Source organism: Hemiscyllium ocellatum, chromosome 20, assembly GCF_020745735.1.
Source record: "Hemiscyllium ocellatum isolate sHemOce1 chromosome 20, sHemOce1.pat.X.cur, whole genome shotgun sequence".
Classification (NCBI taxonomy): domain Eukaryota; kingdom Metazoa; phylum Chordata; class Chondrichthyes; order Orectolobiformes; family Hemiscylliidae; genus Hemiscyllium; species Hemiscyllium ocellatum.
Genome location: NC_083420.1, coordinates 29140512 through 29284690, shown reverse-complemented (window position 1 = coordinate 29284690; position 144179 = coordinate 29140512). Strand labels below are relative to the sequence as shown.

General features: G+C 39.2%; 2 protein-coding genes across 2 annotated transcripts; both read left to right on the top strand.

Annotated features, from left to right (window-relative positions):
- The first annotated feature begins 11762 nt into the window (after positions 1 to 11762).
- On the top strand, positions 11763 to 21406 carry LOC132825595 (pentraxin-4). The gene is made up of 3 exons (XM_060840976.1): positions 11763 to 11900; positions 12604 to 13186; positions 20706 to 21406. Exons 1-3 carry the CDS (start codon positions 11763 to 11765, stop codon positions 21341 to 21343), a joined length of 1359 nt encoding a protein of 452 aa, XP_060696959.1. The 3' UTR covers positions 21344 to 21406.
- A 13194-nt stretch (positions 21407 to 34600) lies between these two features.
- clcn7 (chloride channel 7) lies at positions 34601 to 112474 on the top strand. Its single transcript, XM_060840693.1, has 25 exons — positions 34601 to 34770; positions 55147 to 55221; positions 55779 to 55850; positions 57806 to 57871; positions 59507 to 59639; positions 59793 to 59902; positions 60236 to 60316; positions 66151 to 66213; positions 70432 to 70515; positions 73457 to 73550; positions 74255 to 74319; positions 76701 to 76817; positions 78656 to 78710; positions 80653 to 80713; positions 83497 to 83641; positions 87818 to 87911; positions 90455 to 90624; positions 91978 to 92029; positions 95035 to 95162; positions 101046 to 101131; positions 104546 to 104669; positions 106345 to 106419; positions 107344 to 107520; positions 108901 to 108981; positions 110874 to 112474. The coding sequence occupies exons 1-25, from the start codon at positions 34648 to 34650 to the stop codon at positions 110958 to 110960; spliced, it is 2418 nt and encodes an 805-aa protein (XP_060696676.1). The 5' UTR covers positions 34601 to 34647; the 3' UTR covers positions 110961 to 112474.
- The last annotated feature ends 31705 nt before the right edge of the window (positions 112475 to 144179 follow it).

The following is a 144179-nucleotide window of genomic DNA, read 5'->3' as shown; positions in this document are numbered from 1 at the left end:
GCCCACCTGTTTTGCATACTTTTCCATTGTATGAAATAACTGAACCTTATTAAACAACAAATAAAGTAATCTGTGTGAACTTGCACAAATGGGATCAGTCACTGCCTTGACGTGTTTGTGGGGGAACGACTGAGAAATCCCGCACAAGTCACTCAGGAAGACGCTACTTGAACTATGTCCATCATGGCTGTAGCCACAGTCATTGGAAGAGAATGGTCTCCCACTCCTGCAGTCCCCAGGGTTTACTCTAACAGCTGTTAAAGTTCCAGCATGTTATCCTGGGACATACAGAATCTATTTCTGGATTATTGGTGCTGGAAGAGCACAGCAGTTCAGGCAGCATCCGAGGAGCAGGAAAATCGACGTTTCGGGCAAAAGCCCTTCATCAGAAATAAAGGCAGAGAGCCTGAAGGATGGAGAGATAAATGAGAGGAGGGTGGGGGTGGGGAGAAAGTAGCATAGAGTACAATAGGTGAGTGGAGGAGGGGATGAAGGTGACAGGTCAGGGAGGAGGGTAGAGTGGATGGGTGGAAAAGAAGATAGGCAGGCAGGACAAGTCATGGGGTCAGTGCTGAGCTGGAAGTTTGGAACTAGGGTGAGGTGGGCGAAGGGGAAATGAGGAAACTGTTGAAGTCCACATTGAGACCCTGGGGTTGAAGTGTTCTGAGGTGGAAGATGAGGCGTTCTTCCTCCAGGCGTCTGGTGGTGAGGGAGCGGCGGTGAAGGAGGCCCAGGACCTCCATGTCCTCGGCAGAGTGGGAGGGGGAGTTGAAATTTTGGGCCACAGGGCGGTGTGTTGATTAGTGCCGGTGCCCCGGAGATGTTCCCTAACGCGCTCTGGTAGGAGGTGTCCAGTCTCCCCAATGTAGAGGAGACCACATCGGGAGCAACGGATACAATAAATGATACTGGTGGATGTGCAAGTAAAACTTTGATGGATATGGAAGGCTCCTTTAGGGCCTTGGATGGAGGTGAGGGAGGAGGTGTGGGCACAGGTTTTACAATTCCTGCTGTGGCAGGGGAAGGTGCCAGGATGAGACGGTGGGTTGTAGGGGGTCGTGGAACTGACCAGGTAGTCACAGAGGGAACTGTCTTTGCGGAAGGCAGAAAGGGATGGGGAGGGAAATATATATCTGGTAGTGGGGTCTTTTTGGAGGTGGTGGAAATGTCGGCGGATGATTTGGTTTATGTTACTGTTGGAGGGGTGGGGTCTGAGGGCGGAGGTGTGGGATGTGGACGAGATGCGTTGAAGGGCATCTTTAACCACATGAGAAGGGAAATTGTGGTCTCTAAAGAAGGAGGCCATCTGGTGTGTTCTGTGGTGGATCTGGTCCTCCTGGGAGCAGATACGGCGGAGGCGGAGGAATTCAGAATACGGGATGGCATTTTTGCAAGAGGTAGGGTGGGAAGAGGTGTAAATCAGGTAGCTGTGGGAGTCGGTGGGTTTGTAAAAAATGTCAGTGTCAAGTCAGTCATCATTAATGGGGATGGAGAGGTCCAGGAAGGGAGGGAGGTGTCAGAGATGATCCAGGTAAATTTAAGGTCAGGGTGGAATGTGTAGGTGAAGTTGATGAATTGCTCAACCTCCTCGCGGGAGCACGAGGTGGCGCCAATGCAGTCATCAATGTAGTGGAGGAAGAGGTGGGGAGTGGTCTTGGTATAATCATAGAAGGTTGACTGGTCTACGTAGCCAACAAAGAGACAGGCATAGCTGGGGCCCATACGTGTTCCCATGGCTACCCCTTTGGTCTGGAGGAAGTGGGAGGATTCGAAAGAGAAATTGTTAAGGATGAGGACCAGTTCGGCCAAACAAATGAGAGTGTCATTGGAAGGGTACTGTTGGGGACGCCAGGAGAGGAAAAACTGAGGGCTTGGAGGCCCTGGTTATGGTGGATGGAGGTGTAGAGGGATTGGATATCCATGGTAAAGATGAGGCTTTGGGGGCTGGGGAAACGGAATTCTTGGAGGAGGTGGAGGGCATGGGTGGTGTCTTGAACGTATGTGGGGAGTTCCTGGACTAGGGGGGATAGGATAGTGTCGAGGTAGGTTGAAATGAGTTCAGTTGGGCAGGAGCATGCTGAGACAATGCGTCGGCCAGGGTGGTCAGGCTTGTGGATCTTGGGAAGGAGGTAGAACCGGACTATGAGATTGGAAGCTGTGGGTGGGAGATCTCCTGAGGTGATGAGATTCTGTATGGTTTGGGAGTTGGGGGGTGGGGTCCTGGTAGGAAGAGGTGTCCTCGAGTTGGCATTTGGCTTCAGCAGTGTAGAGGTCAGTGCGCCAGACTACCACTACGCCCCCTTTATCTGCTGGCTTGATGGTGAGGTTGGGATTGGAGCAGAGGAATTGGAGGGCTGCGCGTTGTGAGGGTGAGAAGTTGGAGTGGGGGAGGGGTGTAGACAGGTTGAGGCGGTTAATGTCCCGGCGGCAGTTGGAAATGAAGAGGTCGAGGGCAGGAAGTAGGCCAGCGCAGGGTGTCCAGGTGGATGCAGTGTGTAGGAGGCAGGCGAAGGGGTCCCTGGAAGGTGGGTGCAGTCCTGATTGTGAAAGTAAGCTCGGAGGTGGAGGAGGCAGAAGAAGTGTTCGACGTCACAGTGTGTATTAAATTCATTGATGCGTGGATGGAGGGGGATGAAGGTGAGTCCTTTGCCGAGGACTGATTGTTCGTCCTCAGTGAGGGGGAGATCTGGAGGGATGGTGAAAACTCGGCAGGGCTGGGAGCTGGGATCTAGTGTGGGTGTGGAGCTGGGAGTGAGGGTGGAGCCGGTAACTGGAGTGGGTGTGATGGTGAATGAGGGTGGAGTCATGAGCAGGGGTGGTGTTCCCCTCAGGGCTCTGGGGGCCGGGAAGGGTGACAGTGGGATCTGTGGGGGACATGTCAGCAGAATGCAGGTGAGTGGCATTGGTGGGGGCGAAGTGGTGTCAGAATTGGCAGTAGGGGAGACGGAAGTCACTGAGCGTGTGACATCAGCGATGATGTGAGGGGTGGAAATGATATCACATGTGATGCATGAGGAATTGTGAGGAGCGGAAGTGGCTGTGGGAGTGGCCATGATGGGGCGGAAGTGACATCATCAATCAGTGTGGGTGTGGCAGCTGCACCAGTCGCATGGCTAATGGCATCCGTGCAGTTCCAGAGGCCGGGGGAATCTTCTGGAATGTTTGAGGAGTGCTGGTTATGGAGGTGGGTTGTTAAAAGTTTGTTGTACTTATAGTTTTTGATGTTTGAGATGGAGTTGAAATACTGTTTGTTGACAGTATGAATTCTCCTGAGGATGTGGGTCCTTTGCAATTCTGAGAGAGTGTGGCCCTCAGCTGAGGCAGGGCTGACTATAGAGAGGTTAGGTGCCAGCGCACTGCTGCAAACGTGGAGTGGAGGATCTTGAAGGAGAACCGTTGTTGGTGTTTTTGAATCTGTAGTCTCTACTGTTTGTCCTGTTCGGGTCCGAACTCTGCTGGTTTCAAGGTGGTCCGGAGTCCGAGTGGGATGAGTTGGTTATGGAGGCACGCACTGAGGAAGCAAATGTGGCTGTGGTAGCGAGTTTGTTTCAGGACATGGTTGAAGAGCTTCAGGGCAGAGGAAATGACCTGGGAGTTGCAATGGGAGGGGGACTCCCTGAGATTCTTGTAGAGAGAGGAGGAAAACTTCTTCAAGGCAGGCATCCTTGCAAGAGGATTCACAGTAGGATTAAAATCAACTAGGTAAAAACAATGACTGCAGATGCTGGAAACTAAATTCTGGATTAGTGGTGCTGGAAGAGCACAGCAGTTCAGGCAGCATCCGAGGAGCAGGTAAAATCAACGTTTCGGGCAAAAGCCCTTCATCAGGAATAAAGGCAGAGAGCCTGAAGGGTGGAGAGATAAGCTAGAGGAGGGTGGGGGTGGGGAGAAAGTAGCATAGAGTACAATAGGTGAGTGGGGAGGGGATGAAGGTGATAGATCAGGGAGGAGGGTGGAGTAGATAGGTGGAAAAGAAGATAGGCAGGTAGGACATGTCATGGGGACAGTGCTGAGCTGGAAGTTTGGAACTAGGGTGAGGTGGGAGAAGAGGAAATGAGGAAACTCTTGAAGTCCGCATTGATGCCCTGGGGTTGAAGTGTTCCGAGGTGGAAGATGAGGCGTTCTTCCTCCAGGCGTCTGGTGGTGAGGGAGCGGCGGTGAAGGAGGCCCAGGACCTCCATGTCCTCGGCAGAGTGGGAGGGGGAGTTGAAATGTTGGGCCACAGGGCGGTGTGTTGATTGGTGTGGGTGTCCCGGAGATATTCCCTAAAGCGCTCTGGTAGGAGGCATCCAGTCTCCCCAATGTAGAGGAAACCGCATTGGGAGCAACAGATACAATAAATGATATTGGTGGATGTGCAGGTAAAACTTTGGATGTGGAAGGTTCATTTTGGGCCTTGGATGGAGTTGAGGGAGGAGGTGTGGGCGCAGGTTCCATACAGAACCTGTGTCACTACCTTATCCTGCTTGTCATCAACAGTTCATCAACTTCACAAACACCTTCCACCCTGACCTCAAGCTCAACTGGATCACCTCAGACACCTCCTTCTCTTCCTGGACCTATCTGTCTCAATTTCTGATGACTGACTCAACACGGACATCTACTTCAAACCGACTGACTCCCACAGCTGACTGGACTGCACATCTGCCACACCCCATCCAGTAAAAATGCTATTCCTTATTCCCAATTCCTCCGTCTCAGTCATCCGTGCTCTCAGGAGGAACAATTCCACTCCAGAACATCCCAGACGGCGTCTTATTTCAAGGACTGCAATTTCCCCTCTCACGTGGTCAACAATGTCTTCCTGCGTATCTCCTCCATTTCCTGCACCTCCACCCTTGAACCACACTGTTCGAAGTCCAACACGGATAGAATCTCCCTGCTCCTTACCTTTAGCCCACCAATCTCAGGATTCAGCGCCTCATCCTCTGCCATTTCCGCCACCTACAGTCAGACCCCACCACCAGAGATGTATGTCCCGCCCCACCACTTTCAACTCCTTGTTAGGCCCACATCGCACACTAACCGACCCTCCATTCCCAGCACCTTCCTTTGCTGCCGCAAGATGTGTAAAACCTGCACCCACACTTTCCCCTCACCTCTGTCCAAGGTCGCAAAGGGTCCTTCCACATTCGGCAGAGATTTTCCTGCACAGTTAACACCTCATCTATTGCTCTCAATGTGATCTCCTCTACATTGGGGAAGCAGGACACCAACTCACTGAACGTTCCAGAGAACATCTCTGGGACACACGCACCAAACCATCCCACCATCCTTTGGCCGAACACTTCAACATCCCACCCACCCAGCCAAGGGCGTGCAAGTCTTGGGCCTCCACCACTGCCAAATCCCAGCCAAATCCCAGCTTTCCCCTTGGGACCGTCCAACCACACGGCATCAACATCTATTTTGCCAGTTTTCTCATCGTTCCCCCCCCCCCAGATCTAACCCTCCAACTCAGCACTGCCCTCTTGAACTGTCCAACTTGTTCATCTTCCTTCCCACCTATCCACTCCACCCTCCCCTCCGACCTATCACCATCACCCCCCACTTGCATGTACTTACCACCTTCCCTGCCAACTTGCCCCCATCCCTACCCACCCCTCCTATTTATCTCAAAGTCTCCTTCCCCTCCAATCCCCCTACAGTTCTGCTTTTCGGATGCTGCCTGACCTGCTGTGCTTTACCAGTGCCACACTTATCAACTCTGATCTCCAGCATCTACAGTCCTCACTTTCACCTGTGTCTTGCTCGTTGGAAGGAAATGGAGATGGAGGCAAAATCTCTAGTCCTCCTACTGACCTGATGTGTCCTAGAGGACCCTTCAACGGCAGACACTCCTTGGCCTTAGTAATGGGTTGCTGCTGCTCTTGGGCTTACCATTGACTCTGGTCCTCCTGTGTCCACCTTTGCCTTCTTAGGAAGGCAGCCAAAGAGACCAATATCCCAACAGTGGCTGGACACAGGACTCTTGCTGGCAATGACTTATGTTGGGAACATAAGAAACAAATCAGGATCTGAACACAGTGGTGGCACACATTGCAGATGAGGGTTGTGCACACACTCCATCAGAGAGTGAGACATGCAGCTTTCTGATAATCAGGGCCATGTCTCCATCATTCATTCAGTTTCAGCCTCAGCATGTGCACCAACTTTGTGAAGCTGCCACACCGGCTGAGTGACCAACATAACAGCAAAAGGGAGAGTGCCTGCTGAACCCCAAATACCTTTCCAACCTAGCCCCACATCAACTCTATAATTGTATTCACTAGAATCCATCATAATACTTACATGACAAATGATGAAGTGATTATATTCACTTTCTACAGCAGCCTTGTGGGTGTCACAAATTATGGGTTACTTTTGGCCATCATTCCCCTCTTTTTCTATCGCCACTAACTTATGCTACATTGAGACATCAATGTTCAATTTGCAAGGACAAATGGCAAATTGCCTTCAATCAGCATTTCAACCCTAAATGTGTTGGCTCTGTATGCATTGCAAATGGACAATGGAATGGCTGTAAATTAAATGTAGCTGTGGTTTGCAAGCACATGATTCATGTATCTGCCCTTCAATGTCTTAGCAGATGTGTTTTCATCCGTCATATTGACTCTGACTCTGCCCACCCTGGATGTTGTCACAATCATTTTCCATAAGACATAAAGACATAGGTGTAGAAGCAAGGCCATTCGAGTCCACTCCGCCATTTAATCATGGCTGATGGGCGTTTCAATTCCACTTACCCGCACTTTTCCTGTAGTCTTTAATTCCTTGTGAGATCTGGAATTTATCCATCTCTGCCTTAAAGACACCCCATGTCCTGGCCTCCACTGCATCCTGTGGCAATGAATTCCACAGGCCCATCACTCTCTGGCTGAAGAAATGTCCCCTCATTTCCATTTTAAATTGACTACCTCTAATTTTAAGGCTGTCCCCATGGGTCCTAGTCTCCCAGCCTAACTGAAACAACTTCCCAGCATCCACCCTTTCTAAGCCATGCATTACCTTGTAAGTTTCTATTAGATCTCACCTCACCCTTCTAAACTCAAATGAATACAATCCCAGGATCCTCAGCTGATCATCATTTGTTATGCCTACCATTCCAGGGATCATCCATGTGAATCTCCACTGGACACGCTCCAGTGCCTGCATGTCCTTCCTGAGGTGTGGGGCCCAAAATTGAATACAGTATTCTAAATGAGGCCTGACCAGAGCTTTGTAAAGTCTCAGAAGCATGTCACTGCTTTTGAATTCTAACCCCCTTGAGATAAATGACATAATTACATTCGCTTTCTTCATTATGGACTTAACCTGCAAGTCAACCTTTAGAGAATCCTGGAATAGTGCTCCCAGATCCCTTTGTACTTTAGTTTTATGAATTTTCTCACCGTTTAAAAAATAGTCCATGCCTGTATTCTTTTTTCCAAAGTGCAAGACCTCGCACTTACTCATGTTAAATTTCATCAGCCATTTCCTGGACCACTCTCCTAAACTGTCTAAATCTTTCTGCAGGCTCCCCACCTCCTCACAACTACCTGCCTGTCTGCCTAACTTATATCATCGGCGAACTTCACCTCAATGTCCCGAGTCTTTTCATCTAGATCATTAATATATAAAATGAACAGCTGCGGCCCCAACACTGAACCCTGCAGGACCGCACTTGTCACCAGCTGCCATTTTGAAAAAGAACCTTTTATGCCAACTCTCGGCCTTCTGTCAGACAGCCAATCCCCAATCCATGCCAGGAGCTCACCTCGAACACCATGGGCCCTCACCTTACTTAGCAGCCTTCCATGAGACACCTTTTCAAAGGCCTTTTGGGTAGATAACATCCACTGGGTTTCCCTAGTCTAATTTACTTGTGACCTCTTCAAAGAATTCTAACAGGTTTGTCAGGCACGACCTCCCCTTACTAAATCCATGCTGACTTGTTCTAATCCGACCTTCATTTCCAAGATTCTTGGCAATCTCATCCTTAATGATGGATTCTAGAAGCAAATCGGCCCATAATTTTCCATCTTTTGTCTTGATCCTTTCTTGAACAAGGGGGTTACAACGCAATTTTCCAATCATCTGGGACTTTCCCTGACTTCACTGATTTTTGAAAGATCACACTCAGCGCCTCTGTTACTTCCTCAGCCACCTCTCTCAGAACTCTAGGATGTAGCCCATCGGGCCAGGAGACTTATTGATTTTTAGACCTTTAACATTGCGGGCAGAAGGGCCTGTGCTGCGCTATAATATTCTATGTTCAATGATATCGAGCTAACATATCTGTAGTTCCCTAGTTTCTCTCTCTCACCTTTCTTAAACAGGTTATATTTGCAACATTCCAATCTGCAGCTACTCATAAAATTTTGAACAATAATCACGGTGCAACCATGATTGTCATTCTGATGTAGATCATCTGGTCTCTGGGATTTGTGAACTTTCAGAGCGTTCAATTTAACCAGATGCTGTAGTTGATTTAATTTGATTTTATTGTTCCCCTCAATTTATTTCTAACACTCATCTTATGTTGATACTTTAAAAAATTATCTGTTCCTGACCAATTATACTTGCTTATTCTTCAACCTGGTCTGGCTGTTACTTCAATCTATTTCTTTTAAGTTTAATTACTTTCACAAATCTCTCTCCAGCCCTATCCTGCCCCCTTACAGACTTTTAGTTCTAACTACAGTCCCTTATTCTTTTCACTAGGATACTGGTAAAGCCATTTCAGTAGCCCCTCGACTTACAAATGTAATCCGTTCTGGGACCCAGTTCGTGAACCGAAAAGTTTGCGAACTGAATCAATTTTCACATTGTTCGGATATTTCCGGAGTCTTTTCTCTTTTTTGTCTCTTGGAGATTGGTGATGCCACAAGAAAACGATCCAGACAAACTTGTTTTTTCTTTGTTGCAGAATTTTCCAAAAATGGGACATCACATTGTCATTTAAAATGTTCACTGCTCTGTTGCTCACAGTTTTGTTAGGGTGATGCCTCTCAACAAAAGCCTGCACTTCACTCCATTTGCTACAAATGTCTTTGATTTGAACACTTGATACATCTTCCCTCTCTTCTTCCTCCTCTCCAGAATGCTCCTGCTGCATAACCTTCACCTGCTCCCGTTGCAATTCAACAAGGTCTTCTGTGCTGACTTCTTGTCTGTGGTCCTCCACCAGCTCCGCCACATCATCCTCATCGACCTCCAAGCCCATATTTTGGCCCAGGGTCACAATCTCGTTCATTACATTTACTGATGTCTCCTCCTCAAAACCCTCAAAGTCTCTCTCAGGTACACAATCTGGCCAAAGTTTCCTCCAGGCCGACTGCAACGTACGGAAAGAGACCTCGTTCCATGCCTTACCAATAAGGCTTATGCAGTGGAGGATATTGAAGTGGTCCTTCCAGTACTGACCAAAGGTCAAATCTGTGTCGTTGGTGACCTGGAAACACCTGGCAAACAGAGCCTTCATATATAATTTTTTGAAATTTGCAATGACATTCTGGTCCACGGGTTGGATGAGAGGAGTGGTGTTGGGAGGAAGGAACTTTACTTTTATGAAGTCGTAGTCAATGTCCAAGTCGTCTTCCAAATTTGGAGGATGGGCAAGAGCATTGTCCATTACTAGAAGACACTTAAGTGGCAAATTATTTGTTTCAAGATATTCCTTGACAGCTGGTGCAAAAACTTCCGTCAACCATTCCATAAAAATCATTCGCATGACCCAAGCCTTGCTATTCACCCTCCACATTAGCCTTCAACACATTATTGCATTTAAAAACGAGGATTTTCAGAGTAGTAGACTAATAGAGGCTTAATCTTACAATCCCACTTGCATTTGCGCACAATAAAAGCTTTAAGTTGTCCTTCATTGGTTTGTGGCCCGGTAGTGCCTTCTCCTCTTGGGTTATGTAGGTCCTTTTTGGGCGTTTTTTTTCCAGAAAAGTCCAGTTTCATCACAGTTAAAAGCTTGATGTGAGACATAACCTTCATCTTCGATAAACTTATTGAATTCCTTCACAAAGTCCTCCGCTGCCTTTTTGCCCGAACTAGCAGCTTCTCCATGCCTTATTACACTATGGACTCCAGTTCGTCGACGAAATTTATCCAACCAGCCTCTGCTGGCTTTAAATTCTTCAGTGCTAGCAGTACTTGTACTCGGCGGTGTCGCCAACAAATCACGGTGTATGGGTAAAGCCTTCTCGCGGATTATAGTCTCGTTAACACTATCTCCAGCAAGCTCTTTTTGATTTATCCAAACTAATAATAATTTTTCAAACTCATCTAACAATTTAGGCCTTTGCTTCATTAAAATAGTCACTCCTTTAGCCACATCAGCTGCCTTTAGTGTCTCTTTGTTCTTTAGGATAGTACAGATAGTTGATTTCGCCATGTCGTACTGCATAGCGAGATCAGATACACGAGCACCATTCTCGTGTTTAGCTCTTATTTCCTTCTTCGTTTCTACAGTAATATGTTTAGACTTCTTAACACCACTATCACTGCCACTTTTCACTTTCTTGGGAGCCATAATGAGGGCTAATTTATGCAAAAAACAAAATAAAGCGAACGAATGCTTGGACGTTGGATGTTCACAGCGGCGCGCCAAAGACGAACTGAATGAGACCACGGGGGGCCCAAGAGCTTTTGCGTTCAAAGCGCGCATAGATAAGCAGAACAATGACAATGAAACCATGGGCTTTTTGCATTCGTACCTTTGTTCGTACCTTGAATTTCGTACGTGCGTTGAAGCAAAATTTTACCTACAATCCTGTTCGTAAACCGATTTGTTTGTGAACGAGGTCGTTCGTATGACGAGACGCTACTGTAGTTGTTATTCTTGGCTGAATGATAGATCAGTGGAAGTATAATAGCAAAGCCCTGCAGAGCAATGCTGGGTATTTTAATAGGTACAGATGACAATTGCTCTCTTATTTTCATAGGCCTGCCTTATACAAATGTCTAGTACAGCAGTTCTTTGATTTTTTTTCCAGACTTGGCTACATCTGCAATGAAACTGAATTCCACAGGAGGTCAAATGCAGGAACCAACTGAAAAATAAATTTTGAACCGTATCATGGTTTTCCACCCGTTGATTGGCGGATGTTAAGGGGTTCTAATAAGTCTACATTCTGGAGATGATCTGAAAATATTGCTTCAACAGTATCTCCTTTCTTCTGTTAATAGTTGATGGTTAACAGAATGTATCCAGTTAGCCTAAACAATTCAATGCACTGTGCTTCAAGGAACTCCACAGAGGATAGAAAGCAAAAAAAAACCCTCCAAATATTGGCAATGGTGGCTCAGAATGCTGAAGAATACACACGCCGAAAAACCTTTACAGATGTTCATATATGTGTACTTCCAATATTCTTTTTTTACCATACAATCTCCAGACATTGCGTGGCCCACCTGGAAAACTATTCAGTCGCTACAGATCAAGTTGGAGTGCATTACTTCAGGGAAACCGGATCTCACTGCTCATTGCTGAATTACAATGTAAACGGTTGGTAACTATTTCAACGCATTTGGAAATTATACTCTGCAAATCTCATATGTTTAATGGATGAATTTATTTCTCTTTCCCCTGTAACAGAAGCCGGAGGGAGATGAAACATCAATCATGTAAAACATGCAGCTACCAAATATAAAGCAACTCCTCCTCATATACACGTACACACACACACAGAGCACCACGGTTCATATTCAGGTTCTACCACCAACCCCTACTGAAAGGAACACAGAGAGGATCCAGAATCATTCTGTTCGGGATGGGGTTCAGCAAAATGTTTACTTGGTTTTTCATCACTTGGGTTTGTTGCAACTTGCATGTCAGTTGCTCACAACAGGCTGAAAGTGTGAAGCAGAGGAAACCGTTTTTTGAACGGCTGAGACGGCTGGAGGAGCAGGTGAGTCGGACAAACACATCTGGCTGCGGACCTCTGTTCGCTTCCTGAGCAAGTCCTGCTGGACACGGCTGCTCTGGGGGTCGGAGCACTCAGACCACGCTCATCACTCACACCTTTTAATTCCCTCTGGTAGGTAGCATATTGGTCAATCAAAGCCATTCTCCCTCTGTCAATGACTGGGGAGAAATAAAAAATGGAATCTAGGAAAGCAAGAGGCTACTTAATTGAAACATGTAAGAGACCGAAGGCTCTCAAAAGGATACATGTGAGAATGTTTCCTCTTGTGGGAGAATTCAGAATTAGGGGGGGTCTCTGTTTAAAAATCAAGGGTCATCCATTCAAAATTGAGATGAAGCACGAATATTTTTCTTAGAGGGTGATACATTTTTGGAATTCTTTTCCTGAAAGGGTGATGGAAGCAGAACTTCTCATGATTTTAAGGCAGATATTCTTGTTAACAATGGGAGTGAAAGGTTATGAGGTAGGCGGGAATGCGGACTTGAGGTTATCATTGCATCAAACATTGAATGGCGGTGCTAAAGGGGCCGAATGGCCTACTTCTCTCCTTGTTTGTATCTACTTTCTTATGATTGTACCATCTCGGGAGTTTCAACATAATTTTGTTTAAAGACTTTTTTTTCTCTAATCTAATGTGGTGAAATATTATTTTAAGCGTGCCGTCTCTTCAATTTTATTAACACAGTTTCGACGATTTCAAGAACTCAGCTTGACACGATTACAAATCATTTCTGCCAACTTCAATATTTCTTCGAGCGTCGACCTTCGACTCCAGTCGTTAACAGAACAGTCCAATAACATCAGCGCTACAATGAGCAGATTCCACACTGCCGCCGAAAATGACATCGCCACCTTAAAATCGTGGATGAAGAAACTGCAGAAGAAAACCAAGAAAATTGACCTGAAGATGTCGACCTTGGAGCAGGTCCTCAACGAGCGAAGCAAGCAATTGTCAAAAGCGAAGAAGGAGCAGAGCGAGATGATGTCCAACCTGACCACAGCCGTCCAGGGTCACAGGGAGCGAATCAGCTCCCTGGCTGCAGGCAGGAGTAAGCTGCAGGAGGAAACCGAGAGCCTCCGGGATGAGGTGAAACGCCACGCTATGATCATAGCCAGGTTTGAGGAGCGGGTGAAAAGCGCCTTGCAGAACGACGCTCTCTCGGCAAAGCCCAGGCCAGTGCAGGCGGCAGCAGCGACAGAGCCGCGAGTGCACAGGGCGAAACCTGTGAAAGCGCACAAGCAGCAACATACCCAAAGGGAAGGCTCAAGTATGTCTCAGTTCCAATAGCAATCTGTCAGGACCAGCACGGTGGGCAGGCTGGTCGAAATGTATAAAAGCAAAAGCTCGTTTCGGCGAAAATACAATTAAAACCTTAGCTTCCCTGTCATTCCTAGGCATTAGAAAGAAAGATATGTGGAGATGCCAGAGGATTAATTTAGTGTCTATACCAGCTCATAAAACCAGAGCCTTCAAAGATAACAGGGCTAATTCTGCCCCAGCTACAAATGCAACGCAATGGGACAAATTTAAGTTAGAATTTAAAATGCTGCAAAGGGGAAATGTGATATACAGATGAGGGATGCAATCTTTTTAAAGAAACATACAAAAGCAAGTTCATTTTGCAAGTAAACATAGCAGCACCATGGTGTGAGTATTACCAGATACCTTGCTTGTGCAGCATTGGAATGTGTACAAGTTTCATTAAAACAGATACTTAAAGTGCTGACACTTCAGTACCGTCCTCCAATCCAACAACATAGCTCAACTCTAACCCCAGGAATAGCTCAACTCCAACCCTAGGAATAGCTCAACTCCAACCCCAAGAATAGCTCAACTCTGACCTCAGAATAACAGCCCTTTTAAGAAATCGGACCCTTCAGAATGACTGAAGGTCTGAGGTCCAGAACATGTAGCTGCTAAATTAGTTCTATGGCATGTCTAAATTCACTTTCTATAAAAATATGACTATGACTCTATGACTCTAAAAGCAGAGGTATATGAAAGCCATTAAAACAATTTATGATCAATGGTCAGTAGAAGGAAAACAACAAAATTCAGTATGAAATCAAGATAATTGGTTTGTTTATTAAATGAATAGGAGATTCACTAGAAATTGTGATGAATATGTGATTAAAACTGTAGATTGAACTTGCGTAGGTAGAGGAAAAAGTGAATTAAATTTTGAAACCCAAACCTGTGACTTGTGGGATGCCAGTCTTGATGATGCCACACATGGAAGCGTCATGTTCGAGTTTGGTTTCTGTTTTACAGGGGAAATCCAAATAAAATACTGCATTGCGGGTAGTCCAGACAAGGGCTCCAAAGCACATTCAGAAATTTTAAAGGCCTGTACTATGAGGAAGCCCAAACCGAGATATTAGTTTCCAGAGAAGAGAAAGATGTTAACTCATAACAAGCTTTGTCCAGTCTGAATTCACGGAAATTCTTCTTACACAGGATTTGAGGATTAGGGACAATGGAAAATAAAATGTGACAGTGGAAAATGGATGCATTTTTGTTTCTCAAAAGAATGCCAAAATTTTAGATTGCATATCAGAGGGATCATCCAACAAAAACTGCTGGTAGCTTGAAAATAAAATGAATTATATAGAAATGATAACACAGAAGCAGGTCAGTTGACTAGACCAATGCACATTGATGTTAATCCTCCACAAGACTGGCACTCATCTATATCTCTTTAGTTCCCTTTCTTTCAACCCCTATCAAAATAATCCTTCGTTTAACTATTCTTAACTGTTGTTAACATGGCTACTGCTTTTAGTTTATATATTATATAGCCATACAAGCCTCTGCTTGCTAGATTTGTTGGTCATAGAATTGTTGAAAGTCATCACTAAAAGATAGATTTGGAATGGTATATGAACAGGATGTCTCAGAAAGCACAAATCACAACAAGGCATAGTGAGAACTTCTGTCCCTAAAGTCATAGAATGGTTACTGTGATGAATGGGGCCATTCAGCCTGTACTGTATGCACCAGTTCTGTGAAAGAGTAACTCCCCCATCCATTCCCACCTATTCTCTATAACCCTGCAAACGTTTTCTCTTTCCTGTACACTTTCCTGTTGCACAACTTGATTAACGTAATCTTCATGCTTCACATATCTAGAGGTGATCCTTGAGTACTGTGGACACATCAAGTTGTATATGTAGCTCCTCTGAAGTTGCAAAATACTCAGAAACATTTTATTAAATAATAATAATATATCTTCTGTTTTTAAATTTCCCAGAATGCAGTTTACTTGATATTTTAACAAAAGTGCAAAGAAGTGTCCTCTGCACAGTGGTACCTTAAGAGAAGTATATCTTAGTGTTAAAGCCTGTCAGGAGGAAACCTCAAACGTATACTCAATTTGTTTAGCTTCAGCTTTATGAAAAGCTGCATAGATAATCTTTATTATCACCTGGGAACTGTTAAGAATCTGTTAAAAGTCTTTCAGTTTCAGGAGGTTGAATACTCCCACTCATAAGTTGTTATTGTTGGACATTACCAACTGATAAGCAGAGCTGTAGCCACCTGGAAAACCTATATACATGCATAATTACTTTGCTTCATGAAGTCTAGAAAATATGTGAAAATTGTGCTAGAAGTTGAATTTACTGACCATATATTGTACTGCATAATATACTGTTAGCTACCATATGATTGTAACTTAAGTTGGTTTAAGATTTCTGTTGGTGAAGTGTTGTCCAAACGTAAAATCAACTTTTTATAATAGGGCAAATAGATGGGCACTGAAATAGACAATTAAACCAAAATATCATACTTAGTAAGTGCATTTTACAAAGAAAAAATGCAGTATTATCAAAAAGAAATGAAAAGAGCACCTTTTTGCATTCAGCATTCCCTACCAGCCTTGTCCTTCACCCTAACAGACTTCATTATTAAAACTTAATTTTATATAGAATGATAAAAGCTTATAGACGACTTAGATTCACATGGATCTTTATTTCTAAGCATCAATACAATAGAGAAAATGATCAGTTGTATCTGTATTGGCATGATGATATGTACTAATACAGATCTTCCTGACAATTAAAAATCTCTGTATTTTAATGGAAATAAGATCATATATGCTTGATATTTTGTGCATGTATTGAATTGATTTATGAGACAATCATTAAAGGAGAAACTGTTAGAGACATGGCTCAGAGATGGACAGGACTGGCAGCTTAATGTTCCAGGGTATAGATACACTTTCCAATAGTATTCCAATAGTAGAAAGGGGGGCAAGAGAGTATGGGGAGTGTTGTTTTTGATTAGAGATAGCATTATGTCTGTACTTATAGAAGATATTCCTGGGAATACATCCAGGAACGTTATTTGAGTGGAACTGAGAAATAAGAAAAGAATGACCTCCTTATTGGGATTGTGATATAGAGCTCCCCCACAAAAAGTCAGTCCCAAATTGAGAAACAAATTTGTAAGGAGATTTCAGTTATCTGTAAGAATAATAGGGTGGTGATGGTATGGGGGAATAGATAGAGAAATCTTGAAAAATTTCCATATTACAGAGGAGGACGTGCTGAATTTGAACTTTACAAACGTAGATTGGGACTGCCATAGTGTTATCGTCTTGGATGAAGAGGAATTTGTTAAGTGTGTACAAGATTTTTTTCTGATTCAATATATGGATGTACCTACTAGAGAAGGTGCAATACTTGGCCTACTCTTGAGAAATAAGGCAGGACAGGTGACTGTGGTGTCAGTGGGAGAGCATTTTGGGGCCAGTGACCATAATTCTATTAGTTTCAAAAAAGTGATGGAAAAGAATAGTTTGGATTGAAAAATTAAAGTTCTAAATTGGAGGAAGGCCAATTTTGTCAGTATTAGGCAAGACTTTTCAAAAGTTGATTGGGGTGGATGCATGTTCCTGTTAAGGTGAAGAGCAAGGCTGATAGGGAATGCTGAATGACTCGAAAAATTGGGGTTCTGGTAAAGAATAAGAAGGAAGCATATCGTCAGGTATAGACAGCAGAGGTTAAGTGAATCCCTAGAGGAGTGTACAGGCAGTACGAATATACTTAAGAGGGAAATCAGGAGGGCAAAAAGGGGACATGAGATAGCTTTGGCAAATAGGGTTAAGGAGAATCCAAAGCAATTTGGCAAATACATTAACAACAAAGGGGTAACTTGGGAGAAATAGGACTCCCCAAAGATCAGCAAGACTACCTATGTGTGGAACCACAGGAGATGGGGAAGATACTAAACAAGTATTTTACATCTGTATGTACAGTGGAGGAGGATATGGAATATAGAGAATAGGGGAAAATAAATAAAGATATCTTGAAAAATGTCCATATTACAGAAGAGGAGATTCTGGACATCTTAAACTGCGTAAAAATGGATAAATTCCCAGGACCTAATCAGGTGTAACCTTCTATGGGAAGCTAGGGAAGTGATTGCTTGGGCCCCTTGCTGAGATATTTGTATCGTTGATAGCCACAGGTGAGATGCTAGTTGGCTAATGTGGTTCCACTACTTAAGAAAGATGGTAAGGAAAAGTCAGAGATCTATATATCAGTGAGCCTGACATTGGTATTGGTAAGTTGTTGGAGGGAATCCTGAGGGACAGAACTTACATGTACTTGGAAAGGCAAGGACTGATTAGGGATAGTCAACACAGCGTTGTGCATGGGAAATTTTTCTCACTAAGTTGATTGAGTTTCTTGAAGCAGTCAAAGAGGAAGGATGTGGGCAGAGCAGTGGACATGATCTGTATAGACTTCAGTAAGGTATCCAACAAGGTTACTGGTAGAATTCCTGGTTAGCAAGTTTTAATCACTTTGATTAGAGGGAGACCTAGCCATTTGTGACAGAACTGGCTTAAATGTAGAAGACAGAGGGTAGTGGTGGAGGATTGCTTTTTGGACTGGAGGCCTGTGACCAGTAGGATTGGTGCTGGGTCAATTATTTTTTGTCATTTATATAAATGATTTGGATGTGAAGATAGGAGGTATGATGAGTAAGTTTGCAGATGACACCAAAATTGGAGGTGTAGTACACAGCTAAGAACGTTGCTTCAGAGTACTATGGGTTCTTGATCAGATGGACCAATAGGCTGAGGAGTGGCAGATGGAGTTTAATTTAGATAAATGTGAGATGTTGCATGTTGCAAATCAGGGCAGGACTTATACATTTACTGGTAAGGTCCTGGGGAGTGTTACTGAACAAAGAGACCTTGGAGCACAAGTTCATAGTTCCTTGGAAGTGGAGTCACAGGTTAGATATGATAGTGAACAAAGTGTTTTGTATGCTTGCTTTTATAGGGCAGTGCATTGAGTATAGGAGTTGGGAGGTCATGTTGAAGATGTACAGGACATTAGTTAAGGCCATTTTTGGAACATTGTGTGCAATTCTGATCTTCCTCTTATTGGAAGGATGTTGTGAAACTTGGAAGGGAAGAGAAAACATTTACAAGGGTGTTGCAAGGACTGGAGGGTTTGAGCAATAGGGAGAGACTGAATAGGCTGGGGCTAATTTTCGTTGGAGCGTCAGAGACTCAGGGGGACCTTATAGAAGCTTATAAAATCATAAGGGGTATGGATAGGGTAAATAGATAAGGTCTTTTCCCCAAGGTGGGAGAGTCTAGAACTAGAGGACATAGGTTTAAAGTGCGAGGGGAAAGATTTAAAAGGGACCTAAGGGGCAATATTTTCATGCAGAGGGAGGTGTGTATGTGGAATGACCTGCCAGAGGAAGTGGTGGAGGCTGGTACAATTACAACATTTAAAGGGCATCTGGATGGTTATTTGAATAGCAAGAGTTTAGAGGGATATGGGCCAAATGCTGGCAAATGGGATTAGATTAATTTAGGATATCTGGTTGGCATGGACGCTTTGGACCAAAGGGTCTGTTTCCATGTTGTACATCTCTATGACTCTATGTCACAGATGACGATAAAAGGTTAATGTACCGAAACTATTTTGTCTTGATGCTGTGAGAGCTCTTCAGCTGGAGCTATTTGTTTTAAATCCATTTTCCTGTCCATTCCTAACATATTTTTATATTCTTCCTTTTTAAATACTTCTCCAATTCTTATAACATTTATATTAATTACACTATCTCATGCATTTGTTATAATAATGTGTGAAATATTTTTCAAAACCTTCTAGATTGTTCTTCAATTAGTAATCTCCAGTTTGAGCCCAAGTAACTGATTTACCAGCAACAGAACCAAGCTTTATCAATCCTTTTGATATCTTTCATAATGTTGCATAACCCTTAAAGTTAAAAATCACACAACACCAGGTTATAGTCCAACAGGTTTAATTGGAAGCACACTAGCTTTCGGAGCGATGCTCCTTCACCAGGTGATAGTGGAGAGCTCAATCCTAACACAGAATTTAAAGCAAAAATTTGCAGAGTGATGTAACTGAAATTATACATTGAAAAATTGATTCTGTTAAGCCTTTCATCTGTTAGAATACAGTGATAGTTTCACTTCTTTCATGTGTAAATCACAAAACATTTTTTTTAAAGTTGCATTCTCAAGTTACCTGTTAACAATGGTGATAGCTAGACAATATGTTGAAGGTGTTAGCCCCCTGTGTTCTCTGTCTATGACCTGATGTTTAGATTGATTCTAATCTAAAAAATTAGATAACAGAGTTTTACGTAAATACATGCAGTTTTTGAGTTCAGAGTTCTACATGAGTGTATGACCCTTAAATGTCTTTATCAGGAATGGGTGTATATAAGCAGAGAGTTCTTGATGAGCTTTAGAGGACCCTTCCTACAAAATATCAAATTAGAAAGAGTCTACTAAACCATGCTCAGTCAGAGCATTATGTACACTCTGATCACCATCTTCCACAGGAGCCTACTTTAGAGTTTCCCATTCTTACAACACTCACACTACTGCAAATCCCAAAACTGTCAATAAATCTTATTCTCAATTTCTTTTCCTCCATTTGCTGCTTCATAGTGTATTTCCAGTATGGTAACAGATCCCATATTATTTATTAACACAGAGAAGATAGTCTCCTCCTGAGCATCTGTGACATCAATAAAACTTCCACTTCTGACGTGATTGTGTCCATAATTCATAAAGCTCCTTTTTAAAAAAATTCTGTATCTGGTTCAAAGTCTAAGTTTATATTGAAATTATTGTAAGTTTAATGTCACACTTGAGCCATTTTGGTAGAATGAGCATATTATTGACTCAGTTAAAGGCTTTAAAATCCTCAAAAAGTATTATGTCTTCATTTTTCCTCACAGATGGCAAGATATAGTTTAACTTTCTGCAGAGGCTGGAAAAGCCCACAATCTGATTTAGACTCAAAACTTGTATACAAGTGACATGGAATATTATAGCACAGTACAAGCCCTTTGGCCCTCGATGTTGCGATGATCTGTGAAACCAATCTGAGCCCCATCTTATCTCCACTATTCCATTTTTATCCAAATGTCTATCCAATGACCATTTAAATGTCCTTAAAGTTGGCAAATCTATTATTGTTGCAGTTGGGTCATTTCATGCCCCTACTACTTTCTAAGTAAAGGAACTACCCCTGACATCTGTCCTATATCTATCACAAATATATATTATAAATTATGTATTATAAATTATGTAAATATTCACATTGCATCATGAAAGGTGATAATATTTGATATATTAAGCAAAAGCTGATTTCAAAGCTAACAATAAGTGTCAATCAACCCATAAGTGAGGTGTAAAAAGTATGAATCAGTTAAAACTTATTGCTTAGATATGTAAGCACATTGCCAATATGTCTGATTGTTCGTTTGTTTCTCTATTGCAGTCTGCAATGTGAATTCGATGATGTACTTTCCCAATTCTTCCATTGAAAACTATGCAAGCTTTGATAAAGAATTTTCAACTGGGCTATTTGAAATTACCATCTGTTCTTGGCTCAAAACCAAGGCAAACTATTTGGGAACAATGTTGTCATATGCAACAGAGGATAATGACAACAAGTTGGTACTCCATGGCAGAAATACAAGCAAACAAACTACCATACATTTTGTAATTGGAGATCCAGCATTCAGGGAACTTCCTGTGAGGTCACTCTTAGATGGCAGGTGGCATCATGTATGCATCATCTGGTCTTCCTTTGAGGGTAAGTACTGGTACTACGTAGACAGGCGTCTGGCAGCAACTGGTTCCAAATTCCAGAAAGGCTATGAGATCCCAGCTGGTGGAACACTTATAATAGGGCAGGAACAGGATAATATGGGAGGAGGCTTTGATGAGACTGAGTCATTTGTAGGGAATTTGGCTGGATTCACAATTTGGAATCGTGCTTTGTCTCCTGGAGAAATCTCAGGTATCACCACAGGAAAGTTGTTACCTGGAGGCCAAATGTTAACTTTCAATGATATTTCTATTCTTAATGGTGGAGTTCAACATTATAATTGTACATGCCTGGAACACTGTTAGGAACAAAGATCATTAGTTAAGGACTAATTTAACTCTACTTTGTACTGGTCATATTCCTTGGTAGTTGCTGCATTGGTTTTCTATAGCAGTTCAGAAGTCTCATATTCATCCTTCAGCAATGCTTTAGAACTCATTGCTTTAGAACAATGCTTTAGAACACTTTCATACTTATCAGCCAGTGACATTTGGCTAAACATTCTGATTATTGCAGAACTGTAGCATTATTGCTGTAAGATTATATCAAGTAATACAAAGACAATCTTTGGTGAGAATTAATGGATACATCCAAATGAGGTCAATGCATTTCAAATAATCTTTATAGAATATAAGACAGAAATATTTGTAAGAACAAGGACAGCAATTATAAAGAATCAAATAGTCCTTTAGAATCTATTTTTGTATGGCACACCAAATTTAATTCCTCCATTAATAGAGCGCTATGGATTTAGTTTGTATCACCCACAAGATACACTACAGTAACTCACCAAGGCTTCTGCTAAAGCACATTCTGAATTTTATCACCTCGAGGTACATGGACAATAACTGTACTGGAACATCAGGAACTAAAAACAACACACCATCCTGATCTGGAAATAATTAATCATTCCTTCGATATCACTGAGTCAAAATCCTGGAACTCTTTAGATAACAGCTCCGTGAATGCACCTATATTGTATATGATGTGGAGGTGCCAGTGTTGGACTGGGGGGGACAAAGTTTAAAAAAAATCACACAACACCAGGTTTATTTGGAAGTTTGGAAGTACAAGCTTTCCAAGTGCTGCTCCTTCATCAGGTAGCTTGTACTTTCAAATAAACCTGTTGGATTATAACCTGGTGTTAGTGATTTTAACTATATTATATAGTCTGCAATGGTTCAAATATGAATTTGCCTGCCACCTTCTCAAGCACAATAAAGGTTGCGGATAACAAATGCTGGCCTGTCAGCAATGCTACATCTGTGAATGATTTTTAAAAATTGTACGCTTAAGTTCTAGTCTACTAGTTTGAATACTGATAAATAAGTTTAATAGTGTACTTAAAGTTTTCTTTGTTATGACCTACATTTTCCTATGAAGCAAATTCTTACTGAAGTAATGTATTAATCTTGTTTGTTCCTTCTATTTTTGTAAAATATTTTACTCATAAAGTGGTTTGTTGTTAACAACTGATAACTGTGCGAACGTTTCTTATTATTGACAAGTGCTAGTTAAAATGCTTTTATTGAATTGCACCCTGAAATCAGCAAAATCAAAAATCTCCTGATCATTATAGGTGACAATTTATTGAAGGACAATGACCATCATCCTGAGACCATTGTAAAATTACATAATGATTAGGATCCTTGTATAATGTCAAGGTCCAACCACATCAATGTTACCAATTTTGTCTAGTCATAAAATGAAGAATATTAAGGCCCTTGAAAAGGCTGACAGAACAAGTTTTTAAGTCTTTATTTATGGGCTATACATAATGAATATAGATGTGAGAGTTGAGTATCAACTGAAAACATAAATTCTCAAAGTCAAGGGGATTTTATTCAGTTCTCTAAAATTAGGGAAGAAATTAAATGTTGTCCACATGGATAGTTTATATGATCTCAGGGTGCAGAGGAGAACAAGCTGCAATAACAACAAATAGTTGCAGCAAATTGTAAGCAGATCTGATAACATCTATGGAGAGAGAGGTAGCGAAAGCATTTCAGATTGATGACCTTTCATCAGTTCTGGTAAATAGTGGAATGCTCTTGAAGGATTGAGTGGTGTACTCCTGCTCCTATACTCTTAATTCTGGACCCATATTGGTAAGAAAATAGGAAATTGGGGAAGAAGTAGACCACCTGACTTTTGCAGTCCATTTTCCAATGCAATATGATCACAGGTGATCTTCTACCTCATCCCAATTTTATCCCTATAATCCTTAATTCCCATGATATCCAAAAATTTATTTATCTGTCATGAATATAATGTGCTTTTTAAAATTTATGTTGTCTTAGTTTCAGTGAATCTCTTTTGTGTAGAACCTTATTAAACATCTTTAGAAAGGCATTGTCCATTGACTCCTTATCTAGCACATCCGTTGCTTCTTCAAAGCATTCCGTTAATGCTATAATTAATCTGCTTAGTACATCTTTCTTTTCAGAGTAAGGTTCATTAATATTTTGTATGTCAAATATTCAGTAACACAAAAACTCATAGCTGAACCTTTGAAATATATGTATTTGTGCTATTTACATTGTATCTGAACAACCTACCAATAATCAGCTTAATAAAAATGTTAAATTTGATTCAGTTTGAGTGGAAAAGGAACTATTTCAAAATTCATAAATAAATTACAGTGTTGATTATAGGAAAATTGTAATGATATTAATCAAAATTGATGAATATATTTCATTTCATCATTGTTTCTGTTCACATGAAATGCAGTGGTGAAGCAACTATCTTGACAGAGAGAGAAGCTGCAGGTAGTGTTGGATTTGCAGGAAATAGTTTATATTGCTGGTGTATCATACAAAAATGACACTTGTAATCATTGCAATTGTGCCAGATATCTTTCACAGTGGTGGAAGCATATAAAGAACTGATCAGAAACCTGAAATTTTATTTCCACAGACTGTTACCAACAATACCATTTTCAAATATGAAAATAAGTAAACTTGTCAGTAGTAATATGGAAATGCTCTGTATTAAAAGAGGCATAAAGCAATCAAAACTGAGGGCTTTAGCAATGCAAACAAGCAGATATTGTGCGATTTTGTAAAATATGTTTTATTTGAACATGGAATTGATTTTTTCAAACTTGGACAATTCAGAAACAGTATATAGTTTATATATTTTCAAGACTTCCTAAAATTGCATCAAGGGACAGCAGAACTTTGATACACTTGAAGAACGAATGGTAGACAGCCGGTTAATGGTATTGTTCCAAGGTAATGTTCTGAGGATATGGCTTCAAACCCCTCTATGTGGAATTTAAGTTTGAATGATAAAATCAGAAATTTAAACCTAGTATCTGGATTGCTATGAAACAATCGTTGATTATCATGGAAGTCCACTTTGATCACTAATGTCCTTTATGGAAGCCAATCTGCCATCTTTATTTGGCCAATGTGTGAATTAAAACTGACAGTGATGTGATTAACTCGAACTTTTTTTCTGAAATGGCCTAACAGATCACTTATTTTCAGGGCAATTAAGGATGGCATTATAAGTGACACTCATATCCCATAAAAGAATGGTTCAATTCTCCACCACTTTTTCGGGTTGTACTGCTTTGCCTGTCTATTTAACTTTGTTAACTGCCTTATTTATACAACAAATAAACTTGTGTTTACATAGTACATTTATCACATGAAATATCCAAAGTGACTTGAAACAAAATCAGAAATTGCTAGTGATACCCAGCAGGTCTGGTAGCATCTGCAGGGAGAAAATAGAGTTAATGTTTGAGTCTGGTGACTCTTCTTCAGAGGTTTTATCACAGTGGCTTCACTGAGGGATAATCATAGACAAAAGAATGGCAAAAAAATGGTAAGACCAAAAGATGTGTCCAAAATCTTGCTCAAGGAGGTAAATTTTGAGGAGGATCTTAAAAGCATAAAGAATTGAAGTAATTTTGAAGGAAGGACGGCATGGTTTTCAATGATGGACTGTTGTGGGAAATGGTACATGATTAAAGGCAGGGTCAGAGTTATGCAGATTCAATGGGGGAGGAAAGTGCACATCATAGGGCTGCAATGAATATGGAGGGGTGTTATCATGAAATAAGAGGGTTCTGCATGCATGTCAGAAAAGAGAAGCATAACAGATGAGCAGAACTCAAGAAATATTAGACTTGGAGCAGAGGTTTAGATGAAATTTAATTGTAGTGGAGATCATGAGGCTGGCCGGAAAGCCTTGGAATAATTCAAGTCTGTGAGTAACAGAAGCATGGGTGAATGTTTCAGTGAAATAGGGCTGAAGACAGGAAATTTATGTGGAAAAGAAGATGAGGAATCAGAAGCTGATCTCATAATTATGTATGATTTGTATGTATGAACAGAATGACAATGCAGTAGCTAAGTAAGTCAGGCAATCTCAGGGGTTCTGTCCTTTCGATAGAATAAACTTCATTCTGTCCGATCAGAAGGGCATAAGAGATTCTGTGGAAAAATTCAAAGAAGCACTGCTATAAACCAATTTCACTAAAATGGATTATCTGTTATTCATTTCATTTTTGTTCATAGAATCTTGCTGTGTGCAAAATGACTTCCATATTTTCATATATTACAATAGTAACTTACTAATTAACTATGAAGTACTTTGGGACATCTTGAGATCGTAAATAATGTGGTTTAAATGTCCATTTTTAATTCTTCTAATTTTGAAATAATAACTTTATAATTACAGTTCAATGTAATTTCTCCAGGGCCCTCTGAAAACACAATTATGTCCAGCAAGCAACTTCAATTCTCAAAGCATTGACCTCTGATAACAATAGTAGTGTCCTGGTAATCTTAAAGAATTTGTAATAAAGATTGATATTGTGTGATTATTTGTGCGCATCATCGTATGACGTATGTTTCACAAGGCTGGATAAATAGACTCCTACAAATGGACATTTTTAGGAAAATCTTTCATGTTTCACTCATTTTCAGAATTGGATTTAATCTACATGATTACACTATGGACCTGAAAGGTTAAACAGCATTAATTAATTGGAGATAAACTTCATACCTTTCATAATGTGTAATAAAATGAATATATGTTTTCAGAATTTATGCTTTGGTAAAGAATCTCTCACATATTCTAATATTATGTATTATTGTATCACAGTGTAATCTGTTGTTTAAGTTTTACAAAAATGTTTTGTTTATGTCTTCATACCTGCATTTGCACAGAACATTGTCATAGGAGGAAAGACAAGCAATTTGTTTCTAACCTTCATTTGGTCACTAGGAGGAGTCATCCTCTGCTCCTCTTTCATTCTCTCTTCCTTCTTCTGGGGAAGCAAATAATCTTTGTTTTACCAGATTTGCATGTTTTATTGAAGCCCAGATTTCACCATGAAGTACATTCCTCAACTTTTAAAGCAACTGATTGAAATTGATACATCTCTAAATGCCTCAAGAATAATTTGAATATATTTGGATTCAACAAGGAACTGTGGTTGGAAACTTTATTGATATAATTAATGGTATAGATCTGCTGAATAAATGTTAAAGTTATGTATTAGACTGAAAAGAAATGTATCACTGATTACATTTTACAAACTTCAACTATTTATTATGATTCCTGTCAACTAAAATAAGCACCTTTACCAAACGATTCAAAAATGACGAAATTCCCAACAAGGTTTCACTTTTTATGACTGTAGTAATTGTAATGAATCATAATAAGGTCAGCCAGCTGGACCTCATAGAATATGAGTTTGCTGATTGGGTCTGGTAATCTGATGCAATTACAGAGACCTGGCTGACATAAAGGGATGAATGTCAAGGATATTGAGGTCCTGAATTCTTGACTCAGTGAGAGTGAGTGCTATTGTCAAAGGCTATGCATTTGTAGATAAAGGATGATTAGCGATGGGATGCTGGCCTCTGAGGAGTTACTTTGATAATTTTTCTTTTATCATGAATCCAAACTAATAGAAATATAACATGATTTCTTCTTGATCTTAGACAGACCTTCAGGACCAATGATGTCTTATTTCCGTTTCAGTGTTGTCTGTACAGATTAATGCTGAATCCACACCGTTCTGAAGAAGGGGTCACTTGACTTGAAATGTTAACTTTGTTTTCTCTTTCTGGATGCTGCCAGACCTGCTGAGTGTCTACAGTAATTGCTATGTTTATTTTGCTGGATTTGTACACTGTGATACAGGTGGAGCAGGTTGTGTTTAATGAGGCAGTGGGTGAGATGCTCAGGGCTTTACACTCTCTTTTCACTGTTACTGATTGGCCACCTCCTGGGTCTGTCAGTCACAATCAATCTGGATGTAAAATGTTGTTGTCGTGTCACCATATCCTTAGTGTATGATAGTGGTGCTGTCTCATTAGAGAGAGAGAACTGGTGGTGATTTAACCTGAAGGCCACCATGTCAGGCGATGGTAATTGAACCCATGCTGTTGGCATCTCACTGCTTTGCTAACCAACAATCCAGCCAACTGAGCTAAACTGACCCCAGGATGTGAAATAATTAACAGGCAAAAGATACTCAAATAGGAGATAGGGAGGACTGCAGAATCAAAGTCGATGAAGTGTGGTGCTGGAAAAGGCACAGTAGTTAGGGCAGCATCTGAGGAACAAGCAAGTCGGCGTTTTGGGCATAACCGTTCATCAGGACTCATAAAGAGTTGTGCCTGAAATGTTGACTCTCTTACTCCTCAGATGCTGCCCGACCTGCTACACCTTTTCCAGTGCCACACTTTATTGACAAAATAGATGAAAAGGTAAGTTTCACAGGTATGATTGCAATCAGCAAACCTCATGAATTCTATATTGGGTTACAACTGATGATATAGATTTACAGGCCTGCTTTTCAACTGATGAATCAGAAACCCATGATTTATCCACTTACAGGGGACAAAACTCCTCAGCTCCTTAGCATCTTCGAGTACCCAAAATGTTTTCCAGCCTTTAACCATTGTAGATTCTAGGCAGCAAAGTGCCACAAGAAGCTCCTGACTTTTTTATGTTGAACACAAAAACTGACCTTTCATTGAGGAGGATTGATATTCTTCCCTCACAGAAAACACTATATGTCTCTTCCTTTATCTGCTTTCGTTTTGTGTTTGCCTGTGTCCGATGACCTCCTTCCCTCTTCAGCCATCATACCATTGCTCACCTTTGTGTAATCGAACCAAATGGTGTCCATATTTAAATTTTCTTCTTATTAATACTGATTCCAAGTTAAGAGTCACCAGTTCACACGACCAGTATTTATTATTATCTATGAAAATTATAGTTGATCCCATTATAACTGATATATGTTTCTTTCTAGCATTCTTATAAAAAATGCAGATTTTAAGCACTTTAGCGAAATTTCATTTTTGAAGGGTTAATATACCATTTTGAAGTCAAAGATTGTCACAAACTACAAACATCTAAATTGTGCTCAGTGAACACTAAAACAAAGTGGAAAAGTAATATCGTGTTACATATAACTATTGGGCAAAAGATTTAAATGATTATTTATTGAATGAAAAATTAAAATGCAATTCACATTTAAAACCACAGATTCTGAAAAAAATGCTCTATTAATTTATGCTGTCTTGTACATCAATAATCCCAAATGGTAATGTAAATCAGTTCAGTTTATATCAATAATGTAGTACAATTTTTTCATGAGGTGTGGCCAACATTTATTGCCCATTCCTAATTGCTCAGGGACCTGTAAAGGGTCAACTACATTGCTGTGGTTCTGGAGATATACATAGGCCAAACCTCTTGAATAGGGTAGTAGATGGGATCTTACAACTATTGACAGTGGTTACGTTGTTATTATTAGGCTAGCTTTAGTTTTATTTGAGATTTTTAAAAATAGAATTTAAATTTCACCACCTGCCATGATAGAATTTGAATCCTCGTTTCCATAACAGCGAGACCCTGACTTGTCATTCTAAGTGACATTTGTCATGAAATCACCATCACCTCTTAAGTGCTGTTATACCTGAAGTTAAAAGACTACACTATTAGTCTAGTACCACAACACCATGGGTTACATAGTAAAATGAGAATATATTTCTCAGTTTCTGAGATGGCAAATTAAATACCATATCTTTATCAGCTTGAAATTAAAAAAAACTAACAACTAGGTTTTTTTCATAAATGCAATTGTTGCTTTATTATCAACACAAAATCAATTCAATGAAAGTGCAATAACTGATTAACATTCATTTTTGTAAACAATTCCAAAATATAAACTCAAACATATAGGATATTGGAGTGTACTTAAACTGTAATTGTAACACCTAGGTCAATTACAATTATCGGCTGAGACACAAACAAAAATAAAAGTTTACAAGTCCTGATTAGTTACAAGTCCCATTCCAGATACGCGTATGTTTCCATAAGTTTTAACACATTTACTAACTTTATTATAACATGCACAGAAAAGCACAATTGTATCTTTATCACAACAATTAATATAATCATAACATAATCAGTGATGCACAAAACCAAACATGACAGTCCAACAAAATACATTAACAAAAACTTTTCACTCACACATAAGATTTTTATTTCAGTTTAAACACAGCAAAAACTCACTTCACTTCATTTCAATCTTAACTTTCTCTAACAAAATAACCTTATTTAAAGTTTGTCTTATTTTTGTCACCTTCACTGTATACACAAATAAAACCCAAAACAAACCAATTCAATTTAAACAAATAGGCAGCTTTGAACTCTTTTTGACACACCCTGTTTTGAGTACAGACCAACATTTCCTCAAAGAAAATGCTCACCTTGGAATTCAAACTGTTCAGATTTTCCTAGAAAGTTAAAAACACTAAGCTTTGCCCCACCCATCCTTTCCTGTGGGAGGTAAAGGCCTAGTAATGTTATTGATAGACTGTTAATTCAGAGATCCAGGCTAATGGTCAGAGGACCTAGGTTTGAATTCCACCACAGCAGATGGTAGCATATTAATTCAATAAAAATCTCAAATTCTGAGACTAATGATGACCATGAAATGACTGTCAATTATCATAAAAAAATGGAACCATCTGGTTCACTAATTTCTTTTGGGGAAGGAGACTGCTGTCCTTAGTGTTGGGCTTATGTGTGACTCAAGACTCACCATAACATGGTTGATGCTTAACTTCCTTCTGGGAAATTATGGATGAAGAATAAATGCTGGCCTGGCTAGTAATGCCCAGACTCTGTGAATGAACTTAAAAAAAACACTTTTGCAAAAGAAACAATGTCATGCTTTGCTAGACAGACTTCTATGGTGTTTCAACTTTAAAGTTCATTCTAGGGGTGTGGATGCTGCTGGATTGACTGGCATTTATTTTACATTCCTAATTGCCCAGAAGAAGGCTCTGGTAATCTGCTTTCTTGAAGTACTGCAGTTATTATAGTGTGTTGCTAAGAAGGGAGTTCCAGGATTTTAGCCAGTGACAGTGAAGAAACATCAATACAATTCCAAGCCAGAGTGGTGGGTAACTTGGAGGGGAGCATGCAGGCAGTGGAATTCCCATGTAACTACTACCATTGTTCTCCTCAATTGTGGGTGTCTCTGATTTGGGAGGTTCTGTTGGAGCATACCATGGTTGGTTGTGTAGATGGTGGACACTGCATCTGCTCAGAGACAGTGGTGAAGTGAGTGACAGTTGAAAGTGGGCTGGTTGGTCCCAGATTGTGTCAAATTTCTTTGGTGTTGTAACAATGGCACTCATCCAGCAAACTTCAGAATATTGCATCACACTCTTGATTTGTGCCTTGGAGATGATGGACAGGTTTTGGGGAGTCACGAGTTGTCACATAATATTTACCCTCTGATGAGCTGGTGTAAGAACAGAGATTATGTGGCCTATCCAGATCAGGTTCTGGTCAATGGTAAACACTCATGATTGTGATAATGGGGTATAGTTGTGATGGAAATTCCATTGAATGTCAACAGGAAATGGTTAGATTCCCTGTTCTCAGAGATGGTCATTGCTCAGCACTTGTGAGCTGCCACAAAGACCATAAGATGAAGGAGCAGAAATAAGCCACTTAAAACAAGTTACCTAAAAATTCCTGATGAAGGCCTTATGCCTGAAATGTCAACCCTCCAACTTCTCAGATGCTGCTGGATATGCTGTGCTTTTCCAGTGCCATACGTTTTGACTTAGATCTCCAGCATCTGAGGTCCTCACTTTCTCTCTGCCTAAGAATTTTGTATGTTTCAATAAGGTTGCCTGTCATTCTTCTTAACGCCAATGAGTACAGGCCCAACTTACTCAACTGCTCCACATAAGGCAATCCCTCTTACTGAGAATCAACTGAGTGAACCTTCACTGGACAGCTTCCAATATCTTTCCTTAGATAAAAGGACTAAAACTAATTAACTTCCTTACTCTGTCCCAGATATTTTTATCAGGTGCCTCAGTCTTTTTCCATCCAGTGAGCCAATACCCATCTCAATGGGCTCCACTTGAGAGATCCCTTGCTGGTGATTTTGGGGGTAGTGACATTGGAAGAAAAATGGCAGCTAGTGGCACCGACCCCTCCCCATTATCATGGTAGGCGAGGGATTAGGGGCTGGGGATGATAGCCTGGAGAAGGGTGATGGCTTGGTGGTGGGCGCTGGGGATGATGTGGAGTCAACCTCCAGCAGGATTATAGATTCCCTACTGCCCCTCCACTGAACTCCCCCTTATTTCCACCGTGGTTCCGAAATTCATTATTTTGGTTCTGTCCCAGCTGGTGAAGGGTGTAATGGGGTCTTTCCCTACCTGAGGCTGTGTTGGGACATTGGGAAAGACTGACGCCTGGGTCTTCTATTAGGAATAGATAAGAGAGTTGACAACGTGGCTGAAATCCAGAATCCAGGAGTTGGAGAAGGAGGTACTTGACCTGGAGTTACATCTCAGTCAGCCTGCGGGGGGTGTACTGGTCCTGAGGTAAGTATGTGAGATTGCAGATCTGGTTCATCGAGGACCTGGACTGCGGCTATCCCTTCTTCTACTCACTGGAAAAAAGGTTGGTGGGGCGGGGAGGGATGTACGCGGACCAGCCAGTTATACAGTGCTGTTCTCTCCAGATCAATCCAGCGAGGATAAGCGCAGAGTTCTAAGGGAGGATCTGCCATAGGTGAGCCAGCATGTTCGGTGCTCCCAGCACTTTAAAGGAGCTGACTGGTGCCCTCACCCTGGTCTTGAGGGGTAAGTCCCCAGGATTGGATGGGCTGACTGTGGAGTTCTTCAGGCATTCTGACATGTCCTGGGGAGTGACTGCACACTGAGGATTTATTGCCCCTGGAGAGCTCTCCCTTTCATGGTGCAGGGCAGTCATCATTCTGCTGCTAAAGAAGGGAAACCTTCATTTATGAAAAAAAACCTGATGTCTACTCTCCCTCCACAGCATAGATTACAAAACCTTTACGAGGATGTTGTCTTCCTACCGTGGACCCGTGCTGGACCACATGATTCACCCTGACTAGTTGTACATGGTTCCAAACCAGAGGATCCACAACAATATCCATCTGTTTCGAGACCTGATCCACGTTTCTCAGAGGATTGGTCTGTTGAGCATCTTCCTGTCCCTTGATCAGGAGAAGGCATTCGACAGGGTGAATCACAATTATCTACTCAGGAATCTGTAAGCATTCATGTTTGGGATGCAGTTCAGAACTGGCAGAGGAGTTGAATAAATACTTTGCATTAGTCTATTACAAGTCACTAATAGCATTTCCGTGAGTAAGGGAACTGCTCGGTCCACTTATATGAAACTCCTTAGAGGGAAGAACGTTATACAAGAAGCCAAGTTTCCATGCTGTACATCTCTATTACTCTATGACTTGTGAGGTTCCTACTTGCTGGCATTGGCTTCCTCTGTGCAGTATAACCCTCTGCCCCATACATTGCTGACCACTTCATTCTACATGAACACTTCTCATACAGAGGCCAGGGAAAGAATATAGATGTTTGACCAAATGGGCAATGGTGGCAGCGGGACCCATTGCCCTATAAGTGCCTGGTTCATCTTACTTCCATATGCTGCAGCAGGCTCTCTGCATAGAAACTGATTCATGGATGGATATGAAGTTAGGCACCATGGGGATGGAATTACAAATAAGAACCACACAGGGACGCAAACAAACCGATGTAGTGCACAATTAATTTTTTGTAGGTCTCTCTCTCTCTCTTCCCATGTCTAAATGTGATACATTTTATACAGTGTGATGTCGCCCATGTATCCTCAAAAGGTTTCCTTTTCTCTTCCTCCCACCACATCTTGGTGTAGTCCCAGGTTCTGCTGTTGAGGTGGAGAGAGGGGGAGACGAATGGACAAAAGTAAGAGAGAGCTAGATCATAAGCCCTTGATGGGAGGTGGGTACAGTACCAGAAATAGTATGAAGTAGCAAAGAGAAGAGTGAAATATTCGCCCTGATGGAGCACAGAAGACTATTGACCTTCTAATGGCATTGCCAGCAGACCAATCACATTGATGAGGGAAAGGATACATTGCCTCTGGCCACCCCATCCACCAAAATTTCCAGATCTCTTTCAGGGAAGCATGGTGCCATTTACCCCTTCTCAGATAACTTAAGAAAGACTGCCATTCAACAAGCATTGCGACTCCAGTGTTTTAGCATAAAGGAGGCACTTAAGGATGGCATGGTTACCAGAAATGCCTGTTTTTTTGGTGGATATCCAGTGTATTGTGAGTTCAGGGAATAGTTGGTACTAGAATAAGACCAGGATCACATGAGAGGGACGCCATACAGGCAGGTAGGTAGTTAATGATGCAAGGAGAAAGTGAGGACTGCAGATACTGGAGATCAGAGTCGAAAAGTCTGGCGTTGGAACAGCACAGCAGGTCAGGTAACATCGGAGGTGCAGGAGAATCGCCGTTTGGGGAAAAAGCTCTCCATCAAGAATTAGAGTGGGAAGGTGGTGGTGTGGAGTAGGTTTTGGTCAGATGCAGTGAGAGGTCCCACTAGTCCTCACAGGAGAAGAGACCCTCTGTGAAACCTGATGAAACTAACATTAAACCTGTTGGACGATAATCTGGTGTTGTGTGATTTTTTAACTCAGCTAAAAAAAAGTATGATTCAGCCCATAGTTTAGTGAGGAAGATGCTCCAGGTTGAAATTTGGTGAGAAATAAATTGAAAGGGCTATGCACAACAGAAAATAGGCCAATAACACCAGTTGTTGATGCACCAGCAGTCCCTTCTACTCATCAGCATTTTTCTTATCTGTTTCCAGTTAATGCTGAATTGTATTCCTTTAATTTTTCCTTCCCTGAGAAACAGTTTCAAAGTCTTTCTGAGTTCTGGATTATGTATCAACACCCGGAATATGAAGGGATTTAATTAGATATGTTGAAATTATTTAAAAAATACAAAAAAAATCTATCTTCCAGTAGTTTATGTTTTTAATCTGATGCAGTGGAGTTGCTCTCGAATGCATGAAGGGGAGGAATTCTGGATCAGTGGTGCTGGAAGAGCACAGCAGTTCAGGCAACATCCAAAGTGCAGCGAAATCAGGAATGTCAATGGAAGCGTTTCGAGTTGAAGAGTGAAATGCAACGGGCGGCGTGCACTGGTCCCGTGGTCTCGCCGTAGTGAGGTCACGGGACTGGTCTCTTGGCAACAACACGGGACTGGAAAGATGGCGAACGTGGCCAACAAAGTTTCCTGGTCCAGCAAAGATGATGAGGCTCGACCCGGAGAGAATACTCCGCTCTTGAACGGCTCCCCCAGCGCTTCCCAGAGCCCGGGACTGAGCCGCCAGGTAAGTCACCGCCAGGTGGCTGGCTCCTGGCCGCTGTCAGTGTTTGTACCCAACACACGGCGCCTGTTATCGCCAAGCGGCTGATGTTTATGGAAACCTCAGCGCTCGGTTGTTTTGACATTAGCAGTAAAAACGTGCAAGCAAAGATTTGGAGATTTCTTACCATTGTTGTCGATCAGTTTGTGTTTAATAAACAAGAAGTCAATTTCGATGATAGATTTGAAACGATGTTAGATTGAAATTGTTGCTACTGGATTAGTCGAACTTTTTTTTTAAACCAGAGATTTGGATGATGTTTCAAGCCAAGAAGATCATTTTAAAAAAAAGACAAGCTATTTAGCTCTTCTGATATTAAGTTATAAGTGATCACCTGTCATTTGAAAGGTGGAGTAGGTGCTGTCATCACTCCATTTTATGCAAAATTGTAATCTAATCTCTGGATTCTGCTATTCTTTGTTAATCTTGGCAACCTTTGAATTTAGCTGCTAATACATGATATGTTAACTATGAGTGTGACTTAGAGTCATAGAGATGTACAGCATGGAAACAGACCCTTTGGTCCAACCCGTCCATGCTGACCAGATATCCCAACCCAATCAAGTCCCACCTGCCAGCACCTGGCCCTATCCCTCCAAACCCTTCCTATTCATATACCCATCCAAATGTCTCTTAACTGTTGCAATTGTACCAGCTCTGGCAGCTCATACCACACTGTGTGTGGAAAAAGTTGCCTCTTAGGTCTCTCTTATATCTTTCCCCTCTCACCCTAAACCTAGGTCTTCTAGTTCTGGACTCCCCATAAGACATAGGAGTGGAAGTAAGGCCATTCGGCCCATCGAATCCACTCACATTCAATCATGGCTGATGGGTATTTCAGCTCCACTTACCCACATTCTCCCCGTAGCCCTTAATTCCTCGAGACATCAAGAATCTATCAATCTCTGCCTTGAAGACATTTAGCATCCCGGCCTCCACTGTATTCTGCGGCAATGAATTCCACAGGCCCACCACTCTCTGGCTGAAGAAATGTCTCCGCATTTCTGTTCTGAATTGACCCCCTCTTATTCTAAGGCTGTGTCCATGGGTCCTAGTCTCCTTGCCTAACGGAAACGATTTCTTAGCGTCCACCCTTTCCAAGCCATGTATTATCTTGTAAGATTCTGTTAAGTCTCTCCTTAATCTTTTAAACTCCAATGAATACAATCCCAGGATCCTCAGCCATTCCTCATATGTTAGACCAACCATTCCAGGGATCATCCATGTGAATCTCCACTGGACATGTTCCAGTGCCAGTATGTCCTGCCTGAGGTGTGGGGACCAAAACTGGACACAGTACTCCAAATGGGGCCTAACCAGAGCTTTATAAAGTCTCAGTAGCACAATGATGCTTTTATATTCCAACCCTCTTGAGATAAATGACAACATTGCATTCGCTTTCTTAATCACGGACTCAACCTACATGTTTACCTTTAGAGAATCCTCGACTAGCACTCCCAGATCTCTTTGTACTTTGGCTTTACAAATTTTCTCACCGTTTAGAAAGTAGTCTATGATTTTATTCTTTTTTCCAAAGTGCAAAACCTCGCATTTGCTCACGTTGAATTCCATCAGCCATTTCCTGGACCACTCTCCCAAACTGTCTAGATCCTTCTGCAGCCTCCCCACTTCCTCAGTACTACCTGCCTGTTCACCTAACTTCGTATCATCTGCAAACTTTGCTAGAATGCCCCCAGTCCCTTCATCCAGATCATTAATATATAATGCGAACAACTGTGGCCCCAACACTAAACCCTGCGGGACACCGCTTGTCACCGGCTGCCATTCTGAAAAAGAACCTTTTATCCCAACTCTCTGCCTTCTGTCAGACAGCCAATCCTCAATCCATCCCAGTACCTTACCTCGAACACCATGGGCCCTCACCTTGCTCAGCAGCCTCCCGTGTGGCACCTTATCAAAGGCCTTTTGGAAGTCTAGATAGGCCACATCCACTGGATTTCCCTAGTCTAACCTACTTGTCACCTCTTCAAAGAATTCCAACAGGTTTGTCAGGCATGACCTCCCCTTAATAAATCCATGTTGACTTGTTCTAATCAGACTCTGTCTTCTAAGAATTTAGAAACCTCATCCTTAATGATGGATTCTAGAATTTTACCAACAACCGAGGTTAGGCTAATTGGCCTATAATTTTCCATCTTTTGTCTTGATCCTTTCTTGAACAAGGGGGTTACAACAGTGATCTTCCAATCATCCGGGACTTTCCCTGACTCCAGTGACTCTTGAAAGATCTCAACCAATGCCTCCATTATTTCCTCAGCCACCTCTCTCAGAACTCTAGGATGTATCCCATCGGGGCCAGGAGATTTATCAATTTTAAGACCTTTTAGCTTTTCTATCACTATCTCTTTTGTAATGACAACCATACTCAACTCAGCCCCTGACTCCCTTTAATTGTTGGGATATTACTCATGTCTTCCACTGTGAAAACTGACGCAAAGTACTTGTTAAGTTCTCCTGCAATTTCCTTATCTCCCATCACTAGGGTTCCAACATCAGTTTGAAGTGGCCCAATGTCTACTTTTGCCTGTCGTTTGTTTCTTATGTATTGAAAGAAACTTTTACTATCATTTCTAATATTACTGGCTAGCCTACCTTCATATTTGATCCTCTCCTTTCTTATTACTCTCTTTGTTATCCTCTGTTTGTTTTTGTAGCCTTCCCAATCTTCTGATTTCCCAGTGCTCTTGGCCACTTTATAGGATCTCTCTTTTTCTTTAATACATTTCCTGACTTCCTTTGTCAGCCATGGCTGTCTAATTCCGCCCCGGATAATTCTTTTCTTGGGGATGAATGTCTGTACAGTGTCCTCAATTATACCCACAAATTCCTGCCATTTTGCTCTACTGTCTTCCCCGCTAGGCTCTGCTTCCAGTCTATTTTTGTCAGTTCCTCTCTCATGCCCTCATAGATACCTTTATTTAACTGTAACGCCATTACATCCGATTTTGCCTTCTCTATTTCAAACTGCAGACTGTACTCTACCATATTATGATCGCTGCTTCCTAAGGGTTCCCTTACTTTAAGATCTTTTATAAAGTCTGGTTCATTGCAAAGCACTAGGTCCAGAATAGCCTGCTCCCTTGTGGGCTCCATGACAAGCTGTTCCAAAAAGCCATCCTGTAAGCCTTCCATGAATTCTCTTTCTTTGGATCCACTGGCAACATTACTTACCCAGTCCACCTGCATATTGATGTCTCCCATGATCACTGTGACCTTGCCTTTCTGACATACCTTCTCTATTTCCCGGTACATGTTGCGTCCCTGGTCCTGACCACCGTTAGGAGGTCTGTACACAACTCCAATTATGGTTTTTTTGCCCTTGTGGTTCCTCAATTCCACCCACACAGACTCCACATCATCTGACACTGTCATTCAGTGCCATAGATTTAATTTTGTTCTTAACTAACAAGACGACCCCACCCCCTCTGCCGACCTCCCTGTCTTTTCGATAAGTTGAAAATCCTTGGAGGTTTAACTGCCAGTCCTGACCCCCCTGTAACCAAGTCTCTATGATGCCTACCACATCATAATCATTCACTATGATCTGTGCCATTAGTTCATCTGCTTTGTTACGAATGCTACGAGCATTCGGTAAAGTGCCTTAATGCTAACTTTATCCCTGACCCCAGGGAAAAGACTTTGTCTATTTATCCTTCCCCATGCCCCTCATAATTTTGTAAATCTCTATAAGGTCACCCCTCAGCCTCTGATGCTCCAGGGAAAACTATCCTATCTAACTGCAACTCCACTTTGAAGGAGCTATGAACCTGCACTCCAAGGTCTCTTTGTTCAGCAACACTCACCTAGGTGGTTCTTAAGATGTTATTTCCCTTCAGATTTCAACTTTGAAATGATCTGGAAAATTTTGGTTGTCTCGCTCTTTCATGTGAGTGTAGGTTCATAGCTCCTTGAAAGTGGATCATAGGTAGACGAGATAGTGAAGAAGGTGTTTGGTATGCTTTCCTTTATTGGTCAGAGTATTGAGTACTGGAGTTGGAGGTTATATTGTGGCTGTACAGGACATTGGTTAGGCCACTGTTGGAATATTGTGTGCAATTCTGGTCTCCTTCCAATCGGAAAGATGTTGTGAAACTTGACAGGGTTTAGAAAAGATTTACAAGGATGTTGCCAGGGTTGGAGAATTTGAGCTATTGGGAGAGGTTGAATAGGCTGGGGCTGTTTGCGGCTGAGGGGTGACCTTTTTATAGAGGTTTATAAAATTATGAGGGACATGGATAGGATAAATGGGGTGGGGGAGTTCAGAACTAGAGGGCATAGGTTTGGGGTGAGGGGGGGGAAGATATAAAAGAGACCTAAGGGGCAATGTTTTCACACAGAGAATGGTATGTCTATGGAATAAGCTGCCAGAGGAAGTGGTGGAGGCTAGTACAATTGCAGCATTTAAAGGCATCTGGATGGGTATGGGTCAGGTGCTGGCAGGTGGGACTAGATTGGATTGAGATATCTGATCAGCATGGACAAGTTGGACCGAAGGGTCTGTATCCGTGCTGTACATCTGTGACACTGTCATACATCATTGTGTGGTATGTTGTGGAAATTATGATGTTGGAAGCCTCAATCCACAAGACTTGATCAGAGCAGTAACCTGCCCTTTTTTAATTCATTCATAAACGGGATAAGGATGTCACTGGCCAGGCCTGTATTTATTGTCCATCCCTAATTTGAGTCAACCCCATTGATGTGGTTGAATCACATGTAGGCTAGCACAGATAAGGAACACTGATTTCCTTCCCTAAAGGACATAAGTGAAGCAGATGGGTTTTCCTGACAATTGGCAATGATTTCATAGTCATTATTAGAGGCTTAATTCCAGGTTATTAGATCCAACTTCCACCCCAGGACATGACCTACCTTTCCGGATTAATAGTTTATTGATAGTACTACTAGGTTTGTAGCTCAGGTTGAGGTTTAGGGTGTAGGTTTGCTCGCTGAGCTGTAGGTTTGATATCCAGACGTTTCATTACCTGGCTAGGTAACATCATCAGTGGCGACCTTCAAGTGAAGCGCAGCTGTTGTCTCCTGCTTTTTATTTATATCTTTCTCCTGGATGGGGCTCCTGGGGTTTGTCATTTCCTGTTCGTTTTCTGAGGGGTTGATAGATGGCATCTAGATCTATGTGTTTGTTTATGGCATTGTGGTTGGAGTGCCATGTCTCTAGGAATTCTCTGGCATGTTTTTGCTTAGCCTGTCCCAGGATAGATGTGTTGTCCCAGTCGAAATGGTGTTTTTTTTCATCCGTGTGTAGGGCTACAAGGGAGAAAGGGTTGTCTTTTTGTGGCTAACTGGTGTTCGTGTATCCTGGTGGCTAACTTTCTTCCTGTTTGTCCTATGTAGTGTTTGTGGCAGTCCTTGCATGGAATTTTGTAGATGACGTTGGTTTTGTCCATGGGTTGTACTGGGTCTTTTAAGTTTGTTAGTTTTTGTTTGAGAGTGTTGGTGGGTTTGTGTACTACGAGGGTTCCGAGGGGTCTCAGTAGTCTGGCTGTCATTTCTGAAACTTCTTTGATGTATGGTAAGGCGGTGAGGGTTTCTGGCTGTGTTTGATCTGCTTGTCGTGGTTTGTTCTTGAGGAATCTGCGCACCGTATGTTTTTGAGTATCCGTTCTTCTTGAATACGTTGGATAGGTGGTTCTCCTCTGTTTTCCGAAGTTCGTCTGTGCTGCAGTGTGTGGTGGCTCATTGGAATAGTGTTCTGATACAGCTTTGTTTGTGTGTGTTGGGGTGTTTGATGGTATAGTTAAGTATTTGGTCAGTGTTTGTTGGTTTTCTGTATACACAGGTTTGTAGTTCTCCGTTGTCCTTTCTTTCGACTGTGACATCCAGGAATGGGAGTTTGTTGTCGGTTTCTTCCTCCTTAGCGAACTTTATGCCTGTGAGGGTGTTGTTGATGATGTTAAATGCCTCTTCTATCTTGTTCCGATGGGACCAACACCCCACGATTCTACAGACTATCAAAAATCCATAAACCAGGAGCCCCCCTCAGACCTATAGTCTCACTACCCAGAACACCAACTTACAGACTGGCCAAAGAACTACACGCAAGACTGAAATACCTAGTAGAAGAGTCACAGCACTCCATCCACTCCACCCAGGAATTCCTAAAAATCAAAAACACCAAAATAGAGGAAGACGAAACAATGATCTCATTCGACGTGACAGCACTGTTCACCTCCATCAACATTGACCTGGCACTTACCACACTTTTAGAAGACACCATCATACAACCACTATCAAACATATTACCAATGAAAACATCATGAAGCTTGTGGACCTGTGCCTCACCACCCACTTCACTTTCAACAACATAGTCTACAAACAAACCAACGGCGCACCCATGGGATCTCCGCTATCAGGATTCATAGCAGAAGCAGTAATGCAAAGACTAGAATAAACAGCCATACCAACCATCAATACCAAAAATCTGGGTCCGTTACGTAGGTGACACCTTTGTCATCACAAAACGAAACAAGATAGAAGAAACATTTTACATCATCAACAACACCCTCACAGGCATAAAGTTCACCAAGGAGGAAGAAATCGACAAGAAACTCGCATTCCTGGACGTTACAGTCGAAAGAAAGGACAACAGAGAACTACAAACCTGTGTATACAGAAAACTGACAAACACTGACCAAATACTTAACTATACCATCAAACACCCCAACACACACAAACAAAGCTGTATCAGAACACTATTCCAATGAGCCACCACACACTGCAGCACAGACGAACTTCGGAAAACAGAGGAGAACCACCTATACAACATATTCAAGAAGAACGGATACACAAAACATACAGTGCGCAGATTCCTCAAGAACAAACCACGACAAGCAGATCAAACACAGCCAGAAACCCTAACCACCTTACCATACATCAAAGAAGTTTCAGAAATGACAGCCAGACTACTAAGACCCATCGGAATCCTAGTAGCACACAAACCCACCAACACTCTCAAACAAAAACTAACAAACTGAAAAGACCCAGTACAACCCATGGACAAAACCAACGTCACCTACAAGATTCCATGCAAGGACTGCCACAAACACTATGTAGGACAAACAGGAAGAAAGTTAACCACCAGGATACACGAAAGCCAGCTTGCCACAAAAAGTCACGACCCTTTCTCCCTTGTAGCCCTACACACGGATGAAAAAAAACACCATTTTGACTGGGACAACACATCTATCCTGGGACAGGCTAAGCAAAGACATGCCAGAGAATTCCTAGAGGCCTGGCACTCCAACCACAACGCCATAAACAAACACATAGATCTAGGTGCCATCTATCAACCCCTCAGGAAATGACATCACCACAAACCCCAGGAACCCCATCCAGGAGAAAGATATAAATAGAAAGCAGGAGACAACAGCTTCGCTTCACTTGGAGGTCACCACTGATGATGTTACCTGGCCAGATAATGAAACATCTGGATTTCAAACCTACAGCTCAGCGAGCAAACCTACACCCTAAGTACTACTAGGCCATTGCCTTCTCTCTCTCTCTCTCTCTCTCTCTCTCTCGAGCAAAGCATTTTTATATCCTTGTATTTAACTTGTTTTAAAAGACATTATCCATACATACTAAATGCAAAATCCTTCAAATTGTCAGAGTACTTGGAAGAATTGAATTAATTGCAAGATAAAAGAATAAAGAGCTGTACATTGCGTTATCTTTGGGCAGGCAGCTTTGGGTGGTGTGTGGTTATGAGACTGCTTCAGAACTGTACAGCTGAAATCGTTTCTCTTCATTGAAGAAAGTATTTGGGCTAATTAGTGGTTTCGTGGACAGTGAAGAAGGTTATCAAGAGTACAATGGGATCTTCATCAACTGGGCCAGTGGGCCGATGATGGCAGATGGAGTTTAATGTGGATAAATGTGAGATGTTTCATTTTGCTAAGACAAACCAGGGCAGGACCAGCACAGTTAATGATAGTCTTCTGGGGCTGTTGTTGATCAGGTAGGTCTAGGGGTGCAGGTACATGGTTCCTTGAAAGTGGCATCACAGGTAGACAGGGTGGTGAAAAGACATTTGACATGCTTGCCTTCATTGGTCAGAATGTTGAGTACAGGAGTTGGCACATCATCTTAAAGCTATACAAGTCATTAGTAAAGCCACATTTGGGGTCCTGTGTACAATTCTGGTCACTCTGCTATAGGAAGGATGTTATTAAACTGGGGGAAAGGTCGCAAAAAATGCTTACAGGGATGTTACTGAGTTTGGAAGGTTTGAGTTATGAGGAGAGGCTGGATAGGGTGGGATTATTTTCCTTCAATCATAGGTGGGTGAAAGGTGACCTAATAGGGGTTTATAAAATAGTGAGGGGCATAAAATAGGTGAATACCAAAGGTATTTTACCCAGGGTAGGGGTACATGTATGGACCAAGCTGCCAGAGGACGTGATAGAGGAAACTATAATTAAAACATTTAAAAGACATTTGGACAAGTACATGGAAGGAAAGGTTTAGAGGGATATGGGCCAATAGCAGGCAAGTTCCAGTTAGGAAACCTGGTCGACGTGGAAGAATTGGGCTATGGGCCTGTTTCTGTGTTCCATGACACTTCTTTTTTTTTAAAAAAAGGCATTGTGTATACTTCATGGCAGCCCTTTCAAATTGCTAAATAACTCTGCGTAACATTAATAGCAATATCAAATGAATCATTCTTTTGAATATAGTGCATTGTGATCAATCACAACTTTGAATTCATGCCTCGATGTCAACATGGTCAGTTTAATGACAGTGTGGAATGTAGCTGACCTTGGCATAATAGGAGTAGGAGCATGTTTTAAAATCCACTCTCTGTTCCTCGTTCAGTGACTTCGATGGCTACTTAGACACATCTTTTGCTTGCGTGAAGATCAGATTGCACTAAACGTAAGGCTGATGTTGGAAAGATAACACTAAGTTGCCAGTATATGAGAGTAATACTTAGATTAACTGCTGTTTCTCATACTAGTAAAGAACCAGGATAATGGGTCGCTAATGATGAATTTAGAGGTAATGTTAGCAATGAGTGCTCAATGCCGTGTTGCATTGTACCACATTTTGTAAGTTGGATATTTCATTCAGTTATGAAATAAATGCTGCCATGAAATCTATGAATAAAGGATCATTATTCTCTTGAAAACATAGTTGAGCCTCTGAACAGCCTTTGCTCAATTGTGCATGAAACCTATTGATCATAGAACAAGACTTGGATGTTCTTTCCAGGCTGTTGTGGGATTACATAGGGTGTCACTTAATGTGAACATTGACCAGTACAAAATAGCATTCCTGTAGAGATCTTGCTGGCTACCTGCTCTGTTTGTTCTGCTTAAACTGGAGAGAGAAAGTGCAACAGCAACAAAAAGATGCAATGTATTGTAAATATGTGAAGGACAAAAGTCTGAAATAAGGGTTAGATATCTCTCACATTTATTTTTGTCAAGGTTTTGAGTCCGAGTTTTCTTGGTAACCTACTGCATATTATAGTTGACGACAGGCTTCTGGAATGAAAACCGTTTCAATGTGATATTTGGTGAAGTAATTAATATTGAATGATTGTCAAATGAATAGAGGATGGCAGTGGAAGTTGATGCAAAGACATCAGATCCACATGTTTAATAAAAACATGATAAACAGAGAACAGATAAAATCTTGAATAAAAACAATAACTGCACTTTACACAAAAATGCAAGACATCAATGGGGCCAATGAAAGAAGAAAATGTGAGTTATTGCTAGGCACCCACAAGTCTGCCTGTGTTCTGAAAGATTGTTAATCTGAATATGAACTGACCTTCCCTCTTGCAAATGCTAATTCTTGCAAGTGCCTTATACTAAGGAAAATAAAAGGTTAGTTAAGACTTGGGGCTATTATACTCTGTACTAAAAGCAAAGGGTGGTGTTATGTTAGTGAACAGATGAGGTATTACTTTTGAGATTTGTGTTGAGCTGTACTGGAAAGCATAGGAAACCCAACATTGTGATGTAAAAAGCTCCACTGGCAGGTCAACTGAAATCTATTTCTTCTTAACTTTGTTCTGCTAATCTTGTTTGTTGAGCTTGCAATTTTTTAACCTGGGTTGTCGGTACCATCAAGGTCAAGTGGGTATGGTTCTGCTATTTTATAATGAGAGAGCCTGAGTGAGAAAGAATGAGTGATATCTTTGCAGTATTTGTTTCAGAATTTAAATTCGGATTATAACTAATTTGGTTTGAATAGATCAGTTTTTAGATGTTAAATTGCATACTACATCATTAAAGTAAACAGGAATACAAATACTTCAAGCACAATGTTGTTGACACTTAGTATTGAACCAGTAAAAATGATTTAAAAAAAGTGAAGATATTAAATTCACCATGAGAAGAGGTTTTCCTGTTCTACTGAAGTAATACTGAAATATTTCTTAAATAAAAATAACAGAACTTTACACAAAAATGCAAGTCAACCATGGGCTAATGAAGGATGTAAAAAAAGAGCTTCAATTGCTTTAATTAACATGAAAAGCTGTTTATAAACTTGGAGAATTAACTCTGGTAGAGTGGAAAGGAAGAATATAAATATTGGAACACCATACCATGGATATTGCCAAATGGCTCCGGTGTTCGTAGGAAGAAAATAGTTTCATTTAACAACATAATTTAGACTTGTTGACTAGCCTGTAAATGTTCATTCCTATTAACACTCTAACTCAGATTATGACCTCAGTATTTCACACAAGCATCAGTATTTACTATGGAAAAGGACATGGAAGATATAGAATGTAGGGAAATAGATGGTAACATCTTGAAAAATGTCCATATTACAGTGGAAGAAGTGCTGGATGTCTTGAAATGCATAAAAGTGGATAAATCCCCAGGACCTGATCAGGTGTACCCTAGAACTCTGTGGGAAGCTAGGGCCTCTTACTGAGATATTTGTATCATCAATAGTCACAGGTGAAGTGCCGGAAGACTGGAGGTTGGCAAACGTGGTGCCACTGTTTAAGAAGGGCGGTAAAGACAAGCCAGGGAACTATAGAGCAGTGAGCCTGATGGTGGTGGGCAAGTTGTTGGAAGGAGTCCTGACGGACAGAATGCACACGTATTTGTGAAGTCAAGGACTTATTGGGGATAGTCAACATGGCTTTATGCGTGGGAAATTATGTCTCACAAACTTGATTGAGTTTTGTTTTGAAAAAGCAACAAAGAAGATTGAGGGCAGAGCAGTAGATGTGATCTATATGGACTTCATTCAGGCGTTCAACAAGGCTCACCATGGGAGACTGGTTAGCAAGCTTAGATCTCACTGAATACAGGGAGAACTTGCCATTTGAGTACAGAAGTGGCTCAAAGGTAGAAGATAGTGGTGGTGGTGGAGGATTGTTTTTCAGACTGAAGGCCCGTGACCAGTGGAGTGCCAGAAGGTTCGGTACTCTGTCCACTACTTTTCATAATTTATAGAAATAATTTGGATGTGAGCGTAAGCGGTATAGTTAGTAAGTTTGCAGGTGACACCAAAATTGGAGGTGTAATGGACAGCGAAAAAGGTTACCTCAGATTACAATGGGATCTGGACCAGATGGGCCAATGGGCTGAGGGTGTAGATGGAGTTTAATTTAGATAAATGTGAGGTGCTGCATTTTGGAAAAGCAAATCTTAGCAGGACTTATACAGTTAGTGGTAAGGTCCTAGGGAGTGTTGCTGAATAGAAAGACCTTGGAGTGCAGGTTCCTAGCTCCTTGAAAGTAGAGTTGCAGGTAGATAGGATAGTGAAGAAGGCATTTGTTATGCTTTCCTTTATTGGTCAGAGTATTGAGTACAGGAGTTGGGATGTCATGTTGCGGCTATACAGGACATTGGTTAGGCCACTGTTGGAGAATTGCGTGCAATTCTGGCCTTCCTATTGGAAGGATGTTGTGAAACTTGAAAGGGTTCAGAAAAGATTTACAAGGATGTTGCCAGGGTTGGAGGATTTGAACTAAAGGGAGAGGTTGAACAGGCTGGGGCTGTTTTCCTTGGAGCGTTGGAGGCTGAGGGGTGACCTTAGAGAGGTTTACAAAATTATGAGCAGCATGGGTAGGATGAATAGACAAAGTCTTTTCCCCGGGGTCGGGGAGTCCAGAACTAGAGGACATAGGTTTAGGGTGAGAGGGGAAAGATATAAAAGAGACCTAAGGGGCAACTTTTTCACGCAGAGGGTGGTACGTGTACGGAATGTGCTGCCTGAGGAAGTGGTGGAGGCTGGTACAATTATGACATTTCAAAGGCATCTGGATGGGTATATGAATAGGAAGGGTTTGGAGGGATATGGGCCGGGTGTTGGCTGGTGGGACTAGATTGGGTTGGGATATCTGGTCGGCATGGACGAGTTGGACCGAAGGGTCTGTTTCCGTTTAATATACCTCTGACTTTGACTCTAAGTGAAGTCCAACATGGAAAGTTCCAAGTTAAAATTGGCCATTCATTGCTCTGATAAAGGCTGCCCTCGTTAGAAGCAACAATTAACAAAATCACTTTGTCAAGTGTTAGTTTCTCTTTTTTTTCGCTCATCACTGTTACAAACTCCAGAAATAGTTAATAAAGATAGAAAAAGCATGAAATATTCAGCACAGCAGGCACTGTCTGTGAAGTTGATGTTTCGGGGTTCTGATGAAAGGACCTTGACATGAAATGTTAACTCTGTTTCTATCCATAGTGTTATGCTATTGAAGTAAATCATCAACAAGTGAACAGATTGACCAAATAGAAGTCCAAGTGAAGAAGTTGCCAAAAAAAATTACTTTTAATTTTTACTCCAATCTGGATCAATACAAAATAAACATGAATTTGCAGGCAATAAACGGATGAAAAAGTTTCACTTTAAATAGTCATCACAACAAAAATTCATCTTAACTAACTACATGTATTACATTACTCCTTGCAGTCATATGGCATTACATAGCTCCATAATTCCACAAAATGCTGTTCATTGTTCGTGCAGAATAGTTTGGGAGCCCTATCTGACAGCTACAAGTTTCACAGTTATTTTTGTGAATTGTGATGGTTATTGTGAATAGATCACACTTAGGGATATTCTCACTCTCTTGGATCATGATAATCCTAATGGTGTAGCTTTCCTGAGTTCCTTTTTTAACAGTCCAACCAACAATATCATGGTTATTGTTTGGCCACTCTGGAAAAACCCTCAGCTATTTTGTGCCTCCAATTATTCCTGCAATCTTCCTGGTTTTAGACCTTTTAAACCCCTCTATCTCCAAAATGTTACTTGCATGTGTGGCCTGATCATCATCTGCCTCAGCTTTCATTTCAGTCTGCTAGCTACACAGCTTTTGTGTGTTAACTCTCTGGTACTGCCTCTCGGTCAAGGGTAGCCAGGTCACATGGACTGGTGTTTCTTATTGTTCAAGAACGTTTACAACTGATTATTTTAGAACGGATGCACATTATGTCCTATTTGAATATTTTGAGATTCCAGACATGTTTTGAAGACTTTTTAAAATTTTCCTTGCTGTCCTGTTTCTGCATTAAAGCATATAAAATTAAGACTTGTTGAAGACTAACCGATTCTTCAGTGGTCTGGGTCATAACTACTGCTAAAGAACTGATCTGGTCCTGAAGGAAATAGTGGAATATTGTTAAACTACTTATTTCACACAATTTTTTTAATGATATTAAATGAATAATCTTTAAATGGATTGGCTCCTTGCTCAGCTTGGTGCTGGAAACCTCCGCTTAGGAACACTGCAATCAGTTGTACATAGAGATAAGGTTCTTACCACAGATATCTAGATTCTGTCAGTGACACCTTTTATTTAAGGTCAGTGTCATCCGACTTCACCATTGACTGCAAACTCTGGGCCAAAATATCAATGAAGTGTGATGAGGAGGATGAATACCACTTTTGGGTCAGATGTTTGTCACATTAATTCTATCCAGTGAGTTATCTTGATTTGGATCAATTAGTGTACTCTGGGTAATTAATTCCCATAATCTGATGTTTATGACCTTGGACAAGTGGTAATCACCTCATATATAACAATTGTACTCTAAGCCTGCTAAACATGTTCTGACAATACTGGAGTTCTTATATCTGTTATTTGTTTACCACTGTCCAGAGAACATCTTTGAATTGTAATTATGATGTTTTAGTGGTCTGAGTATTGTATGTTTGTAAATTTAGAGTATTGTCTCCTCTGATCAATAAGCCTATTCTCTTTCCATACTGGTGGCTTTCTTGGTTCCTGAGGACCAGATTATAAAAACAGGTGAATTCCTGTTTGGTAAAAATAGTACAATCACAGTTAAAAAATTATGCCAGATGTTCCCAAGATGTCTTGCCCTATTATTCTTAAAAAATCATATGGTGCCATTTACTTTAACACCTACTGATAGATACTTTTACAGCTAATTTGACTCTACAGTCTTTTACTTTTAATCTTTTATATCCCGTGGTGACCAATTGTTATTGACAAGCAGAATTAAATATCACTAGCGGATCAGAAGTGAGTATGCAATTTTTAGAGGGTGTGGGTAGAAACCTAGACCATTCCTCTAGTTGTTCAAATTGACACCAGTTGCCCTAACTAGGCAATTTTGTGAATATTTTTACTTCGTAGAATATCACTTCAGCTTCACAAAGGGTTGTGTGCATTATGAAGAATGTGTAATTTTGATTACTTATTGAGATCTGATTTTCACAGACTGAAATCAAAAGTTAGAAAAATATGAAGACATTTGTAAGAACTAGAAACAGTACTTGTGCCCTTTTTGAGATGTTTATTAACATGGGGAAATGAAACCAGTTGCAAGGCGCCAAGTCAATGTTAGGTCTGTTTATATGTTCACTACTTGGCATTTTCGTTGTAAACTTTTCCTGTTCAATTTCAGCATTATAGCATTTTTGTCGTCTTTTGACGTCTTATTGACTTTTTGTTTCTTCACCAAGAATTTTCTGCCTTCTAAGATGGTTGTAGGTTTATTAACCAAAATATTAGCATTCCAGTAGAGTTGTAGGGGCATTAATTCTTGCTTTTCCTCCAATCCTACTGGAATGCTAATGTTTTGGTTCTGATGAAGAATTACTCAAACATCATGTTCTAGCTTTAAATGCCTGGGAAGGGAATATTCTTAAGATATAAACGTCATTTTGATACAATCGAGCATAGATTTGAAGAGCAAATGACAGTCAATTCTAGTCCTCAGTTGAGTGCCTGAAGGGATGCATATGAGTTTTGTTTAACCTGTGTTTGTCTTTTAAAAAGGTGTTGAGCAATTTGACTATTTCTCATATCAAACAGTTTTTAAAATCTTAAGAGTGATTAGTCTGTTAAAGTTATAATTGGCTACAGTTGGTGGATATTTCAAAATTTAACTGTTTTTGAGGAAGCAGATATTTCTGTCCATTTACAGTTAAGCCACTGCTATTGAGGTCGCATGTCTTGAGGAATTTAGAGGAAGTGTGCAAACCTATGGCCAGAATATTGTTGAAGAACAAAATGGGACAAACTAAATGTGTATAACTCTCTCTCTGCTGTAGTCGAGGTCAAACTATTGGCAATTAATTTTCATTTGCAGTTGAGAAGCTTCTCTTATTTCACAAGTACATTTCTGAAGTTGTAGATTAACTTACTGATAACTTTTCTCCATTTCAATTTGGAGTTAAAACTTTAAAGTTTTCTTTGAGAATAGAGATCGTCGGCAAACACTTATCAATGAATACGATTGACCGCCCAGAGATATTTTTTGTCATAAAGGGTTTCTCTCTTAGTAAACGTTCTGTTTAAGGGATATACTTAAAGTAAAAAGGAAAAGGACTTTACTGTAACATCCTCTTTTGCTTTAAATGCCTGGGCAGGGAATATTCTTAAGATATAAACGTCATTTTGATACAATTGAGCATAGATTTGAAGAGCAAATGACAGTCAATTCTAGTCCTCAGTTGAGTGCCTGAAGGGATGCATATGAGTTTTGTTTCAAGCATGAATTGTAAAGAAAGTTCCTGATTGTGGTAAAAGTTAACTTCAACTGGCTGTGCAGTCGGTGAACTACATTTGATGTTTAAAGCTGTGGACAAGGAATGGTTAGTTTTAAAAAAAAAGGGCTGGTTCCAAATCTTTATCTAAAGGGTTGAGTTGAACATATAGGTTTATAGATATTTGTTCAGAAAAGGTATTACAGGATGTAAAACAGGTGGGCCTTGAACCCCAGCCTCTTTGCTTAAAGGTAAGACCACAGTGTTTGGACCCACAGAGTAGTTGTATAAACAAACTTCCCCATGTTAAGCATATAACCAAGATAAATGAGCAGTTGTATTGGATTTCTAGGATTCGTCCTGCACATTGGAATAAATTGAGTCCTCGTAGTAATTGGAAGAACTTTTTTTAGTTTTCTCAAATTCTTTTCAATTTTTGCTTTTGATTATTTTTGTTATTTTTGATGGACAATTCTAAGCAAATAAACTGTGGGAGGCTGTGACATGTTGATCATTTTACTAGCCTAGTAATCCAGAGCTCCAGATTAATGTTTTGTGGACATGGGTTCAAATATCACCACGGTAGATGGTTAAATTTGAATTCAATAAAAATCTACAACTTAAAAAAAAAGTTGTTCTTATGATGACCATGTAGTGACTAACCCCTTTTTTTAAGGAAAGGTAACTGCCATCTTACATGCCCTACATGTGACTGTGAGTCCACAGCCATGTGATTGACTCATAAAGTCATACTGCTGACCCAGCTAGTGACACCATGTCCCTTGAATGAGCCAGGAAAAAGTTTTATCTAAGCATTTTGAAAATGGTAGCCTGAATTTCTTGGTGCCACAAATAGTTGCAATAGTATCTTGTATTCAAAGTTTATGAGAAGATTTGTAGCTCGGGTGCTCGTTGTGTGGTTCTGTTCGCCGAGCTGGGAATTTGTGTTGCAGACGTTTCGTCCCCTGTCTAGGTGACATCCTCAGTGCTTGGGAGCCTCCTGTGAAGCGCTTCTGTGATCTTTCCTCCGGCATTTGTAGTGGTTTGAATCTGCCGCTTCCGGTTGTCAGTTCCACCTGTCCGTTGCAGTGGTCGGTATATTGGGTCCAGGTCGATGTGCTTATTGATTGAATCTGTGGATTTAATGCCATGCCTCTAGGAATTCCCTGGCTGTTCTCTGTTTGACTTGTCCTATAATAGCAGTGTTGTCCCAGTCGAATTCACATGCAGATGACAAGCAACATGAATTCGACTGGGACAACACTGCTATTATAGGACAAGTCAAACAGAGAACAGCCAGGGAATTCTTAGAGGCATGGCATTAAATCCACAGATTCAATCAATAAGCACATCGACCTGGACCCAATATACCGACCCCTGCAACGGACAGCTGGAACTGACAACCGGAAGCGGCAGATTCAAACCACTACAAATGCCGGAGGAAAGATCACAGAAGCGCTTCACAGGAGGCTCCCAAGCACCGAGGATGTCACCTAGACAGGGGACGAAACGTCTGCAACACAAATTCCCAGCTCGGTGAACAGAACCACAACAGTATCTTGTATGTTTAACTCTATCATACTTGCAAAGCTGTACTGTTAGGTAAGTAGTTAGACTCTTATTCTCTTCCCACTTGCATCCTTTGTAACTCATTCTTATTCATTCCTGTTTTCTAATCAACTTGTTCAGAGATACAGTGTCACACCTCTGGAACAGGACAGGGCTTGAATCTGGGTCTCCTGGTCCAGTGGTAGCAATAGTAACACTGTGCCATAAGAGCCCTCCTGCGTCACTCATGATTTTGATGATAGTAAATTCATACGGAGCATATTGATGACTTTCAGTATAAATAGAGTTGAGTTTAACAGTGATGTTTTCTGCATCTGAGTATTTTGCTGACATTTTGAGTTTTGCAAATAATGCATTGTTGTGTGCCATAGAGCACCTGTAAGTGGAGAAGAAGGAATACCCCACTGAATATGGTGAAAGGTTTAAGTAAGTGTGTGTGTGTGTGTGTATGTATATATATGTGCTATGGACAAAATCTTAATTCTTTCAGGAAGGAAAGCAAACTTAATGTTGTTACCAAAGATGAATTGGTCTAATATAGTATAAGCTTTTGATTAGAATTCATAATTTGAAATCTGATTGGCGAATCTTTAGAGATCAATGAGATGGAAATGAGCATGTGCCATTCAACTCCTTGATCCTATTCCTCCATTCAGTTAAATCATGGCTAATTTGTGTCTCAATTCTTGCTTCATGTCAGTTAGTCCTCTATTGTCTTTGTATGTATCCCGTCAAATTTAATGAACGGTATCTTTAAAGTTTTCTGCATGGCTATTTCTGCATGGTACCTTTTTAAAGGGGATAACTTGTGAATGGTCTCAATGGTATTTTGATGACTGCAGGATTGACTCCACACACATTTAGGTTATGGGAGCATTGGTCAATCTTTTAATATCTTCAACTAATTATAAATGTATCAGTCTCAATCTTGAAAATTTCCAAAGTCCCAGCATTGGCAACCCAAGGGAATATATTCCAGATTTTCATCACCACCAGTTTTGCAACTGACCCTTTTTATTCAGGATGTGTGGCTCTCTTTCACACCCCTCCCCCTCCAAAACCACCACCATCACCACCACCACCTCTAATCAGAGCCTCTTTGGATCAACCCTGTCAAATTCCATAACATTTTAAAGACCACATATAGATCACTTATAAACATTCTAAATGCAAGGGAGTGCAGATTAAGTTTATGCAATCTGTTCTTACCTAGATTTAAAATTATTAAATTGAATCATTCATGGCAGTCTGCATTGTATCCCCGTAGAGCTAGTGTCATCTTTCCTGAGGTTCAATGCCCTAAACTGATTCTATCGCGTTACATAAAGCAAAATGTTGCAGATGCTGGAAATCTGAAATAAAAACAAAGTCCTGGAGTGAAACACGTTGATGACCAGATGTAGTTGAACCAATTTTTAAGTAGAAATATTACTTAATTTCTACAGTTTTTGAATTCCAATTCCCTTGAAATAAAGGCGAGCATTTCATTAACTTTTTTGATGCCTCCTTCATATGCGCATTAGGTTAGTGAGTTGTTCACATGAACTCTAAACAATCCCATTGGTTTTCCACAGTTCTAGTCTATCATCCATTAAAAAAATTCAGATTTCGTGGATACAAGTAACCCTGCACTTCCAGATATTAATTGTTGGCTGCTGTACTTCACACCCATTTGCTCAATCCCCTGGATTGTGCAGTTGGAGTAATGATGAGGCTTTCAGCACTACCATTATTACGGATTACATCTGACAGTAACGTTTGACCCTGTGTGCAATTTTAAGCATGGATTTTAAGCATTTCATGTTGGGATTTCCCTTGCTCCTCTACCAGCTTTACTATAGAATACCTTGTCAAGAGATTTGACATTCAAACATATGAAAGGGTGTGATGCATAGCCACTAGTTAAGATGCAGGCATACTAGCCAATGTTTGGACTTTCCCATTCGGGTGTAAAGGCATTCTTAATGGGGTAATGTGCTTTAAGTGTTATTAAATAGCACTGGTACCAAATACTTGATTTTACGGTGTAGAATTTCATTCACAGGGACATTACTTGAAAGTTACAAAATTTCAAGTGCACGATAAAGGGAGAAGAGGAGCAAGGTAGAGAGTAGGGTACATAGCTAATCATCCAGAGTAAGAGAAACAAAGCATATGGCACTGATTTATAATCCAGTGAATTCTAGAAGTAGTCATGAAATCCTTGCAGTGCTAATAGAGGCCATTCAGCCCATCGAGGCCACACTGATGCTTCAAAGAGCATCCCACCCAGACCCATTCCCCCACCATATCCCTGTAATCTCATGTTAACCTTAGCTAATCTATCTAGCCTGCACATCCCTGGACATTGGGGCAATTTAGCATGGCCAATGCGCCTAACCTGCATATCTTTTGACTATGGGAGGAAACTGGAGTACTCGACGGAAACCCATGCAGACATGGGTTTCAGGCTGAAATCAAACCTGGGTCTGTGATGCTGTGAGGCAGCAGTGCTAACCACTGTTCCATTGTACCTCCCAGGTCAGAGAATATTATTCTTAGCCTGCTCTTGAACTTTAGTTTAATAATGGTGATTGGAACCAGTGTCTATTCAGGAAAGACTTATGTATAGATACTGAATGTTGCATATCATTAGAGCTAGAAAAGTGAATTGTACATTTCTAGAAATGAAAATTTGTGTTTACATCAAAATCTCTGCTTTTCTTGGCATTTTATTACAAGCGTATTGTCTGTTGTGTTATTTCCTTTTTGTGTGAAAATAATATGTGTAAACATGTGGATTTTTTGATGTTACAGCTTTCCCAAAACAATTTTTTCCGTATCGACAGGCTGACTACTGTGAATCTAGATGATGATACTGCACAGGACCAGGTAATTACTTTATAAACATTTTATGTCTATCTAAGTACCATTGTAACTTTACATGTGTGTAGTGCTACAAGATTTGTAGTACCTTTCTTATTTCTGCATTCTCTCTAATGGAATGAAGGGATTTTCATGTTTATTAGCTTTTTAAATGAACTTTTTAATTAAAAGAATCTTTCAGCCTGGCTTCTGTTTAGCTGGTAAATAATTTGCATGATATTGCTCTGTTAGACCCTTTTATTTCCAAGGCTGATCACGCGATGTTGGAGCCTGTTATGGCTCTGTCTGGTATTTAAAGAGTGAAAATTATGGGAAAGGAGTTTTGCTACGTTCTCTTTAGTTGCATGAAGTTAGTACGGTCAGCTTGTCAAACTGAGTTGGTCATTGACCTTGATGGTGGAGACAAACACGTTCCTGCAATCTCCTGCCCAATATCAGCTGAAAAATTGGTTAAGGGCTGTCGAGACTAAAACATTTGTTGTCGTCTTTTGTAATGTAGTTGGTAAATTTTAAAATGCAAAGATTGTGTACTATGTACTCAAACATTTGCTATTCTCCCTTAGGATGGCGATCCATCTACTTACGTTTCTAAGGAAATTACACATAATGAAAATCTTCTTTCACTTAAGTACGAGGTAAATGGCACTATTTAGTGCATGCTTTAAGTTGGTGTTCCAGTTAGTTCCATGACAATAACAGAAAAGTTTATTCCTATTTGGTGTATCTCCACATGCTGCAGAAATAAAATCAAGTCGATAGGAAAAATTGCATGCACTCAACCTTCTATGATGTTTCAATGTTGATGAAATGTGATTCACAGGACATCTCTGCTTGAACTGCAAACGGATAAACCATGAACGTAAGAAGTAGGAAGAGAAGCTCCACGAGTCTACTCCTCCATTTGATACATTCATGCTTGATTTCATCTCTGCCTCAACCCTCCATTGATTTTACCTCCTCTTCAGATGAGTCAGAAAATGGATGAAACAATTAATAGCTTGGTATTGGTGTTCAAGATGGCTTGTTTAATTGTCACCTGGGGAATCAAAAGTTGAGAATTAACATGAGATTGCCCTATGTGGTATTAGAAAGGAATGAAATATTTAAAAGAAATGTACTGTGTTATTTAAAAATAGAACAGTGGATGCATCCCCTGTGGTACAGGGTGGAAGTGTCTGCGAGTGAAGAAAATTTTTCTTTTAGTAGACACTTAGATTGGGGTTTAGAGATCACGTTATTCAAGCTTTGCCCCTAAGATGTGTGTCTGCTAAGCTCTTTGAATTTCTAGTTACAGATATCTGTTTTTCAATCTACATTTTTACATCTTGCAACACTATTGTCAAACTTATCTTCTGAAGGAAGCATTCACTTTCGACATTTTGCACATTTTTCAACACAAGTTTTATCAAACAGTGAGTTGCACCTGTGCACCTGGGCTCTTAATGGTGACTGTGGAGAGAGAGCTCTCGAATTGACTGAGCCCAGAATATCGCGCCAAATCTTTTTTCTCCTTCTTCCTTTATTATGACCAGGTCTGAAAGTGAGTGAGCTTTGAAGTTCCAGCAACTGACTGAGCCCTTGGTCTTATACCAAGCCCAACCCCTGGTCTCACTTTCTTAACTTCCTCTCTCTCTTAGTCACTCCATTTTGAGCATTAAATCATGGGCTCACTGTGGAAAAGGGTTTCCTTCACATGAAAAAAAAACCTTTAAACTGATAGAATTTAACTAATAATTAGGAAGGAGAGAACCTTGTATATTAATTCTAACTTTGACAGATCATTCCTTTCTAGTTAAATTCTAGAATTTTTAATTAATTGCATGATTGCTTCACATGACAATTTTGCCAATACCAATTTGATTTTGAGATACCTAGGAAGAACCAATGGGATCACTTTTTTGTTCTTTACTGAGTGATAACATTGCAGGGTGTACTCCAGCATCCATTTGTATGCTCAAATTGTCATTGGATGACCAGAGATTTTCATGTGTGCTCAGCAATCCAAATTCATTAAATTCAAATATGTTCACGTGGGCAATGTGTATAATGGATGAACAGTGAAATTACTGGTGAATGATCTTTGTTTTGAAACAGAATTCATATAGATTTGAGAGTGTGAAAGTGGAATAAAATATTTGTATTAAAATTGTTTAATTCTTTGAGATTGTACTTTGTACTAATAAAGTAATGAGAAAAAGGCAATAATAGATGATACAAATCTCAAAAACAAAAATTAAAAAGGAACGTTCAGAAATGCAAACTAAATAGACTCTTGGTCTGAGAACTTTTTCAAGGCTGTCCTTCCTATGGGTTTTAAATTGCATTTGTAAATGCAGATAATTTTTAAACTTGCAGTGGTATCTGAATTTGGCCTGTATAATATCACCAGAACATAATTTTTGTTTTCTACATCATATTCCTGTTGTCAGTCATTGAGGATCTTATTTTGGAACGTATGTGCTGAATTTAACGTTTATAAAATTTTGCATGTAAATATATAAAATTTGAAAAAAAAGGAGATTGTCCACTGTTTTGTCTTGTCAATTCTTGTTACTGTGTCACAGAATGAATTTTAATTTGTTCTTTTTAGAGCCTTGATTATGACAATAGTGAAAACCAGCTATTTATGGAGGAAGAACGGCGCATTAGCAAAATAGTACGTACTTTTTTTGCAATCTGGTTTTATAATACATATTCACTTACAGTTGTGTTGTCAGACCAAAAAAAGCCATTCAACTAATATATTGCCTGTTTTATTCATGATTTTCTTGTCTGTCAGTCCCTCTTTCATGAGCTTTCTTACATTTGAAATTTGTCTTTCCTCTCATTTACTCTTTTCTGTGACTCCCTAATTCTTAGTGATGTATTCATTTCAGTTCTTACCCAGTGAGATGCCAACTAATGTGTACCAAGTTGGGAGTAGAATTGAACTATATAAGAAGCTGGTGCATTTATGGACACGTGAGAATGAAAGTAGAGAATTGAGTCTCTGGCTAGGAAAGAGTTTTGTTTTGCTTTTATTGTCTGGTATTTGTCAATAGGTACATAAACAGGTTTTTCAATTATCTTTCAAGTCAATTATGTAATGGTTTATATACCTCATATAATTTTTGCGGAATCAACTGCTGTCTGTAATAGTGAATAACTAACACTGGCAGTCTACCAGCATTCAATAGAACAGTGGCAAGGAGGTTTTGGTTTGAGTGCATTTATTCAACTAGTCATAGGTTAAAGCATTAAAACTTTGCTTGAGTGATTTGAACATAAGCAAAATGAACATGACTAGGACTTGCCTGTGAATAGACTACAACAGTCTGTTTGCTTCGAAATGTAAGCTATGCATCCAAATGTAGTGCCCCAAAAAGCAGGAAGATCATAGTAGGAGAGGGAAAGCCACAGCATGAGAAGAGGTTTATCTTTTTAAAAGCCAATGAGCAAAGACACAACAGTTTGACAAACTGATGTTGAGCCCTGAGCTATATGTTTGATATTAGAGATGTGGTGCAAGATCTTCATTTTCATAATTTTATTAGCTCATTTACCATTCTATTGTCAGCACACCAGTACAGCATGTATATCTGTGGAAATAAAGTTGCAGTATGTTGAGATAAACACTCGCTCTGACTTGTTACAATAACTGGTTATTGTACTGAGTGAGCTGACTGATCTTAATACAGAAGGTGCTACTCAGTGTACATTCATGAAGTGCCTTAGAAATATTTTAATTGATTTTTGTTCTTTCGTGGAATGAGTGTGTGACAGGTAAGACTACCATTTGTTACCCAGCCGTTAATGCCTTGAATTGAGAGACTTGTTAATCTGCTTCAGAGAGCTAATATGATGGACTTCCCTCTTTAAGGAACATTAATGAATGAGATTGGCCATTATGACAATTAATGATAGTCTCATAGTCACCATTCCTAGGACTAGCTTTTAATTCTAGATTTACCAATTGAATATTGAAATTTGAATATTGACTTTAAGTTCCATCAGCTGCCCTAATGGGATTTGAACTCAAGTCCCAGAGCATTCGTCTGGATTTCTGCATTACTGTTCAGTGATATCACTGTCATGCCACTGTCCCCTCTTAATTGATAATTTGGCTACCTGATTAGCTAAATATGTGCAGTCACTCATTTCTGTGAACAAGACGTATTATGTTCTGCAGCTATTGGATTTATATGTTTTTTAATTTCAACCCTGATTTATAGAGGCTTTTCTGGAATTGTGTAATAGCCTAATGATATTTAATACAGATACTGATTTACAGTTTTCTCTTCCCTTCATTTAGGGTGTTCATGTACTTGAAATCAAAAGATGGGTTGTCTGTGGCTTCATAGGAATCTTTACTGGCCTGATCGCCTGTTTTATTGACATTGTTGTGGAAAAACTTGCTGATGAAAAGTACAAAGTAGTTAAAGAAAGTATCCTTTTCCATTCTTTTTTCAACTGCATAACATATCACAATTGCTGGTTTGTTTTTGTTTATGATTGTATAATATTTTTCATGATTGCAAAATATTTTTGCTCAAAATGTTGAATCAGATTGCTGTTATCTTTCCTTAAATAATACTTAGATATCGATAAAGCTATTGAAGGAGGTGGATTATCCATTTCACTTGTCCTTTGGGCATCAATGAATGCTGGTTTTGTGATGATTGGCTCTATTTTGGTGGCATTTGTCGAGGTAGTGAGATTTATTATGACTGTGTACAGTATTTTCAGCCTAAATTTATAAAGGAAGTTAGTGAACTACTATATCAGCATCCTGAAATTAGTATTCAAAATGTCTGCGTTTTATAAATTTGCAACAATATGATACAGTACCCTATTAAATATATGATCTCCATTTTGGTAATTAAGACTGTGTCAGACTTGAAATATCAGCTGTTTGTGTCTCCACAGATGCTGCCTGGTCTACTGAGTTTGTTCAACGTTTTCTTTTTATAAAAATTCTGACCATTTTGGAGGGCAATGCTGAATTATTTTTGTGACTTCTTTTATTTAATGTTTGCTTTAGCCTGTAGCAGCTGGCAGTGGAATTCCCCAGATCAAATGTTATCTTAATGGAGTAAAGGTCCCACATGTTGTTCGACTTAAGGTAGGTTCAATGTTTGATTTAAGTGAATTGTGTGGAATTTGCTCTTAACCTCTAATTTGGCAACTGAAAAGTTGTATGCTGGAAAAAGACTTAAATGAAAAACTGCAGTTTGTGATTGACAGCACTTTTTTTTATTAAAACAGCTGAATTATAACTTGATATTTGAAGGTTTAATATTTAAATTATGAAATATGCAAAGAATACAATACATTCAGGATGACTGGATAATTCAAAGTACTTCATAGTTGTCAAAATACTTTTAGACATATAATCACTTTTGTAGTATAGGAAGAACAGCAAGTCTTAACAAATAGCAATGGACAAATTACAATATGATTCACTGTGGCTCAGTCAGCAGCACTCTTGCCTCTGAATCTCAAGGACTAGGTTCATGCCATGGACTTGAGCAAAATAATTAAGGCTGGCATGCCTGTCCAGTACTGAATGTGCTGCATTATTGGAGATGTCATCAATCGACCTATCCTTGGTGTCTTGTGCAATATCGATCCTTTAATGGAAAATACAAACAATACTGTCATTCACATATTGATGTATGTGGCAATTTGCTGCATGCAAATTGTCTACAAGTTTCCATTGCAACACTTGCTTAATATCAGAAGTATTCCATAAACTCGAAATACTTTGAAGTCTTGTGTTGTAAAAAGTGCAATATAAATACAATTTTTTGTCATTTTCTTTTTGTTGAATCAGGGTGGTGCTTATTGAGGGATAAACTCTCACTTGTTCTTCAAAATTCAAAATGGGATCTGTTATGCCTGCCAGAGTGAGCAGACAAAACTTTAGTTTAATGTCCTATCTGAAAGATTCCGTCTCTGACAATCTAGCATTTCCTCAGCATTCTGAGTCACAGAAATGTTGAGTACAGAAGGAGATCCAAGTCTGCACTGGGTCAATAAAAGAGTATTATGACTCAGTGCTGTTCTCCTCCTGCTTTCCCATATCCTTACACTTGGTTTATATTTGAATAATTATCTAATGCCCTCTTGAATGCCTGAATCGAACTTGCCGCCATTATACTTCCACAGTGTGTTCTCGACCCAAACTACTCATTGTGTGAAAACAGTTATTCTTGCATTTCTTTCTCCTTTTGTAAATCACTTTAAATGTTTGCCCTCTCAATTTTGACCCTTTTACCCCTAATACACACTATCCAGATTCCCTCGTGATTTTGAAATCTCCCCTCCGCTTTTTGCTTTCTACGGAGAACCGTTCTAATCCCTCCACTCTATCCTCATAACTGAAATTTCTTAACCTGGGAAGCGTTTCTGTAAATTATACTAGTAAGATGCTAATTGTCAATTAGATATTTTTGCTCAAAGAATCTAAAGTGTGACCCACAGCCTTCTAAAATGGTTGTTTTCTTGTTGCTGATTTTTTCATAATTTTTATTTTTATTCTTTAATCAATTTTGAATTATGAGCTGGAAATGATGGGTGGCTGTTGTATAGAACACTGGTTAGGCTACTTTTGGAATATTGCATGCAGTTTGGTCTCCTTCCTATCGGAAGGATGTTGCGAAACTTGAAAGGGTTCACAAAAGATTTGCAAGGCTGTTGCCAGGATTGGAGGATTTGAGCTATAGCGAGAGGCTGAACAGGCTGGGGCTGTTTCCTCTGAAGTGTCAGAAGTTGAGAGATGACCTTTTATAGATGTTTATAAAGTGATGAGGGGCATGGATAGGATAAATAGACAAAGTCTTTTCCGTGGGGTGGGGGAGTCCAGAACTAGAGGGCATAGGTTTAGGGTGAGAGGGGAAAGATATAAAAGTGACCAATGGGGCAACTTTTTCATGCGGCTGCTGGTGTGTGTGTGGAATGAGCTGCCAGAGGAAGTAGTACAATTGCAGCTTTTAAAGGGCATCTGAATGGGTATATGAATAGGAAGGGTGTGGAAGGTTATGGGCTTGGTACTGGCAAGTGGGACTAGATTAGGTTGGGATATCTGGTTGACATGGACGAGTTGGACCAAAGGGTCTGTTTCCATGCTGTACATCTGTATGATTCTATGTTAGGACAGCTTGTGATTAAAGGAAAAGAACAGGTCAAACAAGCTTTGTTTGTGAGGCCAGGGGGCCAATTACAAGGCAAATTACAGGCGAAGCCTTAGACTCAGACACAGCAGCCCCATAAAGAGCATTGCTTAAATGGAAAGTCAAAGTTGACTTTTAATGATGTCAGTACCTGTGGATTAGTTCCAGAAATTCTATAAGAGATCCTACGTTCAAGTAATGGGCGGCACGGTGGCACAGTGGTTAGCACTGCTGCCTCACAGCGCTTGAGACCCGGGTTCAATTCCCGACTCAGGCGACTGACTGTGTGGAGTTTGCACATTCTCCCCGTGTCTGCGTGGGTTTCCTCCGGGTGCTCCGGTTTCCTCCCACAATCCAAAGATGGGCGGGTCAGGTGAATTGGCCATGCTAAATTGCCCGTAGTGTTAGGTAAGGGGTAAATGTAGGGGTATGGGTGGGTTGCGCTTCGGCAGGTCAGTGTGGACTTGTTGGGCCGAAGGGCCTGTTTCCACACTGTAAGTAATCTAATCTAATCTACATGGTAGTTGAGGCCTCAGAGTTGATCAGTCTATCAGGATGGAGCAAGAGTTAGTGGGTTTTTTGGGCTGTTTTGAGAGATGATTCTGGGCTACTGTTAAGACAGTATGAAGATTTGAAAGCTCCCTGGCTATTCTGATATACCAGCGTCCAGAAGCCCAGAGAGAGCCAAGTTAGAACTATTGCTGCCTTTGAGTGTGTGAACTGGTATCCCTAATCAATGTTTCTGAAAAGCAACCAAGGAGTCCAAATGTGTGCCTGCGAAACAAAGCATCATGAAAGTCATTTAAATAATATAACCAGTTTTGTTATTTTCTTAAATTTGTCTGTCTTTTGTGTGAATGTTGGCCAAAAATGCATACTTTTGATTTAAAGCACCAACATTAATCAGAATATCCTGTTGTTTAATTTTTTTCTTTGCTAACAAAATACAAAATAACATTTTAAGTCTTTTGTTTAATGTGCAAACTGATTTCTGGAAACTAATTATTTTCAAAGTCTGGGATTGATTATTCAGAATTCTAGTTAGGCACCATTGGAGTGAGTATTTGGGGATCCTCAATATAATTTTATTGTGTAGTGAATACAGAGGTAGAAAGGCTGATTTGAATTGGCTGGCTGTCTCCGTGTCTTAACTCTGTTCATATCTATAATGCATTAAGTTAATGTTTTAATTTATTCTTGAAACTGGGGCTTTAGACTGACACTTTGGTTTGAAGAGTTACATTGAGGTCAGATTGCCTAAACTTGTATCCTTCATGATAGTTCACTACTAGCTTCTTTACATCGAGGGGATACAATTATAGGAGGATTCAACAGAATTGGATAGATACCTTTGCAATCCAGTGGGGAAACTTGAAAATGAATTGTGTTATCAATTTCTGTTAGGTAAGGGTATTGAAGGATGTAAATCAAAGGCAGATACATTTGAGTTGAGGGATAGATCAAGTTTGATCTCATTACACGCTGGAAGAAACTGAAGGGCGAAACAATCTAGTCCTCTGGATACCTCACTGATACAAACAATGTGTCACTCTAATTAGCTTGTCATATTTTCAAATAAGCACTGTCTATTCATAAATTGAATATGGCTAATGGTGATCTGGATGCAGAAAATGTGTTCTATTTGATTTACTTAAAAGAGAAGGGAAAAGGAGAAAAATAATGCTGATTTTAAATGTGTATTTGTTCACAATATATTGCATGTTTCCTTTCAGGGGAAGCGAAATAAGTACTGTGCAGTCTTTGGTTCCCATTCACCATGTTAGTTCTGCAATGACTTTTGTTCCTTATTCTGAATAGAACACTTACCATCTCCCACTCTGTACACATCTTCATTCTTGTAAATCCACAGGATACACAATTGAATTTTTATAGTGCATGGTCAGTTTCGCCACTCACCTTGAGATTTGGCTGTATTATGAACATCTGACATGCAAAGAAAGCTTACAATAGTTTTTGTATGACTAACCAGCTAGTTGAAACCCTGGTCCCTCAATTCCTAATCATGAGAAACTCATGGCTTTCTTTGTCACTAAGATTACGATTTCATGCTCAAAGCATTAAGTGTGGTGTCAGGAATGGTCAATGCTGACTGACTCTTCACTCTTGCCAGTGAAAGAGCTTGCTGGATCAAGCTCCAGTCAAGTAGGTACAAGACGACCGGTAAGCTGCTTGGTGAATCATGGGCCACTATTCAAATCCTACATTGCTAATTAGATGTCAGCTGTTTTTGGGCCCTAGATATTATTGCTGGATGTCTGGTCTTCAGGGAATCCAATGGTAAGAAGGGAGAATTTATTTTCTGATCTGATAGGAAGGAGGAGTCAGAGAGGAGGTGTGTGTCAGAGAAACGAATAGGGTGGCAGCTTCTGTATCCACCCTGTTTTGCTTATCTATATCCTTAATTTGGGCAAATAGAGAGACCTCCACCCTAGCAGACAGATCTCCCTAGTTTCCTAGTCAAGAAACAAGCCTTACTCTTCCTTGGGAAGACAAGCTGCTGGCAAGTCAAAGCCATTAAATACCCACTTGACCTACTTAGTTTACTTTCTTCATTCTTCCCACCTCAAGTCATTATCTCTCCAGGACCATCTCACCCAGTTACTTTGTCATCTTGCCAACGTTCTCATTCACCCGATGGAAGGGAAAGTGATACTGTCTGACTTGGAACATTTTTTGATCTATCTGTGCATTTTTCTTCTTTCCTTGCCTTGAACATGCATCTTTTTCTAGTTTCTCTCCAACTTGGGACTTATTTTTGTCCTGGAGCAGTACCACCAACTCTCATCATCAAGATACTAACCTCTTCACAAATCTGTCGCCATCTCTCTCTGCAAACAAAATCTGTCCTTGCAAACATCTATCCCATCTGCAGTCTCCTTTTCCTCTCTCATCTTCAGATGTGTGGACCCTCCGAACACCATCTTTCCGATAACTCCCAAGAATCTGTCAAGTACATTTTCCCTTCGGTCACAGCTGTGAAACAGCTGTATTTGAAATCATAAACACATCTTGCCTAATTGTGTCCATGTTGATCCACCTTGACCCATTTCTACAGTTTGACATGATCAAGCATACATCATGCTTTTAAAACTGCATTCAATAAAGTACATGCTGTTTAAAAATGTCATGAAAACCTCAGTTTTGTAAATAATAGCAGGGGGTACAACAGCCTGGAAGTGATGGTAAACTATTATAAATCGGTAGTTAGGCCTCAAAAGAGAGAAGGGAATAAGACATATAGCTACAGGTCTAGCAGCCAAGCCTGGATGGTGGAAACTTATTGGAAAGAATTTTGATGAAAGAATAAATCTTGATTAATAGCACAGATTTATTGAGGCTAGATCTGATAAACGTGATGCCATATTTTGAGGCGTTAACAAGAGTCGGGTTAGTGAATTTGATACATGCAGTATCAATTCTAACAGGGCTTTTGGTAGAATGCTGACAAAAACAAAGGCCATGGGGTCCAAGGGAAAGAAGTGAATTGGGTTCAAACTTGGCTTGGAGATTGGCTAAGCATATTGCTTCATGAATATTTCTGTGGGTTATATCAAACATTTTAATGTCAAGGAAGGAGGTATGATTAAGATATTTACTGGCACTTTTGATGGCAAAAGAAGCTGTAGACTGGAGAGAGATTTCAAGAGGCTGTTCAGGCAGGTGGAGTAGTAGTTTTCTGTGCACTCTCCTCATTGCGGACTGACCTACCTCCCTTTGTAAAGAACTGTTGCTCTTCAGAGTTTTGGTTCTGTTTGTCTTGCAGACTCTGATGGTCAAAGTACTTGGCGTGATCTCCTCTGTTGTTGGTGGACTGGCAGTTGGGAAGGTAATGTACGACAGAGACAGCCACATGCTGTTTCTGTACAGGTTCTGTTTCCCAAATCCTGCATGAACTACTTTGCATAATCTTTTCTGATGGTTTTGAAATCTGGAAATGTTTTATGGTATAATATATATTAAGCATTTAGTATTTAATCGCAAAATACATTAATTAGTATTAAGCCAAATGTGCATTCTTGATTAAATCTGAAAACAAGTCATTGTTTTGGTATACTTTTAATAGAGATTCAGTCATGAGTATTTTTTGGCTTCTGTTAGGGATACTAATGAGTCAGTGATCTGTCCTAAAACCTAAATTGCTGCTGTGCTAGATTTGCATAGCCATTTTAAACAGAAAGCCTTGGTTCTGTCATGTGCTGTGTAGACTATTGAGTGTTTCCTGTTTTGCTCATTTTAAGCTGGACATAAATAAGTCGTTTGAAATAGGGAGTTACAGTTAGGAAGCAAACGTTTTATAAGTTGTGTTTAACAAAATTGTTGGGCAATTTGATGGCGTATAAGAAATTGCGAAAGTTCTGGTTGGGTCTGATTTGCCATTCATTCCTTGCAACACGTATATGTGCTTAGAGCTACAAAGACTGCTCACCAGCCTTCCAGTTTACGTTCTGCCAAGGCCACTCACCTCTGGACCTCGTTTCAGATTTGAATCAATCAAGGACAAAAGAGCAGTATTTCAGAGGTCAAGTGATTCTAACAATCTAACAGTCCTTGACATCAAGGCCACATTTGACTGACTGATACATTAAGGAGCCCTAGCAAAACTGGTATCAATGGGAATTGGGATAAACTCTTCACTGGTTGAAGTCGTACCTGGCAGAGAGCAAGATAGGTTGTTGATTTTGGATATCTGTCCTCTACGTTCTCAGGGAAGTGTCTTAGACCCAACCATCTTCAGCTGCTTCAATAATGACTTTCCCTCTATCATAAGGCCAGAGTGTGGGTGTTTGCTGATGAAAGCACAATGTTCAGTACTTTATATGACTCCTCATACTGAAGTAGCCAATGTTCAAATGTAACAAGACCTGGACAGCATCCAGTGAAAAGTGGCAAGTAATATTCATGCCACACAAATGCCAGGCATTGACTATCTCTGATAAGAGACGATCCATCTATCATCCCTAGATATTCAATTAATCCCCCAAAATCAACATCCTGGTGATTACCATTGGTCAGAAGCTCAACTAGACTCACCGTAGAAATACAGTGGTCACAGGAGCAGGTCAGAAGCTAGGAATGCAGCAATGAGTAGCTTCACACCTGACTCCCCAAAGCCTGTCCATGATCTCCAAGGCAAGTTAGGAGTGTGATGGAATACTAGGTAAAAACAATGACTGCAGATGCTGGAAACCAGATTCTGGATCAGTGGTGCTGGAAGAGCACAGCAGTTCAGGCAGCATCCAACGAGCAGTGAAATCAACGTTTTGGGCAAAAGCCCTTCATCAGGAATAAAGGCAGTGAGCTGGAAGCATGGAGAGATAAGCTAGAGGGGAGTGGGGTGGGGAGAGAGTAGCATAGAGTACAATGGGTGAGTAGGGGAGGAGAGGAAGGTGATAGGTCAGGGAGGAGATGGTGGAGTGGATAGGTGGAAAAGGAGATAGGCAGGTTGGACCAGTCCGGACAAGTCATGGTGACAGTGCTGAGCTGGAAGTTTGAAACTAGGATGAGGTGGGGGAAGGGGAAATGAGGAGCAAATGTGGCTGTGGTACTGAATTTGTTTCACAACATGGTTGAAGAGCTTCAGGGCAGAGGAAATGACCTGGGAGTTGCAGTGGGAGAGGGACTCCCTGAGATTCTTGTAGAGGGAGGAGGAAAACTTCTTCAAGGCAGGCATCCTTGTAAGAGGATTCGCAGTAGGGTTAAAATCAACTAGGTAAAAACAATGACTGCAGATGCTGGAAACCAGATTCTGATCAGTGGTGCTGGAAGAGCACAGCAGTTCAGGCAGCATCCAACAAGCAGCGAAATCGACGTTTCGGGCAAAAGCAGCAGTTAAATACTGTCCATTGCCTGGATGGGTGCAGCTCCAGCAACACTCAAGAAGCTTGACACCACGCAGGGCAAGCAGCCTACTTGATTGGCACCACATCTACTCCCACCACTACCAATGCTCAGTAGTAGCAGTGTACACCATCTACCAGATGCACTGCAAAAATTCACCTTAGTCAGCACCTTCCAAACCCATGACCACTTCCACCTAGTAAGACCAGAACAGCAGATATTTGGAAATACTACCATCTACAAGTTTCCCTCCAAGCCGCTCACCAGCCTGATTTGGAAATTTATCACCTTTCGTTCATTGTCACTATGTCAGCAACCTAGAATTCCCTCCCTAATAACATTGTGGGTTTAATTTCAGCATGTGGACTACAGCAGTTCAAGCAACAGCTCATCTCCACCTTCTCAAGGACAGCTAAGGTTGGGCAACAAATTCTGGACAGCCAGTAATGCCCATGTCCCATTTTTAAAAAAAGTGAAGTTCTGATCATTTGAAAAATATAATTATAAAGTGAAAACAGGAATTGCAAGTTGCCTAACTCATTCATACATAGATTTCTGAAATATTCTAATTGGTGAAAGTTTTGACTGTGGCCATGTTTGCAGATTTATATCAGCCTCAATTTATTGAGGGTAATTTAATGCACCTGTTTTTATTTTAGTAAAGTCAATTAAAATTATTCAACTGAATTTTAAATTCAAACTTTATTTAATACTAAAGTTATTTCCTGGCTACAGAAATGCTGCTGGACCCTCCCTTCTGGGAGAAAATTTGTGGCTTTTAATGTTGGCTTCATAAATACCTTAGATTGCTTAAGTGTCTGCTTAAATCTGTGCTTTCTGATAACATAAGATTGTAGGAACAGAGCAATAATACAATCAAGGCTGATTGAATATTTCAACCCATTTTTATCTGCATTGTCCTTATGCCATTAATAATCAAAAATTTATCAACTTTTGCTTTAAATTTACTCAATGACTGAGCTTCCACAGCCCTCTGGGATAGAGAGTTCCAAAGATTCACCAACCTCTAAATAAAAAACCTTTCTCTTCATCTCAGTCCTAACTGGCATCCTCCTTATTTTTAAATTATGACCTCTGTTTCTAATCTCCTCAACCAGACGGAGTACATCTATATTTATAAGTAACATTTGTGCTGCACAGCTATCAGACAATTACAATCTCTAGCTCAAGAGTCAACTTGTATCTCTCCTTGACTATGAATGGCATTCCCATTGTCAAATCTTGCACCATAAATATCCTGGGCCCAGTGCTGGCCAAAGCTGCCGTGTAATTACTGTGCAACAATGAAGGTCAGAAGCTGTGTCTTCTGTGATAAATAACTTCTCTATTGATTCTCCAAAGTCTTCCATAAGGCATAACTCTGTGTAAAAAAAAATACTATATTCTCTACTTACCTCACTAAAATGCTCCAAAAACACTCAAGATGCTCGATGCCATCCAGGATCAAGGCCCTCTTGATTAGTCAAAACCTTGCAGCTCTTCACCCACAAGCACTGTGGAAGTAGCTTTACCACCTGAGCAATTACAGTTGAAGAAAGTAGTTTAGCACTAATTTTGAGAATCCAGTTATACATAGGCATTGTTAACAGTGCACAAATTCTGTGACTGAAGAAAATAAAGCTAAATTACTGGGGGAAATTATAATGGTGATCTAGCCATTCTGATTCCATGAAAGTTTCTTTTAAAAAATCAGCACAATTACATATCAACAACAAAAATATTTTGAGGGTGGTATGGTGGCTCAGTGGTTAGCAGTGCTACCTCACAACTCCAGGGACCCATGTTTGATTCCAGCCTTGAGCAACTTGTATGGAGTTTACACATTCTCTGTGTTAGCATGGGTTTCCGCTGGGTGCTGTGGTTTCCTCCCATTGTTCACCATTGTGTACGTTAGGTGGTTTGGCCATGCTAAATTGTTCATAGTGTCCAGGGGTGTGCATGCTAGATGGATTAACCATGGGGAATGCAAGATTACAGTGGTAAGGCATGCATCAGGGTGGGATACTCTTTGGAGGGTTGGTTTGGACTCGATAGGCTGAAAAGCCTACTTTCATACTGGAGATTCTATGGATAACTTGAAATGGATTCAATTTAAGGTTCATAATTAATTCTAAATTGAATACATTAAATTACTTTTCAAATTTTAACACCGCTGTGTTTTCATGTTACTAACTCTTCCTTCTAGGAAGGTCCTATGATTCATTCTGGTGCTGTAATTGCAGCTGGCATTTCACAGGGCAGGTCCTCAACCTTGAAGAGAGATTTTAAGGTTGGTTTTCACACTATTCTCCTCTTATTTATTTTCTCTTTCTGTTAACAAAACTCAATGTAAAATCTGCATATTGGTACTACACAGAATGTGTTTTTTTTTAATAGGCCATGTTCTGGTCAATAATCAGAGACTTTTGGGTAACTGAGTATACACTTGAAATTTGTTCAAATACTTTTTTTCACTTGACCAGATAAGTTATTTGGTTATTTCTGTTGTTTATCTGCCAAAGGTTTGGTGTATCAAGGCTGGATTAATTGACTGAATTTGAACTTGGATAAAGTAATTTAAAATAATTATATTGTCAACATGAGAAACAGATTTGAATGAGGCTTCAGATGATTGCTGGTTACTGCAGTTACTCATTATTGTTGGTTGGATGATGGAAGCTATGTGGAGAATTCTGGGCATGTGTGATGTGCACATCTGATGGATGAGTACTCACCATTTTGCCCTGGGGAGGCGTGATCAGGGTGGTGAACTGAGATTATGTCAGGTGATTGGTCTTATGAACCTTAAGATGTCACAAATTCCAGCATAATTTAGTTTATTGTGTAACCAATGTACATTTAAGATGTAAAATTATTTTATGCTGTTTCCTTTCATTCCATCCAGATTGTGTTGTGATCTGAGTGGAAGTCTAGGCCTATACAATTTATTGAACTGTTAATATCAATATACCTGTGTTCATTGTTCTTGTGTTGGAGCAAATTTAATATGAAATATGAGATTGATCTTTTTATTTGGGAACCTTCTATATTGAAACTTATTGATATCCTGGAGAATTAGAGCTGCAAATGTGTTGCTGGAAAAGTGCAGCAGGTCAGGCAGCATCCAAGGAACAGGAAATTCGACGTTTCGGACATAAGCCCTTCATCAGGAATGAAGGGCTTATGCCTGAATCGTCGAATTTCCTGTTCCTTGGATGCTGCCTGACCTACTGCGCTTTTCCAGCAACACATTTTCAGTTCTGATCTGCAGACCTCACTTTATCCTGGAGAATTACTAAATTTAATTCTTGCTGATGACACACTTTTAGTTGAAACTCTGTCTTGGCTCATCTGGACAATTCACATGAATATTGATGAAGGGGAAAATCGACATTATACGAGAGGAGAATGCTAATTAATTGGCAGGTGGACTCTGGTAGACATATTGCCATGAAGAATGCAGCAGATAATGATAATTGACCATCTCTGCACTCATTAAAGCTAGTGTATTCATCATTGTACCGCTCAAGAAATCCATAGATATATGTACTGCAGAACCACATCATTAGTGATCTAGACTTTCCATAGTTATATGACTTATAAACTCAGCAACTTGAGCAGTCGAGTTCCATTTTTAACACCATTGTCTGCCAAAGTAGAAAAAAGCTCTAAGGTGATCTTGAAAAGTGCATTATCTATCTTAGGCTACCTCGGATGAGTAAGGTATCTCAAACATTTGAGCAACAGGCAAAGCCAGCTGTTTCGCATAATAAGGGATGGGATATATGAATTTCAGTGCTGGTATGATGCCAGCTACATAGGCCATGTGTTCTGAAGATTTATGGATCATATCAAGCAGTATATCTCTTTACCTGTTTTCATAACAAGCGAAGGACTGATCGTACTCAACCTGCCCAGGCTGACAAAATTCACAACATTTTGATGTGATTCTACACTTGAACAACATTGTTAGATAGTACTGAGTATGCAAAGAATTATCCTGGCAACCAATTTGATTGTTGCTTGAGCTCATAGTGTACGGCATAACACGAATTAGAAACTATATGTATTTCCAAATAGAAGGGCCTCTGTTCTTGAAACATACACCTGTTTCAACTCGACAAAACATGTGTCAGCTATGCATTTTTTCTCAGGGCAGAGTTATGACCAATTAGTCAACCTACCTGTCTGTGAAGTGTCAATTATCATTAACTACTGATTTCTCACAGCATAAAAAGTAAAGTCACCATTGGGCTTCGTAGTCAGAGTGCAAGATAATTGGTGAGTTTAATTTGAGAGCCACCATGTCTTGGGTAAGGGGTGGTGTTGCGAAGGCAGAACTTTTGTGGTGAGCTCACGGAGCTTTTCTGGAGTAGGAATTGAACCTATGCTGTTTGCATCCCTGTATATTGCAAATCACCTGTACAGCCAAATAAGCTAACTAGCCTTCATTCTCATACCAATGCCGATACCATTGAGTCCACTTGCCTACCAATCAACACTCTTGCCTAGAATATAAATTTGATTCCCTCCTTGAATTTGTTCAAGATGAAGAGCTTCAAAAAGAATTCTTAAGTGATATTCAAATTCTGTCCTAACAAATGACTTTTTATTACTAGATTGTGGGCGGCACGGTGGCACAGTGGTTAGCACTGCTGCCTCACAGCGCCAGGGACCTGGGTTCAATTCCCGCCTCAGGCGACTGACTGTGTGGAGTTTGCACGTTCTCCCCGTGTCTGCGTGGGTTTCCTCCGGGTGCTCCGGTTTCCTCCCACAGTCCAAAGATGTGCGGGTTAGGTGAATTGGCCATGCTAAATTGCCCGTAGTGTTAGGTAAGGGGTATATGTAGGAGAATGGGTGGGTTGCGCTTCGGCGGGTCGGTGTGGACTTGTTGGGCCGAAGGGCCTGTTTCCACACTAAGTAATCTAATCTAATCTAATTGTGGTTAGGAAAAGGAGAAATTAATTGAGATGTTTACTGGGCTCTGTACATTGTTTATAGGTATAAATTTTACCTATTCATTTGTCTTTAATTTATGTAGACCCAACAATTCTGATACACTTCTAGAAAGGAAGGTCTTTGCCAGTTATTGAAGAAGCCTTTTAGTCTGAAAGTGTATCGCGGCAGTTGTGGCTAGAGCACCGTTTGAATATTCAGTTTGAGAAGCCAAACTTTATAGCTTTAAAGTAAGTGATAGAAAATGAATGCAGTCTTTTCGCTTTATGTTTCAGATATTTGAGTATTTTCGCAGAGATACTGAGAAAAGAGATTTTGTGTCAGCTGGTGCTGCAGCAGGGGTCTCTGCTGCGTTTGGCGCCCCAGTAGGTAAGGGACATTGAGGAATTTGCTGTTTGTATACTGAATATTAAAAGATCAAAAAGTATCTAGAGAGACAGAGTTTGCATTTTAGATCAATCACCTTTCATCAAAACTATTTGCTCACTTGAAGTTTTCCATGTCAAAAAAGAATGTTTCATGCATGTAAACCTTCTATCTTTAAAAATGCTCTTCAAAAGAGTAAATGATACTTGTTTTAAAAAGGTGGAAAATTGGACCTGAATTTGCACTAAGTAGTCAACTATTTCCATGAAATATGTCTAGAGGGAGCTGTCATGGGAATTGACCAGCATGCTATCTTTTTGTGACTGGAGTTAGGGCTTGAAATCAGTTCCCTTTTTGTTTTGGCAGCATTCTCGTTTTGGCCATGAAGTGTAAAATATGTTTGGGTAGTTACAGTTGCTCACAAGTAAAGCACCAAAACACAACTGTCCTTGTAAGGTACTAATGGATGTAATATTTACAGTTTGATAACCACAATAGAATTAAACTTTACTCTTTTTGTTTTTGGAGAGCCACCTATCATTCTGACATCTAAAATATTATTCAAAAAATAGTTTGCCCTGATAATTTGCAGTGAAAGCATTTTCATATGCATTCCAATCTGGTGATGCATTTGTTTGAATAATCTTCTGATTTACCTTTTGATATGATTTGTGATTTTTCAAATATTATGTAAATTTACTTCGTAGGTGGTGTTCTCTTCAGTTTGGAGGAGGGGGCTTCCTTCTGGAATCAAATGCTGACATGGCGTATTGTAAGTGAATGAACTTCATAAAATAGATTACCTCACAGCCACTACTACTATGGGGCACTACATTCTTCAAAACTACTGTACTCATTCCTATCCAAGTGATTTGCTCTGTCATTCTACTGTCCTATCTAAACCATAAATGTGCCTCCAAAATCCCCTGCAGTACTTTGATCAGACCTTTATCCTCACACTACAGACCAGAATCATTCTGGCAAAGTTGATATCAGAGATTCTATCCACATGTTTGTTTTCTTTTGCTTATGTTCTTGTCCTCCTCGTCCTCGTCCTCCGTCTTCTTCTCCTTCCACTGTTTATTGGCAACAATCTATCCCAAAAGCAAAGCTATACTATGTCTGCTTGTAATGTTTCCAACTTGGTTTAGGCACAATGTTGTTGCTAGTACGATTCCCTCAGCTCATGTGATCCCACTTGGTCTCTGCCTAGAGGTCTATCATTGGCTCCCCATGATGACATTAATGCATCCACCCGCACTTTCACCTTGCCTTGTAACTGTGCATCCTCTGTTCCTGCAACACCAGATTTGTTTTCACTTGCTCTTCATTAATTTAGCTGCTATATTCTTAAACTTTGGATTTATCACTATCTCTGTGGTCACATTGAAAACAAAAGCCATCTGGGCAAAATATTCCTTAATACTCTTTTTGACCATATTTTCAGTTACCTGTATTTATCTCCATTTCCCACCGCTTTCTCTTTCTTTTCTTCATTTTGAAGTATGTTGGGACACTGTTTTCTTTTTCTTGAGGTACCTATATTTTTCTTTCCTACTAGCATGAAAAACCTACGGATAGTGATGATTGTGTCTTGGACAATGGCTGTAAAGTAGACTTGCCCAATTTTGGTGCAACGTCCCAGATGATATTAAGGAGGACTTTGCAGGATTGTTAGGGGAGCTAGTTTGGTCATTTCTGGTGGCTCTGTGAATCAGGATGTTATAACTTTTCTGTAATAGCTTTAGTACATCCTGAGTGGCTTGTTAGGCCAGTTCAGAGGGCAGTTAAGAGCCAACCATATTACTGTGGGTTTGCAGTCATTTGTAGACCAGATCCGGTAAATATGACAAATTTCCTTCCCTGAAGGACATGGTGTGGCATTATTATTTAGACAAGTTTTCAATTCCAAACTTTTATAGATAATTTAATTCTACCAGCTGCCATGGTGAGATGTGATCTCATATCCTCAGGGTGAGGAATTAATGGTCCATTAAAAATTACCATATCTCACCCTCCCCCAGCTCCAGTGGTATTGGAGCTGTAAGTTAAATGGGAGCATTTGATTCAATTGAGTTTTGCCCCTTCAGATTGGTGTCCTTGCCCAAAGGACTTTTTTTTTCTAGATCTGTCCAAGTACAGCCTTAGATTCTTCTGTGGACCTATGTTTTTGAAGGGCATTCCCAATTTTCAGGACAGTTTGGAGGAACATGCAATGAATATGGCATGTTATTTCATATTTAATTCTTTCAAATTATTATTATAGTCAACAGTCCCAGTGATGAAAGAACAAAAAGCATTGATATTTTCAAATCCCTCTTTGACTTCACCCTTTTCTATTCTGTGACCTCTTCCAGCTCCCAGAGCAGCCAAAATTCGGCCAGTTCAAGTCTCTTCGTTGTTTCAGGTTTGCCTTCAGCTGCTAGGCATTAAGTTATGAAATTTCCTCCCTAAATATCTTTAGCTTTCTTCCTCATTTAAAGCCTATCACTTTGACCAACCTTGTCGTCTGGCCTGGTGCTGTGTCCTTGCATGCCCTTGAGTTGAATTCTGTTTGGTTACACTTCTAATATGTTTTAGTGCATTATTACATTTCAGTTATTATTTAAATGCGAGCCCGTGTTAGCGTAATATATAACTATAAACTGTTTTATATTTACACTTTAAAAGTTTTAAAATGAAATTCTCACCGATAACCTATGACATTGGCAATAGTTTCAGAAGGCTGGTTGCTGGCCATCTACTTTGAGATGTGAGAGCAGTGTTGAAGCAATATACAGAGGAACCTCAATTATCTGAACAGCATGGGTGTCATGATCTTGTTTGGATAATCGAATGCCGGTTCGTCTGTATGCAAAAAAAGTTGAGAGGAATAATTGTCAATTCTTTTGGAGACTGAGTCTTGGACATCTGGATGCAGCCACTCCATTTCCAGTCAGGATATGATACTCAACCATTGGATCAATGTAACTGTCATGGCTAATTTCTAATTTTATATTCTTTAGATACTGGGACAAACTGATAACAATCCAGCATTTAATATAGGTACAAATCAACTTCATTGGGAGGTATTTGATGATTGTGAAGTCTCTTTAATCGATTTCTTGTCACTTTTTCATTAAATTTTGTTCTTGGAAATTTTCTTTGTTCCAGTTCTTTGCCTCAATGATTTCAACATTTACTTTGAACTTTGTTCTGAGTATTTACCATCGCAAACCCGGTGACCTGTCAAACCCAGGTCTGATCAATTTTGGACGGTTTCAAAGTGAGGTAAGAAACAGTAGAATAATGGATGATATTTTGTAGTTTCTTTGTCCCATTAGCAGTTTGTTACATCAGAAGTGCAATGTCAAAATTCCATTGTAGGCATCAAAAGTGTAGTTGAAGCATAGAAATCAAGCTACTTCTACATTTCTGTAATAATGGTGATTACTATAAATATTGCTCACTGATGAAAGAAACAAATTGCTTCATTCCTGTGCTGCAGCTGTTCTAATGGTATCTTGACAGCATCATGTCAAGTTGGAAGTTTTCAAAAGACAAATCAAATTAAATTATAGTGATTGCAGTCCTGCAGTCTCTCAAATTAGAATTAAATGTACAATGTTTTTTTTAGAACTCTGCAATTAAAATTAATACTTTAGGGGATTTGCTTTTTCCATGAGAGTTAATTGTGAAAGGTGCTCTTTTCTCTCCATGCATTACTCTCTTCCCAACAATGAAACTTACATGCAGTGTATTCTAGTTGAACAGAGCCTCAATTCACTGTCCACCTTATAAACATGGTGCAAATGTGTGTTTCAAGAAATTCAGGCATAACTGAGGCTGTGAGTGGATTCTCACTGATAATCAGTTTTGTAAAATGACCAGCAGTAACCAGCACTGCCCTTATCACACCGCACATGCCATTACTGATGCCAAATCTTTGCTTCTCTATAGTTCCTCAGTCCTCACCATTTAAGGACATGAATTATCTTTCTTAGGACAGTAAAAGATGATCCCCCAACTTACCCACATTAATTTCCATCTGCCTTGATAAGATTGTCTTTGTTGCTTAGAATGTCCTGCTCCTATTTAAATTACCTTTGGTATTTACAGATTGTACTAAAAACGTGTAGAGGAAATGTCCAGGTATTTTACTGTGTGCAAATTTGAATTTATTTGTTTAATTTCCATACTTTTTACTTTTTCTTGATGACACAACTTAAGACACGTCATTTGGAAGTTATGTTTTAATCACACCCAATATTACTTCTGTTTCTCATTTCATGAGGGACAATCGAATATTTCCCTCCACTCTGGAAGAAGAGTTAATATAATATGAGATTTAATAATTTAATCTCATTTTGTGGGTTGGGGGTCAAATACTTTTGTGGGAAAATGTTGGTTATGTCTTGCAATTTAAAAGAAAATACCTGAATTTTTAATGCCCAAATTAGACAAATTATGTTCAATAACAGTTTGAAAGCAAAAGTGTAGTAATTTTGGAATATTTGGTTTTATTCTTGGTCTTTTTGTTAAAATGCACTAAAAATGCTAAGTATGCAGAAGATGGGCTAGCTTGAGTTGAAAAAAAGAACTAGATTTCTTCTCTTTTGTATATGGCTAAGACTGAAACTTTTATAATTCTTTATGTGGGATGATCATTTTCCCAGTTGTGACATTAAAGATAATGTGCTAAGATACTATCTGACTGGATTTTATTAGGATGGGAACAGAATTTTAGTGGAGTTTTAAATAGAGATGGACTTGTAAGAGGATAGGTAGATTGAAAGCATCCCCCAGGCATATTTTTTAACCTATCACTGTTAGTTGTATTATTTTGTTTCTGTTTTATCAATACCATGTGGTTAGTACAGTCATATTTATGTAATTTTAAAAAATTACGTTAACTCCCTTATCAATCATTATGGGGTCCCTCAATAATCTTTGGCTGTTCACCTACTTTTCTTGGTTGACTATCTTTAATATTGCTAGATATTGTTGACAAAGTCCTGTGTATTGCATCCATTAACCCAGAAATCATTAAATGAGTACAAATCTGTGAATACAAGTATAATTAATTTCTTTTTTGCTTTCAATTTCTTCACTTTTTGTTTTCTTTACAGGCTGTACAGTATAATTGGTATGAAATTCCTATATTTATCATTGTAGGTGCAATTGGTACGTATTATTTACCACTGCAATGGTGTAGGCAGTTTAATACGAACAAATGTGCTACTTTTCATAAAATTTTTACAGCAAGTCAGTAACCATGCACAAAATCTGATATGAATTGCTATTGTTGTATGTTAAAATAAGATGACAAATATGATTTTGATATTTCAAGCATAAAAGTTTGATTTAGCATTTGTATTTTTCTGGAAATGCATTAATTCACGACAGTGGAATTAAGTTTCTGTACGTTTGAATACTATTGTTTACTATTGTGACAAGCCAACTGTTAGAACTATAAAATCATTCTGCTTTGAGCCATGCATCAATGTTATTGTGAAGATCTGTGTGACATGTTTGATTTTACCCTGCATGATTGTGGATAACTGACTTTTTTTAGGATTTTACTTAGGTTTTCTGAACTGCTTGCTCTTTGTTTTCTATGGTTGATAATGTTAGCTGAATGGCTTTAATGAGACTCTTGTGATGCTATCGCTTTCAGCTGTGTGTTAGTTTTCTCCAAGTGTGTTTTATGCAATAGCTGCTTTAAGGTTTTTGTTTGTAGTTTAGAATTTTATTTGTATCTAAAACTCCTCTTTCCATCTGCCTTCCAAAATTAGTAACACAACCTTCAGAGCAATGATTTCTGCATCTGCAATCTTTTGCTTTCACTGATATCTGGATATAGTTTTCTCTATGACTAGGACAGGCAGGTATTCTTATAGTACTCCGCCTCACACAGGAAATTATCATTTAACTGTACCCAAGAAACAGTTAAAGGAGCTATCTCGTTTGTGCAGTAGACAATTTTGCTAATTAGATCCCCTCACCTTCTGCAGTGTTGAAGTGTTTTCTGTTGTTCCAATCCTAACTGATACATCAGAGTCATATTTAGTCATAGACCAGATGTTCTAGAGCATATGTGGTTGACCTGCTCTCACCTAAAGTCTTTTTCAAGCTTAAAAGTTATTCAGATGCAGAGCATGGTAAAACTCACTAAGGATTCTGACAGGGAATGGTCTTTAATAGTTTTCAAATAATCATCTCTTGTGGTGAATGATCTTAATTCTGGAACCTTGCTAGAATGTTAAGTGCTTGTTCTAGCAATAGGATGTCATGACATGATGGCTTCTATACTTTTTGAGTTATCAAAATACTATTAGGCCAAGCTGTAGTAACTTGAGACAAAGTGAGGTGTCTGTTTGAGAGTTAGAAATTCTTTGAAAGATAGCTAAAGAGCTCTTTTGGTATAGTGCAGCAATAGACCGATCAAGTTTAGAATGAAAACCGAAGCAAACACTTTGATTTCTGTTGGGATAACAGATTTTATTAGCTAATTGAAATTCAGTTCTTTGCATGTGGTAAATATCAGTGGTATTTCATATCAACTTATTAGGAATGATCCTCTAAACTGGTTTTATAATTCCACCTATGTGTTTGTTCACTTCTTTTGAGGACCTGAATGTAGTTCTACATAAGCTTTCTCGTGTTCTTGTTAGTTTGTCAAGCTGTATGTTTTAAACATGCAGGAAAAAGTAATTTCCAAACAATTTGGTGAAGGAGTCCTTATGATGGTTTCCCTGATGGGACCTTTTGATTCTGTTATCTGCCTAATTTGTCCCCTGCTCCTCTTTACGGGCGTTTCTGGAATAGGGACTTTAACAGGTAAGTTAGCAACCTGTGCTTCATCTTCGGACATTATTGTTTGGACATCAACTGCAGATAATTTATACATATTCAGTGCAGCAACATGAAATGTCATGCAGTAATGGTTATTGATGTCTAGTTACCTAAGTTCCATTTGAACATTTCAGTCATGTATATGGTATCTTTTTCTACAAATAATGAATGTGATTAATCTGTCTTTGACTTTAGTTGCAATGGTGACATATATTTGGCAGATTTTTTAAAAAAGCCTGTTAACACACAGTATTCTCTTTGTAACCCTTAGGTGGCATATTAGGAGCTTTGTTTAATCGGTTGAATTACTGTCTTACAATGTTTAGAATCAGGTAAATTGTGCAAAAACATTGCATGTTTTAACATCACTAAATCTCCATTTCTTTCTCGGTAGTGTTTTGGCAAGATACTTTAGATGCAAAATTCTATAAATTAATTTTGTTTTCTGATACAATATAGAAACCAAAGGGGTTCACTTGGCTGGTTTGCAATGGCAAGTGATGCCAACAGTGAGAGTTCAATTCCACACTGCTTGAGGTTATCATGAAGGACTCCTTCTCAACCTCTTTCCTTTCCTGAGGTGTGGTGACATCAGGTTGACCTGGCACCAGTTGTTTTTCTCTACTGAGAGATCATTAGGATCTTGTGCTCCAATAAGACTATGATGACTCTACTTTTCACATTTAGAGAGAAAACCATTTCAGTTTACCATAGATGATCAGAAAAAAAACAAGTTGATTTCATTTTTAAGCTTGCATTTATGGTTTGGTTTTAATGTTAAATTTTGAACTTTAATCTTATTTTCCTCTTTTTGCCTCTGGCCCACGCGCATTCTGCCACTGTGGAGAATGTATACTTGTTTTCTCTTTGCATTCACAGTAATCTGATTGAAATAATAAATTCTGTTTGTGATTTTTGAACTACCTTTCTCTAGTACACTGAACTGAAGACTAATGTAAGATTTAGTTCAAGAGCCACAAAAGTATGTTAGGATCCCATGTAGTTTTAGAGGATTTTATTAAGAAACAAGAATATTGTAATAATGTATTCAGTTTATATAGGCAGCAAAGACACACATGACTGTGACAAGTAAGGAAGTTGTCAGCGGGACAATGGTTGGCTTGTGAGAACAACTCTTTCTTCCTTTTCTTTTTTCACTGCTTATCATCCTGGTGCTCAATCTTCACAGCTTTAAATTACTTGAGCATTAGACTCTAATCATCCTCAACTGCTTACCTACTGTGAAGTTCCATAAAGCTTTCTGCCTTGTGCTGTTCTTTTTTTTTCAATAATGTCTTTTCACAGGACAGTGCCCTGGCATGTACTCTTTTTAGTATCTATATAACTGAGTAGTCTAGTCACCATCACAATGTATTTGCACCAATGATATTGTCCATACTGGGTGACGTTCTGACTGGTTTTAAAAAATGCTGTCTACTTGTATAAGTGGAGAAGTCAAGCAAACATGACCAAGTCTATCGACTTTGCATTCCACATGAAAGGGTCACCACTTTCTAAATGTTATTGTCTGTGGACGAACATTGCTGCATGACCTTGACCATTCCTTCACTTAGCATCAAACCTCCAAAAACTGCTAAAAAGGTCAAGTCATGAGATATCACATCAGGCTTGATGAAACGCGGCTAATCTCTGAAACTCTGAGATCAGCTCCAGTTCGGTGATTACCAGTCCCCTCAAATGTTGCCTCTCCCTCCAACTATGTGCAGAACACAAATAACTTCTAGTGCACCATGGATGCCCCTCACCTACTCACCCATTTGCTGTATGGGTCAGAAAACGTCCACTTTGTCTGTAAATCAGACATCTTAAATTTCATAACACTGATGAAACCTGGAGGAGAACTTGGGCAAAAACTATTTTTCACATAAAAGTACTGTCTCTGACCAAACGTCCCAACCTCCACCAGAGTATTTGGATGTGCTTAGTACAGTTGACCATTTGATGTACAAGTGGCTTCTCAAAATCTCCCCACTCTGGTCAGGGATTCCACAGCTCAAATCTGTGGATTTGAATAATGTCCCAGCTGACATTTGAGGGCAACATCCTGGAGTTACAGTTGCAACCTAGCAAGTGTTGGACTGGTTAAGGAACCTATCTGAACACTGTGGTGATAGCCTCTGCTTGTAAAGCCATATGAAGGAAGTTGTCAAGAGTATGGTGCTGGAAACGTGCAGCAGATCAGGCAGCATTTGAGGAGCAAGAGTGTCAACATTTTGGGTATCAGCCCTTCATTGGGGCTAATGTTGAAGGGCTAATGCCGAAACGTTGATTCTCCTGCTCCTTGGATGCTGCCTGACATGTGCTTTTCCAGCATCATACTCTCGACTTTGATCTCCAGCATCTGCAGTCCTCACTTACTCCATGGGAAGGAAGATGCCCTATAAAGGTCTAATTTATTATAAGATGCCCAGTAAAATGTCAACATTTTTGTTTGAAACTATAAACCCACCCACAATGTTATCTTCCTGAGTTTTCACGTGTACCATTTTTATCCTTGATTATCATACCCTACATATTTCTTTATCTCATCTCATTCTGATCCCCCGGTCAGTTCCATCTTCTCTTCTCAAACATTACTCATTTCACAATCTGAAGTCTTATTTTCATGCCTGGTTCTTTCTAATCTCTGCCCAAAGCTGTTCATAAGGCCTGTTAGTGCGCTATTGAACATTTTTTTTTATTGAATGATTGAACCATGGTGATTCAAGTTATTCTTTGTCTATTGTGAGTAAACTTTTACATTCCAGTGTACATCTTCCTTAAGATTAATTGAAAGTCCAAACACAGATTTGAAATATGGTTGTTTCTTTTAAAACATCCATCCAGTTGTAACATACAATTGTAATGACATCATCAGACCGTGGTTGCTTTTTGGACTCACTACAGCCTACACCATCTAAAATAATTCACTGATTTATTTCTAGAGAAACAAGCTCTTAAGCATTTCTCTGGGAGACTGACATATTTACTGCACTAACTTATTTCTTTATCTATTTCAAGTTGATAGAAATACATGTTTAATATATACTAATTTCTAACAACAGTATGCAATTAGATAGTAAAATGCTAATTTGCTTTTATTTTGTCTAAAAAGGTATGTTCATCGTCCCTGCTTGCAAGTAATTGAAGCTGTGCTAGTTGGGGCAGTGACTGCTACAGTTTCCTTTATCATGATTTATGCTATATACACATACGATTGCCAGCCTGTTGGAGAAGATCCTATTAAATATCCACTCCAAGTAAGTTATTGTTTCATTTCTGCAAGCTTTTGATTCTGAATTTTGGATTTCAGAGAACACTTTTTAATAACGCAGCTCCTTTGGTTGGAGAGAAAGTTGGCATGAAACTATAGATGCAATAAGAAAATAAGATGGAAATGTAACGATTGAATTTTCCAGTTAATGTTGGAACACAAGTACAGCTGCAACAGTTTGTCATAGCTCCCCCCTTAGTTCAGGGATAGAATGTTGGCTAGATTTACATTGCTGATGACTGCTGAGTGATCTGTTTCTGGTAATGAATGAACACTGGGGGGAGCAGCATTGTGATATTCTCTATAATCCGGTTTGAAGGCTTTTCTACAAAAGATAGCTCCTTAAGGTGTTGAAAGATGACCAGTATATGTGTACCCATACCCAGTGCTTTAAACAGCAGTGGAAGGGAGAATATTGACCAGGAGCAAGAAAATAAACTTGCAGTCATAATTCAGCTTTAGACATTTGTTAATATCTTGAATTCAGCAGTCTATTCTAAATGACTTGATTATCTCAATTACCAATGTTAATTTTAATTTTACCAATAGTAACTTGGATATGTTCCTGTGAAACCGTTAGTAAGCCAGCATACAATTTTGCAATTTGTATTTTTTTCTATAACCTGTCTGCTGTTGCAAAAATGTTGCACTGTTTAGACAGAAAACAATGAATGTAAGTGATAATACAAAAGGAATCTAAAACTGTCACTTCTGCAAATCTTTTCACATTTTGCTGCACAAACTAAAGCAGCAAAATATCTGTCCCAATTGTTCTGTTTATGTTGCATGCATTTTGTGCTGAGTTAACTGGTTTTGGTTAATGGCATTTGGAGCACTTAATTCGCTTCTGTATCTGAGATATTTTAATCGTGTAGGATCATATCACCCAAGTCATTAATAGAAGTTGTCAGTAATTGAATCCCAGTACTGCTCCTTGTGGCACACTAGTCATTATACTTAACCAAACTAAGAATGATCCTTTATTCCAACTGGTTTCTGCTAGTTAGATAATACTTTGTCCATGCTAGCATGTCACATTCACTATGAACTCTTGACTCATACAGTAATATTTTATTTGCAGTCTTATTGAATCATACTTTTGGAAATCCAAATATGTTAGATTTGTTGTTTTTCCGTTTATCCACCCTCGTTGTTGCATTCTCAAATTTGTCAAGTGTGATTTCCTTTCATAAAACCCATGTTGATTCTACTTTTGTGATTTTTTTTTCCCTCAATTTTTAAAATCTTTATTCAGTCATGGGATGAGGGCATCACTGGATAGGCAGCATTTATTACCAATGCCTAATTGCCCAGAGGGCAGTTAAGAGTCAGTCACATGTAGGCCAGACGAGGTCAGGATGGTAGTTTCCTTCCCTAAAGGAGTTTAGTGAAGGAAACCAGATGGGTTTTTCCTGACAATTGGTATTGGATTCATGGTCATCATATGACTCTTAATTGCTATTGAATTCCTTTATTGAGTTCAAATTCCACCATCTGCAGTGTAGGGGTTCGAACCCAGATACCCAGAACATTATCGGGGTCTCTGAATTTAACAGTCCAGTGATAATGCCACTTGGCTATACCTTCCCAAACTAATTCCTGCACTTAATTCTTTAATATTGTAAATTCTAACATTTCCCAGTATTAGGCTGGATGGCATGTCTCTCTCCTTTCTTGCGTGGTGCTACGCTGTGGTTTTCCAATCCGCTGTGATCTTTCCAGAATCTAGAGAATTTTGGAAGATCACAATGAATACATCTATCTCTGCAGCCACTTCTTTTAAGACTCTAGGATGCAGACTTGTCAGTCTTTATTTCCATTGATTTAATGATTTAGAAAAAAAAATTCCCTTTAGAAAATAATCAGAAGCTAATACCTCTAGTGGCTTCACGTGTGAAGATGCATTCAAAATACTTGTTCAAAGTTTCTGCCGTTTCCTTGTTTCCCACTATTAATTCCCTAGCCACTGTATCTAAGTGTCGAAAATATGCTTTAGCGACTCTTCCTTTTTTATAGACTTGTAGAAGATTTTACTTCTGTTTCTAATATTACTTCCTAGTTTTCCTAGCAATTTCTCCCTCTTTCAATCGTTCTTTGCTGGTTCCTAACATTTTTCCAATCCTTTAACATGCCATAAATTTTTCCGGCATTGGACATCTCTTCTTTCAAACATTCTTAGAAATCTAATTTTATTGATAGACAGTGCACCCTTCTCGTAAGCTCTTTCATTCTCAATGGGTCATATCCTTTGTTGCGAGTTGTGAAATATCTCTCAAGTCTATCAATAGTTTTCTACTATCTAAACCTTTTTCTCTTCCTGTTTCACTTGGGCCAACACTATCCTTTGCACTGTGCAAATTGCTATTATTTAATATTAGATCTCAAGCTGCAGATCCACATTTTGCCCTCAAACTGAATATGAAATTCTATCAAATTATGAACGCTCTTACTAAAAGGATTCTTTACTTGTGAGGCCTTGAAAGAATCCTGCCTCATTATACTTTTGAGGTCTAAATGCTGGCTCTGCATTGGTTCCAGCACATCCTGTTCCTTTAAACTATCCAAATTCTCTCTGAACACAAACTCTAGGCTACCATTATCAATTAGATTCATTCGATCTAGATGAAGGTTAAAATTGCCCACTAATGTTGCAATCCTGTCCTTGCAAGCTCACATTGTTTCCTGATTTCTACTCTTTCCTGTTGTATAGCTATTGTCAAAGAGCCTTTAAGCTACTCCCACCATAGACTTTTCTCTTCACTATTTATTTCCCACAAATTGTACATCTTGAAGTTCCAAAGCAAGAATTTATCACTATTATTCTGATCACCTCCTTTATTGACAGATTTATGTTACCACCCTCTCATTTCTTCCTATCCATCCAATTGTACACTATTTGAATGTACAGGTCCAGTCATGGCTGCTTTGCAACTATCTCTGTAATCGCTATTAAATCAAGCAAATTTACTTCTATTGCATTATGAAATCATCTACCTTTATTACGAATGCTGAGTACATTCAGATAAAGAACATTTAATTCTGTCTTATCAACAATTTTCCTGACTTTAACAAGATTTGATAGTGCAACCTTACGCTTGTAACTTCTGGTCCTTTTTTTATGTTGTAGTTTTCAATATATCTACTATTGTCTTGTACTTTCTCTCCAAGTCTCCCCTAATGTAAAATACTCATCCCCATTCTGTTTAAAACCCTCTGAAATTCTTTGAATTAGAAGTAAGTTGTAACAAATCAAGCCAAAGATGTTTAATTCAAATTTTTAAACAATTTTTTGCTTAACTATGTTAATTGACAAATTATTCAATAAACATTATTATTGAATAATATTGGCTATCAGGATCACTTAGTTTCTGACCTCAATATGGCTTTGTGCCAAACACATTAGATTCTTTGAGTAGGTATTGAGATGTTCTTGTCAGTACATATTTAGATGTTGTTTCTCCTTGTGGGAGTCTGAGACCAGAGGGCATCATCTCACAGTAAGGGCTAGTTATTTAAATCTGAGATCAACGAGGAATCAAGGACTATGGGAGAAAATTCAGGCAAGGAGACTGGAGGTTGATCAGATCAGCCACAGTCTCATTGAATGGCAGAGCAGACTCAGTGGACTGAATAGTCTGTTCTGATCCTGCAGTTTATTGTCATGGTCTTAGTAATGCATGGTTTGAAAAGGCAGGTCAGTCCCACCTTCTCAGGGCAATTCAGCATAAGCAAAAAATGCTGATGTAGCCAGTGACATTTACTTCCCGTGAAAAGCTTCAAGCTGTTATACAATATACTATTTTATCCTTGGGAACAAGGATGCTGGGTATCTGTCTACCAGAAAAATATTTTCATGTCAAAGTACATTCCAAAAAGTTTCCAATAAATATTTAGCTATTCTGAGTGATCATTAACTGTTTATTCAATGTTTTGTTCATGTTGCTACTCGCAAATGGAAACTGTGTTTAAGAAACTGAATATTGGAATCTTCTGCTGAAAGAAGGTCTTTGCTTTGAAGGTATTTAGGTGGTTGAACTATACCTCAGACTTATTTATCTGACTATGTAAACAGCTATGCACATATTACAATCATCCAATATTTCAGTTGCTCTCTTGTTTTCATTTGAAACATTTATCTTAATGATAACTTTTGTAATTTCAGTTATTTTGTCCAGATGGAGAATACAATGCGATGGCCACCGCTTTCTTTAACACTCCTGAAAAGAGTGTTCAAAGTCTGTTTCACGATTCCCCAGGTCAGTGTTAGAGAAATTTGGCAATACAGCCCACCTTTTGAAATAGCGTTTTGTTGCATTTGTGTTGTTCAAGAATGTTCATGAATTAATGACATAGCTATGTTGCTTCTTCATTAAACTGACACTTCTGAAATGTTTTCCTGCTTCATAGATTTTGTTATTTAAACAATCATTTTGTCACTTCAGGTTGCAAATTCTACACATTTTCTTAAAGCTTTTAATCCATTGAATTATATAGATTGTAAAATAACTATTACTGTTGAGAAGGTTTTGTTTTTCATAATTTTTGAGAATTTGATTTGAATGACTAGGGATACCTGAATGTTTAAGAGGTGATTGAAAGGATATTGGAGTATTATTTAAAACAAGATATTTCTTGGTAGTCTCACATCATGTGATAATTGCTTGGTTACTGGAAACCACCTGCTTGAACATACCACTGTCAGGTTCCAGCTTTCACTTTGGATATTGTTGCGAGTAGCTAAGGAGAAGCCTGTTGATAAAAAGAAACTTTCCCAGCTCAGTTCTCCTGTTCTGGAAAACAAAACGTGTCGGTCTAGTGTTGTACCTGGATCCTTGGCTCAGCTGCTTTCAAGTGAGAAGCCTCTCAGTGTTTGTCATTTTCTGAGTGACTGCATCTGCAAAGATACAATTGGCTGTTTTGAGAACCAAGTTTTCAATTTTATGTTGTGATCCATGGAGCAGTCGGAGTGGGGAAAGTGCACTCCTCCCATCTTGGTCACAACAGTATGCCGTATTCATGTGCTAAAACATATAAAAATGGGCATTAACTGTCTTCATAATGCTGTCCTGAGTTTGTCCTCGCATGATATTTTCCATATGCTTCACCTGTTCTAGTTTGTTTCCCTACCTCTGGGCCAGGAGGCCTGCTTGACACATGTAATAAAGTCTCTGAATAGTTTGAGGAAAAAAATGAATCTAATTGGAGTTTTTCTGTATCGTAAAGATTCATTTCTGAGCAACGAATACTTGTATCTACGAATCGCATTTGAACAGTACTGTGTATCTGAAGCTACTACAGCAAACAAGTTTGTTATTTTCATGATTATAAAATACACCAATGTTAAAATGTCCAACTTGGACCTTGAGTCTAATCTACAATGCAGCTAATATTCATATTGAGGGTAGACCTGCAGGAGGCTGGAAGAACACAGCAAGCCAGGCAGCATCATGAGGTGGAGAAGTTGACATTCAGGTGTAACCCTTCTTCAGAACTGGGGGTGGGTGTCAGGGGAGCTGCAGATAAAGGGTGTGGTGGGAGCAGGTGGTAAGGTGGGGAACAGGTAAGACAGGCAGAGCATATGACCTGGTTGGTCAATGGGAGGAATGGATCTGGTAGGTGGAAGGGAGGGGGAGGGGTTGGGAAAGCAGTCAGGGGAGGGAAAGGAGGTTATTTGAAATTGGAGAACTCAGTGTTGAGTCCTCCAGGCTGTGGACTGCCCAGGTGGAAGATGAGGTAGTGTTCCTTCAATTCGCGGTTTTGGTTTGTTGTGGCAATGGTAGAGGCCAAGGATGGTCATGTTGGAAAGGGAGTGGGAAGGGGAATTAAAATGGGCGATGACTGGGAGGTCCAGTCAGCCCTGCAGGCCTGGCTGAGATGCTCAGCAAACTGTTTCCTAAGTTTGTGTTTGGTCTCCTTGATGTAGAGAAGACCACATTGGGAGCACCTGATGCAATAAACTAGGTTGGAAGAGAGGCAGGTGAACCTCTGTCTCACCTCAAAGGACTGTTTGGAGCCCTGGATGGAGGTGAGGGGATGGTGGTGTAATTATCTCAATATTATTTTGAGCCTTTAATATAGAAAATATCCAAAGGTCTAATAATAGAGTATTGAGCAATATAAACAGACATCAGAAAGTGACCAAAAAACTTTGAAGTAAAAGATGGGCCATGAGGAAGATCTTGGAGGAGAGGCAGATATGTTTTTGAATATAGCGACTAAATGGCTGAAAGATTCAAGGACAGAATTTGATCTTCAGCTTTCAAAAACAAACTCTCAGCATGGTTACCATTGGGTAACCAATCACCATTGGGTAACCAGGTCAGTTATGGAATAACACACAGACTTTCAACTACTAATTTTTGCCCCTAGTTATTGTTTTCATTGGCTTGCTTACCCTCTCTCTTTACCCCTCCCGCATATTAGATCAGATTAGATTCCCTACAGTATGGAAACAGGTCCTTCAGCCCAACAAGTGCACACCGACCCTCTGAAGTGTAACCCATTCAGACCTATTCCCTTACCCCATGTTTGCCCCTGACTAATGCACCAGCACTATGGGCAATTTAGCATGCCCAATCTACCTGACCTGCACATCTTTGGATTGCTATGATTTTTGATCGCTATATTTTCAATAAGCGTTGATAAAATTATCAACTCTATTTCTGTGCGTGAGGGGCAATTCCGTTGATATTCAAAGAGGCAAATTAAAAGTTAAAGTAAAACTGAATAGGAAAGTAAACATGATTTAATAATGATCAAGAATGGTATTTACTGATCACTTGGATCTATTTTTTTACAGGTTCATACAATCCTCTGACTCTGGGCTTGTTCACTTTAAGTTACTTTTTCCTTGCGTGTTGGACATATGGTTTAGCAGTATCCAGTGGAATTTTCATTCCATCTTTACTGATTGGTGCTGCATGGGGAAGATTGTTTGGAATATTTCTTTCCAATGTTTCAGCAGTTTCTGTGAGTTTCAATTTTTCATACACTTGAGCAACAGTTAGTGTACTACAAAGAGGTTTTGGATGTTTTCGAAGCATTGTGTAAATTTTAAAAAGTTATAATTTGAATGTATTAGTATGCATTTAACTTCGTAAAATGTTTTAATACTCCATTCCATTCTCTTTTTAATAGTAAGTACTTCTTGCTGAATACATGTAACTGTTCATAATATACTTATTTCATGAATTTGTAATCTAGGTATCTGGTGAAAGATAGTTCTTTCTGTCCATTTGGTTATGAGTCGAATATGACCTTGTTAGGGTTAAACATTGGGCTAGATTTAATTTAACCCAACGTGGCAGAATCTAGAGGGACTAGACTTACTTAATCACTAGAGAGGCTTCATCTATCAGTATATTGACAGCAGAAGAAACTCTTTAGATTAAGTTAGAGGATGGAAGGAGATGACATGGAACTCCTAACTAGTGGTGGCAGAATTTTTTCAAATTAATGAATTTAAAATTAAAATGTTGGGGAAAAATAATGAGAAATTCCTTAATCGTTACTTCATTGCAGGACTTCATCTAACCAAACACATCTGACACAGCTCCAGTATGTATCATCAGCATTCATTGTTGGTAATAGTTTGTGCAGAGATCTAGTGCGCCCTTATCTTTGAGGAAAATACATTAATGTTAGTTGATGTAAAGCTGGTCTTTGAATTCAAGGGAAAATTGAATCAGAGGGAGGGATTGCAAAGATCACTGGCAAGTTAATTTATTTAATGTAACTGGTGTGTTTTTAAAAATTATATTTTGTACAGGCTGCTTTTTATTGTCTTAGTTAATGCTATGTATCGTTGTTGCTATTTCCTAAACGGACAAACATAAATGAGTCATATGAGCCTTTGAAGTTCCCAGATTCATTCACTCATGGATATTGTTGAGTTAACCAATTTTAGTGGTAGGGTGCTTTAAATTAACAGCAGATTTGGACAGATGAAGTTGGGAATACTTCACAATAGATGCACCTGTGTGGGAATTCAGGTGAGCAAGGCGTTACTCCTTTCCTACTCTGTTAAATAAACACATGCACCATTGTTAAAATAGTTTGCCTTCAGTTTTGAAAATGTCCATTTCAGGCAAAATACAGATGGATACCTGTGGAATCCTATCCCAGCAAGCATTTTCAAAGTGGAGCAGAGAGAAAATGAGAATTTTTGAAATACAATGTTTCCTTTTTGACTTTTTGTTTGTACTTATTTTCAATTTATAACATTAAATCTTATTATTACATCTAGCTGCAGTTCAGTTAAAAAAATTTTGTAAGGCTTTTTGTCCTTTACTTAATCGGTTTACTCTCTGTTGCAATCAACAGACTTGGGCTGACCCAGGGAAATATGCTCTAATGGGAGCAGCTGCTCAGCTCGGTAAGTATGGTACATGACCAGTGACCTATGTGCTGGAAAGTTAGGATTTCCAGATTAACTGTCTCAGGATGTTGGATAACTTCCTGTTTTACTTCCACAGCAGAAATGTAATTTCTAAAACAGCCCTGCAATTTAAAAAAAAATCTCTTGCTGTGATCTGTGTAGGAATATTGGCAACAATTGAATTGTGGAGAATTTTGCTTTAAAGTGCACTACTTAGTAAAATCTGCTGCTATAAAGTACTAGATGGATGGACTGATTTTTATGCTTTGGTGCCTATGTATCCTTGAATAAAAACCTTTATGTAAAAGTTAACAAATGATTCAACGTTTTATGAATAATATTTATCTAATGTAAAACAAAAAAAAATTAGCTCAATAGGTTCATGTTGGTAATACAATAAAAGGAGAGGTGAGGAAATGGGTTTGTGTCCGTGTTTATTCACCTTGGGGTATAGAGGGTAATGGGCGATGGGAAAGTGAAGTTGAGGCTACATTAGGTCAACCATGATCTTTATTTAATGGCCTACTCTTAATACTATTTATGTTTAAACCTCTCCCACCCAGTCACATGTAATCCTAATCACATAGCCTTCTATTTTTCTCTCTCTGGTTTATTCAGCTGCTTTGCTTTTTCTTCAGTTTGTTCTTGTGGTATTGAGTTCCACATTCTAACTGCTTCCTCATAAATACATTTTTCCTCAATTCCCTACTGTTTTTATTTATGGCAATCTTGTATTTGTAGTTCTGAGTTCTGGCTTTGTTCACATTGAAAACATTTGTTCCTTGGTTACCCTATCTTCTCTCATGGCATTTTTTTTTTAATGAATAAAGATTGTATTCAGTGGTTGCTGATGTCTAGTCCTCTCCATCCGTGATTGGATTCTCTGACAGTGGGTGTAATTGAAGGTGCAGTTACATTTGGAAACATTTTGGATTTGGATTTTTTTCTAATATGCTGGCTCTTCACTCCGCCTCAAAGATCTCTGTAGCACTCCTGAAGTAACGTCTCAAAACATCACTACATGTGGTCTGCACTTCCCACTGGCAATAGCTGATGTAGTGCACAGACACGACTTCAGGCAGTTCTTGAAATGTTTGCACAAAGTCCTCTCTTTTCTTTACCAATGGTCAGCTCTCTGTATAACGCAATCTTAGACAGGGGATGTCCTGCAACATGACCCATCCAAAGCAATAGGCTTTGTAGGAGAATGCTCTCCATGCTGGAAATGTTGGCTGATACGAATAGTTACATCTTGCAATATTTCAGTGATGATGTGGAGGCAGCACTGGCGGAAGTACTGTTGAAGATGTATGTGGGAACAGGACCAATGATTCAATGCCCCAAAGGAGAGTGTTGAAGTCTATGGCCTTTTATACTTGAAGTTTCATCTGTGCTCTAACACTAGTTATTTCAAATTCATCTGTAAGCTTGCTGAAATTGCTGTTTACTTTAGAAAGCTATTGTCCATTTCTTTTGTCTTACAGTGGCATCAAATGAGATGATGCTTCCCAAATAGATACAATTGATGGCATTCAGTTTGGTTCCCTTGATGGTAATGCTTTCTTCTGTTTGGAGTGCAGGCTGATGAGGGACTTCATTTTTTCCATAAACTGATTTTTAGCCTCAAGTGCTATGTCACCTTGGGAAAGAAATGTTTTGGTATATGTTGCAGATCTGACTGACTGTAGGTCCGGAGAGCAAAGTCATCAACAATTGATCTCATTCTTAATCAAGTTGCCTCTCTGTATTTTTTCTATAGAGAAGAGCTTGTCCTGTTTGAATTTTCATGATGGTTATAAACTCTCAATTCTTGTTTATTCTGGCTTTTCTTTTTGCACACTCTTCATTCTTTCTCAGATTTTATAATATGGACATCAGAACAGCTCAGTACACTCAGTGTATTTCAATAAAGATTCTATTTCTGTTTAACATTAATTCCTAGCTTTTCAATTCCATTCTTCTCAAAAGCAGCCCTAGTGTTTGGTTTCCTTTCATGTTTTTTAAATTGACTAACCGTTATCACTGACTTCAGTGATTTGTGTATAAATGTCTGTTTGACTTTCTCCAGAATATTCTTACAAATGGATCTAAAATCTAGGAGTTTGCTGGTCTTTTATTTTGTGACATTTTCTGAAAATGAAATTTTCCTGTAGCTGAAATATATGTCACTTTTTGAGTTGATGGTAGTTAAGTTTAACAACAGCGTGTACTATTAGTTTTCCTCTAATCAGTAAGCTTCCATTCAGAAACACTTTGCAGATAATGTTGTCCAGGAATTTTATGGCTGAGCCAGTGTTCTTCATATGCACTTAATCAGGGTAGTACTCAGTTATAAAGCTTTGGTCTTCAGTAAAATGGAGTTCGTTTCCCAGCTGTCACTTTTCTATATAACAATTGTTGCCATTTTCTATAGTTGCCCTTGTTAGAGTAAACATTTAATATGGAAGGACCTAGCATTGTTGTAGGAACTGATCAGACTCCTGATTATTTAGGAAAGGGGAGAAAGGAAATAGTAATTATTTAAACCTTTCTAACTCTGCAGAGGTTTCTTTCATTATGATTAACTTGGATCTTGTGATATTTGTTTCACAAAACATATTGACAACTATGTTTTTGAAAAATCTAAATTTACAGTATGTTACTGACCTTATGAGTGAGTTAGAGCTGGAAATGTGTCGCTGGAAAAGCGCAGCAGGTCAGGCAGCATCCATGGAGCAGGAGAATCGACGTTTCGGGCATAAGCCCTTCTTCAGGAAGGTTTCCTGAAGAAGGGCTTGTGCCCGAAACGTCGATTCTCCTGCTCCTTGGATGCTGCCTGACCTGCTGCGCTTTTCCAGCAACACATTTTCAGCTCTGATCTCCAGCATCTGTAGTCCTCACTTTCTCCTTATGAGTGAGTTGGCCAAGTAAGATTACTTATGTTTGCAAATGCCTATTGACTGTCACTTTATCCTGTGTAACTGAGCTTATGGTCTATCCCTTTTATCACTTTTCAATGGCAGGAGGCATTGTACGAATGACACTGAGCCTGACAGTCATCATTGTGGAGGCAACTGGAAATGTGACATATGGTCTCCCCGTCATGGTGGTGCTGATGACTGCCAAAATAGTTGGGGACTTTTGCATTGAGGTACCTGTTTTACTTATTTCAAATATTTAACATTGATAATGCAACCATTTTATGAAAATTCTTAAATTGATCTTTTGGTTTGTGTAGAAAAATGACCTTTGTGCGAAAAAAATCATAATAATAATTAACTCTGCTTTGAGCAAGTCCTGTTCCACTATCATCCCTGTTAGTAGCTACACTGGCTGTTAATCAAGCAACATTTTGATTTTAAAATTGTCACTTTTGTTAATAAATTCCTTCCATGCCTCTTCCTAGCTCTACTTCACTTTCTTTTTTTTAACATGGCTGTTTAGCCAAGCTTTTAGTCATCTCTCCAAATCTCTCATCTGTGTCTCTGTCATTATTTGCTTTGTGATGGTCCTATTGAGCATCTTCGGCCATTTTGTTACATTAAAAGCATTAGATTGCTGCTTTAATTGTCAACATAGTTTGTTGCATTTCCATTTTCTCTAAAATGTGAATCCAAGGACAAAAGGAAATTATCTCATCTTGCTCTGACAGCTAAGATCTGCTAACTCCATTTCTTTTCCTATCTGCAGTTAGGCCACAGCCTAATAGCTGTGTAGTTCTGGTCATAAAAGGATGTCATTTTATTCGGGGGAATGCAGAGGAGAATCACCAGGATGTTGCCTATGATGGAGCAGTTTAGCCATGAACAGAGACTGGATGAATTTGGGTTATTTTCTTTCAAGAAGAGAAGCTGAGAGGGAATTTGATTTAGGAGAATGGAGAAAGTGGATAGGAAGCAGCGGTTCTACTTTGAAGGGTCAATAGCAAAGGGATTTAATTTCATGTGAAAGGCAGCAAGGTTTAGATTTGATGATCTTTCTTCACCCAGAGGGTGAAGGGGGTCTGAAATGCATTGTCTGGAAGGATTGCTGAGGCAGAAACGTCAAACTGTTAAAAGATACTTTGATGAACACCAGAAATTCATAATTTTCAAGGCTCTAGGCCAAAAGTAGTGGAAAATGGGACCAATGTAGATCTAGAGTACTTTTTTCAGTGGAAACTTGATGGGTCAAAGGGCCTCTTTTGTAATGTATGATTCTATAATCTAGGACTATACCAGCTTGTTTTCAACCATGGTATCTTGCTTTTGACTATGTGTCATTCCAATCCTATAATATTGCCAATTTTGCTCTTGGATCATCTAATTTAAGCCATCATTTATTCCTTTGTTACTTTTTTCTCCTTACTGACAAAATGATGCTCCTAATGGAGGAAAATGAGTGATTAAACAATCCATGTCTTCAAAATCTGACTAAATTAGAACTGGTTTTGACTTTCACCCAGTTGAATAGATAGTGATGCAGTATATGTGACCATAAATAAGAAGTCTTTTTTTATCCTGCTTCGGAGGAATGTGTTTACCATTTAAGGATTGGGGTATGAACATAATGTGATTTATTTTTAAACTATAAACATAAACCAATGGAAAAACGTTCCTGTTTTGCAATTTTATCTGACAGCAATCAGTCCTTAATTGACTGAATCTGTCCAGTGTTGAGTTGTACTTAAGGATTAGTTTGGATTCAGTACTGATCCCAGTATTAACAAGTGCATGTCATTCAATACCACATTTGGAAATGCAGTACAAATCTTAAATTGGTGAATGTTTTGATAACACTCATCTCTCCCTATTAACGGGACTCACAGCTTAGTCTTTGTGTTTGATAAATTACAGCCGCCTAACTCCGCTTTCTGTACACTTTATCGTTACAACACATTTAGCAATGTCTTGGTCAGCGGTTGGATTTTATAGAGTCATACAGCACGGAAGCAGACCCTCCGTTCCAAATGCCGAACATGTCGCACTAGTCACACCTGCCTGCTCCCATCTCATATCCCTTCAAACCTTTCCTATTCATGCACTTATCAAAATGCCTTTTAAACCTTGTAATTGTGTTTCACATCCACCACTTCCTCAAGAAGTTCATTCTACATGTGAACCAGCCACTGTTTTTTAAAAAAATGCCCCTTGTCTTTATAAAACCCCTCTCCTCTCGCCTTTAAAGTATGTCCCCTACACTTGAAATTCCCCATCCTAGAGAAAATACACTGACTATTAACCCTTTCTATACCCCTCCATGATTTTATAAACCTCTACAAGGTCATCTTAATTTTTTCATGGGTACAACAAAACGTGATTGCTATTTTAGTTGTACTCACTTCTGATTTACTCAATACTAAAAAAACGTCAACTGGATATTTTGCAAGCAATATTTTTACTTTAATTTAACAAGATGTTTAAGCCAACTAATTCAATCCATCTGACTGCTAAAGCTAGCTTGACTAGTCCTTACTTGCAAACAATTTAATAATTTTCATGTGTAAAGATCAGTATGATAAATGATTACCATTCAATGCCTGAAGATTGCAATGTGTAAATGTTGTACATTGCTGTAATACTGTAAGAAGTTTGAACAATTTTCCACAGAAGGGATTTAGAAAAACAAAAATACATACTTCGACTGCAGAAGAGATTTACCAGAATGGAATATACTCAGTTACATGAAGAAAGTGGAGTTGTACTCTTCCAAAAATGTTAAGGAAATTATGATAGAAATGCTCCTACTTGTTCTTGGGATATAAGCATCACTGACAAAGTGAACATTCATTGCCCAACACTCATTGCTATTGAGCTGAGAAAAACATGGTGTAGGTGCAACCATAATACTGTTTGGGGAGACAGTTCCGGATTTTGACCTAGAGATGATCCAAGAATAGTGATTATAGTTGTGGATCTTGCAGGTTTTAGTTTTTCAATGTATCTGCTACCCTTGATTTTCTGGATGGAAGAGATCACAAGTTTGGAATGTACTTCAAAGAAGCCTTGACAAGTCCTTACAGTGCATCTTAATAGATGATACTCACTACTACTTTGTCCATTTGGTCAGAGTGAATGCTTAAGGTGGGGTTCAGAACAGGCTGCTATGTCTTAGATGGTGTCAAGCTCATGAATATTATTGGATTGCACTCATCCCAGTAAATGGAGAACATCCATTATGTTCCTGACTTGTACATTGTACATAGTAAACAGTTTTCAGGAGTTGAGATGTGAGTTACTTGCTGCCGCATCTCTAGCCGCGTAGCTGTTTTTCTAGCCGCAGTGTTTATATGGCTGGTCCAGCTTTAATTGCTGGTCGATGATAATTGCCAGGATAATGATCGGGATTTAGCAAAGATAAGATCAAGGGAGATGGTAATATTGCTTTAGTTGGAAATGTATAGCGTGTGTGGCACAGATGTTAGTTGCCACTTATGACTCCTTTAGTACTGAGATTGTAAATGGTGCTGAACACCTTGCAGACATTTTTTAATCAACCCCCACCCCATATTAGATGCTCCAGTGGTAGTGGATCTATCATTGCACCACAACAGCCCTAAGCACTGCAATCATCAGGGAGTGACTGCGTTTCTGACCTGATTATTCTTTAGGAGAGTAAATAAGGCAAAAATATTTCCAAAAACGTGTCAATTGTTTTTTTCATTTGCATTCCATTAAGTAATTTGTTAAAAATCCTTCAGATCACAGAAGGAATTTTGTTGCTACCATTGGTAAAACTCTCCTAGTTGGATATTGGGTTGTACAGGCATGCTGCAAAACTTAAGACACTGAGACCACTTGTGGGAGTGACCAACTGAAAAAGGACAGGATCATAAAATTATTCTGTTGCCATTCTGTGCCTGCTTTTAAAGCATTTATTGGAGATTTTTGTTCAATTATTTCAAAAGAACACAGAAAAATGACTGACTTGTATTTGCCTTGAGAGTGTCTGTACTTTGGGTAGTGTTGTTCGGTAATTAGTTTTATCATGTCAGAAACATACATTATAACATTATAAAGCATTATTTCCATTATACCCAATATAATGAGACTCTCCGTTTAGTCTGATCTATCATATTCTTACATTTGTATTTGTATTTGGGGCCTGTGGGGCAGTGGGGAAGTAAAAGTGGGTTAATGAGAGTGATAGGAGGAAAGTTGGGGATCTGTTATCTAGGTGTTAGACCGGAACTTTCCTGTCCAATCTTTTCTTTTCTTGGATAACTATTCGGGTACTTAAGTACATCTGAATGGTCTGAAGTTTATAAACTTTGAACTTGGTCATAGACTTGGAGATCTTTGGAACAATTTTTTTGTATGAAGCAAGGACTTGAAGGCTTAGAATCATGAGCTTGTTTCAGTTTCCCAATAATTGCACCATGACTTTCCATTTGACTTTTATACTGAGTTAAATTGTACATTGTTGCTGCTTGTAGCAATGGTTGAACTTTGACAGCAGCCACTTCCATTGCATTTCAAATTATTGAATGTTTTCAAGAATGATTAATTATTGGGGCTAAAAGGATCAAAGGCTATGGAGAAAAATCAGGAACAGGGTGCCGAGTTTAATGGTCAGCCAATTTCATGTTAAATAGTGGAGCAGGATCAAAGGGCCAAATAGATGACTTTTCTTTCAGGTTTTTATTAAACTATTTTTATTTGGAAGTTTGATTGCTGAGTTATTATTGAATCCATTGACTTTGGGTCGACTGCTGTTAAAGATTTTTCATTTTTTCTACTTTAAGACACACATTTGAAGAACTTATTCTGTTACTAAGGTCTTTGGTGAAGATGCAGTAAAGTAGTAAAATAACGGAAGATTGAGCAAACATAGAGTCATAGAGATGTGCAGCATGGAAACAGACCCTTCGGTCCAACCTGTTCATGCCGACCAGATATCCCAACCCAATCTAGTCCCACCTGCCAGCACCCGACCCATATCCCTCCAAACCCTTCCTATTCATATACACATCCAAATGCCTCTTAAATGTTGTAATTGTACCAGCCTCCACCACATCCTCTGGCAGCTCATCCATACACGTACCACCCTCTGCGTGAAAAGGTTGCCCCTTAGGTCTCTTTTATATCTTTCCCCTCTCACCCAAAACCTATGCCCTCTAGTTCTGGACTCCCTGACCCCAGGGAAATGACATTGTCTATTTATCCTATCCATGCCCCATATAATTTTGTAAACCTCTATAAGGACACCCCTCAGCCTCTGACGATCCAGGGAAAACAGCCCCAGCCTGTTCAGCCTCTCCCTGTAGCTCAGATCCTCCAACCCTGGCAACATTCTTGTGAATCTTTTCTGAACCCTTTCAAGTTTCACAACATCTTTCTGATAGGAAGGAGACCAGAATTACGTGCAATATTCCAACAATGGCCGAACCAATGTCCTGTACAGCTGCAACATGAACTTCCAACTCCTGTACTCAATACTCTGACCAATAGAGGAAAGCATACCAAATGCCACCTTCACTATCCTATCTACCTGCGACTCCACTTTCAAGGAGCTATGAACCTGCACTCCAAGGTGTCTTTGTCTAGGATCTTACCATTAAGTGTATAAGTCCTGCTAAGATTTGCTTTCCCAAAATACAGCACCTTGCATTTATCTGAATTAAACTCCATCTGCCACTTCTCAGCCCATTGGCCCATCTGGTCCAGATCCTGTTGTAATCTGAGGTAACCCTCTTTGCTGTCCACTACACCTCCAATTTTGGTGTCATCTGCAAACTTACTAACTGTACCTCTTATGTTCGCATCCAAATCATTTATGTAAATGACAAAAAGTAGTCACATTTATAGAAGTCACAATAGAAGTCACATTTATCCATTCTCTGTAATGCCTTGGGATTAAAGGCTTAAAAAGATTACCATTTGGAAGTATGTGCTGGGATCTGTGGGTCAGCTCTAGAGGGGTGTAATGATCTGTATCCTTCAGTAACCTGTTCCATTAATTGTTGATTAATCAATATTTGAGCTAGATCAGTAGATAGTGGAATATAGGAGTACAAAAGTCTTAAATTTTAATAGGAAATTGTTTTTGCTTTTAGGGACTGTATGATATTCACATTAAGCTGCAGAGTGTACCGTTCCTTGGTTGGGAACCTCCTGAAAAATCTCATGCTTTAACTGCACGGTAAGAGCCATAATAATGTCAGGCATAGTTCGTACTTCATCTGTCATAAATTTAAGAGATGTATCAATTGATCATGGTTTGCATAATGACGCATCCCTGCTGCTCTTCATTTCAAGTCCAGTTTCTCTTCCCAATTTCAGATTACATCACCGTTCACTATGAACCTAAACAAGGATTAGGTGGGGTAATGTGAAATTCCTATATTCAGAAAGTTTTTTTTTCCTTAATTCCTGTTATTGAAATGACAAGAGCAACCAATTTGTGATGTGCAGATTTTGAGAATTCAATTTATTTATGAAAAGCCAGAAATGCGCTTTGTTTTGTTGTTGAGTGGTTTTGTCATCTCCAGAATCTACCATGTGGTCAAGCTGGGTTTGGTTAATTTGGCTCTCCTGACCCCGACGTATAGCTGCTGCAAACCTGGGTTTGTTCCATATGCATTTCTGCACTGACTTGCAGTTTTGTTGGCAAAACTAACAGGTTTCACACATACAATACTGTATATACTCGAGTATTAATCGATCTCGTGTAAAAGTCCACCCACTATCTTTGGCTAAACAATCTGTAATTTCCATATATCTTGTGTGAGTGTTGACCCGAGTTCCTTACAGATAACACATCAGTGCTTATGTGCCGGCTGTCATGTCTCACTCCAACTTTCCAGTCTGCCATTGTTCTGCTCCCGGTCTTCTAATCCACTAGCTGTTGGTTCCGCTCCGGGTTTTCAGAATTACCATAATTTGTTTTTTTTTCTCACCCTACAGTGTGGAAACAGGCCCTTTGGCCAAACGAGTCCACACCAATCCTCCAAAGAGTAACTCACCCAGACCCATATCCGTACCCTATTATCCTACATTTACCCCTGACTAATGCAACTAACCTACACATCCCTGAACATTATGGGCAATTTAGCATGGCCAGTTCACCTGACTTGAACATCTTTAGATTGTGGGAGAAAACTGGAGCACCCAGAGAAAACTCAAGCAGACGCGGGGAGATTGTGCAAATTCCACACAGACAGTTGCCCCAGATTGGAATCGAATCAAACCCTGGAGCTGTGAGGCAGCAGTGCTAACCTCTGAGCCAACGGATTGCCCTATAGTTTTTTTTTAATCTTTACTCGTTTAGAGATCGATTGAGCTTCTGCTAATGATAGGGTATGAATTTTGACAGGCATGAATTTCAGTTCCTCCAAAAATAGTACCCGTGTAATAGTCGACCCCATATATTTAACTTGAAAAAGTAGTCAAAAAAATTTGACTATTACTCAAGTGTATACGGTAAGTATTCTTAAATCCACACTCCTGTTTTGTGTTTGTGTACATGATGTATTTTACACATTATTTTTGTCATTATAAATGTACGATTGTAGGAGTTATTTTTCTATTGATGTGGGCTGGATATCAGGGTTTGTGGAAGAATATACTTGATTTTTGGCTGTTTGAGATGTGTTGCAATATCATCAAATATAATGTACTTAGCAAATATAAGATGTACTTTTTTTATACATTTGACTTCATGAATTTACAGTATATCTTATTAAAGAGCTTTTCAAATTTTCATTACTTGGCTGATTCTTCGCTGTTAAGATTTCCATTGTTTCAATTTGGAGTTACAAAACTGAGCATAGGTCATCATAGGTGTTAAATAAACATCACATAGCTTTGGATGTATATGAAAATTGTATTTTGCATTTTTAACACTATGGAAATAACATCTCCATATCACAAATATCATTATTTAAATAACTTCTGGGTGTCCAAACAAACATTCAACCCTGACCAAATAGACTCTAACCTGCCTTGTTTAAAGAGTAAACAAAGCTTTTCAGTTAACTGTCAGTCATCAAAAATAGGTTCATTCTATATTGCAAACCTCTCTCAGAGTCCACTTGCTAACCAATCAACACTCTCTCCTTTCCTTTCATACAGTATAAATATTATTTCGTTTTACTTTTTATTTCTAGAAAATTGTCTTGAGTACAAGGCAAGAAGCTCTGATAATTTTTTTTCAGCAATACTCAAACAAAAACCTTTCCACTCCTTATAGGGAAAGTCTAGGAAATACAACAATAAAATTGGTGCTTATGAATTTTGTTAAAACTGCTTCAACTAAATAACATGCACATTAAAATACGAAATGTATTGGCTACCTCAATGCACGAAATAAAGGAGCAGCATGATTTCATTGCACGATATGGCTGCGGTTCATTATTATTTAGAGCAGCATGACTGAGCACCTGGGTTACAATGTTTGTATCAGTTGTAATATATCTGCCAGAGTTATAGTACTGCTGTGTGCTTATAGGCAATACTTAAATTAATCCCAGTATGTAAGATTAAATCTGTAATGCTGATAAATTTGTTATAATTACATCCTTGCTAATGGGGAAAGGGTGACTGTAAATCTGTTTTGGAGTAAAAATGATCGTCTCCTTAACGTTAAAGCTATGGTGTATATAGGGAAGAATTACTTCCAAGGCCACTTGGTTTTGATTTTATGGAAAACTCTGACCATAACGTACAATTTTACAAAACATCAATAAAACGTTGGAATCTCATGTACCTAAAGTATAATTTAGTTTAATCTATTATCATTAATGAAGGAACGACTTTGGCGATTATGCATAACACACAACACATGCTATGCTGGCCTGGTTGAAAGTGTACAAATTAAGAAATTGTATTCCCAAATCTCTTTGAATAGACAAGAGTAGCGAAGCCCAAATGAAGCTATTTGTCCCATGAGGTCATGTTGGTTTTTTGGTAGTTATTTAACTAGTTTCACACCTGTGTTCTATTCCAGTATTTTCTGTAATTATTTTCTCCAAGTGCATATGAATTTCTCTTTTTTTTTAAGGCCACTATCAAATCAGTTGTACAATACATACCAAATCCTAACCATGTCGTGACAACAAGCTCTTTTTGTCAGGACATGGCTGATTCTTTTGCCAATCATTTTAAATCATTGCATGCTGGTTACCATCTTCCCAGTAAATCTGCTTACAATTCATTAACAGTGCTTAACCAACTAAATAACATGCACTGCTAGATCCAAATACAGCAGAAAACATAATAACTGACTTGTATATACACTGCACTTCTTTTGTTTACTCTATTTAAACCCTTCATAAATTAGAAGCAGAGTTCTTTGCCATTCTTGATTGTGTTTCCATCAGCTATTTTTATCCAAAATTTAGAGATTTAAGTGAATTATGAATATCTGTTTTCATTTGAATTCAAATTATTTCTTGTTTTATTTATTTGTTTTGTTATACACTGTGTGTAAAATGTGGTCTTTAACTGAGGAAAGAAATTAGTTGTTGCATTTTTGTGCATGTATTAAGATGTTGCATAAATGAAGTTAATATGGTCAAAATATATTTTAAAAGCAAATACTTTGTTTCAATTTTAGTGAAGTAATGAGTTACCCAGTAACTTGTTTCAAGAAACTTGAGAAGGTTGGACGCATAGTGGATATTCTGAGTGACACATCAGCTAATCATAATGGATTTCCGGTGGTAGATGAGAATCACGAGGTATGTTTTTAACTGGAGATTTTGGTGGTTAATATCCATAGAGTAGAATTTATGATGTTGATTATTCTAAAACATTTTAACTAGTGGTTTATTTTGTCACAATTCATTAGCTCAGTGCAGTCAAATTGAGAGTCTTTTGAAGAAATTGTTCAAAACATGTAGTCCTATGCAGTTAGTTGATGACTCACCTTACATGTAGTGATCTCCACAGTGATTCCATTTTACCCATTGTTTAGCATCGTAGTTTTTTTTTGCCTTGTATGCAATTGAACAGAAAGTCTTGAAATTTTGGGAGCGACTGGAGCTACTAATATCAAATTTTTATGGATTATTTTTTCTATGACTCCACAGTGTTTCTTAGTCAGTTTTCTTACATTTCCCTTGCCCTTTCCCAGTGGAAATTATTTCCAGTTGAAGTACGATTTCCAGTTGAAGTATCGGGTGGCTTTCTATAATCCCCAGTGTCTCATTCATAAGCCTTTGCAGGCCCAGGCAAATGTGTATAGGAAGCCATTTTTGATTTGAGGATATCAAAAGTGGAGTCTGATCTTGTCTTTTAGATTATCCATCCATATTGGAACATGGGCCTATGCTTTGTTTCCCCCATCTCTTTAATCCATGGTTGAATGTGGCAAATTGTATTCTTTCATTGCTGTTTGGTTGTGTATTTCTCTCAGCAAAGGCTAGAGCTCAAACATAACTTTGTTCTGCTCATTTGACCTAAGTGCTAAATATTTAACCTGTGCGAGCCACCAGAAGAGTTCTCCTTTTAAAGCTGTGTGATTTGTACTCAATCGTGTTTGTCTTTGTCATAATTTGTGGATTATAGTACCCTACATGACAAGAATATAATTTATCTCTATTTGGCTTTTGTGGGGCAGTTGTGTTGTCCCGACCTCTGAGTCAGGAGGCGTGGGTTCAAGGCCGCCCTACAATCCATCTTTACCAATTATTTTAAAGGCATCATAAATATTTAAGATCAACTGCACTTCGTCTGCTATGCATTCCAAACCATTTCTAATATTTTGCAGTTAAAAGAACGGCATTTGGCTAAACTCATGTTTTGAGAGGGGTTCAGGGACACTGAATGAAGCAACTCGTGTATAATTGTTTGACTTTACTTTCTTCCTCCTGAGCAAAAGACATTTGATTTAGTCTGGTATCTTAGTTTAAAATAACTAATTTCTCAGTGAATCCAAGTAAGATCAACTATTCCACAGTACAGTTTATTGACATAGCAAATGTTACTGAACCATTTGGGATTTTTGGTATTCTGTTAAGTTTGTTTACAGTTCATAAGACATCTGGATGTTCAATTCAGAGAATTGGAAAACTTGGAATGGAAAATGTGTTGCACCCCAAGGTCTGATTGACTCACTAACTGCTGTTGTTAATCCATTTTCTCTCACTTAATTCTGTCTGTATACTTTTACAGTCTATTCCTTATTTTGCAAACTATATTTTCTGAACCTATTTTCATCTTACCAAAGTGGAATACTCCAGACTAAATTTGGCTTTGTTTTCAGTAAACTTTATTTGACTAGTTTCTTCTTAGCAGCCATAACAAAATTGAAAAGCAAGTTAAATCTGGTTGAGTATATAACTGCTGTTTTTGATGCAGTAATTATAATTTCCTATCAAACTGTATAATTATTAAATGGCTTTTATTTTTCAGCCTGATGGTGATAATGTTGGAAGACTATGTGGCTTAATATTACGATCACAGTTAATTGTCCTTCTGAAACATAAGGTAATCTTTCAAATAGTAAAAGGAAAACCACAAATATTGCGAATCTGAAATAAAGATAAAGTGCTGGATGTACACAGGTTTATCAACATTTTCAAAGATTTTCTCTTTAGTAATGGTGCATTTTGTTTTAAATGATAAAATGTATATTTATTTGAAAAGTGTTTATTTCTGACTTAAATATGCAGCACAGTTTTAATTGTATAATGCTTAGATAACTGATTTTTGAAGATGGCATAATCACTTTATTTGAACAGGAGGAATGAAATTGCATTTAGTGTCCATGAGATGTAAAAACCTTTTCCAGCTCTTTTCATAATATAGTTGCACTGCACAAATAAACTATAACAAATCCTTTGTTTTGGAACGAATTTCACATTTTTGAGGTGGACAAAAAAGCCACATGCCACCCATCTGAAACCTTCAAAGTACTGATATTAAGGCCTTTATAATGTGTGTTAGAGTTGATACAAATCTGATTAGTTAATTAATTTTTTGCTCTGAGTCTCTCTTCTATGAGAGAGTTGAGATGGAACATCTGAAAGCCTTACTGAAAGGTTTAGATGCCCTTCTTTTCAAATGTCAGCAATTTATCCAAGAGAGATTGATATTTATGTAATGCATTTTGCACACACCTTCGATGCTCAAAAGTACTTTGTCTGAGTGAATGAAGGAAATTGTGCATAATGATGATTTGGCACATGACCAATGATGACCACCTCAAATAATTTACGAACAAAATTGATCAGAACAAAAGTAGTTACACTGAAACCTTTTGGGAAATTCCGGCCCTTCGGTTTTAAAATATCAATACAAAATTATTTTCCTCTTAATTTTGAAAGGAACAAAATTATTGGTGACACAAATAGTTCACATTTTTTTTTAGAGAGCAAATTTTCTGTATTCAAATTGTTTTGATTATTTCAGGTTTTTGTGGAAAGGGCAAGCTCAAACCTCGCACAGAAGAAACTTCAACTTAAGGACTTCAGAGATGCTTACCCACGATTCCCACCAATCCAATCCATTCATGTATCACAAGATGAGCGAAACTGTACAATGGACTTGACCGAGTTCATGAACCCAACTCCATATAGTGTTCCTGGGGTAAAGTGATTTGGAATAGTGTTGTATGGTTGATCAGTCAATACATACAATCAATTTAAAAAAAAAAGTTTTACTAATCGTGATATTATTTTCAAGTTGAAATACTTGTAATGTTTGGCAAATGAGAGTAATGGAGCAAATTAATTTCAGCTTTCTCATTCTGGCAAATACAAGCATTGGAAAATAGGAAAAGGAGGAGTAGAACATTCAGCTCTTTTAGCCCACCTTACCATTCAATAAAGTGACGTCTGGGTCCGTTTGTGTTTCACATTCCCATGAACCCCTCAATAATTCTTGTTAATTAAGGAAATCAATCCACCTCTGCCTTTAAAAATAATTTGTGATCCTGTCTCCGCCACCTTCTGAGACAAAGGTACAAAGTTTCATGAGAAATAGTTTCTCCTCAACTCTGACCTAAGTAGCTACCTCTAATTTTAAAACAGGACACCTTGTCCTGAATTCACCCATAAGAGAAAGCATGTTTTCCACATCCACTTTGTCAAGGCCATTCAGAATTTTATAACCTTCAGTTAAGTTACCCCTCAATTTTCTAAACCCCATTTGAAACGAGACGAGCCCAGCCGATTGCGTCCAACCTATCTTAAGATGAGCACTTATTCCAAGTTTTAGTTTACAGCATTGACATCCTTCCTTAAACAAAGAGACTAATTGCCTTTTAGATTTGTTGGAAATCTTTTCATATTAAATACTTTCTGAAAGTACACTAGGCTGTAACACAAAGGGTTTTGGGTTTGTGTAGGGTCATACTTGAAAAATAAATAGTCGAAGGAAGATGTCCCTTTTTTTAAAAAAAACCAAAGCACTCTGATAAAAGTGCAGGAATCCTAATGGTGGTAATAAAAATAGACAAGCTAATAGTTATGTAGACATCATGATTAGGTCATAGCTACTGAATAAACATGAAAGAGTCAAACACCAATTTTGGACATAAAAATAGAAAATGCTGGAGAAACTCAACATGCCTGGCAGCAGAGAAACATCCTTAACACTTTGAGCTCACTAATTCTTCTTTGGAATTCTTAGAGTTTTTGAACTCAAACTCTGTTTCTCTCACCACAGATGCTGCCAAACCTGCTGAGTTACACTCAAATTTATCCTTTACTTCAATGGTTTGTTTATCATTTCCCATCTTAATACTTCTCTCTTTTTTGCTTTGCCTGTGTGATTTAATTTACCATATCTTTCCAGATGTTAATTCTAGCATAACCACCCTTCCCCATGAATCAGAACCCACTTCTCCAAAACTATTGTTTGAATCAAGTAATCTTGCGATCATGATTGAATTAGGATGTGTAGCCTGCAAGAAGGTGCAAGTTTTGTGCAAATTTTCAAATCGATTATTTGCTTTTGTTTTAAAAGGAGGCATCTCTTCCTAGAGTCTTTAGACTGTTTCGTGCTCTTGGCTTGAGGCATGTCGTGATATGTGATGGTTCTAATGGGGTGAGTAGTTAGAAAAAAATGTTATGTAAAGTGTTTGTTTTAGGGTTTATTTGAACATTCTTCTGCAGAAAATGTGAAAAAAATTGAAATATTTCTAAATAAAATGGTTTAATACAAGTTTACAGAACAAGAACATGCAGAGCTTTTAAATAAATTAATTAATATTGGAATGCATGTTGTTACCCAAAGATTGGCCAATAGACACTTAGCTATCCTGTTTCTTTCTGACTCTTATTTGGAACCCATCTGCAATGAGTCTTGACCAGCACTATTATTTATGGCTCTAAGGAGATACTTGGGGAAGATAAAATGAGAGCAAATTGTGAAGTGCAGAAAAGTCTGTGAAGGCATTAAACTGTTTAAATGGAACACTTGTGAACATGGCATTCAGCAGACTGAGGAAGTGCATGTAAAAGTATATGAGATTTTTTTTATTTAAGCCAAGTAAGAAAATATAGACTAATGAATACTTTGCCAAGCATTTAATTTTCTTCTCTTCTAAGACTCTAGGTCTGTAAAAGTGTTGTATATTTTATATTTTAAATCATTTATAAAAACAACTACCATTTGAGTGATCTAACTATTCACTTGCCATAAAGTCAATAGATTTTACAGGACAGAAGGAAACCATTCTGCAGTTTTCTGGAGCATCCAGTCATCACCATTTCCACATTTTATCTTTGTAGCCCAGATTTTTCTCCCCAGTGCCTACCCAGTTCCCCTTTGAAATTGTTTCCACTTCATCCACCCTGGGAGGCAGGGTATTCTAAGGCAATAGTTTGTATATTGAAGTACCTTCTCATATCTCCTCTTTCCATAGCAGCAGAAGTAGGCTATTTGGCCCATTGATTCTGTGCCACCATTCAATCATGGCTGATATATTTCTCAACCCCTTTCTCCTGCCTTCTCCCCATAACCTTTGATTCCCCTTACTAATCAAGAAACTACCTATCTCTGTCTTAATGATACTCAATCACTTGGCCTCCACAGATTTCTGCAGCCATGAGTTCCACAGATTCAACATCCTGTGGCTGAAGAAATTCCTCCTCATCTCAATTCTCAAGGGTCATCCCTTCACTCAGGCTGTGTTCTTGGGGTCCTAGTCTCCCATATTTGTGCAACCATCTTCTCTCTATTGAAGCTTCTCAGCATTCAGCAAGTTTCAATGAGATTTCGTCCCACCCTGCCTCATCCTTCTAAATTTTTATTGAGTACAGATCCAGAGTCCTCAACTGCTTCTGATATGACAAGCCCTTCATTCTTGGGATAATTCTTGTACACCTTCTTTGGACCCCTTTCAAGACCAGCACATCTTTCCCTAAAGATTGGCCCAAAACAGCTCTCTACTCCAAATGTGGTCTGACCTGACCCTTGTACCATTTGCACAACCCACTGTATCCCCTGTCCAGAAATGCCAAGAAATAAAGCACCTTATCACATGAAGCTCCTTTTCATCAAATGTTTTCAATCTGCCTATAAAATGTTGAAGAAGCTCATAGGTGAAAACATTAATATCTGGTTCTGGTCACAAGCCTTTTACTGCTATAATACTTCAGATTATAAATTTTATAAGCAGCAGAAGGAAAATGCCCTAAGCTTCAGAGCAGCTTGAATGTGAAAGTAATAAGCATAGTAACACTTGTAGATATGTCTAGGTGTGAACTGCAATTATCGAGGAGGAAAGTAATGATTGCTTAAGAACCAGGTGTTTACTAAACAATTTTTGAAAATACCTTAAAAAGTAAAAGCCACTTTAATATATAAATGAATTTAATTGAAGAGCTGAAGTTAAACTTTGTGATACAAATCCAGCTATTTGACTTTTTAGTTAAATCAAACTTGGTGCAAAATAGCCATGATTTAATGCTAACAGCTTATCATTTTTCTTGTAGGTAATTGGAATTGTTACCAGGAAAGATCTTGCCAGATATCGTTTGCATAAAGGGCAGCTGGAGGAACTTGAAATGGCACATACATGATTTTCATCTGTGCCTTTGTTCAGGAATAGAGATGCACTGGTGTTTTAACTTTGTTTATAATTCTGGTTAAAACATTTTATTCAGCCAGCATTTTGTTGCACTTCACGTAAATGGAACCTTGTACACCAGGATATTTTCTGGAAGGGTTATCATATTGTGCCAGAATTAACTTGTTTGCACTGTAACTTGGTAAAATTGTACAGTCTTATATTAATATGTTTTAAGCTGAACAGACACATGCCTTGCACAGTTTCCTGCTATTCTCTCTGGATCATGTTACTTGGAAAGAATATATTTTTGAAGCTACTCCTACGTGGTTAGTTGAACCAGAATCTGAATTCCAGTTCAAGAAGTTGTGCTATTCTGACTCTGATCTTTTGGAATAGGTTGTAAACTGGGGGAAGCATCCAGGGTAATTTTACAAATATTGTGAAAGTTCAAGTTGATCTCTTCAATAAGAATTCACTATGCCTAAGTGAATATACTAAGATGCTGCTGTAGCTCCAAGTCTCAGTATGGAATCTCTAAAATCAGTAAATTAATATTGTTGTGCTGACTATGTCTTGCTGGAGATCAGTTACAGAGGAGCAGTAAGCATAGAGGTTGCACAGCTGTGCAAAGCTTTGCTCTCTGCTGATTTCTAATGTTCAACTGTAAACAGGAAAACCTGCCTTTCTGGAACATGAAAATGTAAAAGTGATTATCTTTCCCCAAGGCAATTTAATAGTAAGATATGACTTATTTAAATGGGCCTTTGCATGAAGATGGAGTTGTACTGCAGATAGTGTAGGACTAAATTCTAGCAGAGGTGTCATAGTGCTCAGCTGCTTTGTAGGTGGGAACAGATCTTGATACTATTTCTGAGGTATACTGTCTCTTTAATGTTGGTAGGCCCCCTGAGATTGCTTTGCATTCACATGTGGTTATATAGTTCTAATCATGAAACTGAGTGCAATGTCATTTCTGTAAACTCAGTTGATTAGGTACTATTTGCATGAAAAATCCCTATAATCTTTTTCTAATTTGTTAAATCAGATTTTTTTTTTAAAAAAAGAGAGGTAGCAGGTGAGCTTTTCGAGGAATTTTTTTTAAAAGGAATTTTGACTTCTGTACCAAAATATAAGTTGGCTAACAATAAAGTGAGATTTGATTGAGGGTTTTTAGTATTGTAGTGTTGTATTGTTCTTCCACCAGTTCTGATGATAAAATGCTGACATGCACGCATTGCGTTTATTTTAGATCACTGTTTCTCTTATTTTTTGCATTATATTAGTGAACAATAATAGCCTAACTTCAAACTAAAGAGGTCAGCAACGCTGGAGGAGGAGCCAAGCTTCCACATGGTGCTTCAAGTAAATAACCAAGGTTTTAACAAAGTGACATTTGGAAAGCTAATCAGTATCTTTATTGCTTAGGTAGTGACTTGTATGTCATCAAGTTCGATTTTGTACTCTTGATGTCTGAACCATTAACGTAATAACCATGTGAATAAATATAAAGGTAAAACTGTACAACAGATAAAAGCTTCGACTTTTAGAACAATGGGGTGTTTTTTGGCCAAAAATTTAAACTATAATTGGGCTCATGCAAATGTGACTTATTTCCTGTTTGGGGGAAAAATTTCCTAGCTTGAATGTTTTCCTTTTAAAATTATTCATATTCATAAATCTAAAAAATCAAATTTGTACTATATTCCTTCTGAATTCCCAGATCAAAGTTAGGATTGTCAGCTGCAGAGCTAATACTCTTCTCTGTACAAAGTGTCTTCACTCCAACCTCAGAAGGACATTTCTTTTCCCCGGCCCCATCTTCATAATGAGTGTTCATCCTCCAAGCCAGCCAACCTTATGACTTGTGGGTAAAATTGCCAAATCTTGGACATCCTGAATTTAGACTACTGAAAGTCTTTCTATAGCTATAACACCAACAGAGATCAGAAATAGTGATTTCAAACTCAGATCTAAGAAGAGAGAGGCAATGATCCAGTTCCTTTTAGTTTTCCAAGAATGATTTTCATGCTCAATATCTTGTCTTCAAGTCCATCATTACTGAACTAAAAGTTCTTTCAAAATTGATGTCATTGTTTTTGTTTTTTTTTTATTAAAGGATGACCATCAGTGGTACACCTGAAAATGCTTGGTGATGTATATGCAAAGTTCAGCTGCAATCTGATTAAAGCATTTTGAACTTTTTATAAAAAGGATAGAAAAGATAAAGTTATTTTGTTGTTGTATTCACATGCATGAAACAGTTAACAAATCTTGCAATTATGTTAGAATTTGCTACTGTGGATTTTGAATCTGGCCATGAGTGTGGTATTTGTTGGAGTGCTTACCACTGATGAATACATTTGAGATAAAAATGTTAAGACCTATTTTTTACAACAAGGTCAAACCATTTGTTTAGCTGTCTGTACAGCTTCCTCCTTCATTTATGTCAGTCTTCTCTCCCCTTCTCTCCATGGGAAGCTCATCTTACTGACATGTTGGTTGAATTCATTCACAGTGGAGTGCAGGTTCTTTTTTGGGTGCTAAACTATTTCAAATTTTGCGAGTTTTGAGAAAATATTTCACCCTGAAAATATCTGAACTAATCTATTGCTGAACATAGAATTTGCTGCAAGGCAGAACATAATCATGAAAATATGTTTGAAAAATGACTAGGTTTTCCCATTTTTAGGCTGTTATTCTCAGTTTCATGGCAGGTGTCCAATCATGGATCATAGTGACTTTTCTCCATCTACTTTCCTCTTCTCACCTCATTACTTGCCTGCGTATTTATGACAGTCTGCATCCCTGGCATTCTTCTCGTGCAATCATGCAACAGGAGAGGCAAAGTTTCGACTGCTGCCGGGATGTTTCAGTATACAAACCTTTGGCGTCATATTTAAAGCTCAGCTGCAGACTATTTCAGATGCTGCAAACCAGGAATTAGCTCACACAATCCTGTTCGCAAACTGAAATGTCTTAGTCAAGGGAGATTGGCACCTGCTTTCTAGATGGTGACCTGGAGATTCTGATGGATGGTGAGGTTGAGAGGGAGGACTAACCCCTGCCTGTCAGACCACTCCGAGGAGGCCAAGGCAGCTGGCGTGGACGTGAGGATTATGGTCAGCACTATATCCATGGTCATATGGAATGTACAGGAGAAAGAAGTAATGCCACCATCTCTTCATATCTCACACTTTCTCTAAGTCTGCCTTTTGAACCTTCTCTCAAACACTCATGAGCTGCAATTCTCAACATTATATGCAGCATATCCACTTAAGAGTCCTCATCCATCCCATCCTCCAAAACTACTAATCCTTCCTGCCCTCTGTAGATTGCATAGCCTTTTTACCCAGGGCCTGGCAGCCTGCAAATACCTCCAAAGTCAATGAATGCTGAGAAATGAAAATAAAAGCCATAAGATACATCCTCATAGATGCATTTGTTTGTCCCTGTGTGCAAAGTGACTTGGCCGGAGCACATTTCTGTCCTCTGGAGTGAAGCCCTGAGGGGGTGAAGTCGATTGAGGTGAGATTAGCTAGTAATACGATACAAATGCATGAAAATAAGGAAATTGCCAGCATTTATAACTTTGTTGAAGCCTTAATAGAACAATTAGAAGTTTCTTTACCCTCAATGTTGAGATTTAAAATCTTGCACTATTTTCCCATATTACTTGCCAGTACCCACACTAGTTAAGAGCTGGGAAAATTGGTGCAGTTTGATTAATGGAGCTAACTCACTAAAGATGAGCATTTTTAGTTGTTGTCCATAGGCTGATTTAATACAATTGAAAATGACAAAAAGATTTAGTTAATTTGATGTCTCTTTTTTCTAAATAAAATAAATTGAGCTTTTGAAACATACCTATTAGTGTCTTTCTAACCAAAAGAACCATCTTAATTTTCAAGGATGTCCTTGAATACACCTGCCATGAAACTGAGAATAACAGCCTACACCTTGTTAATTCATAATCTTTGATCTCAAAATCCCAGTCAAGATTAATTAATTCTCTCTTTAAGCATCTCTGATTTTTAATTGTTCCAGCAACGGTGGTCATTACTTCAACAGTAACAACCCAAGGCTCTGGAATTCTCCCTGAACCTTTCTGCTTTCAATTTATCCCCTCTCTAAAGTCCACATATTTTTATTTTTTGATTGTACACTAAAATGGAAAAATAACTTTGTGTAAAAAAAATGGTTGAGAATGGCTGTACTTAAAGCAAGTAATTTGACATTTATTGTAAATGCTGTCTACAGGAAATTTTACAGTAGTAGTTTTGCAGATGAGCTGGAGCCAAGGATTATGTAGAAAGAGATTCATCAGACAAAAGTAGGTCTGTGGACTAGTGACCAGTTTTGGATGACAAAGGCCTGTCAAAATTTGTGACTAGCTTCTATGTGGCTGAACAAGATAGTGAGAAACCATTTGATCTCTGTAAGCACCAGAAAACTCCCTGTTCTCGTAGAAAAGAACCAGTTGCTTTTTCCTTCAGTTGCTGTAAAGTCTGACTTGTAACAGAAGGGTTTCTGTTGATAAGAATGAATCAGTTACCCTGTGCCTCTGCAAACAAGTGGAAGCCTGCAGAGAAGGGAGATCAAGAAACAGCATTCTAATCAGCATTAAATCTCAGAGATCACAGACTGGGAAGACAGTTCATTATTTTTTTCCCATTACACCCGTGTTTTCTGTGTTTGAATGTGCGTGTGGGGGCATATGTGAGGGATTAGAGTTTAACTAGTATAGTTATATGCCACTGGTTCATAATGTTTATTCATAACTAGAAACTATTTGTATGTAATAAATAATCATCAATACAGAAACCTTGTGTTTTGTCAAACTGGGTCTGAAAGTCTGGAAAATTATGGATTCTGCAAACATTTTTACAATCTTTTAACTTTGTGAAGACTCCAGCATTAGGAATGCTTGTTTTCCAGCATGTTAACACCTCTTAAGAAGCACCTTTTAAAATCCCCCTTTCTGATTTATCTTTTATTCACCAACACTAATATCTGTCTAAGTGGCTTCAAGTCCCATTTTAAGTCTCTTATGAAGCATCTTGGAATACCTTGTGTTGTTCCTTTTAAATATAAGTACACATTAGTGTTGTAACAAAGGTGGAATGACGTTTATTGTGACTGGTGCCTTTTTTGCCCTGATCGTACCAATTTTGGTGTTGATCATACTGAGCACTTCAGTGCCTTTTGTTTGTTGTCTAGCTCCTTGGGCTGCCACTGCTATCTATACTAGTAATCTACATGTACCTAGGAAAACACTTTTCTTCTCACCTAACCTATTACTTAGGTCGTCTTCTGTGCATGCATTATCAACCCCTCTTCCTTATTTATGATATTCCTTGTGGCAAAATGTAGATATGAAACCAACATCTACATTTCAGAATGGAAGGGCTTTTGCCCGAAACATTGATTTTCCTGCTCCTCAGATGCTGCGTGATCTGCTGTGCTTTTCCAACTCTAATCTCGAATCTACATGTCAGAACCTTTCAACTATCCAATCATTCCTACTCCTTGTCTTTTCCCTGATTCTTATACATTTTATTTAACATTATGCAGGATTTCCTTAGACCGTTATTGACTTTGTTTTCACAATCTTGTTAGGCAGTGCTCATTCCAAACCGGGAATTTGCTTTGTGAAGTAATGTTTCTTCATATATGTTTCTTTTACCAATGATAGACTTATCTAACCAATAGTAAACTTATCTGTGGAAACCGTTTCACCTGTAATTCACCAAACTGGAATGCTAATAAAGACCCATAGCGTCTCCAGCTTCTGAGGTCCTTTGACCCTAGTATTTTTCTGCTGCGTCTGTACATCCTCTGCAAAATCTGATTCATTATCATATACAAATTTCTCACACACAACCAACTTTTGAATTTCAAAGTGGAGTCTCATAGCACTTGGCTTTGTTCATGGCAGGGTGGGCACAGTATAATGCTACTCTATTTCTTTAAACTTAAAAAAAAATAGCATTCAGGACAGGAGCAAGAGTAAACTATTTGGCCCATCAAGCTCACTTCGAGAGGATCAGCCATGGTCATGTATCTTGACACCATACTCCTGCTCTCTCCTCATCTCTTTGACTACTAAAACATCTAATTTTTTTTTTAATCACTGACTTGGCCTCCTTGATCTTCTGTGATTGAAATTCCACAGGTTCACTGCTCTTCTCAAAATTTGTCCTTATCTCAATCCAAAACTGCCTAACTCATATTCTGAGACTGCGACCTCTGGCTCTGGATAGCCTGGCCACCGGAAACATTATCTTTGTATCCAGTCTGTCCAGTCTTGTCACAAATCTATACATTTCAATGAGATCCCCATATTCTAAGTTGCAGTGGAGATAGTCCTCCCAGGAATCAGCCTGGTGAACCTTTGCAATACTTCCGCTATGGCAAGTATATCTTTGTGTGTAAGGAGACCAAAATTGTGCACAACTTTTTTTTAATCAAGACTGTATGACTGAAGAAAGATTTCCTTGCTTTTTGATCATACCCTGTTGCAACAAAGATTAACATGCCATCTGTAATACTAACATCCTAAAACACAAGATACTGTGATAATTTAGTAACTCTGTCCCAATTTTTTGCAACACTACCATCGGTGATTATGCTATGAGGATCTCAGAGAAGAAAAATACACCGATTCTTGGATGATTTTACGCATTAGTTCTTTTGTAACACATTATCCATGAATTTCTGATGAGTCATTTTAATGGGAAATAGAATCTTAATCTCAACCTGGTGTCAATTTACTCCATAGCAAAAATCTATTTGGTAGTAAATATTATTACAAAAACTGAATGACATTTATTTTCAAATGTCAATGAATTTGCTATGCATTTTTAGCCCTACAGCATGTAACCTGAAGAGGGAAAAATACATCTTTTAACAGTTGATGTATAGAAAGGATATTATAAAATTGGAGGGAGTCCAGAAAATATTTACCAATATATTGCTGGGAATGGAGAGCTTAAGTTATAAGTTAAAAATCTCAACACCAGGTTACAGTGCAACAGGTTTGTTTGGAAGTACTAGTTTTCAGAGCGCTGCTCCTTCATCAAGTAGCTTTGGAGCAGGATTATAGCAAAAGATTACAGTGGTTATGCACCCCAGTACAACACCGGCACCTTCACATTTAAGTTATGCGGAGAGACTGGATAGGCTGGGACTTCTTCTGTTGGAGTGTAGAAGGTTGAGGGATGACCTTATAAAATAATGAATGGCATAGATAAGGTGAATAGCAAGGGCGTTTTCCCTCGAGTGGAGGAATTCAAAATTAGGGGGCATGTTTCTAAGGTGAGAAGAGAAAGTTTTGTTCAGGATGTGGGGGCAGCTTTTTGTTTAGTGTGGTTTCTGTGTGGAATGAATTGCCAGAGAAAGTGGTGGTTGCAGGCACACTTAGAACATTTAAAAGATATTTGGATAAGTACATAAATATGGAATGGTTTGGAGGGATATGGGCCAACCGCAGGCAAGTGGGATTATTTTAGTTTGGGACATGGTTGGTGTGAATTAATTGGACAGAAGGGTCTGTTTCCGTGCTGTATGACTCTGAAAGTGGTAATTGTGGATTTGGTTGAAGCCTTAAATTATTTCAAAGTTCATCTGGGAGTTTAAAAAAAGGACTTATTTTCCCTTTGTTTTGATATTGTGGGTGGCACGGTGGCACAGTGGTTAGCACTGCTGCCTCACAGCGCCTGAGACCCGGGTTCAATTCCCGCCTCAGGCGACTGACTGTGTGGAGTTTGCACATTCTCCCCGTGTCTGCGTGGGTTTCCTCTGGGTGCTCCGGTTTCCTCCCACAGTCCAAAGATGTGCGGGTCAGGTGAATTGGCCATGCTAAATTGCCCGTAGTGTTAGGTAAGGGGTAAATGTAGGGGTATGGGTGGGTTGCGGGTCGGTGTGGACTTGTTGGGCCGAAGGGCCTGTTTCCACACTGTAAGTCTAATCTAAAATCTAATCTAATATTGCATGTTAAGTTGATGTTGAAAGCCCTGTAGATTTGATCATTATCAAAATTATTCTGATAATAATAAATCTATAATGACTTGAATGAATGGAAATTTTATGTCCCCACACTAGTTTCATCTTTACAAAACTTTGCTATCTGAATAAATTAAAAAAGCTTGAGATTCATTTGGTCTGTTATGAATATAACTGTACATATGTTGGCAATCATCACAAAAGTTCCCAAAAAGTAAGAATTTTTTTTAAAAACCAAAAAAGGATTCCTCTTATGGACATCAATTCACTTTCCCTACTCTTCACACCTTGCAATATATGGCATAATCTTGGCATAGGATGTCTTGTGACGCAACCATTATGGCCTACAATTAAACTGAAGGGGCGCTATATTCGTTACGGGGTAGTCTATGTTATATGATGAAAACAAGTATCACTTGTTGTATTTTTGAGTTTGCTCAGATATTTATTTTAGAGATAGAATCCATTCTCTTAACTCTAGCGATTTAAGGTCGTGGGAATACTCTGTGCCAAATGTTAGGTCAGTCTGAAAATCATTGTCTGTCAATCAGTTATGTTGCTGTATATACATAATAGGTTACACAGCGCAATTTCCTTCTCCAGGTTGTTAGGGAGTTCATTTTATCTATTTGGTAGTCTTCAGAACAATTGATTACGCATTGGCCGCTGTTTCGGAAACATCCATCTGTCCTCTTGATCAATAAGCAAAAATAAGCTAGTATGATGAGAGGTGGCCTCAGACAGTGACTTCTGTAAGGACAAGTCGCAGTACGAGTTCAAGCAAATGCCACATTATTTAAATCACTCGTTTATACATTTGAATTTTTGAACTATTGCTGAACAACCTGAGTCAGTAAAATTGTTCAAATTTTTATCACTTTTTGCAAGGATGAGGCTAAATGGCAATTAAATTTAGAAAATGTGTGGGACAAGAAATTGAAGTGGGAATTACAAAAGGAATGAGCCTGAAAAAGACTTGGGTTAGTGGTCAGATTTTGCAGTTGATGGTGAAAATGACAGTCCTCACTACTGATCTCAAAAGTGCCCAGGAAGATCTTATGACCTCTGTGATAGGAAATGGGTATTTCATGATATTAATTGCATGTTGAGGTTGCTACAGCAGATCTCTGGCATTCAGCAATACTGACTAATTCTCAGATAACAAAGCAGAAAATAAACATATTATAGTCAAGGAAACAAAGTTTGAGACATACCAATAGGATTAAGAAGGTGAAATGTGAAACTTAGAAAAATAAAATTATTTTTAAGTGATTATTAGATTCCCTATAGTGTGGAAACAGCCCTTCGGCCCAAGTTCACACCGACCCTCCAAAGAGCAACCCACCCAGATCCATTTCCCTCTGACTAATGCACCTAACCCAATGGGCAATTTAGCTTTGGCCAATTCACCTGACCTACACATCTTTAGAATGTGGGAAGAAACCGGAGCACCCAGAGAAGCCCATGCAGGCACTGGGAGAATGTGCAAACTCCACACAAGTGCCTGATGCTTGAATCAAACCAGGGTCCCTGCCACTGTGAGGCAGCAGCGCTAACCACTGAGCTACTGTGCCACCCCAAATATCTATGGAATTGTTTTTATTATAGTGTAGAAATTAGACATTCCAAAAGCAATCTGTATTCAGGACTGGAAGAATTACTCAATTTTAATAGACTGTCAGAAACCCAATTACGCATCATTTAACAAGGCAAAACTTTTCAAAAAGGTGTTTCTACAGCAAAATTAAAGTCTGCTAAATAATTGTTAAAGTGATTGCCAATGGAAATCTTAGCAAAGAGTGCCACCTACAGAGAAGTAGAGAAACCTTCTTGGTGTCTGTCTTAAATGTAGTGAAACTCTCAATCATTAGGATCGCAGAATCTGGGCTATTTTATGACAGGGTTGGGAGTAGGGTAAACGAGAGGGCAAGTGCAGAAAGTAGTCCGTTCCTCACACTTTGGACTACATTTGTGTTAAGAAAGTTGGTGGGGGAAGATGGAGTGTAGGATTCAGGTGATGTGTATGAAGAAAAGTGGTTGTGGGTGATAGAATTTATCAATAAAACAAACTGTTCATTGACATTAGATTTGTGGGAATTGAGATGGAAAATGTAGGGAGTGGGGGAAATGACTGAATTAGGGGATAAGTTTTAAAAAAAACCTGCCAAATGACGATGCATACTTGAGAAACGGAAATAAATTGTAGGAACGGGCAGGAATGTGGTCTTGAGTGAAGCAATACTCAGTCCCAATGGCAGAAAAACATTCCATGTCCAAACTGACTGCTGATATCATTAATGATACACACATCAACATAAAGTCAGGTAGGTGGGGTAAGAAATGCCAGCAATTTAAGGCTACAAATTTGTACTAATAATTTGATAGTTGTGTGTTATGGTCTAAGATTATAATAAATAGAAAAGCAAGGCAACATCTGCACTAGTTTGGGATGGATTTAAACTCTGGCTGTAGAGATGAAAAATTGCCTTTGAACTATAATTGAATCTAAAGGTTAACTTGCAGTTTGAGACCATGATTAAGAAAGTGAATGTAATATTGTCATTTATCTCAAGAGGGTTGGAATATAAAAGCAGCGATGTGCTTCTGAGACTTTATAAAGCTCTAATTAGGCCCCGTTTAGAATACTGTGACCAATGTTGGGCCTCATACTTCAGAAGGGACATACTGTGTCCAGCAGAGATACACATGGATGATTCCTGGAATAGTAGGCCTAATATATGATGAACTGCTGAGGATCCTGGGATTGTATTCATTAGAGATTAGAAGGTTAAAGGGAGCTCTATTATAAATTTACGAGATAATGCATGGCTTAGAAAGGTGGACGCTGGGGAGTTGTTTCTGTTAGGCGGGGCGACTAGGACTCATGGGCACAGCCTTAGAACTAGAGGGGGTCAATTTAGAACAAAAAGGGGAGACATTTCTTCAGCCCGAGTGTGGTGGGCCAGTGGAATTCATTGCCATGGGGTGCAGTGGAGGCCAAGACGTTAAATGTCTTCAAGGCAGAGATTGATAAACTCTTGATCTCGCAAGGAATTAAGGGCTATGGTGACAGTGAGGGTTAGTGAAGTTGAAATGCCCATCAACCATGATTAAATGAGGGTGTGGAGTCGATGGGCCGAATGGCCTTACTCCCATTCCTATGTCTTATGGTAATTGTAAAGCGAATATATGGAATAACTATCAGCTGATGGCACTACATTATCAGATGAAATTTGAAGGTGAAACTTTTGATGTGATTTGATACAATGTTGGAAGTATGAACACGGATGATAAAACTTAAAGAATGATTTGAAGCTCACATTTAAATTTAATAGATTGACAGTCTGTCACTCGGTAATTCTAAGATCACTAGCATAATCCCGAGGCCGATACTGAGTATTTTATTTGAGGTGTCATGATAAGGGTCATTGAAAGCAAAATTGAAAACTTAGTTTTGAATGCGTAGATGGCTCAGTAGAGGGAATAAGCGAAGAGTTTCCCGAACAGGGAGCAGTTATTCCCCAAACAGGCTGCTTGAAGATGTTATTGACCCATCTGTGGAGTAGGTGGGATTTGAACCCGGGTCTCCCTGGCCCAGAGGCTGGGCTGAATGAGTGAATAGCGCGGCACGTGATGCCCACCTGAGCGCGCGCTCACGCCGCAGCCCTGAGGGTGATTGTGATGTCAGGCCGGGGCAGGTGATAGCTGCAGGAAGAGTCGCCATGGACGCCGGCAGGTAAGTCCCTGAGGTGCACAGCCACAGCAACCTGACTGCCCTCTCACCCACCGGCTCTTGCTGCAGGTTGTCACTTCAGTACCTTCAACGAGCGATCATTCCTGATACGGCAGCATTGCATCCCCCAATTGACCCTCTCCACTCTGCAATACTGTCAGGGAGTTCAGGGCAGAATTGTGGATTCTTACAGTGCAAATATACGCGATATTTTACATCACAACACTAATGCATTACTTCAATCGTTGTGCAGCAAGTAGCACCGTGGAAAATAATTGCACTCGTGTCGGTATGAACGTAAAATAAGTCACCTAAGTAGTTGCAATCTGACAATAACATCTCCAGTGAACGACTTCTTGTAGCCCTGCGGATGCAAAATCAAGTTAAATAGAGGATTCACAAGGAAAGTCGGCTGTAACTCCAAGCGATAAAGTTCGTAATCGAATAATTCAAGCTTTATCAAGATGGGTTCATCGTCTGCCTTATCGATTCACTTATATTCGTTAGGAAGCTTTTTAAAATGTACACATTTTTATTGTAACTAATACAGCAGTGCATTGTTCAAGATCTTTACATGACCAAGGCTTAAATATGTTGAAAGTTGCTCATTGAGAAAGCAGATTGCCTTGCATTTTTCACGCAATATTCAACAGTGGCTGTCCAGTGATGTTTCTCCAGCATTAATATCCATTACAATGGAGTTCACTGGGATCGTGACCCGTTTTCATCCATAGATTTCAAAAATGCTTGCTGCAACAAAAAAGATTACTGGTGTCATGTTTGTAAAGCATGATTTTAAAAGATATAGCATCCCATAGTTAAAATGGATTTTGTCCCCGTGTTTGAACGAAAGGGAGACTCATCCTACTTTGTTGGATGCAGAAGGTTTTTTTTTATTTGAAGAACACTGTGCTGACCTATACATAAGGTCACAATGTATTGGCACTAAGTCTTCAAAACGTGCTTTTTAGTTTAGATCATGATAGGTTGGATAATTGTGATCAGTCCTAGTAATGGAATTGTATCACTAAGAGAGGTAATGGTCATATTGTTGAGTTACGTTGTTTTGGTCAACAGTTCCCTTGGTCCAAATGTTTGTGGTCCATGTTTTGCTTGCAGAATCACTGAGAGGCTAATAATGATGTCCATTTTGACAAATTAATCAGATTGGACTGTACATGTAATAATTCCAAAAGTGACAGTGTGGAAATGTAAAGCTGAAGTCTGAGTTACCCAGCTTCTTCACAGGCTGAGGTATAATGGTCCTTTGAATTCTGATAAGAAGTGAGTGTTGAGTTCAAGTGCTTGTATATTTGCCTCAAAGGGAGACAATGGCCTAGTTGTATTATCACTGGACTATTAAGCCAGAGACCTAGGATCTGGGGACTTGGGTTCAAATCCCACTACGGCAGATGGTGGAATTTAAATTCAATAAATATCTGGAATTAAGACCATAATGATGACCATGAATCCATTGCTAATTGTTAGAAAAACCATTTGGTTGACTAATGATCTCTAGAGAATGAAACTGCCATCCTTACATGATCTGACCGATGTATGACTCCAGACCCACAGGAATGTGCTTGGATCTTAACAGCCTCTGGACAATTAGGGCTGGGTGATAAATGCTGCGTAGCCAGTGACACCCTCATCCTGTGAATACAAAAAAAATTAGTAATTGGTAAATACGACATTAAAAAGTTAGGATTGATGTATTCAGATATAAACTGATTTATTGACATTAAGTCATTATTACTGCTCCACAGTCTTTCAAGCAGTGAAAATTTAATTTTATAAGTATAGAGTCTCATTTCTTTGGAACTTAATTGGTGTAGGAGATTTAAAATAAATCTTTTTACTCTAAATTGCATATCCTGGTCGATTAGGTGAAAGTGAGGACTGCTGATGCTGGAGATCAGATGGTGCTGGAAAAGTATAGCAGATCAGGCAGCATCCGAGGAACAGAAAAATCGACATTTTGGGCAAGAGCCCGTCATCAGGAATGAGGCTCCTCGGATGCTCCCTGACCCGCTGTGCTTTTCTAGCACCACTCTAATCTTGACTATATCCTGGTCGATACCTTCTGTTGAAATTTCTGCAGTTCAGTAGGTTTATTCAGTGTGGTGGGTTGGAAAGCATGGCTCTCACATGTATTTGCTATTTGACACCTGTCATGAGAAAACCTTTTCTTCCTTATCTTAATTTTTATTGCTTCTTTCAGCCAGTGAACTCTTGATTTGTTTGTGCTATCTTTGCCTTTTGAGGAAATGTACCTTGATCAATTCTGAATTCTCTCTTCTTTTGAAGGTCACCCTTTATTCGGCTATAATTTTCCCACATACATTTCACTCCAGTTAGTTCAATTTAGTTCCATTCTTGTGCTGTTGAGGTCAGCTTTCCCCCAGTTAATTCTTCTTATTTTGGATGTCCTTTTCCACTGTCATCCAAAGCCAATTGATACAAAGATTACTGCTCCCAAAATGCTTCCCCAATGATACTTGATCTACATTGTTCAGGTGAAACCATACAGCTTGTACAGATACTGTTTCCCCAGAACTAGTATCAGTATCCATAGAACTTAAAGCACTCCCTCTTGCACCATCTTTCCAGCCACACATACATCTGTTTTATCCTTGTATTCCTCTACTCAGTTGCATGTGGTACAGGGAGTAATCTGAAGAATGTCCAGCAGATTGTCCTTCAACCACCGAGACATTCTTGATTCTGGCAACATAAAATCTTGGAGTCATATCAATGCATGCAGAAATACCTGTGTGTTTTCCCCTAACCAACAAATCCCTTATTATGACAGTTATTCCACTCTGGTTTCTTCTCTCCTGTACAGCTAGCTCACCTGTGGTTCCACAAGCCTAATGCTTGCTGTACTCTGAGGAACCATTATCCTCACCAATATCAAAAAAGGAAAACTGATTCTTGAGTGGGGCCTCAGAGGACTCCTGCACTCCCTGTCTGGTGTTCTCGAACTGTCCAGCAATCACCTATCCCTTGTCTGCCTGCATACCACTTCCCTGTGGTATGACCATGTCTCTGAATATGCTACACATAACTATCAGCCTCCTGATTCATCCTAGTGACTCCAGCTGCTATTTGAGTTCTGAAACCCAGAGCTCATGTTTCTGTAACCAGTGATACTTTGTATATGTGTTCATCTGGGTCATGTGAAGTGCCCAGCCATGGCATAGATTGGATATTCCTGTGACTTAGGTGTGCTGCCATATCTAAGCTTACCTTTGGGCTACTAACTAGAAACTTATTTTTCTTGTGGTGTCTTGTATTTTTTTCTTTCAAACCAGCCCTCTTTTACAGCTTTTGAACTCATGATCTACTGGAAGCTGAAAAAAGATTGGTGGTGGGGGAAGAAAATAAAATGTACCTCCCTGACTAGCCACTCTCAGTAATTCTACCCTGTTCCAGAAGGTTACAGAGAATAACTGAAATATTCAATTCCAGGAACATTACAAAGCTGGTGGACCTATGCATGAGACAACTATGGAATGGATTTGGTTGGTGTTGTATTACATCACTTTAGAGCCAGAAGCAAAGCCTGTTCATACTTGGTAACAAATATACTGTTTTCCATTTTGAAGATTCAAGAAAAGGCAGTCCAATGTGCCTCGTTTGTCAAAATACTGTTTTATTTTCTTTGGTATGATCATGAGTCAAAACAATAAATTATTGTAAACATTTAAGGTGAAATTACAATTTTTTTTTAAAAACTGGGCTGATATAACTAAATATGTAAATTAAACAGTTGCTTGGAGAGAGAGAGAGCGAGCAGGAGAGAGACCCACAGAATGTGACACCTAAAGACTGAAAGGAACTTCAATCAATAACCCTTCAAAAGGGAAGGAGGGAAATCAAAATTGATTGTGCTGTGTTCCTTGCAATTACATAGAAAATGAAAGTCTGACGTGCTGCTCAATGGTAAACTACCCTCTGCGGAGTGTGTCCCAACCTGCAGACACATTGTGTTTTTCCCTTTGAAGAATACATAAAGGGAAGTTAGAAAAGCCAGTTTCAACTTCAAGGGACTGAACATTGTGTGTGCCAGCCTTTCTTGGATCATGTTACGAAGGTCAAGGTCGCCTCTTGGTTACAGGTAACCTTTCATCTTAGTAGCTGCTAGCAAGCAGATTTCTGGCAATCAAAGTGAAACAGAAAACAAAAGGACTCTCTCTCTACTCTGCTGGAAATAAGTCATGTTCAAAACGAGTCAGAAGTACAGAATCTCAATCAATTTGCAAAACTAAGGAACATGAAACTGACTGTTGGGTTGTTGACCACCACTGATAACCTTCACTGCAACAGCCACAACGTCCAACTATCCAATACTCATGAATGATTCAGAGACTGATCAATATCAGTTTTTAAAAATGTTATCCTTTTGGACTTGCCTTATATCTAATCTGTATGTAGCATTACTATTCTTCATACATTTTAGTAATTATTAAAGTCTTGACTTGAGAAATCTAGCTGATTGGCTCTTTTTAACACCAAGTACTTTTGAGTCTGGGAGAAAGATATCCAGGAGAAGGGATCTGTTTTAAAATTAACCTTGTTTTGAGTTTTTTCAGGTACTTTAAGACTGGAAATGAGGATTTTTTCATGTATTTTGCAATCTTGAAGATTTTACTAGCAATTTCCTCTGTAGATTAATGAAGATTTTTTAGAATCTATCATTTAGTGAGTTGGACAGAGTGCATTGAATCACTTTTGAAAACTACTTTTTGTGGAGTTTATTTGCATATGAACTTATCCTTTCCATAGCTGTAATCAGATATTTTAAACTAACAGGTGATAAAGCAATTTCCAGGAACTCAACACACTGAAGAAAATTAAGGTTTTATGAGTTATACATCAATATAAGAAATATAATTTAAATACATTAGAAACTCTATTTTAATATTTAACCTTTACAGTCATTAATCTGATCAATTATCATCCTTGTTTCAACTTTTTAAGGATTTACTATGAATAATGACTTTGTTATTGCTGATGGGGGCTTCAAACTTCTTTCTATAGGTGCTTATCAGACAATGATTTTAGTAATTTTGCAACAGCAGGATGTCGAGATACAAGGCAATGGCATGTATAGGTAGTAAGTTTGAATAATGTGCTAGAAATATGCTTGCATACTTTGAAATGTTTACTGTACAATTATAACTGTGCATATACACGAAAATTAAAGCCTACAATGCAGCACATTGAACTTGCAATAACATTAGAAAGTATTTAAGGGTATATTTTAATTACAACTAATTTAGAAAACCTGTGTTATCAACCATAACCACCAAGTTATGAATATGATTTGAGTATTTCCTTTCAAGACGTATTTTGCATTTTTATAAAATTAGAATAGAACTTTTCAATCTTGATTCTGATTTTTAAATGACATTTTTAGAAAGCCTGATGAAGCTGTTCCTCAGATTGGCATCCTCCCACATATCTACACATCAGATTCAAATAGAGAGAGACCGAATGCCACAGTTAGACGAGGACGTAATTTACAGAGCAGTGATTATAAGAGAACAAAGTTGCCTGCTCTTGAGACTGAGATTCCAACCAATGTTAATGAAAGTTCAATGATATCTTTGTTAGAATCCAGAGTAAAATCAGTAGAAGATGCAAATCAATCCTTACGAGAAGAGGTTGTACAGCTTCAACATGAACTCAAACAAATTGGAACCAAAGCTACTAATTTCCAAGACCAGCATAGCCCATGGTTAGCTATCATGGACACAATTAAAGCGAGCAATGACATGATCACACAGCTTGTGTCTCGTTTAAAGGAAACCGAAAATATGCTTTACTTTGAGAAAGAGTCAATTGAATCATTATTAAGTCATATGAGACAACTAGATGACAATATCACTGATCAACAAGAAGAAATGAAAAGACATGAGATTGATCTAGAGCACAGGTGAGTATAATTGCCATGAATTAAACTTGTTTTAAAAAGGCAAAGCAATATCTTATATTTAGATTGACTATAATGCTTCATTATTTCTAGTGGTTTTTAAATAATAATACAATCCCAGTAGAGACTGATGATAACTTTTGAAAGTTTGAATTTCTAGTGAATGACTCAATGGACCATATCACAAGATTTTAGATTTAAGACTTTTACTGTAACTGTCACAGATTAAACCAACTATTATATATGTATACCTATTTGGCAATTTTAAAGACACATTAAATGGGTTAACAAAGTTGGCTGCTATGATCATGTGACTGGATTTAGTAATGACTTTCTGAAGTTTCTGAAAAGTCAAAGTTATCCAGACTATCAACCCCTCATGTATCTCTTAATGGCACCGGAATGCTAATAATTATGTTATAAACTGCCACAGAGATGGTATTTTCAAAAGTTAAAAAACCCTTACACAAAATTGCACGTTATGTCCATCCTGCAAGAAAATTCTCTTGACCCCTGCGAAGGGTCTTTTGACAGCTGGTTATCTGCAATGCAAGCACTTGTCTTGATGTTAATTGTGACCTCCTCAAAGAAGACTCAGTCACATACCTTTCACAGTACTGTAGTCATTTAAAGGTCATGTCTCTGCAAATAATAGCTGTTGACAATATCAAAACAATTAACTCTTTGCGACAAAGCAAATGTATCTGGTCTATAAAAGGCAGCCAACTACCGTTTATTTGTGTACCCTGCAAGTAATCAACTTTGCCTCACTGTTTTGGTAAAACAAAAGTTACATTTAGCAATATTCTTCAGAAAACTTTGGAAGAAATTTTCAAGAGGAGAAATTATCCACAACTTTTGAACTTTTGGAATGAACCCGGCCAGGTGTTAGATTTGAAGGTAGGTGAGCACTTTGGCGATAGTGACCAAAACTCGGTTATGTTTACAATAGCAATGGACAGGAATAGGTATATACCACAGGGAAAGACCTATAACTGGGGGAAAGGCAATTATAATGTGATTAGACAAGATTGAGGATGCCTAGGATGGGGAAGGAAACTACAGGGGATGGACATACTTGAAGTGTGGAGCTTATTCAAACAACTACTGCAGGCCCTTGATAAGTATATACCTATCAGGCAGGGAGGTAGTTGACGAGAGAGGGAGCCACGGTTTACTGAAGAAGTTGAAGCTCTCAAGAGGAAGAAGAAGGTTTATGTGAGGATGAGACGTGAAGGCTCAATTAGGGGGCTTGAGAGTTATAAGTTAGCCAGAAAAAGTTGAGAGAGAAGGCTAAGAAGAGCCAGGAGGGTACATGAGAAGTTGTTGGTGGACAGGATCAAGGAAAACCTTAAGGCCTTTTAAAGGTATATCAGGAATAAAAGAGTAGACCTCATCTTACTGTAGTCAATCAAAGATAGTAGTGAGAAGTTGTGTGTAGAATTGGAGGATGTAGGGGAAGTGCTTAATGAATACTTTTCGTCAGTATTCACATTGGAAAAGGGCAATGTTAGTGAGAATATGGAGATACAGGCTACAAGATTAGATGGGATTGAGGTTGACAAAGAGGAGGTTTTAACAATTTTGGAAGATCTGAAAATAGATAAGACCCTTGGGCCAGATGGAATTTATTCTCGGATTCTCTGGGAAGCCAGGGAGGAGATTGCAGAGCCTTTGGTTTTGATTTTTATGTCATCTTTGTTGACAGGAGTAGTGCCAGCAGACTGGAAGAGAGCAAATGTTGCTCCCTTGTTTAAGAAGGGGAGTTGGGATAACCCTGTTAATTACAGGCCAGTGAGCCTTACTTCAGTTGTGGGTAAGGTGATAGAAAAGGTTATAAGGGATAGGATTAATAATAATCTGGAAAGGAATAATTTGATTAGGGATAGTCAACACAGTTTTGTGAAGGGTAGGTCGTGCCTCACTAATCTTACTGAGTTCTTTGAGAAGATGACAAAACAGGTGGATGAAGGTAAAGCAGTTGATGTTGTGTAAATGGATTTCAGAAAGGCATTTGATAAGGTTCCACATGGTAGGCTATCACACAAAATAGAGTTTTGGGATTGAATGTGATTTAGTGGTTTGGATCAGAAATTGGCTAGCTGAAAGAAGACAGAGGATGGTGGTTGATGGGAAATGTTCATCCTGGAGCTCAGTTGCCAGTGGTGTACCACAAGGATCTGTTTTGCAGCCACTGCTGTTTGTCATTTTTATAAACGATCTGGATGTGTGCGTGAAAGGATGAATTAGTAAATTTATGGATGACATTAAGGTAGGCAGAATTGTGAAGGATGTTGTGGGTTACAGAGGGACACAGATAAGATGCAGAGCTGGGCTGAGAAGTGGCAGATGGAGTTTAATGTGGAAAAGCGTGAGGTTGTTCACTTCAGAAGAAGTAACAGGAATGTGGAGTACTGGACTAATGGTAAAATTCTTGGCAGTATAGATGAACAGAGAGATCTCGATGTCCAGGTGCATAAATCCCTGAAAGTTGCCATCCGGGTTGATAGGGTTGTTAAGAAGGCATATGATATGTTGGTGTTTAATGGTAGGGGGATTGAGGTTCAGAGCCACGAGGTCTTGCTTCAACTGTACAAGCCACTGGTAAGGCCGCACCTGGAGTATTGCATACAGATCTGGTCACTACATTATCAGAAGGATGTGGAAGCTTTGGAAAGGGTTCAGAGGAGATTTACAAGGATGTTGCCTGGTATGGGAGGAAGGTCTTATGAGGAAAAGCTGAGGGAACTGAGGCTGTTTTCTTTGGAGAGAAGAGGGTTGAGAGGTGATTTAATTGAGACGTATAACTTGATCAGGGGGTTAGGTAGGGTGGACAGTGAGAGCTTTTTTCCTCTGATGGTGAGGGGACATAGCTTTAAATTGATGGATGATAGATTTAAGACAGATATCAGGGGTAGTTTGTTTACTCAGAAAGTAGTAGGAGTGTGGAATGACCTGCCTGCAACAGTAGTAGGCTTGCCGATGTTAAGGGCATTTAAATGGGCATTGGACATACATATGGATAATAATGGAATGGTGTAGGTTAGATGGGCATCAGATTAATTTTGCAGGTTGGCACAACATCGAGGGCCGAAGGCCTTTACATGCTGTAATATTCTATGTTCTATATTGGCATGCCTATCGACAGTCCCTACAAAGGAATTCTCGACTGCTATCTCTAGCCTTGCAACTTTGGACTCAGGGCTTAAAAAGAACATTGATAAACTGGTGTCCTCCAATAATCTGAATTTAATTCATTACTAACGGAATAATCTTTTGTTTTCACCTCTCTTGTCGTGTGCATTTGGAAGTATTCATGTGTATCCAGGTATTTTTTCATTTACCCCCATGTCTAAAAGTGTGAAAGGTAACCCCCAATTTTGGTTTAATTTCACATAAGGTTTACTGTGGCCCTTGCAAAGTCAGAATCCATAAGCATAAGCAGTAGGGATATACACGACCACTGTTTACGGTGGGGAAACATTAAACCACAGTCTATTAATGCACAGGTAGTAAGATTATGGAGTGAGATTTATTTCAAAACTTGCAATCTGTCCAAAACAAAAATTAAGATCTCCCACACAGATTGGATACAATAAAACAAGCCAACAATTTTTGGTAAGTCCAAATAAAAGAAACAAGCCAAAGTAAACCAATTAAATGCATCCAAAAGTGGAAAATTGTATAGCTGAAATAATATGATAAACAAAATAAATGAACATTCTTTATGTGTAATAAACCTCTGGAGCCTTCCTTGCTAACTAACCAGAATTATGAGGGTCGCCAGTTCTTGTGGCCTATAACTTTCCTTCCACCTCATTGGAAGTTGGTAAAGAAATACTCTTCAAATTTAACAATAGCCCTGGGGTATTTAAGAACTTTGAAATGTAGGTCTTTCTGCCCCAGATTTGGACTGTTATTGTTGGTGAGGAACTATCCCTAGCAGTTTCTAAAGGCCAAGTTCGTTCTCTTAGAAAATGGCATGTCCTGTTTTAAAGGTCTTCCTGGAACAGGATAGTTGAACTATGGAATGTTTAACCACCACGACCAGTTAACATTTATAGCTAGGCAATTACAGTACCTGATCAGCAAGATAGTGCTGCTGAGGACCTAGGACTTCATCCAGCTGCCCTGATTATGGATGAGGAATTAAATCATCTGTGCCCTGTCATAGGGTCATAGAGATGTACAACATGGAAATAGACCCTTCAGTCCAACCCGTCCACGTCGACCAGATATCCCAAGCCAATCTAGTCCCACCTGTCACCACCTGCCCCATATCCCTCCAAACCCTTCCTATTCATATACCCATCCAAATGCCTCTTAAATCTTACAATTGTACTAGCCTCCACCACTTCCTCTGGCAACTCATTCCATACACGTACATCATTTTAGGGATAGAGACAAAGAGAGGGAAGACAAGGACTTCGTAACTTCAAAAATTGCAAATTGAATTACAAGTTCAGAAAGAACTTGGGCTTTAGAAACTATTAGGGGTAGCTCCTCACCAACAATAACAGTCCAAATCTGGGACAGGAAGAGCAATACTTCAAAGTCCTTAAATGCGCCAGGTCTATTGCTAAATTTTGAAGAGTCTTTCTTCACTACCTTTTGATGAGGTAAAAAGAGAGTTAGTGGCCACAATAATTGGAGGCCCTCGTGATTCAAGGTTAGTTAGCAAGGAAGGCTCTAGAGGTTTATTACATGTTCACCCCTAAATAAGGCTGCAATCCTTACTGCATGTGAAATATGGTGCTGGGGGTAAATCACCAGTAATTCAGGAGTGGTTGAAAGAAAACCATTTAGATCTTTCTGGAACTTGAAATGTGAGAGAAATCTGAATTTGACTGGTGCATCCATTCCATAAATCTACAGCATAGCTATGACAAATTATGTCAGCTGATATTTCTGGAACTATTTTAAAATGGCTAAACATCCCAACCTGAAAACACAATCAGAACAGAGTGTCCTCACAGTTGCTGCTGATAGCTATAGGCTCCCCCATAAACCAAGAAGCTCAGGCTTACAAGTTCAAAGCCACCACAACATCAGTGGATGATAAGAGGGTAAAAATGGATTAAAGAGAGCTTCACCCAGGCAGGGAGGTGTAAACGTATGTGGGAGATGTTCACCCCAAATATAAAAAGACAACTTTGAGAGACTGTGTCATCTCACTGTAATAAAATAGGTCACTCTAGACTTGAATGTTGAAAGATAAAAGGCAACATTTGCATGACTCTACAACATCAGTGTAAAGATGGATACCCCAGTAGTGGTGCAATGGAATGAGCAAGGACTCTAAGGGTTTGGCCTACTCAGGCAATCTTATTGAGAATAGTTGAAGTTTTATCTCCATGGATATAGTGGACCCCTACCACTCTCCTCAAATCAGCAACTCTATAGCTTTATTTCAACATTTGGGATTGTCCAATCCTTAATGTCAGAGGATTGACAACCTTCCCCGAACCTGCGCTGAAAGCCATGGCTTGGAATGGGTGAGTAGTGGAAATTCTGTATCTGTTCCCCTCCACTGAATTCATTTACAATGTGGTTTACTCTGAGGTTTTTTAATCAGAGGAATCAATCCTGAGCTCCCAATGGATTTCTTTCTTGGGAATATCCTGCATGATAATCGAGTCATAGAAAACACAAAATCCCCAGGCCTGACAGACACCACAAAGGAGACTGAGCAGCTGCAGCAATTTCAGGAGTCCAAGCTGGAGGCTGCTGAAGTAATATGATGTGTTCATGCCTTTCCATGTTACCACCCAGATGGGCTGTAGACAGTTCATTTTTGCAATGCAAGCCTTTGTCTCAGTGTCCCAAGGAGGCTCAGACTCATGCCTCTCTTGTCTTCAACTCAACTGTCTTTTAACCATGTAAATTTGTAATAGCTGTCAGTTAAGGAACCAACATAATCTGATGACATTCAAACCCCTGTCTCTGTCTAAAAATGGAAAAATCTGTGGTCAGTAAAGAGTGGCCATCAAGCTGTATTTGTGCTCTCCTCAAGTAATCAACTTCTTTTTCCATCAGCACAGTGAAACCAAAATTATATTTCAGCAATATTCTTACAACATCTTCAAAAATATTTTGATGGGGAAGCATTTACTTGGACTTTAGCAAAGTCTTTGATAAGGTGTCACATAGTAGATTAATTGTAAAGTTAGATCACATGGAATTCAGTGTGAGCTTGCGAATTGGTTACAACATTGGCTTATGCCAGAAGACAAGAGGGTTTTTTCTTGGACTGGAGGCCTGTGACCAGCAGTGTTCTTCGGAGATCAATACTGGGTCCACTTTTGTCATTTATCTAAATGGTTTGGATGAGAATATAGGAGGTTTGCTTAGTAAGTTTGCAGATGACACTAAAATTGGTGGTATAGTGGACAGTGTAGAAGGTTATTTAAGATTACTAAGGGATCTTTATCAATTGAGTCAGTGGGTGAAGAATGACAGATGGAGTTTAATTTGGATAAATGCAAGGTGTTGCATTTTGGTAAAACAAACAAGGGCAAGAAATATACAATTAATGGTAGGGCCCTGGGTTATGATGTAGAACAGAGTCCTAGAGGTTCAGGTACACAATTCTTCTGAAATTTGGGTCACGGGTAAATGGGTTGGTTAAAAAGATTTTTATTGCACTTGCCTTTATTGCACTTGCCTTCAAATATGTAAGTTTGGATGTCATGTTGAGATTGTATAGGGTGTTGGTGAGACCTCTTCTGGAGTATTATGTTTAGTTCTGGTCACCCTTTTGTAGGAATGAGATCATTAAACTGGAGGAGGCTCAGAAAAGATTTCCCAGGATGTTGCCAGGAATGGAAGGTTTGAGTTCTAAAAAGAGACTTGGTAGGCTGGGACTTGGTTCACTTGAGTACAGGAGGTTGAGAGGTGACCTTAGAAGTTTAAAAAATCATGAGGGCTAGAGATAAAGTGAATGGCAGGTGTCTTTTCCCTCAGGTGGGGGAGTTTAAAACTAGGGGGAATATTTTTTAGGTGAGAGGAGGAAGTTTTAAAAAAGGACATGAAGAGCAACTTCTTTTACACAGAGTGTGGTTAGTGTGAAATGAACTGCCAGAGGCAGTGTTGGATGCAGGTACAGGTACAACATTTAAATAAACATTTGGTAAGTACATGAATAGGAAAGATTTGGAGGGATGTGAGCCAAATGCAAGCAGGTGAGATCAGTTTAGTTTGGAAACATGGTTGGCATGGACTAGTGGACCAAACGATCTGTTTCCATGCTGTTTAACTCTATGGCCATGGTCAATAACTCCTGAACTGCTGCCAACTGAATCAATCACACACAAGTTCTAAACTGTTAATTCTGGCTTGAGATTTTTGGGCTCCATCATAAAGGAAAGAAGAGTGATAGAGAAAAAAAATCCCCCTGTTATTTTGTGTTTAATTAATCACTAATTGAATAATCACTATTCTTTTTGACTCTATCTCCTGGTGTGTGCTTGAGAGTATGCCTGTGATTTGAAGTATTTCCTACCCCAGAGTATATGAAATAAAACCTAATTCTGGTTTAACTTTACAACAGTGTTTGTGCAGCCTTTACAAAGTCAGATTCCACAAGCGGAGGGGAGTGGGGCAATATCACTATTTAAAAAGGTGAAAAATTACATCATCATTTGCTTATGGGTAGTGAGAGAATTAAACATGCTGAGAACAACTTGGACAGTATTATTTAGTAGGCAGCAATTACAAATAAAAAAGGTATTCACCTCAACTTCCAAATATGATTGAATATATATCTTACACGATACACTCTGCAGAATAAACCTTTCCTCTTTTGAGAAGTGATGCTGAAGATGATAGGATCTAATGTTGGGAGACATCTACCTTTTCCCATCACCTCAGCAAATAGGTTCTTGGATGGTCCATGGTTGTCCTCAGTGATCCATCCATAGTTGATGTTAGGTAGTTATTCATAACCACTTAAAGGCCTCAAACCACACACCCAATTATCTGTATTCCTGGTAGGTGGGAAAAGTGGCTACTTTCTTGACTGGGGCAGCTGGGTAGAGGGGTGAGCCTCCATTTGCCCCAATCTGGGGTTATTGGGAGCATGAGTAGAGGCAGAAACATGGCATGGAAAGCCACCTCCCTGCCCTTCCTCAGATTCTCTTGATACACATCTTCCTTTGACCATTATCTTGCATGTACCCCCAAAACATACTTACCTTCATGCCAAAACTGGTCTTCATGGCTGAGCAGCCTGGATCTTTGACTCTCTGCAGCTCGGCTGCTGTCCTCTGATTTCTGCCTGCTTCAGGTGGAGCAGAATTTCTTGGTGGCAACACCTGATGATATGTCGGGTAGCTTGGCAGTCAGCAGTCAATCTCACTCTCTCACTCTTCAAGATGTCCACTCCCATACTTAGAAAGAAAATAGAAAATCTCATCTGTAGGCTTTACAGAGCCAGTCCAAAGTTATGCCCAGCTTTCAATGGGCTTGTTTCTCCCTGCTTCACTCAGTCATAACCCCCAATATCCATCAAAAATCAAGTCCAGCTTCTTTCCCTTTGCGTACTGATATTAAATTTGACACTAGGGTTTCAATTTTAGAATTCCTACAGTGTGGAAACAGGCCTTTCAGCCCAACAGGTCCACACTGACCTTCTGAAGAGTAACTCACCCAGACCCATTACCCCTCATGCACCTAGCCTACATTTTGTGGGCGGCACGGTGGCACAGTGGTTAGCACTGCTGCCTCACAGTGCCTGTAGACCCGGGTTCAATTCCCGACTCAGGCGACTGACTGTGTGGAGTTTGCACGTTCTCCCCGTGTCTGCGTGGGTTTCCTCCGGGTGCTCCGGTTTCCTCCCACAGTCCAAAGATGTGCGGGTCAGGTGAATTGGCCAAGCTAAATTGCCCGTAGTGTTAGGTAAGGGGTAAATGTAGGGGTATGGGTGGGTTGCGCTTCGGCGGGTCGGTGTGGACTTGTTGGGCCGAAGGGCCTGTTTCCACACTGTAAGTCTAATCTAAAAAATCTCTGAACACTTTAGCTTGGCTAATTCACCTAGCAGCCACATCTTTGGACTGTGGAAGGAAACTGGAACTCCCAGAGGAAACCCATGTAGACACGGGGAGAATGTGCAAACTTCACACAGACAAGTCGCCTGAGGTGGGAATCGAACCCAGGTCCCTAGCAATGTGAGGCAGCAGTGCTAACCTCTAAGCCACCATGCCACCCTACTAGGCTTTTGTTCCTTCGGGCAACCAGGTCATGTTGGCATCATCATCATCCATTTTTACCTTAAATTTAAGGAGACAATTTGAAACATAACCATTTTGGCAAACTTCATATTTATAATAATTAGCTTAAATGTTCTGTGATGATGATTATGGGTGATTACAGATTTATATTGTGATTTCTGATGTTTAACAAATCTCAATTATTGTGCAAATCAGCTGATGCAAAAGCAACGTAATTATTATTATATTTGTAATGGATATAGTATGGGACACTGTTCTATTAATCAATGTCATACTTAGTTGAAAAACTGAATTCACAAATTGTTTTTGTCCTTCACTGCTAAAACATCTACAGATTTTATATTTCAAAGAATTGGTTTAACATCTCATCCAAGGTAAAGCTCTATCTGACTGCCTGTAGATGTGCAATTGCCCAAAACATTTTGAAGAGTAGGGAAGTTATCTTTGATGCTCTGGCCAATATATACATCTCGACCAACAAAATGAAAAAAAACTATCTAGTAATTCTCTCACTGTCTGTTGGAATTTGTTTTGAGTGAGTTGAACGTTGTAATGTTGAAGTTGTAGCAACCAACAAGTATTTAATTGTCTGTCAATCGCTGAAATGTCTGGTGATCATCAAAAGTGCAATGTGAATGCAAATTATTATTAAGGTATCCCATAGGAAAAGTCCTCAACGGAATGTGATGCAGAGTCTTATACGGAAATATTAGGTCAGATGATCAAAATTTCCTTTTAAAGCAGTGTCTCAGAAGAGAATTGAAATAGAGAAGGGGAGATATGGAAGGAGGAAATTAAAAAGCTTGCAGCTCAATTAACTGGACAGCCACTAATGATGGAAAGTTTGGGGATGTGAATTGGAAGACTGTACACATCCCTGATAGTGCTGGAGGACATTTCATAGGTAGGTTGGAAATAAACCTTATATGGATTTTTAATAAGGATGAGAATTTAAGAATCAAAATGTTGATTAACTAGGGGTTATTGTATCTTAGCAAGACCAGTGGTAAGAGCCTATCAGGATTTGATGTGATAAGAACTAAAACAATAGAATTTTGAATTACTAAGAGAATACGGAGGATAGAAGGTGACAGGTCAAACAGGAATGCTTTGGAATAGTTAAAGGTGATCAGGAAAATAAAGAGGGTCTCACCAGCAGATGATGTAAGATAGGGACAGAATAGGGTGCAGCTTTGTAGGTGGTGGTATTTATGAACTGTATGTGATCTGAATATCAAACTGATTTATCTGCCTCTATAGACCTCTGAAAAACTATTTATGAACTTCCAGGTTGTGGTATTTATTAGGTAAACTTACAAGCCTTTCCTGCAGTATGCCTTATTAGACATCAGTTCACCCTGGTGAGATTGTACTCTCTAGCTAACATTTCCTACCTTATAATGTTTGATGATATTTATTTCATTATCATTATCATAGCTTCAATCTTTCCTGTAATATTTTTAACCCTGAAATAATTTTTTAAACCACTTTCAATTACATAAAATCATCAACAGTCACTTGCTAATGGGTATAATTGTCCACCTAGGAACATCCTTGTGACTGGTCAAATAATAAAATAGATTCATATTTGTTTTTAAAATAATAGATGACATCTCTTGTGATTATTTACTGTGCCAACTTTATAACATTTACAATATTTCAATGTAATGTGTCAATATTGTTTGCAAAAACTTTTCTTATTATTGCAACTTTTAAAATCTAGGGTATCTATTCTTCTATTAAGGTGGGTTGTGTTTTTATAGGATAGTAGAATTACAGACTGCAGTGCATGACATTGAAGGCCAAGAGAACCAGAGAAAGACAATGATTATGACCTTGTTAAATGATATAGGGGAGGAAAAGAAGAAAATAGAATGGATGTTCTCTCAAACCAAATTAATGAAATCCGAGATGGAGCAAGTTTCGAGAAGACTGGCAGATGATATCAATGTTGCTGTAAGTTGTGTTAAAGTTATATGCTTTCAATTTTAGAGTTAGATCAAGCATGCTTGAATGCTTAAACTGTACAATCTATTTCCAAATGGGTAAATTCACATACTTTACAAAAATTCCATTTACTTTTTATAAACATGCATTTTCTTCTCTAAGTGGCTTGGCTAAGGTTCCAGTAAGCAAACTTGAAACCTTTCTCCAGTCTACATCATTTTTTTCCTGATGTATTGGTTTAACATTGGTCTCAGTGAGAAGCCCTACAATGCTGTTGAATGCAAAATACATTGGACTGCTGTAGGAAGGCCCTGTGGCACTCGGATGGGTTGGTATTAAAATTTGTTGCAGTGTGCAACATGAACTTGATAGCCCTTGCTATCAATTATCTGGTGAGGAACTGGAGAGAAAGGGCAAAAGGAAATTGAAAGAAGATGGAAATAAAAGAAGGCTGCACACAGTCCCATTTTGTGCAAGCTGTACACATGAAACAATTTAATTGCCAGGAGCCACAACACACTTCATTCATCAAAAGTTCCACACTCTCTTTTTGCCTCCTTTATCACCGACTGTCTAGGAGGTCTCTTTATTTCAACACAAAAGCTAAACCGCCTGGAAAATGTACATTTCCAATACATATTTATAAATTCATTTCTGCTGCTGGACCCTGGTGTGATCCATGGTGGCCATATTGGCAGCAAATGCTAACTAACTTGAGCAGTGGTTACTGTGACATTTCAGGAAGGGGAAAGATTATTAAATACTGTTTGTGGGCAGCATGGTGGCACAGTAGTAGTACTGTTGCCTCACAGCACCAGAGCCCGGGGTTCAATTCCCACCTCAGGCAACTGACTGTGTGGAGTTTGCACATTCTCCCCGTGTCTGCGTGGGTTTCCTGTGGGTGCTCTGGTTTCCTCCCACAGTCCAAAAATGTGCAGGTTAGGTGAATTGGCCATGCTAAATTGCCCGCAGTGTTAGGGGCAAGGGTAAATGTTGGGGAATGGGTCTGGGTGGGTCGCAATTCGGCGGGTTGGTGTGGACTTGTTGGGCCGAAGGGCCTGTTTCCGCACTGTAAATAATCTAAGTAAATCTAATCTAAGTAAATACAGTCACATTCCTTACATTAATTAAATCAATTTGGTCTATGGTCAGTGACTGGAGGGTGTGACTGCAGGCAACTCAGGTATTCAACTGAAGGAATGTCTGACAAATCAAGTAGAAATGACAAAGTGTAGGGCAGTTTCAAACAAATGATAATCAAAGTGTGACAAACTAGGGCAGAAGTGTGCAGCAGAAAGTACAATCAGAATAATTAATGATGATAAAACATCAAAGGTCTTGAATGCGTGCAGCATTTGTGACAAGTTGACAGCGCAGATATTGATTTGTTTCTATAGCTTGATCGTTATCATACAGACATGGTTGCAACCAAAGCTGAGAATTCAGTCTTTAAGGGTATTCAAAATAGGCAAAAAGGAAAAGGAGGCAGAGTAGCATCACCAATAAAGGAAGGTATCAGTGCAGTGGTGAGTAAATGAGCATAATAGATGATGTAGAATTAGTTTGGTAGAAATAAGGAAGAGAGAAGGAAAGAAGTCATGGTTGGAAGTTATCCAAAGCCCCATAGAGGTACCTCACTTTGTGACAAATGTTAAGGGCAAAAGTAATGTGGTGGTTAGGAAGGGCAGTACATTTGCAATAGGTGATTTTAATCTAGATATTGACCAGACAAATTAGATGGACCAAAGTAATGTGGAAGACAAAATTGTGGAGTGTATCAAAGTTTTTTAGAGCCATAAGGTGCATAATCTATATAGGAGCAAGTAGTGTGTGATGAGGTAGACTTAACAAGATTTTTCATAGCTAAGGATCTTCTTTGGGTGAGCAATTACCAGATAGGAGAATTTTAAATTCAATTTGTGGGAGAACAGTTTGGGTCTCAAGCCAATGCCCTGAACTTAAATAAGGGCAATTACAAAGATATGGAGAAAGAGTTGTCTAAAGCAGACTGGGCAAATAGACAAAGGACAAAGTCTGTAGACCAGTAGGGATCAATATTTAAGCAGATATTTCATAATGCTCTGCAAAGATTTTTTTTCCAGACAAAAATAAGAACTTGATAAGAAGGGTGAACCACCACTGATTAACAAAGATGGTCAAGAAGAATATCTAATCAAAAAAAAATATACAAAGTGGAGAAAACTAGTGACTTACCAAAGAAATGGAATTTGTTGTAGGAACTTGCAGCTAATGACAAAAATAAGAAGAGGAGAAAATTAACTTTGCATGTAAATTGACGAGAAATGGAAAATACGAAAAGATATTATATGGATGTACAAAAAGGAAGAATTGTTCCTGAATGTGAGATCGTTGGAAGATGCAACTGGAGAATTAATCATTGGGAACTGGAAAATGGCATGGAATTTAAATGAACACTTGAATTAGTCTTCACAAAAAGGTCACTATAAGTAGTCCAAAGCTGCAAGATGCTAATGGGAGGAAAGGTTATGTAACATACTCTCATGAGAAGCATAGTTTTTGACAAAATAATGGGACTGAACACTGATGAGATGCCAGGACCTGATGGATTTTATATGAAGGATTTTATATGAAGTGGCTGAGAGTTAGTAGAGACATTGTTTGAAAAATTCCTGAACTCATTAGGTTACTGGAGGGATCCAGCAGATCAGAAAGTGCCTATTGTAACACTCCTGTTCAAGAAGGGAGGGGGACAGAGCACATGAAACCAGAGGCCAGTTACAAAAATATCTGTAACGGGGGGGGAAGTCTGAAGTTGTTTTTTATTTAGTAGTGCGATGTGGGTGTCGCTGGCTGGCCAGTGTTTCTTGCCTGTCCCTAGTTCCTCTTGAGAAATTGGGAGTGAGCTGTCTTCTGGAACTGCTGAAGTCCACATACAGTAGGTTGACGCGAGGGAGGAAATTCCAGGATGTTGACCCAGCGACAGTGAAGGAACGAAATCTTTCCAAATCAAGGCGGTGAGTGACTTGGAGGGGAACTTGCAGATGGCGATGGTGTTCCCATGCATCTACTGCCTTTGTCCTTTTTAGATGGAAATGGTCGTAGGTTTGGAAAGTGTTATCTAAAGATCTTTGGTGGATTTCTGCAAGTGCATCTTGTAGATAGCAGCAATATGTACGACTGAGCATTGGTGGTAGAGAGAACGGATGCTTGTGGATATGGTGGGCTGCTTTGCTCTGGATGGTGTCAAGCTTCTTGAGTATTGTTGGAGCTATACCATTTCAGGCAAGTGGGGAGTATTCCATCACACTTCTGACTTGTATCTTGTCGTTGATGGACAAACTTTGGAGAGTCAGGTGATGAGTAACTCGCTACAGTATTCCTAGCCTCTGACCTGCTCTCTTAGACACTGTGTTCATGTGGCGAGTCCAGTTGTGTTTCTGGTCAATGGTAACCCCAAGGATGTTGATAGAAAATTGTGATGATAACGCCATTGAAAGTCAAGAAACAATAATTTGATTGTCTCTTATTGCTGATGGTCATTGCCTGGCATTTGTGCGGTGCGAATATTATTTGCCACTTGCCAGCTCATGCCTGGAAATTGTCCAGATCTTGTTACATTTCAGCACTGATTGCTTCAATATCTGAGGAGTTGTGAATGATGCTGGACATTGCACAATTATCAGCGGACAACCTCACTTCTGACTTTATGATGGAAGGAAGGTACTGAAGATGGTTGAGTTGAAGACACTAAACTGAAGAACTCCTGCAGAGAAGTCCTGTAACTGAGATGACTGGCCTCCAACAATCACAGTCATTTTACTATGTGCCTGGTATGGCTCTAAACATGGAGAGTTTGCCGCCAATGCCCATTGATTCCAGTTTTGCTAGAGCTTCTTGTTGCCACACTCAGTTAAACATAGCCTTGGTGTCAAGGTCTGTCACTCCCACCTCACCTCTGGACTTCAGCTCTTTTGTCGATGTTTGAATTAAGGCTGTCATGAGAAGCTGAGTGGCCCTGGTAGGGCTGAGCAGGTTATTGCTGAGCAGGTGCTGCTTGATAGCATTGTTGATGACACATTCCATCACTTTACTGATGATTGAGAGTCAGCTGATGGGGCAGTAATTGGACGGGTTGGTTTTATCCTGCTTTTTGCATAGGACATACCTGGACAATTTTCCACATTGTCGGGTAAATACGAGTGTTGTTGTGTACTCAAATAGCTTAGCTTTGGGACTGTCAAGTTCTGGAGCAAGAGTTGTCAATACTATGACCGGAATGTTGTCAATACTATGACCGGAATGTTGTCAATACTATTGCCGGAATATTGTCAATACTATCGCCGGAATGTTGTCAATACTATCGCCGGAATGTTGTCAACACTATCGCCGGAATATTGTCAG

Excerpts from the sequence above, each read along its gene's own strand:
- clcn7 (XM_060840693.1), top strand. The coding sequence starts at position 34,648 with ATGGCGAACGTGGCCAACAAAGTTTCCTGGTCCAGCAAAGATGATGAG. Across the intron at positions 76,818-78,655 it reads TTGGACGGTTTCAAAGTGAG|GCTGTACAGTATAATTGGTA; the intron begins GTAAGAAACAGT and ends TTTTCTTTACAG. Across the intron at positions 78,711-80,652 it reads TATCATTGTAGGTGCAATTG|GTGGCATATTAGGAGCTTTG; the intron begins GTACGTATTATT and ends TGTAACCCTTAG.
- LOC132825595 (XM_060840976.1), top strand. The coding sequence starts at position 11,763 with ATGGGGTTCAGCAAAATGTTTACTTGGTTTTTCATCACTTGGGTTTGT. Across the intron at positions 11,901-12,603 it reads TGAGACGGCTGGAGGAGCAG|TTTCGACGATTTCAAGAACT; the intron begins GTGAGTCGGACA and ends TTATTAACACAG. Across the intron at positions 13,187-20,705 it reads TACCCAAAGGGAAGGCTCAA|TCTGCAATGTGAATTCGATG; the intron begins GTATGTCTCAGT and ends TCTCTATTGCAG.